Genomic DNA, 118,675 nt, shown 5'->3' with positions numbered 1-118,675 from the left:
TCACGTAACTGTAGATGAACGTTATGAAATGTGACAATATACGTGTGTAACTTGTGCCGGTAAAAATCTCAATTTAATTACGACCGTGACATGATGATTGTCACTGCTATTTTAACAGGGAAATATAAGATTGGATTATTCAAAATTCACATTAAACGGTCCCATGAATGATACACGTTGCCATGGAAATATAATAATTCCGACATTATTAATTATATTCATTCAATGGCGATAGTAATACTGTTACATATATTAGTATATTCTTTACAAGTTGAACCTGGAGGGGTCTTCATGTTACATGCAAACGTTTGAGTGACGTCACTAGGGTATTTTAATGTGAAATTAATTAATTAAATAAACGAAAAAGACAGGAGAAGAGATTCGTAATAAAATTTTACAATTTTATGTCATTTGAATTTGTATATTAACAAAAAAATGTACTGAAGTCCTTCAGTTAAATTATAGACACTCAGAAAGAAGTACTTAAAATCTATAAATAACCCAATATCCTGAGATCTTCAAATTTGCAATAGAAAAGGTCACTATTCTTCATGTTGTAGTATATTCATTTGTTGAGTTTTGTTTCGTATTTTCACTAACATGATTTTTTTATAGAAATGTACTTGATGTTTTTCATAACAAGACAACAATAATTTTAAAACAAAATCTAAACGTCACACTTTCGTGGCGCTTTTCCTCCATGAATATGCAAATATGTAAAATTAATAATATATCGGGGAATTTAAAACCTGGTGAACATATCTGCAACATTAAATCCGTTACAAATTAAACACATTGAATGTTCCCCTTTTTACAGTTTTCAATGGATTGATTACCAGTCGGTGAACTTTTTATTCCACTTCTTTGCGTTTTTGCACGAATTACTATTGTGTTAGGTTTATGTTCGCTTGATTGTTATATTATTGGTTAACAATTGGAGATTTTATTCAAGTTGTGATTTTAGGGTGTGAACAAGGCCAGGGACAAACATCAGTTTCTTTCTTTGTACATTGTCAACTCTTTTTTGCGATGGTTAACTCCAGGGTTAACTCGCCGATTGAGAATTGGCATAGATTTTAGTTGTTAAAACGGGTGCAAGCTGACTAAAGGTGAACAAAATATTGAATTTGAAAATTAACAGAGATGTAGCATTGTAAGAAAACCAAATCAGATATGAACTAACCCGAATCAGATACGAACTAACCCGAATCCGATACGAACTAACCCGAGTCGGATATTAACTAACCCGAATCAGATACGACCTAATCAGAGTCAGATATAAACTTACCCAAATCAGGTACGAACTAACCAGAGCACATTCACATTCACAAAAAAATACATGGATCACTAGACATGCCCTCTTTTAATGAAATCTACGAAGATTTCAGAATTTTGAGAAGAAAACGAATACTTAAATATTAAGATTGAGACAAATAAGAATATGTATAACATATGGGTGGTGTGTCGCTCAATGTATTTTGTATTTAAAGTGAAACACACTCATGCAGAAACATTTGTTACTTCAATCTTATTTTAGTTTAAACAAATCTATCTTTGCCAAGGTATTCGACCATACGTGTAATTTTAAACTCGATCATAACTTTATTTGGCGTGTTTGTGCAATTCAATGACCTCCAACATATATGTTAAAGTTCTGCTATTTGTCGAAATATTCAAAATTGGTTTAAAAATTTAAAAAGTTTATAAGTCTGAAAAGTTATCTTTTACCCGCAGCTTCTGTATTTCTTTCAAGTAGGTAGCTCATTGAAATATTAAAATTTGTGCTTTGTTTCGATGTAATTTTAAAGTTTAATGGTCAGAGTTAATCTCAAACCGTACATGTTTTCAATAGTGGCAACCGTCAAGTATGAAAGCCATAAACATGGAGTAGAAAGTAAATCTTAAAACTAAACATAGACTGATACAACTCCGTATGGCTTCCCTCTCATTGGCTCAGCTGGCCAGGCAACCTAGCCTAAACCATTCAAATTGTATTGTAGCTCTATATAAAAAAGAATACAAAAGCGTCAGTGAATTAAATAACTTTGAGCTAAATCTATCCAAAGTCTTTTATTATATACGCCCGAAGATCAAAAAGCATCATTGTAAAGGCATTGATGTTGTGGTGTGGCGTCGTCATAGTGACTGCCATGCTACTGCCCTTGTTGTCTGTGCGTCGTTCCTGTGCATATCCATTTCACAACGAAAACAGTGAGCGGCGGTGGCGGATGTTTCAGCTCAAGTCAGTGCTTTAGTTTTCGCACATTTTCACTGAAAACCGCAAGTACCGCCGCATAACCGCTATTGAAATGGTTCTTGAATAGAAGTAGACTCTATCCGTCCCAACATTCCACACCTTTCGAGCAGATCTGTCGGCAGACGATCAGCCAACCCATACAAGAACAGAGGATCTAACACGTCCACTGGCGCTGGCACCGTCAGCCATTGCTACATAACTGTTTACCTCTATATTTAAAATATGAACAAGAAGCAAGATTTAGACGTGGATGCTGTTATAGAACAGTTGCTTTCTGTGAAAGATACTCCAGGCAAGCAGGTGAGAGATAAGCTTTTATTTTTATAAATTATGATGACAAAATTGGCAACATTCACCATGTTTTTATTGCCGTGATGCTAACATCGTCGTGTTTTTATTTTTATTAAATACGCAGTGTTTTCATTTGCACACAACAGTATGTTTTAGCGGTTTTAAAAATTCATACTTTAGTAAACGGAATTCTGAATTATGTATTCTGTCATGTATTCCAATCTCTGCTCTGCACACTAATTCGTAAATCGATTTTGTTTACGACTGTGATTTTATGTCTCCGTCTCTTGCACTGCTTGCAATGCCACCCAGTGTATCATATTGCATGGCGTTGTGTTCTGATGTAATCACTGTTTAATACATATAGCACATTGACATGTAATCTCATGTCAACATATATATGTAGCAAATTATTAAAAAAAAATTTTTTTCAAATTAAAAAAACAAAAAAACATATTGCCTAACGCACCCAACAAAACACATCATCATCAATACAATGCTTTCAAAAAAGCTGTTTACAAAATTTACGGTTTATAAACATAAAACGTTTTATAAATTTAAAAACTGCAGTTGACCAATCAGAACGATTGCTGTGACGCCACCGCAAATTAATACTCTGTACAACCCAGTTTGCATGTGTGTATAAAAGCGTATTGACTATTATTATACATCTGTCACCGTAACGCCATAAGCCATAAGTTACAGTGTGCCGTAATTTTGCGGTATTTTACGGGGTATTTTCGTACTACCATATTTGGAAATGCAAATTCTAAATATGGAATGATTACGCGCGTAAGCGTCCTCTAATAATAAAAACAAACATGGCTGCCACCAGGATTTGACCGGACTCCATACAAAGAAGTTAAACTTTTTGGATTTCGGCATTTCCATGATGTATCCTTGAAGGGAAAAGATGTATAATAATAAGGTTATTACGAAGATACCTCAAAGTATGCACTCAGACAGTGCGCTGTCGCATCGACCTCCGCTGCACATCGGTCAATACTGCCGCTGTACTGTATTCGTGCATACTTTGAGGTATCTTCGCAATAACCTTATAGTATCTGATTGGCTTTGCGGTACATCAGGGGAAAATTACAAGTACAAAAATTATTATTGCCAATCCAGTTGTCTCAATTAGAATTGAATGAAATGTTCGGTAAAAATGTAAAAAAATTAATTCTAAAATATGTTAATGTAAACAGCTTTTCTGAAAGCACTGTATTGAAATACAAGTATTAGGGGATGACAATTTATTATTTATTTAAGAATTGCCTTCATATGAGCTGAATGTTACAGCACAATTCACTTACTTACATTAAAAGGGGAAACAAAAACAGAATGAAGAATGGTTTTATCCTGATTGCATGCCCTGGGATTGAGTGTAAATTATTAAGATTGACCTCAGTTCCTGCATTTGACATAACTTCTTGCATATTTTCAATTAAAAGAACCTTCCACTCGATTGAATAATTGTGTTTGTAAAAAGACTGCAATACGATGTGTTTGTCAGTATCTTTTTTTGTGCTGTGGCGATGGTGTTATTGCGTAGCACAAAATATTTTTATTATTTAGGAATTTTTTTTTAAAGGGGGCTGTGGTTGTCATGTAGTGTATTTGATGTATGCAATTTCTGTAAAATGAATTGTTTGTTTACACTAACTTCAAATGCAAGCTGCACAACAACCACTACCCTTAGTGCACAACAACCACTACCCTTAGTGCACAACAACCACTACCCTTAGTGCACAACAACCACTACCCTTAGTGCACAACAACCACTACCCTTAGTGCACAACAACCACTACCCTTAGTGCACAACAACCACTACCCTTAGTGCACAACATTCACTACCCTTAGTGCACAACAACCACTACCCTTAGTGCACAACAACCACTACCCTTAGTGCACAACAACCACTACCCTTAGTGCACAACAACCACTACCCTTAGTGCACAACAACCACTACCCTTAGTGCACAACAACCACTACCCTTAGTGCACAACAACCACTACCCTTAGTGCACAACATTCACTACCCTTAGTGCACAACAACCACTACCCTTAGTGCACAACAACCACTACCCTTAGTGCACAACAACCACTACCCTTAGTGCACAACAACCACTACCCTTAGTGCACAACATTCACTACCCTTAGTGCACAACAACCACTACCCTTAGTGCACAACAACCACTACCCTTAGTGCACAACAACCACTACCCTTAGTGCACAACAACCACTACCCTTAGTGCACAACAACCACTACCCTTAGTGCACAACAACCACTACCCTTAGTGCACAACAACCACTACCCTTAGTGCACAACAACCACTACCCTTAGTGCACAACAACCACTACCCTTAGTGCACAACAACCACTACCCTTAGTGCACAACATTCACTACCCTTAGTGCACAACAACCACTACCCTTAGTGCACAACAACCACTACCCTTAGTGCACAACATTCACTACCCTTAGTGCACAACAACCACTACCCTTAGTGCACAACAACCACTACCCTTAGTGCACAACAACCACTACCCTTAGTGCACAACAACCACTACCCTTAGTGCACAACAACCACTACCCTTAGTGCACAACAACCACTACCCTTAGTGCACAACAACCACTACCCTTAGTGCACAACAACCACTACCCTTAGTGCACAACAACCACTACCCTTAGTGCACAACATTCACTACCCTTAGTGCACAACAACCACTACCCTTAGTGCACAACAACCACTACCCTTAGTGCACAACATTCACTACCCTTAGTGCACAACAACCACTACCCTTAGTGCACAACAACCACTACCCTTAGTGCACAACAACCACTACCCTTAGTGCACAACAACCACTACCCTTAGTGCACAACAACCACTACCCTTAGTGCACAACAACCACTACCCTTAGTGCACAACAACCACTACCCTTAGTGCACAACAACCACTACCCTTAGTGCACAACAACCACTACCCTTAGTGCACAACAACCACTACCTTTAGTGCACAACAACCACTACCCTTAGTGCACAACAACCACTACCCTTAGTGCACAACAACCACTACCCTTAGTGCACAACATTCACTACCCTTAGTGCACAACAACCACTACCCTTAGTGCACAACAACCACTACCCTTAGTGCACAACATTCACTACCCTTAGTGCACAACAACCACTACCCTTAGTGCACAACAACCACTACCCTTAGTGCACAACAACCACTACCCTTAGTGCACAACAACCACTACCCTTAGTGCACAACAACCACTACCCTTAGTGCACAACAACCACTACCCTTAGTGCACAACAACCACTACCCTTAGTGCACAACAACCACTACCCTTAGTGCACAACAACCACTACCCTTAGTGCACAACAACCACTACCCTTAGTGCACAACAACCACTACCCTTAGTGCACAACAACCACTACCCTTAGTGCACAACAACCACTACCCTTAGTGCACAACAACCACTACCCTTAGTGCACAACAACCACTACCCTTAGTGCACAACATTCACTACCCTTAGTGCACAACAACCACTACCCTTAGTGCACAACAACCACTACCCTTAGTGCACAACAACCACTACCCTTAGTGCACAACAACCACTACCCTTAGTGCACAACATTCACTACCCTTAGTGCACAACAACCACTACCCTTAGTGCACAACATTCACTACCCTTAGTGCACAACAACCACTACCCTTAGTGCACAACAACCACTACCCTTAGTGCACAACAACCACTACCCTTAGTGCACAACAACCACTACCCTTAGTGCACAACATTCACTACCCTTAGTGCACAACAACCACTACCCTTAGTGCACAACATTCACTACCCTTAGTGCACAACAACCACTACCCTTAGTGCACAACAACCACTACCCTTAGTGCACAACAACCACTACCCTTAGTGCACAACAACCACTACCCTTAGTGCACAACAACCACTACCCTTAGTGCACAACAACCACTACCCTTAGTGCACAACAACCACTACCCTTAGTGCACAACAACCACTACCCTTAGTGCACAACAACCACTACCCTTAGTGCACAACAACCACTACCCTTAGTGCACAACAACCACTACCCTTAGTGCACAACATTCACTACCCTTAGTGCACAACAACCACTACCCTTAGTGCACAACAACCACTACCCTTAGTGCACAACAACCACTACCCTTAGTGCACAACAACCACTACCCTTAGTGCACAACAACCACTACCCTTAGTGCACAACAACCACTACCCTTAGTGCACAACAACCACTACCCTTAGTGCACAACAACCACTACCCTTAGTGCACAACAACCACTACCCTTAGTGCACAACAACCACTACCCTTAGTGCACAACAACCACTACCCTTAGTGCACAACAACCACTACCCTTAGTGCACAACAACCACTACCCTTAGTGCACAACAACCACTACCCTTAGTGCACAACAACCACTACCCTTAGTGCACAACAACCACTACCCTTAGTGCACAACATTCACTACCCTTAGTGCACAACAACCACTACCCTTAGTGCACAACAACCACTACCCTTAGTGCACAACAACCACTACCCTTAGTGCACAACAACCACTACCCTTAGTGCACAACAACCACTACCCTTAGTGCACAACAACCACTACCCTTAGTGCACAACAACCACTACCCTTAGTGCACAACAACCACTACCCTTAGTGCACAACAACCACTACCCTTAGTGCACAACAACCACTACCCTTAGTGCACAACAACCACTACCCTTAGTGCACAACAACCACTACCCTTAGTGCACAACAACCACTACCCTTAGTGCACAACAACCACTACCCTTAGTGCACAACAACCACTACCCTTAGTGCACAACAACCACTACCCTTAGTGCACAACAACCACTACCCTTAGTGCACAACATTCACTACCCTTAGTGCACAACAACCACTACCCTTAGTGCACAACAACCACTACCCTTAGTGCACAACAACCACTAATCTTAGGTTTAATTGCCTGTTAAAGCTCTATGTTTACTTTCCTATTTTCAGATGTACTGACTTAGAAATGGCGTTTTCTTTTTTCTGAGATTTTTTTTTTGGTTGGCCGATTTGTTCAAACTTGCAAAATTCCTGCCCTTCTGTTGCTATGACAATGCCCAGAAACCTGATTTGTGGCTGTAGCTTTGGGAAAATTTCTGAGTAAATATTTCAGACATATCTTGTTCTATTCTGATTGAGCTTGTGCCATAAGTTACTTTTATTTTGTTTTTGGGTCAAGGCAAGTGCTCCATTGGGAGGACACTGTGCATTACACCAAATTTCAAATGACAAAATGTTTCAACACTTAGTACATCAAGTGTTCAAATGTTCAAGTCTATAAAGAATTTAACTTTATTGAGTCTTGGAGTTTATGATCATAAGTTCATCAAGTGTTCAAGTCTAACAAGCAATTTTATAAAGCAATTCTCTGTCAGGCCTAGCAGCGAACTTTTCAGTCTACTAAATTGTCTGTTTGTCTGTATGTATAAACTATGCAATTTTTTTGCCTGGACCAAAATTGTTCAAACTTGATAGGCTGATCACATCTGCACTCTAGTTAGATAGAAAAAATTGACAAAAAATCCTCTCCTACTGTTGCCCTGGAAATGGCCAACAAAATTATTGTTTGTGCCCCCCAGTGGATCACTAATCAGCCTACCAGCTTGTATACTGACAATCTGATTAAAATCCGATGTAGGTTTAAGGCTATATATTATATGATATAATATAGTAGTCCTATTAATTTTACCTTCAATGCAGTTATAGAACTTGAAAATCACTGCTATAAAGGCTCCTGGTTAGAAGACATTAACAAAATTAAAGTCCTGTACAATATTGATCTTTTGACTGTTTCTAGTAATGTACTCTATCAGAAAACTAAAAACCATTTTACTAACATGTGGATTAATGATATCAAGAGACCCAGATGCGAAACTCAAAATTAGTTTTATCAGTATAATTTAATTAAGCAATTAATGTTGAGTTTAAGGTGGTTATTTATACTTCAAATTGCATGCCAGTATATATATGGAAATGATAAAAATGTACTGAGTACATCTAGACCTAAGATTAATTTATTATGAATGCAAAAAATCTATTATTGTAATGTATTGCTTCACCTTTCCAAGTCATAATCCTTCTTTCCTTCAGTTGATCTCATCATGATCTTTCTTTTGATTACAAAAAAAATTAGTATTTATCCTGTGTAATCAGTGTGACATTATATGTGCAGACTTTTGAAAATGTACTATAAATTCAGGGTAAATATATGGGTAACCATAGTATTTAATGGATTATTTTGATTGCATATAAATGGCATTTAAAATTTTAAAACATTAATATTATAAACTAAAATCTGCCAATGAAAAGGATATTATTAAAACTGTATTGTCTGTACATCAAAACCCATATGGATGACATACTTAAGCATCACAGATGTCTACCAGAAATCCCTTCATTCTAAAAAGAATCAATGTATCATGTCATATGACTGGATTGTAATTGTTGCACATAGATCTTGCTGTGAACCACAGAAATAATTTTGACATTTCCTAGCATTTTTAAATTGTCTTTCTATCTAGCAGAATTCAGAAAATAATGCACTCAATAGAGCAAAATAGGTAGGTTTATAAAACTTTGCATGAATACAAACACTATGTTCTATATTCACTTATTGTTTAATTTGAGTTACACCTATCACAATATCACTTAATATACCCTGGAAAAATAAACAAATATATATGTCCTAGGGGTTAAAATTTGCAGCCAGAGCTCATTCCAGAATGAGGGAAAAATAAATTTCATTAATCCAGAATAAAAAACCAAAAATTACTGACAAGTCAACTAGAATAACTGTTATATCTATTTTGTATTCTGCTCAAACATAAATATATGCAATGGTGATTATTTACTCAACTATAATTTTGTTTTTTTTTGCGGCAGTTTGACATTATGTTATGTTTAACTTTTAAAAATCTGATTGTCTGATGGCAATATTCATTGGTGTGAACTATGGTAGTAATGAAATCTATTGTATTTTTCAACTCCTTGTTTTGATTGATATGTATACACATTCAGTTTGTGCATTGTACTTGGGGGAGTTACCACTGACACTGTAAACATGATACTCTGCATACTTCTATTCAACAGAAATAGTCTTATTAAAACTGTTATTGATGAGTACAGATATCAGTTCGAAAGACAATTTATCCACATGTTACAGTACTCAATAAGAATTATGCTGGGTAGTAGACAAGTTATGGCTCAATTAGTTGTTGCCAAATAAATAACTTACAATGCATGAGGTGAAGTACATCATAAATTATCAGACAAATACATTTCCTACTTGGTAATTTTTATCTACATGTTGCTGTGATTAACATGGACAGTACAGACCAAACTCAAAACGATTCTGTCAAGAGTAAAATAAATGAAATCAGATTAAAGTCATTTTAGAATTTAAGGCCCAGTATTAAAATATTCAATAATATGAACGCACAATTTTTAGAACAATTTTGCAAAGAAAGCAGACCAGAAACTTTTTAAAATTTAACTAATTTCAAATTTTAAAAGTTTATAATTTGAAACATGAAATCATAATGACTAAATTCAGAATAAACAGTCAAGTATTAGAATGAGAGAAGGTTAGACATACCTAACCTTTAGAAAACAGAATCTGTAAGCAATGTTGTCAAATGTCTAAGGTAGCAAACAGGAGAATTAAAAAGGGATTGAGATATTTAAATATATTATAAGTTCAAAAGAAGACATAATAATAATCCAAGCTGGTAAATATTTATGCAAATTATGTGAAATCAGAAGTAAAAATTACTGAAATCAGTTTGTAGCATGGTTCATTATGTTATTCTTTGGAGAAACAAATTTAAAGTAATTGCAAAAGTCTAATTTCAGTCTAAAGTTGATTCATGATACTGTTCCATGGTTCCTGGGAGTAAAATATAATTTACGATAATGGATTTGTTTGTTGTTAGCAACTTTAATAGTTATGGATAAGAGAATAGTGAGATATAAATATTAGAGTAGTCAGCTTTAAATGCGTTACTCAGTACCTCCTCTTATACATAGTGGTATTTTTTAACTTGACCAGCTGGCTCATATTTGAAATTACTTTTTCTTCTTTGTTGTGTTATTTATATTAATACTCAAGAAAATTGTACCATGAAGCATTTTATACTCATTGTAAATGTCACATGAGAGCCACAACAAACATGGTATGGTGGACGACTATGTGAATTCTAATATAGGGGGGTGTAGGAAATCAAACAGGCATTATTGAATAACCACATGTACATTCCTTCAATTGATTTAAACATTGTGAATAAGAAGATGTTGCAAAGAAAATTATTTATTCTGCATGACCACTCAGTGTATACAAAATTGTATTCCTCATTGTGAGGATTGGTTTTTACATGACATGCAGTGCATGCAAATCACTAATTAAAATGAAAATGAAGATGGTGTATGACTGCAACATGTCCCAGCGTAAATCAAAGTTGATTAATATTGATTTATGTGACTTTGGTAGGTAGCTTAATTTATTGCAAATAATTTACAAGAAGACATAGTTATTAAAGTTTTCAGCCAGAGAAACGCATTTGTGTTAATTAATTAATTAACTATATAGGTACTATAAAAGTTAACATCATAATGCTAGTTTATTTGTGAAACATACCAATTTTCTGAAACACTACTTTATTACATGTACACTACCGGTACAACCAAACTTTATTGACTGATTCACTGTGTTCTGTTTTTATGTAATCTTATTTTAGTATCAGCAAGCATGATAGATTTTTTAAACTCAAATATCAACTTGGGCATGTTCATTTTTGAAAAATTATTTTACTGCACAGTATTACTCAATCATCCTTTATGAAGGTCATCAGCAGCATAGCACATATTCATGGCACTGTAGGGGATAATATAATTGATCTTAGTACCTAGGAAGGGTAAATGATATGTTAATTATAGTGTATAGCAAATACGGTGATAGTTTGTGACAATTATGACATTATTCAATGATAACCTTTGCAATTATACTGTTACTGAATAGCAATATGGGATATTCATGTAAATGAATGTTCTTGCCTCCTTCTAAATCCTCTCCTTCATACAGTCACCGATATGTGCATTCCTGTTTTTGACTCCCGTGTGTGACGATTATGCATTATAGGGTATTTTGACATTATTTAGAAAATTCATTCAATTAACATTCACATGTCGCATTTCAATGATGCTCCATCAGCACAATGCAGGCCTGATTAGTTTCACAATTATCAAATGTTCTACTGATACCATGGGAACCATACTAGACATTTCAATGGCTGCTCTGCAATGATCCAGAGACACAAAATTAATGATCTAATTTGAATATACTAGTCAATAATCAACTGCTCTATATATTTAGAAGCACACATTCAAAAGATGCTTGTTATAATACACACGGCAACAAACCAAAGATGTATATTTCCCTTTTTAGCTCCGCTGTCGACTTTGTCGAGCTTATCATATGAGTGATTGTCCGCCTTTGTCGTCCATGTCAATGTTTTACTTTTTCGACTTCTTCTTGAAAACTACAAGCCTGAATGCTTTGATACTTGGTGTATATGTACCTTGGGTAGACCTCTCTTAGATTTGTTCATTTCATGATGATACCTTCAATTCTCTAATTTTGGTGAATATTTTTGTAATTTTTGGTAAAAAGTGATACTTTCAACTTCTTGTTAAAAACCGCAAGTCCAATTGCTTTGATATTACATATATAGGTACTACATGTGGACCTCCCGCAGATTTGTTCATTTCATGTTGATATCTTTAATTCTCTAATTTTGGTGAATATTTTTGTCATTTTTGGTAAAAAGTGATATTTTCGACTTCTTGTTAAAAACCGCAAGTGCAATTGCTTTGATATTACATATATAGGTACTACATGTGGACCTCTCTCAGATTTGGTCATTTTGTAATGATATCTTTAATTTTCTAATTTTGGTGAATATTTTTGTCATTTTTGGTAAAAAGTGATATTTTTGACTTCTTGTTAAAAACCACAAGTCCAATTGCTTTGATATTATATATATAGGTACTACATGTTGACCTCTCTCAGATTTGTTCATTTTCTAATGATATCTTCTGTTCTTTAATTGCCATGTGCATTGCTAACAGCGGACTATCTCAGCCGACAGGCTGCTTGTTGTAATAACATTTCAACTTTTAACATTACTACAGATCATATACACCTCGCAAACACTAATCTTAAATATTTTATATACATTTTCTTTATTCGGTTCATGCTTCAAATACCCTTATCACTGGAGAGTTCTTTCTAACCTCCCTTTGATTGATTATGACATTTGATATATGGCGGGTGCCACATGTGGAGCAGGATGTACTCACTCTTTTCAAAACACCTAACATCATGCCATGTATACTATAAGGTGTAGTGTACTTATTTTATTTTGTTCTTGTGGATTGTTTTGTGGATTATTGTTTGTCGTTTGTTTTTCTTGGATTTTACTGTATGACTTTTGTTCAAATATCTACCATTGGGTATGTTATTTCCAGTTTCTCGTACATGTAATACAATCAGGGAGAGGTGATGGGTTGCCATAATTTGATTCAGGATCATCATCATCATTTATGTTCATTTTGTCTTTGATTCATCTATCAAATTCATGCACAAGTATCTTCATACTTGGCATGCATACTTGGATTTGTTTTGCTGAATAACCCAATCAAAGATGGTTGCAAGCATTGGTGGCCTTGGCATTTTATATATCTACCGGGTATATAGGTATACACTAAATAAGACATTTGAGTTATGTAGTTTTTCCCTCTCCTATTTGGTCTCATCTTTGATCTGATTTCTTTTTATAATCTAAATAGGGAATTATTTTCAATTAGTTCAATTTATCAAACAAAATCATAGAAAAATACCTAAAAATAGGCAAAAACATTTTGGTGGGACACTCAAAGAGTTAACTTGCATTTATTTTGAAGGTGCCCTGCGAGCAAACATCGTACATTTTTATCTACCGGTAGCTGCTTTTTAAATTGAAAGATATGGAATGGTCTTATCATAAAAAAGAACATGAATAAATAACTAACAGTTATTTATAGCTTTATCTTTCTTTCGTTTAGAGCATAAATTACTGACTTTTGAGTCACAGTTTTCGAAAGAGCAATACTAAAAAGCGTAACATAATACCTGGATGTAAATAGAGCCAGTGTGGTTGATTTCAACCGAAGGTGCACCATCGAATGCTGAGAACAATCATGTCAAACATTGATTATCGCTGATAAAATATAAACATACTACATCAGCTAAAACGGTGAACTGGTACTGTAATGCTCTGGATGTTCGTCTGGCGCCATTAAAAATAAAAATAAATATCAAGAACTTTTTAATGTAACAATTAATTAAAATTTCAAATTTACACTACACAGTTACAGCCATTATTTAAAATATGATTTCAGAACTAATTGATTTATGAGGAATGAGTATTCATATGTCTTTTCTTTTAGGAAGTTTTCCCAAACACACTTCGCCATATAACCTGTGTCTTGTATGTGATGTAGTTTATTAACAGGTACAACATGGTGATTTTTATATTATACAAAATGTAGTCGATATGGTTTCAGTCTTGAAGATATCCAGTCACACCAATGCAGTGAATACAAGAATATATCAGCATGATTTTATGGCATATGGATATGGATCAGTGAATGTGATAGTAGTTTTCCTGGTCTTAGGTGCAGTCACTTGATCTGTTGATCTAAAAAGCTGTTCCATAAAGATTCTTTGAGGGCAGGGAAAAAACTTTTTTCTTTTATTTTGAGGACAAATGTTTTAGTGACAATTTGTCCATTTAGTTTGAAATTGTGCAGTACGGTATTTGTTTCTGCATTCAAATCACAGGAATACATTTCTGGGCAGAGGGAAAATCACAGAAATATTTCATGGGCAGGAGAAACCTTTGCCAAAAAACATGTGGAAGGGAAACCAGACCTCCCAAAAAATGTGAGTAAAAAAAAAATCAAATAAATCTGAACAGGAGTTGAGAAATTCTATAGCCAAAGGGCAGGTTGTTAGCAGCGTTTAATCTTCTATCTCTAGTCTAAATTTGTCAGGCCAACTTTCAAGAAATGTATTTCATCAGGGTGCAGGGCTTCAATTTTATGAAGACATCAAGAATCATTGCTATGATGCCAATGAGTTTGCATACATGTAGGTGCCCTTTGACAGTCCCAATGTTATTTCTATGTGCTAATGAAAATGGATACCGGTATGCCCTTTCAACTCTGAAGTTGAGAGCAGCTTGTGCTTTCTAGTGATTGCCCAAAATGTATAATGATTTTTGAGAAACATAGACTGACAAACACTGCTTGGTGTCATATATTAGACTTGACTTTACATATAAATTTAATTATAAAACTGCCAGCAAACTACCTGGGTAACTCTCCTATTCTTGACTTACTTTCATATACATTGAGTATCCCACAACGACAATACCTGTGGTGTGTTGCTTTATTATGTTTCTATAGTGATCTTATCAGTGTGTTTCTATTTTTAGCAAATTATAATTTTGAATACATGCTAGTGGCACATCACTGTGAATGATGTATTCATGATAGGATAAATAAAAAAAATAATCTTTTAGTGTGGATGATCAGCTTTGTGTGAAATACTGAATATACTATTCAGATTTTTCTTTTTATAAGCAATGTACAAGAATCATCACAACTTGACTGAGAGAATCTCCTTGCGTTCAAATTTTGACTTTAAATAATTAACTTCAACCGTTTAAAAATAATGTAATTTCTTCTATGAACCAATAATTCAACTGTTTAATTTTTTTCATTTCCCTATGTTTTGTAATATAGCTTTTAATTACAATTATTTGAAGTTTTATTAAATGCAATAAATCAAGATGTCATCAACAATGGTCATTAATTAGATATTGTAGTAGTGAAATATGACATGATATATTGGATAATTAATCATCATGTTTCATGTTACAATATATTTCACAAATTAATTAGTTTTCATAGGGTTGGTTGGTAACCATGGAAATTTGAATGCTATACATTAGCTGATGACAACTATGAATTATGCTTCATTCATTCTGAATTATGATGCAATGTAATTGTTGGTCAAAATTCTATGAGAATTTATATATATACACACCGGTATATACATGTATATACCGGTATATATTTATATATTAAAATTAATACCATTTTTTGCACTGCTATCATTGAAGATATGACAGAGCGGAGCTGTTCATATAGGTGATTGTCTGTTGTCCATCAACAATGTCATTTTCAACTTCTTCTTGAAAACTACCGGCTCAATTGCTTTGATACTTGGTGTAGGTACTTTGGATGGACCTCTATCAGATTTATTTATTTCATGACAGCTGGTATTAAAATCTCAAATGAGTTTGTGATTATATTCAAAATAGTGACTAGTGGCCATTTTGAATTTCTCAGATGCTCTTGAAGTGATTTTGTTTAAATATGGTAGTAAAGATATGATGGTCTGAGAATGCACATAAATCTTCATGTACATAAAAAAAAAATATCTGAACCCATTTAACGTGAGTGTCAAATTCAACTTTTGTAATTTTTCACAAAATTAACCAGCAGTTTTTTTTAAAAGATTTTGATCAAGATTTGTAACAAATGGAAAAATTATGTAAATTTTGTTCCAAATGAAAAAAGAAATTTTAGAACAATGACAAATGTTACAATTTTTAGAGCCAATCATACCTTCTACTAACTAAGTTTCTATAGTATAAGAAGCAGCAATAAATGTTCTTGATTTCATGGGAATTAATTTGTTAAGTTGCACTTTACATTCATGATGTCAATTCATATCAACTAAACCTGATAATAAACCTTATAAGGTAAAATATGTATCAGAGGTTTGCAGCTTTCCCATAAAATCCTAGCCATAATCCAAGTGTACATACATAATTTTAGACATTTTGCAATATTTAATTACATTTGAACAAGAATAGGTGCATGAGTCAATATGCCCATTGCATCATATATATAATATAGGTACAAATGTAAATCAAACAGTAGTTACAGATACTTCATGGTTATCATGGGCATACATTGGTAATCCATTGGCATTCTGGGATATAATGAACAGATAGTGAAATAGAACTTGTCTTTCTTCTATCTTGTTAATTAACATCTTCTGCTCAGATTCATTCTAAGCAATATACAAAGACAATATAATATCACATTGCACTCAGCTAGATGATTACAAATATTATGGAAAAATATATTATTATTAAAGTGATTTTGAATTTTGAACAAAGAAATTTACACAACACAACTATTTTCCTATTTAACCAAAATACTAATTACTGGACCCAGAAAACAGAACAAACATGACTGTAAAAGTGTCTACCTCATAGTCATACATAATTTAGTTTTCAGGAACCAGTAATGACTAACTGCATGAAGTTTGTAGTGTTGTTAATCTACATTCCGGATGCAATATCGATCCTAATGTTGTGAAATATTATTTTAAATAACATACACTGAACAAATATTTATATTAGTAGGCACCTTTGGTGGACCTCTGTCAGATTTGTTCATTTCATAGCAATATCAATTCTCTATTTTTGACATATTATTTTTGAAAACTAGTTTGATTTTTTTGATGTTTTATTTCACATTATTCATCTCAACAGTGTAACTATTTGAACTGACAGGCTACTACTCAGTAGTTGACTTTATAGAACAGAAAATGTTAGTTCTTATGACTTTATTTACATAGCTGCATTTGTTTTACATCATCCATCCATATGAGGAATATCTCCATAGATTTTAGTAAACTATTATAATTGATTTTTACATGAAAACAGTGACCAATAAAAATTACTCCCTCCTGTTTTTCATTTTAACCTTTTCATTACCAGACTTTCTCGCCCGAATTTTCATTTTTTTTCTTATATTCTTTAATATTTCTGGAAGTGCACCCTAATTTTGAAGCAAACAGGCAAAAAGTGAGTCAATGTTTGTCCCAACTTTCATAAAAAAAGTGCAGACTATAAACAGAACTACCCTGGTATTTTGTGAATTTGTGATGAAAAGAGGGAACTGGTGGTGGAAAGGTGAATGATAAGATTTTTTAAATGACAGTTCAGTTATCACAAAACTGGATTCAGCATGGTCAGACTAATTTAGTTTTTATGATTTTTGACCACAGATACTGTTTTTTAGCAAAATTCAAACCCATTTCATGCCATATCTAGCTTTCTGAATATTTACATTTACATCTATTAGCTCACATTTACATCTATTAGCTCACATTTACATCTATTAGCTCACATTTACATCTATTAGCTCACATTTACATCTATTAGCTCACATTTACATCTATTAGCTCACATTTACATCTATTAGCTCACATTTACATCTATTAGCTCACATTTACATCTATTAGCTCACATTTACATCTATTAGCTCACATTTACATCTATTAGCTCACATTTACATCTATTAGCTCACATTTACATCTATTAGCTCACATTTACATCTATTAGCTCACATTTACATCTATTAGCTCACATTTACATCTATTAGCTCACATTTACATCTATTAGCTCACATTTACATCTATTAGCTCACATTTACATCTATTAGCTCACATTTACATCTATTAGCTCACATTTACATCTATTAGCTCACATTTACATCTATTAGCTCACATTTACATCTATTAGCTCACATTTACATCTATTAGCTCACATTTACATCTATTAGCTCACATTTACATCTATTAGCTCACATTTACATCTATTAGCTCACATTTACATCTATTAGCTCACATTTACATCTATTAGCTCACATTTACATCTATTAGCTCACATTTACATCTATTAGCTCACATTTACATCTATTAGCTCACATTTACATCTATTAGCTCACATTTACATCTATTAGCTCACATTTACATCTATTAGCTCACATTTACATCTATTAGCTCACATTTACATCTATTAGCTCACATTTACATCTATTAGCTCACATTTACATCTATTAGCTCACATTTACATCTATTAGCTCACATTTACATCTATTAGCTCACATTTACATCTATTAGCTCACATTTACATCTATTAGCTCACATTTACATCTATTAGCTCACATTTACATCTATTAGCTCACATTTACATCTATTAGCTCACATTTACATCTATTAGCTCACATTTACATCTATTAGCTCACATTTACATCTATTAGCTCACATGTTTATTCCTTATGTTGTCTTGCAGTTCAAGACATGTCTACTAGCATTTGGCCATTTGCCATAAATACAAGAAAAGAGAGAGGTCTATAACACTCTCAGTGGCTTTTGCAAATGTACTGAGTAGGAATAAATGTGAAAATGATAATTCTTGATAAGGGATTATTGCATGTTATTTAATTGTCTAGCAATCAATTGTTGTGTACATGTAATAGCAATCATTCTAATTAGATGTAATAATCTTAGATAAGAAATTGAATATCTAATAATGCTTTCACAGTTCTATTCAAAACTGTCTGATTGGTGGCCATTTTGATTTTTGTGTGTGTTTCATGCCCATTTTTTGATTAAATAAAGTAAATAAAGTGTTCCATTAATCCATTAATGAATGAGTCCTAATATTTTATCATACGTGATAATTGCATGAAGGGTCACATGAACCTCTTTTATCATAATGTCTTTTAGTTTATTTTTGCAAGATACCAATGCTATTAGCATTCGTAGCCTAAAAAAATACCTCAACCATATATACATGTAGTGCGATATATAATATTTTAGGCCAGTTGACTCCCAGGGGTCCATAAGTAATTACTGTAATGAATTCAATTAACTGACATACTGCTTGTATAATATAATATTATAAGTCCATCACTTCTCCCAGCCCGATGTCAGATGGCACAAGTGATTTATATCACCAGTACTACCTATTCTGGTGGCAGTCACAAGAAGAAATTCAGGTTGTTTGCATGCAAAAGATTATTTTTATTTCTCAACAAAATTGTTTGAATGAAGACATTAACACATCCAGGTGTGGCACCAAAGCAGTTGCCCAATGGCCTCCATGAATTTTGACCCCTGTACCTACTCTATTTCATTAGAAACAATAATATTATTGTGCCATTTATTTAACAGATTTTATGAATTAACAAACTCATTATATTTTATGTGTGCGTCTCTCTATAGGTACAGTTACCTGAAACCCAAATAAGACAGCTATGTCAGATATCAAGACAAGTATTCTTAGATCAACCGATGCTGATAGAGTTGGAATCACCAGTAAATATTGTGGGTGATATTCATGGACAGTATGATGATCTCTTACGACACTTTGATAGATGTGGATACCCACCAACAGCTAATTACCTTTACTTAGGAGACTATGTTGACAGGTAATACCGGTACATTCATTGTCCAACTGTCAAAACAACATTTTTGTGAATCTGTACTTTCAGCAAGGTTTTCTCTTGTCTTGTGGCTTGCAGACACTTAGATTTATAAATATTTTGAAAACATGCCATGGAGGAATTTTAAGATACAAATGTCTGTTGATATTTCAGTTGAACTGTTTTTTTGGTCAATTTCAGGAGACTTCCTCTTCCCTTGTAAATAACCTTATGTTTGTAATTGACATGAAAGCTAGTCCTCATTAACATCTACTTGAGCCTGTTATAGTTATGTTTGACAACACAGTGTACCATAAGTCAACAAAAACTTGTGCACTTGTTATGAGAGGAGAAAAACATGCATTTTTCATGGGGAAAAAAAAATGACAATGTGTTTTTTAATGAAATTTTTAAAAAACAAAACAAAAAAAATTCCCAAAAGACTATCCTGCTACGTTAAACTGACAGTTATTCATCATGCTAACTGGCTTAACGTTTTATAACAACTCAAGAGAAATTAAGTCAGATTTTGTTTTTGTAAGCTCATTTCCCATGTGCATATATACATGTCAGTAACCCCATTATAGCCATTATAGCTTCATGTCCCGGCTAAGCCTCTGAATTCTTGAGTTTAGACAGCTCAGTAAGGGTAGGTGGCATAGAGGGCGCCACATAACATTTGAAACACAGTATACCCCAGTACATGTAAGCCAGTTGACATTTTTCATGTTTTTTAGTCCCCGTTCGGACGTAGTCCGAAAACGGGGACTTATGTTTTGCCCTGTGTGCGTGCGTGCGTGCGTGCGTCTGTGCGTGCGTGCGTGTGTGCGTTTGTGATCACCTGTATCTCGAACATGCATGGACCGATTAAGTTCAAACTTCACTCATACATCACACATTATATGGGACATATGCACATGCATTTTTTTCATGCCCCGATTAACGATAGCCGAATAGCGGCCATTTTAAGGCCGAAAATGCATCCAAATCACACATTTTCACCATTCCGGACCCGGATCTCAGTTATGCATGGACGGATTTTGTTCAAATTTGGTACATACATTAAACATAATAGAACCTTGATGCACGTCATTTTTTTTTTCGGATCAAGTTCGAAATGGCCGACTGGCGGCCATTTTGTTTTAAAGAATTCAGTTCTGGATTCGTATTCGAGACATGTCTGGATTGATCAAGTTCAAACTTCACACACACAAGGTACATCATGTCACAAATATGTATGTGCATTTGTTTCATGATCTCATTAACGATAGCCAAATGGCGGCCGCTTTAAGGCCGAAAATGCATTGAAATCGCACATTTTCACCATTCCGAACCCGGATCTCAGTTATGCATGGACAGATTTCGTTAAAATTTGGTACTTACATTAAACATAATAGGACCTTGATGCACGTCATTTTTTTCCCCGGATCAAGTTCGAAATGGCCGACTGGCGGCCATTTTCTTAAAGAATTCAGTTCTGGATCCGTATCCAAGACATGTCTGGATTGATCAAGTTCAAACTTCACACACACATGGTACATCATGTCACAAATAGATATGTGTATTTGTTTCATGATCCGCTTAACAATAGCTGAATGATGGCCATTTTAAAGTCGAAAATGCATTAAAATCACGTATTTTCACAATTCCGGAACCAGGTCTCAGTCATGCATGGATGGATTTTGTTCAGATTTAGTATAATGTGTTGTACATATGCAGGTGCATTTCGGTCACGATCTGCTTTGAATGTATATGTCACTCAAATATGAACGGAACGGGGACGTGTCATTGACAATGACTTGTTCATAACATGTCATAAAAAGAGTGGTAGAAAATAAACAAATAAATATGTTAGTGGATGTTTTTTTAACCCAAAATCAATGTGTGCTATGCTAGATTCTCTTCTAACAAGAGACAAATGCGTCTAGCAGACAATTGGACTTTATAATGTCTTATAATGGTCAGGAACTAATTGAATACTTCTCTTAATGATGCAACAAATCCTCAGGTTCGGTAAAGTTGTGAGAAAAAATATGAGTTGATCTTGTTTAATAATTATTTAATTTTTATTGCAGAGGTAAAAGATCATTGGAGACAATATGTCTTGTGTTGGCGTACAAAATAAAGTATCCCAATAACTTTTTTCTTCTACGTGGTAATCATGAGTGTGCCAGTATCAACAGGTAATTATCTTATAGTTGTCTAAACATCACTTGCCCTTATTATTGGTGCAACTGCTTGGTGCACAAAATGCAAATTAGTTATAATAATACAGTGAGTGAACTATATGATATGATGTGTACAACACTGCTTTATGAATAAATGAATGATAGGCATATATGTAATATTTCAATACTAGTATCACACCCCAATATCATGCACTTTATTGGCAATTTGAGACCATTACGTCATCTGCCGACAATCACTTAGAAGACCAAAACCTGGTTTATTTGTCAACTGCAAAATATATTTTTGATAATAACTGTTTGAAATATGGTGAATTTGAATGTTTCTGCAATATACCAATAATTTTATACAGCCATCAACGATCTCTTTGTGCTTTAATGTCAAATTTGACACAGTCTTTTCTAATTCTCCAAACCCAATCTTGGCAACACACGTGATTCATTTCGCTTGAATCTCTCATGAAATGTTCAATTACCGCAACATTGCACAAAAGGTTGCCAATGTGTTGCTATAACCAGAATTATATTGACGACAATATATTGATCGCAGTTAATAAACAAAAAGTGGCGTTCTGATATGCAAATGAGATCAGATGTGCTAATAAGATTAGGATGAGCACACACAAATAACAAAAGTGATGTTAATACTTTCTATTGAGGAAATAGTTGCAAATGTGATAAATAGAAAATCAAAATTTGTGAGTGTAGTAATATTCATGTGAATATTATGATATCATGGGTCGTTCATTGGATATCATTAATGTCATTTGTAATGTTGAATATTGCTTTTATGTTTATGTAGGATATATGGATTTTATGATGAGTGCAAACGAAGATATAACATCAAACTTTGGAAGACTTTTACAGACTGCTTTAACTGTCTTCCAATTGGTAAGAACAACTACTAGTACCAGGTATTCTATTTGTGTGTATCATGTCACAGGAATGTACAGTACCGGTAATGCCTGCCTAAATTGTGCAGGGAGATATTTGGTTTTAGGTCTTTCATAAAATCAGTATAAGTTATTATTATTACATATGTGGGCACAGGTTTGATATGTTTCTAGTTCACATCGTTAGATTTTAACTAGTTTTGATTATGTGTATAATTTTTGTTTTTCCTTTCTAATATAATTTCTAGCTGCATTGGTAGAAGGTACAATATTCTGTATGCATGGTGGTTTATCACCAGATTTAGAAGACTTGGATCAAGTACGAGAGATTGACAGACCATTAGATGTACCAGATTCAGGATTGGTCTGTGATCTGTTATGGTCAGACCCAGATGAGGTAATACCTGACACTCATTTACCATGCAGTCACTTGTTATTAATGTTTTTTTAATTAGCTAAAATTGTGAATCACAGAGCCAAACTTTATTCACACTAAATAGTTACAGCTATGGCATAGGTTGGGAATATTTGTATCCCAAGTTGTTAATTTTTATGTAAAATTATTGCTGTATGTATATTTAATTTGTAGGATATAACTGGATGGGGTGAGAATGACAGAGGTGTATCGTATACCTTTGGTGGTGATATTGTCAGATCATTTCTGAAGAAACAAGATTGTAGTCTCATAGTACGAGCACATCAGGTAATCATTTGTTTGTTCTTCATTGCATACCGTAAGAATCATGGTTTTATATCCACAGTGTTTCATCCATGGATGAGGGTGTGTCTGACAGTGATTTATTGACATGCAGAAAGATCTCATTCACTCACTTTGACACGTATATGTGAAGTAACATGTCCCAGATTCAAGATAGCTGACTGTCCCCCCCCCCCCCAAACATCATAAAAACAAAGGCATTTTTTGCTTTTGTTTTTATTATTAACTTGTGTCAGTCATATTCAAGAAATGTTCAGACTAAATTTATAAAAATGTTGAATTTGGTCATAAGTCATTAGTCAGACATCTAATAATTAATTTGAATACCATGCAACTAAAACAGTCCTGTCATTCTGTGCTTTGCTATAAGTTAACATTTATTGTACTTTTACAGGTGGTTGAAGATGGTTACCAATTCTTTCAAAAAAGAAAACTTGTCACATTGTTTAGTGCTCCAAACTATTGTGGAGAATTTGACAATGCTGGTGGTGTGATGATTGTATCCAGTGATCTGACATGTTCCTTCAGTATATTACCAGTAAGTCCATACATGCAGTAATCTCTATGTTTAGTATTTAGAAATAAACCTTGTCACTCTCTGATTTTGTAAGCCACTGTTAAAAATATTGAAGTTAAAACCTCTAAGGCTGATTCAGTTGAGAATCTACTAGTGTAATTCTCAATGTTATTTTGTTTTAATATATAAGTATATTTGTAAGGTTTGCAATTTATTTTAACTTGATAATACAAAATTACGAGGCATACTTGATTTACAAATATAATCCACTCTTAATTATTGTATTCTTTGTTTTTACAGCCGGACAATAGAAGAATCATTGAGAATAAAAAAAAATAACAATGGATTGATGATTGCCATCTCAGAGAATATAATGTCTTGTTTGGCTTTGTATTCACACAATGTCACCCTCAATGTCAACTGAAAGATTTCTCTTCAGGCGAAAAGATTCATTCCAGTATACTACTGTATATGATAGAATATAAAAGCATGCCTCTATTGGCATTCAAGGAGTCAGGACACTTTCTAGTTTTCATGTATATGCTTCAATACGCACATCTAGTAGCTGAGTAGCACATAGTGGCATACTTTGTGACCAAAAATTACATTCAATATTCATACAAAGATATATACAAGTTTAAAGTGTTACATTTATTGTTGTTTTTAAATACAGGGTGATACATTTTGAGTTGTTTTGACAATTCACTAAAGAACACTTTATTGTGTACTTAGATTGTCTATATAATTAGTTCAATTCACTTACGATAATAATAATTAATGGTAAAAATATTATATTATTGTACCATGGTAGTTTATTTTGTTACTGTTCATGTAAGAGAAACTGAAATACATTATAGTGTCTAGTACTGGCTTTGTCCAGTGCAGTATTGGTTCATAATAATGGAAGCATGCCATGACAGTCCAGTGCAGTATTACCTCTTATACAGTAGTCCTGCTATGTCAATTACTATGTAATACTGTATATCTGTTTGCAATATAAAATTGTAGAATGCAAACTGGAGATTTATAATTGTTTTGATTTGTTAAATATATCTTGCCAAGATTGTGTTTTATGTGTCACATTTACATTTCATATGCACTTGTACAGTTATTGTAAATAGCTTAATTTAGGTGCTATTGTTGAATAAGTAGTGGTATTACATTGTGTATATTTGTTGTTACTCTATTCATATTATAAACTTAGTTTTAACATATTTCCAGGAAGGGAGTGTACAATTAACTTTCTTGAGCCATGGTGTTTTTATGTTACCATATATACCGTCTCTGCAGTTGTGGTTTTTAAAGGGACACTTGTTAAAACTGTGTTTGTTCATGTGTTGAGTACTACTCAATGATAATTTAGCAGATTGGTGTGGGTCAACAGAATATTGGGCTGATCAATCATAAATAAAGGTCAGTTGTGATTATAAAGGACTAGCTATCTGACCATAAGTCACTGTCATCACTTCTGTCATAGTGAACAGAATGTTGTTAAAAGCAGAGCAAATGCACATATACAGTTGTGATGACAGTTATTCCTTGAATATTCATGATACTACAGGTTAGCAGTTTTTAGATCAAAGATAGTTTAAACAAATGGTTTACAACTAGGCTGTCTTGCAGTGAAACCCTTATTCTGCCAGTCCATGTACATTTAGTAAAGTGTAACAAACTTCCAAACCTGTATTAAATATGTAGGTGCTTTGCAAACCAGTAATGACTGGTAGCAATTGGTGTAAACCTGTATTAACTTATAGCATTCTTGCAAACTAGTACAAACTAGTAGCAGTATGTGCAAACATGTAATATCTATAGATTTGTGATAATTGGTAGCAATTATGGCAAACCATAACCATTTAACTGGTAGTAGTCTGTGCAAACCTGTGATAGCTAACAACAACCAGTCTAAACCAGTAATGATTAGTGGACTGACATCGTATGTTCAGTAGCAATTGGTACCGGGTAATACTTGTAGCCGTTATTGCATAATCACAAAGCCGCACTACAATATATTTTGTTGACAATGAGTCTCTGCATAAAATATTGTCTCACAAAATTATATTATTTAAAATGAACTGAAAAAAGGTTATTTTTAATCAATGTTCAATTGTAAAAAAAGGTTATTTTAGTCTCTTTGTAAAGTTTTATTTTTTTATAGTATTTTTGAAGATGTTTAGACATTACGCTACTGCACCAGGTGGGAAATGGTGGGAAATTTGGTTTTTTAGTAGATATCAACTATATTGCCACTTGTGACACTGTTGTTTCCTTTTACATGATTAAGTTATTTACAACACCTTGAAGGGGAGACTGTAAATTCTTGACATTATACTGTGGGTATATGTTTTACACCACTGTTTCTATTCTAATTTTAATCTTTCAATTTGCTGTGAGATTACAGGCTAATAAGTTAATATCTCTGTTAAAATCAATGATTTTATAGTTTATTTTTTCACTTAAACTTGCTTACCCAAAAGTAGAATTGTCACCTGGATTTTGTGAGTATTATATTTTAATAATTCATTATTGTGATTTTTTAATGAGTCAGACACCATAGAACTTGAAAATAAGTCTTATATAGCGTTTCACTTTATATAGAAGAATGTCCTTAGTCATCTATGTCTATGTCTATGTCTATATCTATGATGGAATATGTGGTCTGTGAGGTCTTCAACTATTGCATGATTTGGTAAGAAAGTGGCCAAGCCAAAGGTATTAAAGCATCAACAATTGTAACATATTAAATTGATTGCAATTTATACCAGTGTATGGGAGCACTGTTGGCATGCTACCAGTCTAGCAGCCTCTGTACAATACCAAAATAGCATACCGGTACACAGACTTGGATTCTTTTTAATAAATTCACTGTGACTAGACTTAATACTGTAAAATGACTAATTTTTACTGGGTTTAAATTTTACTGATTTAGCATTTCAGGCATATCCAGTGGGTTTTAAATTCACGGTTTTATCATTTAGATAATGTGTTCTATGCTAAATTTAACATATTCACTGGGTTTTAATTTAGCACATTTTCCAGTCAGCGAAATAAGCAAAATTGAAACCCAGTGAATAATTAACCCTTTTACAGTACATAGTTGGCACATGACATCAGTAAACCCTGCATGATGTTGATACTTTGTGGGACCAATCTGTGTACAGCTTTGTGTAATATATGTATTAATACCATGCATAGTAGTTAAATGAGCAAATCAGATGTTCTGCATTGTATTTTCAAGTTCTGTTTAAATGTATGAATGAATGACTGTATCAGAACCAGTATTAAAATGTTGTTCAGTTTTTGATGTTATACCATTACTTCCTGAAGCAGCCAGAGTCTTTGAGTTTGTAGTTCGTTGTATTGTGCTTTTATTTAGTGTCTCACAACACTGGCAATAAATAGAACAATTATACTTTCATGTTTTGTGTTGTTTTTAACCAGTCAGACACAGCCCATCTTTGCCAGCCATTATACCTATGCAGAATTCACCCTATAGATCTATATTCACTGTTAACAAAATCAATCATAACAGTGCATGCTTTGATGCATTTCCATGGTCCATCCATCATAAAGTCGTGTATTCTGACATGTTTTCATTGGATTTTTGGAAAAATGTCCATGCATTATTTGATGGAAAATAATTTGTTACAATCAGAATTTCCAATCTTATAAATGACATATAATTTGTTCATTGTATGTCACAAAGAATATAGGAACAAATGTTAAATGCCTCTCACATTGCCATTTTCATGGTTTGTTACAAAAAAGTAGTTCTGTGACCATTTCTTTCACACATACTATACAGTCAGTTACATACTGTGGAATACTTTATTTTTGCTGGAATTAATTTTCGCTGGTGTTTTGTGTGGAATTTATTTTCACTGTTTTTTGATGAGTTTAATGTGAAATATAGGAAAAAAAGTATATTCGCTGGATTTTATTTTCTTGGAAACATCCCTTCAGCGAAAATAGCGAAAATAAATTCCAAGCGAAAATAAAGTATTCTACAGTATGTGACCGCCCATCAGCCCTCTAGAGCAAGGGAAGTAACACTGAACATAAACACCATGACTTGCAATGCACTGCTTGTGGGTGTCCATCAACTAAGTCTCGTCATGATCATTGTCATTGAGTCTGATATATCCATGAGGAAGCTACAATTGTACATTACCCTGGCATATTCCATAATTCTGTCCAGGTGTGCCCAGCACAATATCAATATAAAATGCAGGCACACAACAAAACCTCCATAAGACCATGTACTTGCAGCCGAGTTCGTTACTATTATCTAAAAAACTTCTTCCTGACAAACCGATCAACTTATGCCTACATCCGTCTATTAGATAATAATATCTAAATATCCACATAGTGATGGTTATTGGCTACCCTTTCTGGATATTGTAATTACTTAGGTAGGGTACAGCCATCTTCCAGCTTACCAGCAAAAATCACCATCACTAGAAACTTTTTTAGTTTCATTGTTTATTATTCACCGCAAATTAATTGCTCCAATCATGGAGGTGAAAGACTTTTGTCTTCTGTATTTTACCTCCATGCTCCAATACACCTAACCAACCACACCTTCCCCGTCACTTATCAGGGTTGTGATGTTTGCACAAGAACTTGAGCTAAAATTAAATTTGCATCTGGTTTTACCCATGATACCTTGCATCATCTAGCTGTGACCCCAAAATATTTTCAGGTTAGGACTACTGGTGGTAACTTCTTCCCACATTTGTCTATTAGACAATAATATTAATTAATTAGAGGATATAAACATTAAGCAAGGGTATTTGGCAACAGATACAAGACCTTTCCAGGGAAAAATAGTATATTTGGCAAGAAATAATAAGTAATTAACTAATAATTTTTGCACATAAAAGAAGCAACTAAAGTAAAAAATATGATTATTTGCATTTATGCTGATTGACAAATGTCTAATTTGAATGATATGCAAACAAAGAACGCACATATTACTCATAGGGAGATTTTGGTGCAACTGCAATAATATTAATTTTGGCAATAATTATTTACTTGTACCCTGTTTTGATCAGTAGATCATACACCTGCAATCACTATGAACAGTTCTCATAGTAGTCATATTGATTCGGCTGGCACTACTTTCGAAGTTTCGAAGCAGGATCACAGGTCTTGTAGATATAAGTAAGACCTTGCTTCAGCATGCTAGTTTCAGGCTAACCACATAATTATTATAAAAAAAAAAAAAAAAAAAAAAATCATGAAACAAAATGATCTGGCTCATACTGATTGCAATTAAAGACACAATATATAGTTTCCCTATATAGCTCTTTCATTCATCTTTTATTGCCAATCAGGATACATTGTACATGTCAATGAATTTTCACAAGTATAAAATGAATTTCTAAATGCCAAAATATTGATGCTAGTAAGAATACAACTTATTGATTATATGCATGTGTGAGGAAATGAATTGACAGCTAGGTTAGCAAACATAAAATTCTACCCTGATGGTATGGCTTATGTTGGTGAATTAAATGACGGGTAAGAAAAACAGAACAGTATTAAATTTTTCATTACAAAATTGATCCAATTGCTTGTTTGCATGGAACTATTGGTAGAACATTAGAAAAGTCTTATTGAATGTTACATGAGTGACTGTTTACGGTTGCTTTCACAAGACACATGTAAGTAATTATAAAATTAACAACATACATAAAACAATTTCAATGAATACTCTATAGTAGTAGAAATTGTAATACTTGTAATCAAAGAATAGTTCATCTGTTAGTTGCTGCTAATATACTATAAATCACTCATGAAATTCTTGCTGTGGCACACGCATACTGCAACAAAATTCTCAAGTCTTTCAATATTCCTCCTTGCAAAACTAATTTACTCAATATAATTTCACAACTACTATTTCTAGAAACGTAAATGAACAATGTTTGATTAAATTTTGAAAACAAAGAAAAATGCAAACGAATTCAGCTCTATGATTGGCACAACAGGAAGAATAGACTCTTGAAGACTTCCATGGTAAAGTATGGATGGACGGATAGTTTAAAATCAAATTGTAAATCAATGTAGGAAATAGAGTTGAATATGGACACGACTTAGATTTCAAAAGCAGCAACCAGTGCTGACAAATTCAAAATTATTTATCAAATATTTTTATATTAATATGATAGTCTTAACAGTTATGCTGTTATCTAGTAAATACCTTATGAATATTCACTATCTGCCAGTCAATTCAATGTTAAATTGTTATTCTTAATTTTTGAGTAAAAATATTAGTCATAAATACACTGAATAAAGAGGGTAATGTTGGCTGGATAGAAAACACTGGCGTTTACACATCATAGGCTACATGTACATGGAGAAACAGGTACAGCCAAGATTTGTCCCATATTACTTTGCTTAATTGTAGCAAGTAGCAATTATCCATCCACATTGCATAGTGGGACATTTAATTTTGATGTAAATAAGATATCATTTAACATATAAAAAAATATGTAGTTGAAACTGAATTGCACAAAATACATACTGTTGCTTTTACAGACTGCTTGAACACTTAACCCCATTCTAAGTTGTGAATGATAGCAACAATCAAAATATGAAACTACATGCCTATTTCCAACTGAATGTAACTAAAATATTTAACATCTTTGAAAACAACATTCTAGAATATTAATATGAGGTTCAAAGTTACTTTGAAATTAAAATAAATGAAGGAGATCTTCTATTTTCCAAATACTCACAAGAAATCACAATAGAACTCTTGTATAGTTAGTGAATAAATTCCATGACAAGACATTGTCTCCCATGATGCAGTGCACTGGTTTTATTGTAAAGATAGTATATAATTAAATTTAACATATTTTAAGTAAAATCCATTTTTAAAATATCATTTTGTAATATGCAACTATGAGCTATGCAACAAAATGCACTGATGATGAAAACTGGAAATATTTAAAAATCTGAAAATTCAAAATTTGAATTTGTACTAATAATGAGTTTGTTATGTGGTACTAAAAACCAAATTGCATCATACAGAAAATATGAAAATAGCATCAATACCTATGTCCTGCATAGCAAAGTAATTCAAATATTTACAATCTTTTTACCCTGGGTTAAAAACTTTCAGAACCAGAGATTCTGACCACTAGGGGGCGCTATGTATTAGTAAAAAGTGTATTGTCACCAAACGCCTTTACCAATATATTTATTTAAATTTTATAAAAAAGTCATCAGTCTAATTACATCATTAAAGTAAATATTTAGATTAATGTGTGCTGTAAACGTCAGATAAAAGTATTGGATACTGTTAAAATATTTTTATTACAGTAAAATTTCTAATGTGTAAATTGTTTTATGCAAGTCCTCTAAGGCTATAATACAATTGTTAGTTTTCATCTGGCTTTGGTGAAGATTGCCTGATTTCCTCTGCTTGTAACTGTGTAGATTCAGGAACAGCTTGTGGTACTTCAACAGCCACACCTGAGGGAGTAGCTGGGCGAGGTCCAATAACATCTTGAGGAGATGTCCGTGGCGACCCTTGAGATGCTGGACGAGCTGAACTAGGTCTGCCTGACGTTGGACGTGATGCTGGACGAGCTGACATAGGCCTGCCTGCTGAGCTTGGTCGATGTATATCTTGATGTTCTGGCATGTTTGAACTTGGTGCTGGTGTAATTAACCGACGTGACCTTCCACTCATAGGATGTGTTGATTTAGTAGTCCTAGATACACTCTGTATATAAAGCAATGACCAGGGATAGCATATATTAAAGTGTGTTTGCTGGTCATTATACATACAGGGGGGGGGGGGGTACTGTGAAATACTTTATTTTAGCTGGAATTAATTTTCGCTGAATCACTTTTCGGGTGTTTTCACTGATTTTTGACGAGTTGAATGTAAAATATAGAAAAAAGGTATATTCACTGGATTTTATTTTCACTGACTCATTCCTTCAGCGAAAATAGTCAAAATTAATTCCAAGTGAAAAAAAGTATTTTACAGTAGAAAAAAAGAAAACATACTAATCTTCTCCTACAACACATGTTACACTGTTATGAGTTTGATTTACATTCATACACACGTGTCACATGTTTCTCATGAGTTTAAACGTCCCAATCATCATATACACATTATTAATCATAATAATAATCACATCTACCTTAACAGATTGCCCTGGTAATGCTGGTAGTTTACTATCATCATCAGTTTCACCGCGGCCTTTATAAATATGCCCATCAGCACCTTGTAACTCAGTTTCCAACCTGCCAACACAATGCAAACAAATATGTTGATTTTTCTAAAGCTGGTCCACTCTTGTTCATTACATGATATAACACCACATCACAATTAAACGTTAATTTCACTACATGCAAATTAACTTCATTTTCAGAACTGTTACATTATACAAACCAATTACAATATTATATTTATTGCTCTGTGACCCATAACGTCACTAAATATCATTTAATTTAGCAGTGCGATTAACTTTACAATACAAAAATAACTGCACATTCAATTGATTTTGTTATAACATCTGTGACAATTCGTGTTTATTTTTGATAAATGCAAATAAGAATCACCTTGGGCCAAGCACATGCACATTTAATAGAACAAATATTATATTGACAAGACGGCAAACATGTTTTAACCAATACAGTGGAGAATATATTGTTTTCTTGTATTGAATCATACAAGTGCTATAACATTACATTTTACACCATTTACTTACATGCTATAACATCATCAATATTTAGGGCGTTTCAGTTTTGAAAATCAAAGCATAGAAAAAAAAACAATAAATCATTAAAATTGCGTACTGTAAACAGACAAAGTGAACAACTGTAAAGCAGTTTTTTTAGCATTAACCTTTTCAAAAATACCTTGACCTAAGACTTTTGGTTCTAATCTGTAAAGCAATATACAGCAAATACAGAAATGAAAATATAAAATCGCACGATTTAATGGGTCCATAAAATGTATAAAAAAACTTACCGTCCTGATACAATGGGAGTTGGTGGTTCCTCATCCTGGAATAACTGACTGTAAATAAACAAGTCATTGTTAATGACACAGTCCTGGTTACAATTAAGGGAAATGTTATTTATGCCTATTAAAAATTAAATAATACAAATCGAATTGTTATGGACATGTATTGTTACATGTAATTAAATTGGATATGCAAATCTATGGTCATGTGAACAGGTAAATTGTTTCTAAATGAATTTGTAGTGTATGGTCAGTAATTGACAGTGAATAATAGACTAATGTAGTATCAACAAAAATCAGATTTATTACAAGACTTCTAAATTTGCAATCTACTCCCTGGTAATTTATTGTCACAAACTTTATACTTTTATCTGCTATTTCTCATATTTATGCAATTCATTAGATTATTTGTTAGGCAATACTAAAAGACACTTTTTCTAACCATGGAGGTAAAAGACAGGAGTTACAACTAGTTTAAGATCAAAGGTTCCATGATCATTACCGCCGTTTACTTTATGTGATTATAACGTTTGCTTGTTAATCTAGCAGCTAACAACAAATTATCTACAGATAAGGTAACGGACGTATTTCAGGAGCCCGTGGGATTATTTGAAAACCGTTGGACTGGAAAGGTGTGTATGCATTTGCGAAGACGAAGTTGATGACTGTTTTAATTCAGCGAAAGTAAATGAAATTGAAAAAGTCGTGATTGAGGAGGATATATGGATTGCAATAAAACAATAAAACCATCATCTCAAAACCGCGACACCTGGATAATAGCGAAATACGTACCCAGAAGTCATGCAATAACAAAGGAAATAGGCTTAAACCAGTTGTATCTCTTTCTGTCTTTTACCTCAATGTTCTAACTACATGTATGTTTTCATGGCAGGAAATTAAGGCACTTCACAATTTAATTAAAAGGAAGCACAAGTCAAATATGAATGTGTACCAAGTGAATGGAATAAACAACTTGAAGTGTCAGTTAAAGTTTACTCACACTCGTATAGCCATGATCTATTGTACAAGCTATTATGTATCTCAGGAGGAAATCTTGCCATTCATGAATTCATTTGTAACAACACTCACTCATTTGTGCTATGTAAGACTCTGTGATACAGTAACTGTTATCTTATCAGAACAAAACTAATTCCCTGAATAGATTCTACATTTGGAAATTAGGTTAGTTTTTTCTTATACATTTTGTAGTTGTACATTGTAATGCTTGCTATTCAACATTTCTTTCCAGACTGAATAAATTAAATGGTTACCGTATTTGAGGTGTTTTCATGGTCAAAATAAGTAATATTTTAATGATTCACTATACAACTAACTTTTGGTTTATATGCACATTTATTTGAGATGCGCTTCTAATAGAGACCTATCATAAAAACAGAAATTAAAGAGATACTTACTTTAGATGTGTCATTCTTGTAATTCTTCGATGAGGGTAGGTCATAGTATGACTTCCACCACAGGCACGTGAAGTCACATAGTACTCAGTGTCCGTCATATTTTGACTATAGAATTAACATACACTAAATTAGTCATATACAATTACAGTGAAGGTGGTCTGTCAAGAGATTTCAAAAGCCATAATGTTTATTTATTTAAAAGTATATCAATACAGATGGTTTGCCTAAAATATGTGATAGATGTGCCATAGAAGCCTAGACAAGACAGACTGCATGTTTGTAACCATGGCTGCTATGTGATGAACAATCAGCACTCACTGCTGAAGTGGGAGAAAATATATACTGTCTACCATTTAAAATTTATCGGTATAAATTTTTCTGAATTAATCATTTTTGAGCATTCATGTCAAAATTTCCCAAAGTAACTGTGACTCACTGTCTTAAAACCACAGAGAACATGTTTAAATCCACAAAACTCTGCATTTTTCCCTGACTTGCAAACATTAAATAAACAAAAATTGTTCTCCATTGAAATTAAAGTTGTTTACAGTACCACCTAGTCATTGGTTGGCTTTTTAGTCACCGTGGTTGGCCAGTTAGAATTATCATCATCAGCATTTCAAACCATATTATACATGTAAAATGCCAATCTTGCTTTAATAGACTTTTGTGAAGCTGAGTAACATTCCTTGAATACACAGATTACACAGCAAAATATAAATGCAAACAACAAAACATTATGGATTAAATCCCATAGATGAACCATCAAATTATTGTGACATAGTAGAATGCAAGCACTCAGTGCGACATATGGTAACAGTGCAGGCACCCAGCAATACAAAATACCTGGTATGGAAAGCATAGGAAGATGGTTTGCGCCGACTCTGTTTTGTGCTAATGGTGTGTGCACCACCAACGCTGCGTGGTGTAAAAAGGCGATCTGCATACTCAGAAAAGTCTTGGCTGTAATAATGTATGCAACTATTAGATGTATATAGCATGCAGGAAGCATAGCAGCTAAAATAAAAAAAGGGGAATAAAGTCTTGGCTGTAATAATAGAGGCATGCTATATTTTTTGGTAATCTGTAATAGACAGGGAAAGGGAGAAGCTGATAAATAAACATGCTAATAATATTGGTATTTAATAGACAGTGATCTGATAGGTTGATAGGAATGTATGGATAATACAGAATGTTTTGGCTGACAGGTGTGAAGTGCAATAGTGGCAGTATGAATACACCAGTAGTACTGTGGATGAATGCAATGGTGTCATGTGTACATCAAGTGGAAAATAGAAGTGTTCGACATGACAAAGATCAAAGTACTGTGGATGAATGCAATGGTGTCATGTGTACATCAAGTGGAAAATAGAAGTGTTCAACATTAAAGATCAAAGTACTGTGGATGAATGCAATGGTGCCATGTGTACATCAAGTGGAAAATAGAAGTGTTCAACATTAAAGATCAAAGTACTGTGGATGAATGCAATGGTGCCATGTGTACATCAAGTGGAAAATAGGAGTGTTCAACATGACAAAGATCAAAGTACTGTGGATGAATGCAATGGTGCCATGTGTACATCAAGTGGAAAATAGAAGTGTTCAACATGACAAAGATCAAAGTACTGTGGCTGACTAGTACAACTGTACGGTTTGTAATTACATATTCAAACTTGAAGTCATGGATTGTATGCAGACATGCAAAGGTCCACTGTACATCAATCCTTACCTCGTCCTCTCATACCTACTGTGCCTGATAATTAATTATGACAAAAAATATAACAAGTGAAAATTTTGTCAGTTGTATGAATTCAGATTTGAAATAAAAACTATTTCCATGCTTCAATGGCAAACATCTGGTACTCAAATAATGATAACATTTGATAGGGATAATTTAACTTAAGTTTGGAGTGCAATGTGGGCAGACTAACCAGACAACTCAGCAGTGTATTGCGCCCTCTATCTACCAAAAGCCAATCATTACAGGGAAAGCTGGGGCATATTAATATGCAAGTGATGACATATGAATTTGGTACATGAAAATTAAGTCTTGAAATTTTGTGATTGTCAGTAATCTGAAAAAAATTATTATAAATATGTAAAGTAATGCAAATATCTATTATATGCCACATAGCATGTGAGAAAACTATCATCAATATTAGCAAGTTTATTTTCTCAGTCTAAAAATTTTGAAATAGTACAAACCTTTTCTTTTAGTGGGGTCACTGCTGGCAGTGAAAGGGTGCATGAAATGTTTTTCATAACATGGCTAGTATGAATAAATAAATGAATAAAATTCTTTAAATTGACCAGATAGGAATGAGTGTTGCTAAAGAAGACATGAAAGAAGTACCAGGATCTACAGTTACCCATGGATGTTGTTAACTGTAAATTTTTGAAAATATTCATAAATGTTGATTCAAATGAGAAGTTGTTATTTGCTATTTGGATGCTTGTTTATATCATCCTTTAGAGTCTAAGTGTTAAACTGAAAGATGCATGATTACGGTAGATGATGCTCAGAAAACATTCATTGAAATAATAGTTTCACAAAATCATGGAATTCACAGTTAATACAGAAATTGGTTAGACTATTTTCAACTGTCATTAAGAGTTTCTCAATCGTAAACCAAATCCATGGATAACCTAAAACAAGTTCAGAGAAACCAACCAATGTAATCAAGAATAAATATAACCCAACAGTAAACATTCCTAGTCTCCACAGTAATAAAAGAAAATGTGCAAGAAAAGTTTTGTGTAAGTGATATTGCACAGAGAAATCAAAGATATGTACATGGTAACAATATGACTGGAGGTCCATAATGCCTGCCTGCACTGTTAACAACCACTTGAATATCTGTTGACTTATTTTGCTTAAAACTGGTATTGCATATACTGTAATTATTATTCAAGTCCACACTTACTTGTCTTCATATTAATCATGTCTGCATTGAAAAAAAACTAAATATCGACTTCAAAATTTTGCTTAATCTTATTAATAATAACTATTGTTTTGTTTATTTTAATACTTTATATAATATTAAAAGAGATGCAGGCATATTCTCTTGATTCAATTAACATTTTAAAAGTAATATAAAAATATAATATAATAACACTGCAATTTGCACATTCTGAGCATGATCTGTCAGATCATAGGCATTTAAAGAAAGCTTTTCAAATCAGCTATGCTGTATTTCTTACTAATCTGTTTATGCCTACCTATTATTGATTATAAATAATGTAAATGTCTGAACAGAAGCTGTAACAGAAACAGCAAGCTTTGGTGATATTAAAGGTGTGTGCATTAATGCAAGTGAAGCTAACTGCATTTGATTATTACTGTGACTGCCTGTATACATGCAGTATTTACTAAACAAGTCTCTTACTTGATTGGATAAACATCAGCTTTGGTATCTCGGTAATGAACTGTGTAAGCTATCAAATCTTGTTTACGTTTCCTGGCTAATTCATGTTCCTCAATGGATTTAGCAAACATATTGGAATTTCTACCAACCCTACCACTGCATGGTTAGTAGCAAAGAAGCAAGCAAAGTAAAAGTAAGTACAAAAGAAACAAAGAATATGTAGCAAAATATAAATAACACATGAAATGATTTTAAATATGAAATATGGAATGGGGAAGATAACAAATGGAACAAATCATTGATGGAGATATTACTTTTAGGGAAAAGCAAAGAGAAAAGCGAAGGACAGGGTCAAAATTAGATCAAATCTGCTATGCAACTGCACTGGATGACAAGAGAAGAAATCACAAACCAAAAAATGGCAAAATACAGAAGAAATTAATACAATTTGCTCAATTGTGTAAAGTGGGGAGTATTTAATATAACAACCTATTATTTTCTTTGCCTTATAGAATAAAGCAAATCTCTTTGAATTGCAAACTAAATCTATAAATTATTCTATTATTTATCAAAACTTTACCTCTTTTGGCTGGCTCGTATTTGTTCTAATTCAAATGTTGTGTAAGGACGACCAGAGCGTGTGCCAGGTAATGGCTTAGACTCAGGTAATGATGGTACAGGTCTGCAAGCAAAACATCAAATATGCATTTCAGAATTATGTGGTAAAGAAAGAAAAGTATACACAATAAAGACTATAACGAGTTAGACTTCATAAAACTTTATATTCTGGTGAGGTAAAATGTTTGAAGTGATTATTACATTGGTTGTTTGCACTTACCCATGAGTAACAAGTTCTACTGGTCTATCACAAGATATACAATGAACTTTATGCTGTAGTGGTCTGGAAGAAGACAAAAATGCATAAATATCATGAATATTGTAGAGTTTCCTTAACTCTGTTTGGACTCGTATCTAGATATGCTGTACATTATGATGAATCATATCCTGCATGGATATGTATCCATATGATTTTGTTATTGTCATCATTAAATCAAAATCCCAATGAGGAAACAAGTTCAATTAAAGATTACTATGTGATGTTTAATAAGGCATGTATTTAACATAATTTATGAAAGAAGCTGATATACTGTGTCGTGTTCTAATAGATCATTTCACTAACATGAATTACGAGACTTCTCAGTTTCATACTAGTTAACAGTTTTTTACCAATACTACAATGCAGGCGTGTTTCACAAATACATACTACTGGTACATGTACTACATACTACATACAAAAATACATTAATTAAGAAGAGAACTCACTTTCTAAATCCAGCCACCTCTTCATCATCATTGACAGCCTGTATTTTAATCATTTTGGCACTAGCGGCTTTAATACGTCGCTCCAAATATTCCTTCAATGGATCTAATTCCATACGATCTAATTTTGTATCTATATCTAATTCTATTTGATGCATAGCTTTATCGAAAGCCTCTTGCTGTCAGGGAGAAAAAAATATATAGATGAGTTTAAAACATCAATTATCAGGGATTTTTCTATGTTTCTTTATGTGCATAAATGAATTTTAATCACTTCAAGCTATTTCATTGTCAGTTGGTGAATAACTAGAGTCTAGGTATTCAATTATAATTATATATGGAGATTTGTTAGCCATGGGAATCATACATATATTACAGTACACATTCTTACAATGCCATTTAATGGTAAAGTAAAACATGAGATGGCTTGGATGTTATATACTATGCATACTACAGCAACGATTGAGTGGATTGGTGGTTACTGGGTGGAATGGTGGCTGATTGGTGGTTGATGGGCGGATTGGTGGTTGATGGGTGAACTGGTGGCTGATGGGTTGACTGGGGATTGATGGGTTGACTGATGGATGAATGGAAATACTTACATGTCCACCTAACCTAAGTAGTAGATCGCTAACATTTTGATTCAGTTTGCCAACAGCACCATCAAACTGATGTTGACTAATTTTATTCTCCAATGCACGCTTGTCTGCTTTCTGTAATCAAAATGAAACAAAAGCACATCAGAAATTGATTTATGGCTCCCCTGAACGTGACCTACTAGCACATAAATAATCCGAATTTTTAGAAACACAGATATGACACACTTACCACATCAATCTCCATAGTGACATGTTCTTTATCTGCTTTAATCTCCTGTAGTCGATCAATGAAAGTGTACAAAGCCTGCAAACAAATCACATTCACAATTATACAGATATTAATTTCAATATTCAATCCACCTGGGAAATTATCATTTACAGAACTTAGATACTGACTAAATAATTAAAGAAGAAAAGTTGAAAAGGACTTTTTTTGGCTCATTAATATGCATTAATATGACTTCATAAATAGCAGTATCAAATTAATGAGTTGGTTTATTCACATTTCAATCAAAGAACTACCTGTAATATATTTCTACATACAACCATATCATTTATATTCATACATGCTTGCTATAACAGCTACATATTTATATAAGGGTTGAGTGTGAACATCATGTCATACAGGCAGTAGCTATCAGAGATTACTTACATCTATATGTTTTTGTTTAGCATTAGCTTCATCAACAAGTTGTGTACAAGTATTGCTGAGTTTTTCTAAGTCATCTTGTAATTGCATCAAAGCACTACGGAAGTTATTGATAGATTCAGAGTCCTGTAATCAAAATATAGCAATTATAACAATTGAAACTTTCACCACTACATATGCCAGCATTGACTTACTGCATTATTTAGTTGAGATTTTCCACTTTTTTCACTGAGATACAAGGGGATCGAGTATACTCAGACCATACTGTCAAACTCGACAACATTCCATTACAATTCAAAGTCTTCAAATTGTTTAATAGCTTTTACAATTTTACCAACAAAAAATATTAAAATTCTGACTTCAAATCCAATTCCAAAATAACATGATGATACTTTTAGCATGAGTATCTATTTTATTTGCATTGTAACCAAATCTGGATGCGTATGGAAAAAAGTCTTACACATAAGTCAGGATTTATGCTTCAACAACTAATTGGCAATATAAAACATGCATAGTTTGCTTACTCAGAAAATTACAAAAATAATTACAGTAAATTGCAAACACTACTTTACCATGGAATGACTAAATGCATCAGCTGATACATCTATTTTCTGTCTTAGCTTTAATTCTCGTTTTAATCTCTCTACTGTATCTTTCAAGGCTAACAATTGTTTGTTGAAATCCTGACTATAGCCCTTCAGTATACTCTCTATATCAATAAAAGACTGAACAAAAAAAAAATACAAAGCAAGAAAACAAAAAAAAAGTTGAATACACAAGTAAATTTGTTTGTTATCACTACTAGGCAAAGGTTCTACACTATATTCTTGTTAGGTCATTACCAGTGAATTGTCTTCATAATCTGCATCACTGACCACCTGTTTGAGTTGATTTATTTTTATCTGATTTTCCATCTGTATAAGTCTTTTAGCAATATCAGAAAACTGAAATAGATGTGGTTTTTAGTATGACAACTACCACTGAATACATTGCCACATACTGTTCCACTTGACGATGACTTAACAACCCACATGAAAACATATTGATTACTTTTAAATAACCAATAAATAAATACTTTACAATTCATGGAACAATAGTAAAGAAACACAATTATCATTGAATTATTCTCGTACAGTAATAAAATGTATACAAATATAAACTAATAAGTTTCATTACTGATAATACTACAAAGAATAATAATGTAAAACACACAGCTTAATTAACACTCACACCACCAAAGTTTATCTATGGCATGTCACAAATCACAAAGTGGTAGATCAATATTAAATGTCACCTATATATGTTTGGTAAAACGTAAAATATGAGAAAATCATTTCATCAAGTATTTTGACAGATAAACAATGGCTGTGTGAGAATTAAAAGATTTACAACAATACCAGGTACATGCATTTCTATTCACATATAAACAATAGACAAATAGGACATCAAGACATCATGTAAGTGTCCTCTCCAAAGATGTCATCATGAACGACTGATGACAATATGAAAAAAGTAAACTATCTTGAGAACAGTAACATCTTATGAACTAGCATTAAACTTGGAACAAGTCAACTGAATCACTTTCTGTGTTTCATTGCCAAATATAGAACTACTAGTACTAGCATCTCAAGACATTTGTTGTATTACCAGGTAAACAGTTTCTTTGTAAACTAAACAGTGCTCTTGTTCCAATTTAAACAACTAGCTGCAACTAAATTTAACTTCAACTATTACTAAAACTAGCTGATAGATAAACACTTCAACTACCTAGTGATGATAAATACTAGGACTAGAAATAACCATCAACCAAACAATTAAGTATTTTAATATAAATAACACAAACACTGAGTTATAAGACTAAACAAATATGCTGAAAACAAACAATACTTTAAACAAACAAATTTACAGACAGTAATTAAAACTAAGCCATTTTTAGATAACTTGCTAAAATTAAACAACCATCAACTATAAACTACATGCAGTATAACCATCAACCAGTTAAACTAAACTTAACTAAATATTTGTAACTAACCCCTGACTCATTTGTTGTTGGTGGTGATTGCTTAGCTATATCTTTCAGTCCATTCTCTAGCTGAGTTTCAAGTCTAGCTAAGTGGTCCTGCAATTGTGTGATGTCATTCATTGTCACAGGGAAATCATTATTTTGGGATTTCAACAGATCACTTATCTCATCAATCTACAGTGTAGCATAGTAAGATGCATAAAAACAAAGCAGAGAGAAAAAAAAACAGAGAAATGTTATGTAAAAGAAAGAGAGATCAAACATTCTAATCTGCAACAGACTAAAATAATGTAATACATTTGTCAATAATCACAGCCCCTCAGGTATTATTCAACAAAATGACAATTAATGATTGAATGTAAAATAAAGACGTTACCTTATCTTTGTTCTTATTCAATGTATCCAGACCTTCTTTTAATCGTTTTAATTGAGCAGCTAAATCATCTGGTATTTGCTGGTTTGCCAGTAGTTCATCCATTTCACTTCTATCCACTTTGTTTGGCATATTTTCCTAGAAAATGACACCAGTAAATAAATTAAACATGACAAAAGACAAGGGTGGATATCATAATCTTTGGTCTCACCAATGCTGGTAACTGTGGTAACTATACAGTATGTACCACCCATGTTTCAAATTACTCCATTTACTAGGTCTTGGTTCATGTATGGCTATATAGTGATATTAGGATTTAGGACAAAAATGAAGAAGAGAAAAAAGTCCATGAGTTCATGATTACTTTAATTATATTATTGAACTCAGTTCTACAGGGTAGTCTATTCATCACAAATAAAGCTCCAGTCATCCTGTGCTAATTTGCTGACAAAGAAGCTGCGTTTTTTTTATGTGCCTAGGAAACGCACTTAGGACCAGCAGTTTCACCACCCTTATGACTGGATGTCCTTTATAATACCCAGAAGCAAGTGAGCAGAATTGACCCTCTTTGCGTTTGCTTTACCATTTCATTATATGCAGCTAACCACAGGAATAGAACTGTTGATGTCCCAGGTGCTAGGCAGACATACCAACTGAAATGGTATGTGCATATACACCATACAGTATATGCCATGATGCACAAACATATTAGGTACACTATCAATTTACCTCAAGGACTGTTACTCTTCCATCTACATTATCATATTTTCCACAAAGTTCACCCAACTCTGATAAAATCTTTTGTATTTCTTCTGATGGACCCATACGTGATCCTGGACGAGATGATGATGGACGGGATGGAATTGGACTAGTGGCAGCAGACTAATAGAGAAAAAACACATGTCAAAAGAATATTAAGCTACAATGTAGCAGATGCCTGCTTATATAATGGACGAATATTGAGCAAAAACTTGTTGCTATTTTGTTCACCCATCCTCTCATATATGTATTCGTACTTAGCTATACATTTCATTCAGTACAACTATTTATTCAGACATAAAATTTATTCACTAAACTATAGGTATAATAAGCAAACAGGTTTCACAATTTACATGAGATTGGTAAACATATGACGACACAATATTGATAGGCTAGAACAAAAAAAACAAAAAAATATCATATGGATTCTTGTATCAACATTGCTCGACATCAGGAATGCCACTGTGTAGATATTATTAAGATACATTTTAGTGCTTTCATTACTAAACAGCTTGGTAATAATAATAATTATAATAATAATAGAAAAATTCAGTCTTTTTTGATAGCTGATAAAAAACAATATAATAATTATACAATATTTTCTATTTTTACCGTAATACCACTTTAGTAAATGAAAGGACTAAATATGAGCAAAGAATATTGTACGAATAACATTTAAGTTCTTACAAGATCTTTTGAGCACAATAATATAGGAATCTTATAAGATAGTTTTTGCAAGGGTACAGCTAACACATATAAGCAGTAGGTATACAGTACTAGGGACTTAATAACCATGTACATGTACATGCATATATACTCTGGACTGGGAAGTGGATGATGTAAGTAGTAATACACAGTAATTGCCTCTAACAGCCGTTCATATTACAGTTGACTCACAGGCATCCATGCATAATGTTTTAGGCTTTGCAATCTACAGTTTACAAGGTCATACCAGTTCAATAACCATATAATATCAACAGGAATGAAAGTATTACAGGAAAGACTGGGTGTGATGACAACACTGATTTCAATTATTTATACAGGTATAGCAACATGTTACATAAGCAGCTTAGGAAAGACCAGACATGACAATAAAATATCACACTTCATGAGAGACTTTCAATTTAATTCTTTCTGTTTTATTTATTGTTGCAAAATGATATTACATGGACACAATTAACCTACTTTAAACTTATAAGTAGCAAATTGTCCAATACTACTGAGTAATGTCAATATGCAATTCTAAAAAGTTATAATGCATTATTTTTTTGGGTCAAGGGTAAGTTACAAATAACGGTTAATACTGCAAGAATTTTGAAATGTAAAGTTGGGAAATATTCAATGAATATTCAAAATTCACAAAATAATGAAATATATATTTTTCATAAAACTTACTTTTCCCTTTTTCCAATTAAAAGGCATAAATTATGAGATGTAGAAAAATTATTGTTTTTATTTGAAAACCGCTGAAGAAGGTAATTATTTCTAACAATAAAACACATGCACAAATAAGAATCATGCATGGAAAAGAGTAACTTTAAAAATATGATTTGAATTTTAATAAAAGAAGAAAGTGTCAGTCTCTCAAGATGTGATTTGTTTCTTAGAATTTCACTCATCATACTTGCCGTCTGAGAATAATGCTCAGTCGTCTCTACAGTTTGCTGAGAAAACTCAGATGACTAGAGAATACAAGTATTGGGGAAGAAAAGTAATCAACAAACCATCAAGATAGAAAATTGAGATGAAAACAAAAGACCATGCATTATAATTATGAGAACTGCTTGTACTATACATTACATTGCATATATAATGCAAAAAAAAACAAAATGACATTCAGTCATCATGCAATGTTGTTTTTTCTTGAAGGCAATTATAGAAGGCATGCACAGGAAAACATCTCTCTTAAACTGTCATCACTTCATTAGTATCTAGAAATCAGTTGTGAGTGCCAAGAATGGTGAATAGTCAGTATGCAATTATTCTATAATGTGACAGTGTAATTACTGAAAGTAGAAACGTGTCTACAGTATGCGTCACATTGTCTGAAGCTGTTGACTATATGAGTTATAATTCTAATGACTACAGGCATCTTATAACCATTAGCCTCAATTTATCTTATGAACAAACAAGACTAACCAAGACAGACAGTGAAAAACACTGGTGCATCATTGAATACTAGAAAACATGCAGCAGAAGATGTTTAGAGAACAGATACCGCTAATTGTCCATAATTTTAATATGAGTATTGAAATCATGACTTAATTATTACCACATTAGGTACAGAACTAAAACCAGAATCACTGAGTTGTGTGTCAGTAGACAAGGGTATATCAGTAGAATCAATGTGATGTTTACTACCAGTAAACTGAGGTGTATCAGTAGAATCAATGTGATGTTTACTACCAGTAAACTGAGGTGTATCAGTAGAATCAATGTGATGTTTACTACCAGTAAACTGAGGTGTTTCAGGAGAATTAACATTACTAGTTGTGCTATTTCCATGCTGCATACAGAACCAAGAGAGAGAGACGGAGAGAGAGAGAGAGAAACAAGTGACTATATTATATATGTTAGTCTGTTAATACAATCAAAAAAACTTGCATGATAATATGCATGCCATGGATAGATAGACTAGTGTATTAGAGTAAGTGAGTAGGTTTCAAGCTGAGAACTGAAATCAACTCTTGAAGACACTACCATGTAGTATAGAGTGTTATTATTCTAAATTCTGAACACATCCTACCTGAGTCGTCTGTGTCACTTGGTTAGAAACCATAATAGGATCCTGTCTAATTCCTTTCAATGCATCTTCTAAGCCAGGCCAAGTAACAAAACCATCCAACATATCAGCTGATGCCACATTCTCTACTTTTTCATTCAACTCATTCTATGAGAAAAAAGGACAATTAAGTCAATTTAATGCAAACCCCTTATTTCTTAGATGCCAGCGTCTGCAAACTAACATCATCATATGCCTATCAACTCATTAACATTTATGTTAATCTTTACTGTTGATTACTTTGTTACAAATTTCACAGCTAGACTGACACATTTTTGCCGTCACAAATTGCTTTTGTACTTTTAGGGTATCCACAGAAACAAAATGTCACAAAAGTTGCTGTGACTTCAAGTCTGAAGAGTCTCTCGAAGATTTTAACTGCAGACAATTGTTCACAATTTTTCCTTGACTCGTGACATTTGAAAGAATTTGTTCTTCACAGGTTTTTATTTTACATTGATACAGCCATCAGCAAAAAGAGTTAACTCACTCGCTAATTAGCCAATGCCTAATTTAAAAAAACTTATAGCTTATAACTTATGGTATAATGTATGATAGTATTCTGTCTATGGTAGTTCAATTCTCAGGGGCAGAGCTACGTCACCAAACCATCTATGTTGCTTGGATGCGCACCACTGTAACTTGTACTTCTTTGAACTCTGTGTGAGCTGCTGTGGAACGCCGGTTGAAGTGCAAGCGAAAACAGCTAAAGCCCAGAAAACTCAACTTTGAGGTAATTCTGAACAACCAAATTTATATATGTTGATAATATACAGTCAAACTGAAACAATAGGTTTCTATTGGTCGATTGAATGACACTGGAATGTTTTCATTCAAATGATGTGGTTGCATGCTGTGCTCCTTGATTGGCTGGCTGGATTCAACTATCATTGCAATTTATAAATATTTATAAATGATTTTGTCTCACTAAGAATATATATATATATTATAAACTTCTGTCATACTTACAATTAGCCTCTGTAGTTCATCTAATTTGTCTTTGTTTGGTGTTGATGATTCTAATTTAGATAATCTTTTGTCAATGTTTTGAGAAGACAACTGTGAAAGAAATATATAAATGTTATTGATATCATATGTAATGTTCACCTATCATCCAATGTGTATACAAATGCATATCATTTCCACTGAATTCATCAGCCGGGGTAGTGCTTGTGTGTTCTATAGTCATTGTTTTTTAAATTGTTTTTGAATTTTATAAATTATTCATTCATATTTCTCACACAGGATAAAATTGCAGAAAATGTTAATTTGGAAAAAAGACCATTAATACATTTCTGGTTTTTATTAGCCTTAAAATGAGTCACAGTGAAATTCACAAATTTGGTAATTTGGTTGAATTGGGTTTAGACCAACGGTTTTAAAGTTACTGGTACCAGTGATCTGACATGCATGTTAATATGCTTTCTTTTTGTTTTGACTGATGCCATCTTTGATTTTGGCGATATTAACTCTTGGAATGCTATAATTGTTTCTCACAAAAATGTTTGTAACCTTTTCTGCAATTTTCTTAAATTCCATTGATAATTTTTGATCATATTGACAAAATTGTTACAGGGTTTGATTAGCATTTTGAACGAATTAAGCTACAAACAGCTACAAACACACAGTAAATATACAACAAGATGCACTTACTTGTTCCATCTTCTCATTCAGGTCTTTGATATTTTGTTTCCAGTCAACAGCTTCATTTTTTAAACTATTAACTTCTGCCAGCATATCATCCACCATGGACATCAACTATATATATGAAAAAAAAGATAATTTTTTAACTTTCAATTCACCAACAAATATATAGTACTTGAAAATCTACAAATAATAATAATTAAATTCAATGAATGAATATTTGATAATACTACTAGAAGATAGAATACACATGTTTTCATGTATATTTGTATTGAGTAATACCATTTGGTGATGGTGGCAGTATTATCAATATTATCAAAAAGATCACAGCTACACATACCATATTACATGCATATTAATCAATTTCAGACACCCAACATAAATTATAGTAGTAAAATGGCAAACAAATTATAAATTACAATCAAGAGTAGTTACTATGGTAACATACTTCTATACATGTAGTAGGATGACTGCTATGGTGACCCCAAACACTGCACTTTCTCTCAGATTAGATAGCAGTTCATCAAAAACAGAGTGATAAATATACAACAGAAATGCAAAACCAGTAGGAATGTAAGGGATAATTAAAATATGCATACAACAAACATAATCACTTTCAAAGATGAATTAAATTACTGAGCACACAAATACTCACTTTTTTTTATATTTGTTCTGTTTCTTTCACTTTAATTTAAGGGATTGAATGTTGAACAAAAAGATTCTGTTTACTGAGCGCATGTTTCAAATATCCACCCCCCCCCCCCCCAACTGATGATACTTTACTACAATGATTCAGGGTTTAAATTACAATGAAAAAGAATGGTTTAAAAAAAAAAGATTGTGACCAGATTTCAATGTGCAAATCACACTCCATAGATGTATCTGGTTTGAGAGCTCTACTAAAATGGCTCATTCTAATAATCAAAATGTTGGAACACTTTATTTTTCAGTCATAAACAACTATGTAGATGATTTTGATGTTAGTTTACTAGCTGGGTGAGGTTTAAACACAATTTTCATCTAAAAGATGACAAGAATTTTAAACAGCCATGCAACTTTTCAAAATTACTGTGAATGAAAGCATGACAATAGTGTATGTAAAATGTTAAGCATTGGTGTAATCTCAGATATTTATTGTTATCTGAGGTGCAGACCAGGGAATTGCGAAGGCATGTTTCAAAGCTTTGCCAAAATATGAGTCTCTTTATTCACTTATGAAAAGTACAACTGACATTGAGATATGAGCAACATGTGTTGCTGGTAGTTATTATGAAAATGGGATTATAATGTGACTGTAGTTAGAAATAATGAGAAGGTGGCTGTATGACAATAAATAAAATGCTACATTTTATAAACCTGCATATAGTCTAGTTAATACTGAGGCACTTTATGACATCTCAGGTACTATCTCAGGCATTAGGAAACAATTAATTACACCACTGATATTAAATTGCATGCAAACTCTGTTTATTTGAAAAATATTATATAGTTTAAGTAGTCTCTGAACAACACTCTGAACAAACAGTACCATGCGTCAATAATCACAAAATTTGTCAAAAATCATAAAAGTGAAATAAAAAAAATAATTTCACAAGGGCGAAATTACTAATTGTAATTAGTGGATGTTTTCTTATATTTACATACTGTAAATTTACTCTGTCACATATTCTGTGTTATTCTGTGCAAAAATAAAAATGTACACCATTTATTATGAATATCATTTTTATTGCCCATATGTTTCCTTAACCCAAAGAACCCATAAATCCAAGGGATTGCATCAGGGAATCATGAGACAATTGTTTATGTTGTTTACACTGTTTATCTGTCTTGTTTTCCACTGTATTTTTAATCTAGTGAGTATATGTGGTGTGTAAGGCTTAAATGGAAGACCAATAGACAATATTGAAAATAAGGCAGGCTTAACCAACTTTTAAAGTGCCTGTGCAATGCCCACCCACACGCTTCCCATTTTAGATCTGTGCCCCACTGAAATGGGCAATTATTGATTTTTTTGCTGAAAATGATTACTCGTATCCAAGTAAATTTGAGATATTTCCTGTGCTGTAGCCACGCCCACCTATCCTGAAACGGTCGACTGTTTCCGGATTTCCGACTCTCGCCGAAAGTGCGCCACCAAATGCAAAAATATGAGAGGAAGCCATACCCCTGGGCCGTACTTTTATATCACTGTGTCATTCAACGTACAACTGTACTTTTAAACGATAGACATTTTTTAATCGGCATTTCTTTTGTCTATTTTATTTTATTTTTGAGAGAGCGAATTTTTAGAAGTTGTTTTCACAACAAACTTTTATGATGGTTAAACGTTGTGTTGTGGCCGGTTGCAGTAATGCGTATAGTCATAGTGTAAGTATTTCCACGTTTCCAATCGATTCGAAGGTGCGAAATCGGTGGACGAAAGCCGTGAAAATAACGAGAAAAGGTTGGGTTGGACTTCCTCCTAACAGCATCATGTGCAGTGAATAAGTACTGAGAAATAATTTTTTTTTAAACTCATAGTTGCTGTCGACATAGGAAGTAAAGTAAGCAAATAACACCGAATAAACGGCAAGGTAAAGACTATGTCTAATTATAGTAAATACGTACTGCGTGCGTGACTCGAACCGGCGCTCGCGTACGGCACCTAATCGCCTAGCTTCTATATTTATATAAACCCGTCCACGCGATACGCGCCACACAGCATGGCCAGAATGCGGCAAAGGCCTTCAGATCTGGCTGTAGTAGGATGGTGAAAGTAATGGTACAGCATTTTAACAGTGAATAAGTACTGAGAAATAATTTTTTTTTTTTTTTAAACTCATAGTTGCTGTCGACATAGGAAGTAAAGTACCCCAGATTCTTTTTTTTTTGAAAAACTGTCCTTGTCCAGGACAAAACAACTAGGTTTTAACGAGAAACGCCGACAATACAAAAGTTTTCGAAAAAATAGATTCCGGACCAGCCCATGATCACTGAGACGGATTTCAGAAGGGAGAGAGACGCTGAGTATGTGTTTCAAATGATTTGATTTTTTTTGCGATCCTGATTATCGCTTTATAGAGATCACCCGTGTTATGTAAAAAGGTAGCAGTAATTTTGATAATGACACGAAAACGAAGCGTCGGACAAACAGGAAATTACGCAGCCCTCAGGCTGTTTTCATTTTCGCAGGCTAAAAGTGTCTGAATTGTTCGGTTATTGGTGTTGAATGTCGAATGTAATAATTTACGGAATAAGAATCCGGGCTTTTGAGCTGTCAATGTATTTTTTTAATTTGATGTCATAATCATGAAAATCACGCCAAATCCACTCTGAATTTGTCTGTATGTGAGTCGCTCTCAATAATTTTTGTTATCGAATTAAACGCCGCCATTCACGCACTTGTCCCCCTCATGACCCGACGCGATCACCCATTACAACGCAGCAGTCATTTATTTAGTAACTGTGTTTTGTCGTTTTTTTAAATTATTTCTCTATTTTATAAATCAATAGTGTCTAGTAACCTGCTAAATAACAAGACGATTCAGCCGTCAAATTCGATTTTGTTCAATGCCGGAGTCCAGTGACAGTGTACAAACGTGCTCCGGTGACGCTGACGACCACGGTGACTAGCGACACCAGACCGGACATATTTTGCATCTGACTCAACCCCATGCAACAAACTTGATACTATGTGTTCATTATGGTCCATTCTTCATTGACGAACAAGTACATAAGTGGCAATTTAGTCAAAGACGAGAAAACAGCACAAGAAATTTGCCTTATTTACACGTATCGGCAATGCAAGCTGCCCAGCGACTTCCCCTTCTGACGTCACAAGGGGAATTTCTGTATGCAAATGAGAAGCTAATGAGGAGCCTCATTTTAAAATACACAAAAATAAAGTTTCTGTAGACTGAGTTAAAAACACATTTTTTCACTTAAAAAAATTATTTATGCTTAGAAACATAAAAATTAATAATATTTATGTATCAATGGATAATTTTAGGCGTGAAAATAGCAGCCATTTCACAGGCACTTTAAGCTTGACTAAATTTTGTTTGCGAACACAAACCTAAATATTTAGACTGACTTAAATAAGTCACACCTGGGAAGGGGTGCCAGGGCCAGCCACAATTTTAATCCCAAAGTTAGGCCGGCCTAATCTTAATGCCCAAGTTAGGCTGGCCTAATTTTAATCCTCAAATTAGGCCGGCCTAACTATAGTACAAGCGCAAGATTATGTAATTGCCACTATTAATTTTTTTCCTGAATTCTCAAAAATATTTGTGCCCACCAATTATTCTTATCTTAAGTCTCTGCACTTTTGCAGAGCTTCCATTCAACAGTTCAAAACACACTATTAATTGGGAGAACTCAAGAATTTAAGACACCATTCCAATGATGCAATCTACGTCCTTGTCGAGATCTGTTATGTAATTACAGAATAACGCTGAGGAGAAACAACATGTTTAGGCCTGTCAAGCCGGACACTACTGACACAACAAATCTGCATTCCAAAAAAAAAGACATTTCATTCTGTGAAGATTAACCAAATTTTTAACAAAAAATTTGGGCAGGCCTTATAGGCATGCTAAATGTGAAACATGCTATCCTATTATTTATGATAATCATATGCAAATTAATCAACTACATGACTCACAGCTTAACAGAAATACACAGCATAGGTTGTAGATATACAACAATTTAGAAAATATTTTGGGTCTAAGATCAATTTTAATAATTTATACCAATAATCAAAGTTGTTGTTGGTGAAACAAAAAGATAAATGAATAAAACTTAAATAATAACTACACTAATTACTCTAACAGCAGTTGTCAAATGTTGCTTAGCAACAAGCATGTTCAACAATAACATTTCAACAATTTTCATAATAGTGCTGTCCCATCTTGAATTCAACCAACCAACTTGTCATTTATTTTATAATTTTATTTTTACCATGAAACAGCACCAGTACCAGTAATCATGTCCAATAAATGCCATATAAAAAAATAGCTCACTCTTTGAAGTGCATAATGGTACAAGTTACATACGCTGTCAAACCGTTACAATGCTTTGGTTTAAGTATCACCACTGACCAGGTAACACACAATAAGAATGCCACTGTTGACATATGATGTCTCAGGTTTCTAAATATGTTTATTCACAAATGCTATTGGGTATCCATTACACTAAACAATTGCATATTGTGACTGAGAACTGAAAGACTGAGGCAAATAGTGTGGAAACCAAAACTTTACAATGATTTTATATGTTATATATATAGGTTTGTAAAAGTTTCTTATATTCTATTTAAATAAATAAGATAGATAGATAGATATAGTTAATGCAGATATATTGCCAGTAGAGTCAGTCTCTAAAGATTTCACATTTTGGCATACATTTTGTAATGTACTACACTGTTCATTACATTGTATACGTTGTTGACTTAACTCATTTGGATCAATAACAGGATGCAGTTATTTACCTTGCTAATCACAGCTATTAAATCAATCTTCTAATCCTATTACTAGTAAGTATTAGTGTATTTATAATGGAGTTAAATCCATTGTTATATAGCTGTACTAATTACAAACTACACAACACAACTATAGTCTATGTTGAGATTACATATCTTACTGAATTTTGTTAATATGCTAATTTTATAGTCATTTCACATATGATACAATCAAATATTAAAATAGAAATGTTAAATAATACTGCATTTGGTATAGTCTGATTGGCACTACAGACATTAACCTGAATGTTGGCCCTTTCCTTAAAACTTATCTAACCATGTGGTCCAAAGTAGGTGTGGTGAATATTACAGTCCTACCTCTATTCATAGGTACACAATACCTGACTATATCATCACCACACCAAAACATTTCTATTAGGGTCACATTAAGGTTGGGCAGCTGCAGCTTATAATTTCAATTATCACTTCAATTTAGACAACATATTTGGCAAGATTTCAAAATGATTTCATATTATTAAATGTTATGATCAGCAATTTTGAGCAATCCAGGCATATATACAGGTTTGCTCTAGAGATATCTCTAACCTATGAAGATAAATTTTCTGAAAGAAGTCAATAGCAGTTTAATAAGATTTAATAAAATTGTGTTAGCAGAGATTTCTGTAAACTGCTTTATATATGAAAAATTTCAGTCAGGGAAATCCAGAAAAAGCAGCATTGGGATTCATGTTTACACAGTATGACTTTTATGAGGACAATCACATAAATGTCCTCAAATTATAAAAATTAATAGTAACCAAAATGGCGTACAGTATAAGTGAGTAGGCCGTTACACTGTGACATCATTTGTCAACATTTTTGCCAACCAGTATGGAATGTCCGATAACAAATTTCACTCACTGATAAGCTCTAGTCCACGATCTAATGTGACAATGTTGCCAAAAAGTTGTTTTATTAACAGGGTCACATACATTGTACATGTATATTTTCATGTATGTTATTTTATCTTCGGGTGTGAATGATTGGTTCTCACCAAACTAGTTACCTAAAACCATGTGTACAATATACAAACAGGTATATGTATAAACAAATATACTAGTACAAATAGCTTGTAGAGGAGAAAGACACCTACTAGTATATTTGAACTACACGGTATCATAGCAACATCAACACCAAAGTCAACTTTTACAAAATAAACACATATCATTTTTTCCATATATTGATGAATTATGAATTTTTGCCAAATATAAACAAATTTAAGAAATTATAATAAAACATACAAATTTACAAAATATTTGGGAGGGGGGGACATACCAGTACAAGTACTTATAGTGTATGTAATGAGAACAAGTTTCAGTATTTGCATTATTAGAGAATAGGTATTAAGTATCACGACCTTAGTTGACCTTGTCACAGCTAATAAGCACATTAGAAAGGTGAGTGGTGTTCCTAATTATTTAACAATGTTACAGAATATGGCCATTACCTGAACACAAAGTAGAGCCTATATGAGGTTAACAATAGCATTCATTTATATAGCTATCATTACATGATGAATTCAAAAATATGTTCAGTTACTATGAATTTCAAAATTGTACGGTAATTTTACCAACCAGTCATCTTTTCTAATACTACCGGTAGATGTGTTCAGGCTACAGTCTGGTACAGAAATTAAAGCTAATCTCATACATTTTCATATAGGCTAGACACTGTTGCATTCATGCATTGGAATTTAAGAACCAACATTGAATACATAAGATTAAGGAACGACCAACTTACAAAGAATATACAAATTTTCTGTCCTTAGACAGAGTAACAAAGAAGATATATATTTGAGCTCTATGATTATAAAACATTAACAACTTGAAAGCAATTTTATACAGAAAGTGAAAGCTGTAGAATTTAAACAGGAAGTAGTACAAAGTCTCATCAACAATATCATGGCTTGTCTGATGATTATGAATATAATAGTAAATCTTTTAATACAATAATATTTTGTTGCCATGTTCCATCCAAGTGGGTGCTTAGCCCTAGCTAATTGCTCGTGCACACTGTTGTATTGTAGCTAGTGCTAAGGGTCTCAATCAAGCCTTAAAGAATTCAGATTTACCTTGCAGTTTTATAGCCTATACCAAAGACACTAGATCAAACATTTTCTAGTGATTTTGCCTATACAGTATACTAAGTATTTTTTGCATGTTTTTGACCTCTTAGCCTATGCTAATAGCTGTGCACGAACTCAACTAGACCTTTAAATAAACGTATAACTGTTCTTTACTGCACACACAGTAAATGTAAACTGCTTTATTCTGTTTTACCTGTGTTCTACGAAGTGTAACAAAAGTGACAAACTATGTATTTGATGTGAAAAATGTAAAAATGCATACATGATCTATGACAAATTATTCACAAGAAATCTGTAACATGCTATGTTGTCATGGCAACAGCATGTATAAACAGAGACGATGCCGGCTGGATATATATAATAATTCAATGCTTGTTATTCACTTATTTGGTACTTTGCTCCCAGAGATTGTTAAAAGACTGAATTTAAACTGAATAACAGAAAATTGTGATATTTTTGTCTGTATCTCAAATGGCAATCACCCGTAATGTCAGTATGTGCTCATATCCAATCAACCAAGCATGAAATGCAAGATATATACTGAAGCTAAAATATTATTTTAACACTTTCGAATTTTGATTGCTTTTTTAAAATCTTCTTTTTTTTAAAATGTACATAGTAAATAAATAAACACTGAATCCAAAAAGGCAGTGATTGTTTTGATGTTTCAATTAGACAAATTGGACATATTTTGTTTGATGGGGTTTTGTAACTATTTGTTCTGCCCTAAAACCATGAAAAATTTATTGTAAATATTTAGCACTGTAAATTAGCCTACTCCCTCTCCCCAGGCAAATACTACTGGTAGTATTAACTGTAACTTTGGTGATAGAGTAAACAATGACCTGTCATGCACCACAACACACCCTACCCGGTATACACCACTGGCCATTCAACAGAGCACATCTTTTCACACAGCAGGTATACTTGACAACAATGCACTATATAGATACAAAGTTTTACAACTATGTTGCAGTTGAATGAGTATAAATGTCTGAAAAAAGGAGTCAATAACAATGCGCAATTCAGGGATAGCATCCCAGCTTTCTCAGTAACTTTCTCAACACACAGGACAGAGATCTAGCTAGCATCTATGGTATATCAAGGGGCACCTATTGCATAGTAAATTTAATGTACATAACTGTGCATTCAGGTGGGGTGCCTAAGCAGTTGCTTACATGCCTCCATTAAATTTTCTGTATTGCAATGAATTAATCTCTGTACTGCTCCTGTATAGAAAATTCAATGATTTTATAAAAATTATTTTAACAAAATTCACATTAGACATTAGAAAGGGATATAAGACAAAACATGAATATAAAGTACTAATTAATAAACTAAAAATTTTGTGTATATTTATACATTATATTAACTTTATTACGTGTCTCTAATGCAGCACACATTAACCACACATTATTGCAAAAAACAAACAAACATTATACTGGATGTATACTGGATAAATAAAATATGATTTTTTTTTACCAAAAACACACTTCTGTCATGCATTACTAATACAGCAAATATGGTACTAAACTTAAAGAAAAAGTTAATTTTGTGTTATAATTTGTATTGACAAATTTACAGATGAATTCAGTATTTATTTTCAATACCTTTATGTGTGTGGATTATTAGTTTGCACATGGTACATGTATCTGTATATGCAATTAACATACATGTATGCTTATGTTTTCATTTATCAATCAATACCAGTGTTCTAGCGCTAAAGCTGACATCTTAGCAAAATACTATTAGAGTTAGCTGCTAAATTTACACACAGATATAGTGTTTCCATTGTAGCCAAATAAAATGTGCCTGTTTTTTTAAAGCATGATGGAGGCTGAAATTATTTAAACAATAATAAATTCCCCACAGAAGGGTCTATGGTAAGATAATGTGTGAGGTGAAGATGTATTAAAACGTTTCAAATCCTGGTGCTGACAATGTCTATATATGGCTGACACACCTCTACTAAACTTTCCACTCAGTGTTGCCTAGCAGCTAGAGTGTTATGGTTCATTATATACATCATATCTGACAATTATCTGATGAATAAACAGGTAGGTCAAAGTTCAAATTGAAATGTACATGTACCAGTACTGCAATTTTTATTTTTCCATTGGAATGGATGATAAATGTATACAATGCACAAAAACACTGACAAGAAAAACAAATAGTGGCATGTCAAAGCTTATTAAAAAAGAAAGCAAAAATACACATGACTAAAAAAAATTTAAAATTTGGAAGGTCATCAAGTGACCTCCATATCTAGCTGTCCACCTTTATAACTTTTTTCTAAGATATTGGCCTAAAGGATTGATATAAAATTATTGCCAATGATAAAGCTGAAATGCTCATCACGGTTTATTTGATTGCAATTTCCCCAGTTTCCATAAATAGAATGTTTCTTTGTTGTTTATCTTCTATTTGACTTGTGTTACAGAGAAGACATACCGTACCTGTTCATTTTCTGGCAATTGAGTATGGTGTTTAAACATTTAAAGAGTCAATAGATTCTTAGTTTATTTTTCCACTACCTTTTATTACACAGTTGTCATATATTTAATTTCTTGAATGTATTCAAAATGCATTTTATACTTTTCCATCATTTTTTTTCAGTTTTGCTGACGTTATTGGTTCATGTGAATATTTAGTTCTGTGTCGTTAATAATTTATTTCATTTTTATGCACCATTTGCTGTTTAGGTTTTTATTAGCCAATAATGCCTCCTATAGGAGTATGTTACTGGAGCAATGTGGGTCAATACTGTCTTAGTTTTTATACTGAGTCCTTATTTACCATACTTAATTTGGAACATTCATTATGAGACTCAGAGATTTGAGAGTAAGTATAAATTAGATCTTTGTTGGTATCAATAATCCATTCAGGTATTGACAAATTTACTGATTTTTTTCACAAACAACAATGCTATATTGTAATAAATGAGTATAAATTTAATGTCTGTTTTGGACTTTGAATTTTATTGATTTTGAGATCTGGCATAAAGCATCGGTATGTGATCATCGCAAGGAACAAATCTTTTGACGGGCTTTTTTTTTGTTATATCACCTTCTGGTCATTCTGACATTTACAATTTTGAAGGCTATAATTCCAAAACAAATCACATGTTTCTAATTTTTACAAATAAAATAGGTGTGAGAAAATTGTGGCTATACTATAATTCCATATTCTTGATAGAATCTAGGACAGGAAACAATCAGTCACGCCTGAAATAAAAATTGCATTCTAAAGATTTTTCACTATTGTATCAGTATGCTGCCATTTTAATGTGAATTGAATACAATTCTTATGTCAAAATGTTGCAATCAATTTAGTCTGTTGGGATATACTGTTGATTTCTAAAGTGTTCATTTCTTCAAAATAGCCATTATACATGTGCCACGTAATTGCATAATTGAAATATAAAGTGTAGTTTACACTAACAAATACCATATGAGCAGCCGATCTACTACTATCAAATTGTGTGGTTGAAATGCACCTTTATTGGAGATGCGTTTTTTGTACAAATTATGTAGTAACTTGAACTAACAGAGTTCTTTGGTTGGAGAATCATATTTTTAATATCAACAAATCTGAATTTTTTTTTTAACTTGTTTCCAAACACTTACAGAGTATTAAGATAAGAATTTAACATAAATCCAATAACATACAATCACTTGTAGTGATTAGTTTAAGAACTCTTATTAAATATCCACTAGTGCCATAATAGAAAACATCAACTATACTATCTAAATTACTGACAAGTTCTTATATGGCCAGCAAATTGATTATTCTAAGCTGTAGTTCAAGTTCACATGTGCTTGACACTAACAATAATCCTAAGAAGTCAGATAGTTCTTCACAAGAATACCCAAGTTCAAGCCCAGGAATATCACTGCAGTCATACGTCGTAATAATTAATAATATAATCATTTCCATAATTTATCTATGAGATGTATAAGTCTATAATTTTGGTATTACAAACAAATATAGCAGTTGCCATCAAGTACAATTATTTGTTTTATGGTGTTGGTTGTTTTAACTGAGTACCAGATAAGGTAGTTTTGTTTAAGTTAACAATTGCATGCACAAACATGTTTCAAAATTAGTTTGCTGTAATTTAATTTTGTCAGAAATTACACAAAATGTAATAACATTAATATGCACATTTTACAATATCAAAAAATAACATAATTTATTGTTTCCACCCTCCTACATGTGTATTGAAAACAGTAATTTACAAATGTAGCCTCAATCTGTTATATACCATTTTGGTACATTTATATTGTAATATTTATAATTATGAATATAAAATAAGGCCTGTATTCACCAAATATGGCTAACATGATTCTCCATTATAAAAGAGGGCAGCATACTGGGTATTACAGTTGCACTGTTAGCATAACATTATAATAAAACATCTTTTTTGTCATACAGCATGTTAATTTTCAAGTTTGCAAAAATGTTATTTAGTATTCTATAGTTGCACAAGTAATATAAATGAGCTTTTTTTTTTATATTTATTACAACACATGTCATGCATATGAAGGTGGAATTCATAATTCAATTTCTAAACATGTAACCAAATTGTGTTTGTTATTATTATTTAAATGTTTGAGTCCTTGATTTTCCAGTTACAATTTATATGACGACCTATTTGTATGAATTCCTAATTTCCCAGTTCAATGAAACATATTATTATATGTGAATAAGACCAATCAACTAATGACACATTTTTTAACATGCACATGCCACAAGTTATACACAACAATTAATTCCTTTTACTAGAAACAGTTAGTTATTGAGAGTGTCAATTGGTTTAGTTGAATATAATTGTGATCACTAACAAATAAACTGTTCCAACCGAAAATTTTAAAAGAGAAATGAATGGATAGTTGCAATTTTATTTTAGCATTAGAGACCTATTACACTGACTGAAGTTGGTTTTACTAATATTTACTTTGGTCTTAACTGTTGTCATTTGCTCGTGAAATACCAACACTCCCAGTAAAGAATGGCAACTGTGTACTGAAGTACATGCGGACGAAGAAGTTTTAACTCTATCCAGTTGATGGACACATACAAAAACTGTGCGAACTATTTAATTTTTCTAAACTAACCTTTGCGATTCCTTCTTCGTTTGCGTCTACTCTCTTTTGAAGTTGCATTTGTTGCCACATGTCAGAAACCGGCGTTGTTTTCTCCAATGACCGTGATCTTTCCATCAATTCTTCATTGCTGGGCAGGGAGTTAAGGGCATCGATTTGGTTTTCAAGTCGTGAAACTTTATCTTCAAGAACATGATAAACAGACCTTTTCGGAATGAGTGGAGTACTCCCTTTACCCTCTTCGTCTTTTATCTTTTCTTCGTCGGTTGTTGATGCGTTCGCAAGATTTTGGTTAGATCTCGCTTTTAACAGCAATTCTTTATCGGCTTCATCGATTTCAGCTTTGATATTACCAAGGTCCAAATGCTGTACCATTGCATGCAGTAACGTGTGTAGTACATTAAAATTGACAGCCCCGACTTCTGGCGACCCAAGGGCCAGGTCCACCATTTCGCCGAGTTTTAAGCTAGCCGACATGATGACGATGAAAGCTCTCGACAAAACTACTCAAAACGTGTCAATATTGCCACGAAGCCTGCTGTCACTATGCCGGTGGAGACTATTTACAATTTCTGTGTGATTATCCAGTCTGATGACCGTCTTCCTGTTTTCTCGCCGTCTGTTGATTCACGTGTATGGCGGCACGATATATCACTCCGCGCACGCACAAAACAGTTGAATTTTTTTTACATTTTTAGTAGAAACTCCTCAATATTCATTGAACTGTTATATTATATGATTTTCTTGCGCTTATTCACCCCTCTGTCTATGATAAATTTAAATAAGTTGTTTGATGTGTCAAATCAGAGAGTTATATTGTTTAGCACTAGGCGCATTAATACAATAGAATAGCAGGAAGCAAATAACTCGGCTCATAGCAACACCAAGCTTTCTGTTATTTACGTATGCAAATTTACGATAGTGTCCTAAACCAATCACAAATGGTATTTATTGTGACGTCCTGGATGTATGCACGCCCTCCCAATGAACTCTTACTCCCATGATTCCATGCAAAATCCAACATGGCTGCCTCCATGATAAATTTTGCCTTCTCGATTTCTGTCTTTCTGCGACAATAATTTATAGTTTCCAACGTCATCTTGGTGAGTACTCTGTTTTATATGGCACTTTAATATTTGTTTTTTTAAATTAAATTATAGGCATCGTCGCATTATCATTATCATTATCTGGTATTTTATTTAGTAAATTTGATCACGTACTGTTGGAGCTCATTTTTAGATCCTTCAATGGTCTGACACCCAGCTGGGGTTTCATCAGATGTGGAAATTACCACAGAAAATCCAAATCAATCAGTACAGAATTTATAAGGTAAGCACATGCAACTCGGATATCCATGTTTAGTGATATGCGGTTGTTAAAGCGCGGTGGTCGTCGCGCAGCGCGTGTTCGAATTTCATGTAAATAAACAATGTATTTTACACGCGTTGTATACGTCAAGTAAGCAAATAACACCGAATAAACTGCAAGGTAAAGACTATGTCTAATTATAGTAAATACGTACCGCGTGCGTGACTCGAACCGGCGCTCGCGTACGGCACCTAATCGCCTAGCTTCACGCCACTACACGTCTTCCCCTCGGCCACCAGTACATTATTATTATTATTATTATTATTATTATTATTATTATTATTATTATTATTATTATTATTATTATTATTATGAGTCCCATATCGAACAGGACGCGGCACGACGACTACCGCCCTTTAAGAACGCAGTTCTGACTGACTGCTTATACCATTTATTCAACCACGCAATTTCAACGTAAAACTGCAACAAGAAATATAACAATATACAATGAATACAATATAGGAAAATCGAAATTACATCGGATAACAAACGTATCAAAGTATAGAAAATCAGTCTATCGCGATACAGTACTGGTACCGGTAATACCATAGTGTGTATAATACAATAACTAAAAATAACTGTGACCAAACCAACTATACTCCATCACAGTAATAAATAGTAACCACAAAATACTGACTAATGTCAAAATAAGCACAGTGGATGTAAGGAAACCATATGGCTAAATATTACCAATAGCATGACAATACTGTACACATACTGGGTACATACGCTGGTAATAGCAAGTACACAATGTCAGATTAATACTACAAATGTCTAACAAAATGCTGTGCATAGATATACAAAATCACAATACTTGCCTACTACATAAGTGCATGTATACAACCTAACTATAATAGGAAATACGAATAGAACATGCTCGGTGGCTAGCTACTATTTATACCGGCATAAGAAATACGTGTGCTTTTGACAAATGCGTCATACAGTCTACCGATCGACGACTCATAGAACGATCATACGGCTACAAATTACACTGTGAAAAAAGTAACAATGGCTCGGAATAACAAACAATACACTAGTTCTACCAACCAGAGTTCCCGAGTACGTAAAAACATGGTAAAAGATACAAATACGTGTAGTTCCGATCTCACGCTGCATACACTATAAACAAACCGCCATAACGAATCTCACTGAAGTCTCATCGAAATCTCGTTAAAGTCACGTCCGTACAAGATCACGCAAAACTACGCGAGAGTTGAGCAAGGGTTAGCTTAAAATAAATTTAGAACTGTGTTCATTACATGGCTTCTCTGGATTGTGATAAACAATACAAACTTTAAAATACTTTCTACTAATTACTGGCTAACTTATACAAAAGCTAAAGTATCAAATTCAATAAACAAAGGTTAAAACTCTAGTAATCTAAACAGATTATAAATCTTGAATAAAGTTCAGTCATGGTTAAAACTGATCGCTTATAGTTCAGTTACTGGCTCCATCGACAGGGTTGTGCTTTGGTCTATACAATATGATGAGCTTTGTTACCAGCCGGTCATACAACGAATTGCATACCTTCCTTACTAATCCATCCTTACTTGGCAATGCTTCCATTACCATTGCACGTGGCCACTGACATCTTGGGGTATTCTCCTCGACGACAAGAACTATGTCTCCTTGCCATTTTTGTCTCGGCTGTAAGGTAGGTAAATATTCCAACCGCCATCTACGCCAAAATTCATTGGCAAGATACTGAACTCTGCACCATCTCTTTCTACAATATAAATCCTGACGTACAAAAGCACCTGGCAGAGGAAGAATAACCTTTGATTTCTGTGTGAGTAACTGACTTGGTGTAAGAGGTTCACCAGTATCTGTAGAAGACATATCTAGGTAGGTCAGTGGTCTGCTATTCACAATGGTTTCAGCCTCTGTCAAGAAGGTGATGAGAAGTTCATCATCTAACTGCTGACTCTGCTTTTCAAAAATTCCTGACAGAGCTGTTCTCACTGATTTTATAAGACGTTTCCAAACGCCACCCATATGACTTGCAAGTGGTATGTTAAATTTAAATTCTATCCAATCGGTGCCATCCTTGAGGAGCTCCTTCTGTATCTGGTTGTCAGCAAGGGCAGACTCAAGTTCACCTTTAGCTCCTACGAAGTTGGATCCTCTATCACATCTAAGACTTCCGACTGGTCTTCTACGGCATACAAATCTGCGATATGCATTCAGGAAGGAATCAGTGGTGAGTGAATAGGCAACTTTTATGTGTACTGCTCTAGATGTAAGGCATGTAAAGATAACGCCCCATCTTTTTTGATCACTTCGTCCTACTCGTGTATAGAAGGGACCAAAATAGTCAACACCGCTATAAGTGAATGGTGGATGTTCTGCTAAGCGGTCTTCTGGTATGTCTGACATCTTTTGTGCTACTGGTTTGCCACTGAGCTTCTTACATGGAATGCATTTCCAAAGGCAGGATGCTACTGCTACACGTGATTTCAAGATCCAATGTCCATTGGCTCGTATTCCATTTAACGTGTGTGTTCTACCTGCATGCGCTGTACTCTCGTGGTGGTGTCTTACTAATACTGAAGTTATATGAGATCTAGTTGGCAACACAACTGGATGCTTAAGATTAGGTGCATGATTTACTCTCCATACTCTGCCGCCAACATGTATCAAAACATCAGGAGCAATTTGGATCCAATTTGCGCAACGGACTGTTGATTTTCAAACTTGATAGTTTCTTTGACAAACTATGATGCTCTTCTGCAAAATGTGCAGCCTGCAGTTCTTTTAGAATTATTTGTTCTGCATGCTGGAGCTCTTCAACTGTTATCGGTGATACTGATACCAATGATATGCTTCTGGAACGAAGTCTTTGCATATATCTGATACACAGTGCTACAGATTTCTTCATTCTGTGCCAATCTGAGAAATAATCAAGCCTTTGTAAGAGGCTGGCTGGCTCAGTTTTGATACTTTGTGTAGATACATGTAAGACAACAGACTTCTTCACTTCAGGATCATCTGTATCTAATGCAGTATGTTCACCATAATTCATGGTTTAACCTCTTGGTGGAACATCTGCTGGGTTAGATTTAGAATCGATATGGTTCCATTGTAAGACTTCAGTATGATTTCTTATCTGTTGTATGCGATTTGCTACAAAGATATGAAACTTGCGTGCGGCATTGGAAATGTAACCCATTACAACTATACTGAAAATATATTTGGCATCATAATCTAACTCGCGTTTCAGGAATTCACTAATTTTCACAGCAGTGACTGCAGCTGTGAGCTCTAGTCTGGGTATGGTTAGTTGTTTCGTAGGAGTTACACGAGATTTAGCCATCAACAAGGTGCTATAAATCTTACTATTCAAATCAACAATGCGTAGATATGAACAGCTGCCATATCCATTCTGTGATGCATCTGAGAAGTGATGCAACTCTCTCACAATTGGCTCCTGCAAACTTTCTGGTTTCTCGCATCTTGGTATGTAAAACAGTGCCAATGCAGGTAACTGGTTTCTCCATTTAGACCATTGTATACATATTTCACCAGGAACTGGATCATCCCAGTGATGTCCATCCCGGCAAAGACTCTGCAGTAGCATGGCGAGATAAAACCCAATGGGTCAAAGATTGATGCTACTGTGCATAAGATACCTTTACGAGTGAGTGGATTATCATCATTCTCAACACACCATGTGATACCTAGAGTTCTTGAAATTGGTAATTGTTCATTCAGGAAGTTGAAAGACTGGATGTCTTTGGCACGATACTCTGGTGGAATTGTTGTCAACACCTCTTTATTAGTGGATAAGAATTTATTAAGTTTAAATCTTCCTTTACCACAAAGACTAGTACTATCCTTGAACAACTGTATTGCTTGTTGTGCTGTCATTACAGACTTGATACCATCATCTACGAAGAAAGTCAGCGCCCAATTTTCCACACTGTGCTTCAAATAAGTCTGCTGTGAGACGTAATGCAAAGTTGGCTACTCCAGGTGAAGAGGTGGCCCCAAAAAGATGAACTCTCATACGGTATTCTACTATAGGACCTTCAATGTTACTGCCCTCAAACCATAGGAATCGAAGATAGTCTCTATGTGGTGGGCTTACTAATACCTGGTGGAACATTCCCTCTATGTCGCATACTACAGTACTGCAATCGGTTCCTCACGAAAGCAACATAATACTCCTATCAAACTATTCAACTGATCTGGACCACTAAGTAGACACTGGTTCAGACTGATTCTTTTATATTCACTGCTACAGTTGAAAACAACTCTGAGCTTATCCAGTTTCTTGGGGTGGTATACCCCGTGATGTGGTATATACCATACTGTGTCCTTCTCTATCTCAGTAGCTGGGACCTTTTCTGCATAAGATTTCTGGATCATATCTTTCATGCTCGTAATGTAATGGTCTCGATACTGTACATTTCTGCCTAACTTCTTCTGTAAGCCTAAAAGACATCCAAGAGCAACACTACGATTATTGGGAAGGCTTATCTCATCTGTCTTGAATGGTAGGGGAAATACAAAATGCCCATCTTCATTCTGTAAAGTGTTCTCTTGCAAAATCTTCAGAAAGCGGAAGTCTTCCAATGACATCTTGTCATCTCCATGACGCTCATGAAATTCAAGTTCCATCATACTTCTCACTTCTTCAGTAGTCACCTTACGTGCTCTTGTGCAATAAGCAAAACAACATGTCTTTGTTGTGGCCTTGGCATTCTTCACTGGTCCAGTGACACCCCATCCCAAGTTTGTTCTGGTTGCATATGGTTCATTGTCACCAGCAATGCTAATTTCCTTTGGAATCATAGCTTCAGGACAGTTGAAACCAATTAACAGTCCCACATCTACCTTACTATCATATGGTTCTAACTGTTTAGTGACTTCATGTAGGTGTGGCCAAATAGCTACACTTTCTGGGGTGGCAATCTGTGTTCTCTCAGTAAGAATCTCACTTCGGGTAAAGACTAAATGAAGCAGTACAGTGATTCCTTCTGATCTACATGACTGAACATTGAAACCTGTTGCCACACAAGTTGTTACAACCTTTTTTGCCAACATTGTTGTCAACTCGAGTTTAGAATGTCTGGTTGGTACATCAAACTTCTCTAGTTATGAGTCAGATATAAAACAGGCATTTGACTGGTTATCCAGTACAGCATATGTCTTCACTCGGTGTGCAGGATCATTCTCATGACAAATAAAGACTGGAATCACCATAGAATGATACTCTGATTCTTCAAACTCTATCTGCTTAGTATTAATTTTTGTCTTCATTGATACTGCATTCTTTTGCATGGATACATTGGGTTTACTTTATGTGTCAGAATTTTTCTGACGTTTAGACTGACCTAGCTGATTGTGTACAACTTTCTTAGAACTAGACTGAGAATCTGGTGTCCTACACAGTGATGAATACTTCCTTCTTCTACATTCCCTGTAACGATGACCTCTGTTCAGACATCCAAAACATAATCTGTTATCTACAACAAATGTCTTACGGTCTTCCACTGACAGAGTAAGAAATTGCTGACAGCTACTTAAATGATGAGACTCCTTACATTTAATACAACTGGGGTCTTCTCTTTAACATCATTTTCGATTGAAGTTTGCTCTGAAGACTTAATGTATACTTTGCCTTCTCATATGCCTCTTCATCCTCATGTGTAAGAAAGTGACGAATAGCTTCCTGGCATTTCCTGATGTATATCTACTAAGGTAGAACAGACGTTCTGTTACTGAATGTGTCTGTTTTTCAATGAGTGCTTCAAATGACTTCAACCATGTAGGGAAATCCATTCTACTACCGCTATACACTTCCGGCTCCATTGGAGGAAGTTTATCTTGCCCTTTAGTTAAGATATCAGCCAATCTTAATGAGTCCTGCTGGGCTACATCTGATCGACTATTAACATGTGTATTTTTTGTATACATGTACCTGCTCTCATAATCAGGTCGCTGCCGAGTGGGATACACATCTATCTGTGGTTGTCTATCTTGAACAACATTATTCGATCTAATTCTGCTGTTTGCATGTATTCTACCAAACTGTTCTGATCTAGTGGCTCTACTATACTGAGATGGGTGTATACCATAATATTTCTGAGCACAGTTTCATGTGGAGTAGAGTGCTGTGGAATACTACTTTTGTCAATACATGACCATGTTACAAATGGTACATTTTCACCAGGAGGAATTCTACTATATTGATCGTCTCTACTTCTCATTGAACTGTCTACTTCTTGTGACAACTGTTCAACTTCTCTGGATGTCTCTGTTATTAACTTTTCCAAATAATGATCAGTACTGTTCATACCTTTACGTCTACTACCTTGGAGTGGAATACGTCTAAATAATGCCATCTTCGTATCACGATTTTACTGTTCTACGGCAGAGTTTTACTGTTAATAACGCAGTTCTGACTGACTGCTTATACCATTTATTTAACCACGCAATTTCACCGTAAAACTGCAACAAGAAATATAACAATACAATGAAATACAACATAGGAAAATCGAAATTACATCGGATAACAAACGTATCAAAGTATACTGGCCACTGGTAGCATAGTGGTTGTTGCACCAGACTCATGAACGGTAGACCCAAGTTCAAATCCTACCTTAGGCTGAACATCAAAGGGTCGACCCCTACCCTGGGTGAGTGTGCCACAGACTCAATGGGCAGGCCAATTCCACTGGCCGAGATTCATTCACTAATGAATGCAACTTTGGGAGAACCTTGGTTAAGGTCCAGGTGCTTGTGTTCGACTGGGCCTGGTTAACACCAGGATAGCGCATTACAAATTGCCATTTGACAGAGAGATGGCCACACAGCTCTGTCATGTAATCCCAAACATGAATATGACTTCTGTGGCAAAATACATGTGTTGTCACTAGCACTTGCAATTTGCACATACAGAAAAAAAATATTTAAAAAAAAAAAGGTATACGAAATCAGTCTATCGTGATACAATACTGGTAATACCATAGTGTGTATAATACAATAACTAAAAATAACTGTGACCAAACCAACTATACTCCATCACAGTAATAAATAGTAACCACAAAATACTGACTAATGTCAAAATAAGCACAGTGGATGTAACACATACTGGGTACATACGCTGGTAATAGCAAGTACACAATGTCAGATTAATACTACAAATGTCTAACAAAATGCTGTGCATAGATCTACAAAATCACAATAGCTGCCTACTACATAAGTGCATGTATACAACCTAACTATAATAGGAAATACGAATAGAACATGCTCGGTGGCTAGCTACTATTTATACCGGCATAGGAAATACGTGTGCTTTTGACAAATACGTCATACAATACATACAGTCTACCGATCGGCGACTCATAGAACGATCATATGGCTACAAATTACACTTTGAAACAAGTAACAATGGCTCGGAATAACAGACAATACACTAGTTCTACTATGGTAACCTCAGTTCCTGAGTACGTAAAAATATGTGTAGTTTCGATCTCGCGCTGCATACACTATTTATAAACAAACCGCCATAACAAATCTCACTGAAGTCTCATCGAAATCTCGTTAAAGTCGCGTCCGTACAAGATCACTCAAAACTACATGAGAGTTGAGCAAGAGTTAGCTTAAAATAAATTTAGAACTGTGTTCGTTACAGTGGTCAAGATCCTTGTCTATGTGCACATTATTCAAACCTATTGTAACCATAGACCCTTTAGACTAGAGGGTCTATGTTCTAACCATGGAGGTAAAAAGAGATCCCTTTCTAGCTCCATGTTCTAACCAATGGTATCAGAATACAGGGGACACCTGGACAGGTTCAATAGCGTAAACCGAAATGAGTGACTAAGATTATTGCCATATTCAAAGCAGCCACACATAATACATACTTCTAAATAAGTAAGGAAACAAACGACATGACCATTTCTTTCAAAAAATGATTTGTATTTGTAATTCCTGAATTAAACGCATTTTTATGATTGTTTGATCATCTCGCAACTTCATTTTGGGAACTTCACACAGTTTGCACACTTACCTAGATGGCAGCGAGTGCAGCTGAGCAGTTTATATGCTAAAAAAAGAACTGATGTAACCTTAGAATGTCAAAATGAATCATGTGTGAGTTGAGCGGAATTCAAGATGCACCGTTATCAATTTATTAGGGTTACCCGGTATATTTAATTCCTCCATTCTCTTCTATAAACACGCATCTTATAGAGCTCACTTCCGTTATATATTGGCACATGTATATATATTTTCATTACTCTATACTAAAACACACAAATAATGAAACATGGTGTTGTATTTGGCTGCCATGTCTAACATTTGGTCCATCTGAACATGGAACTATAAACCCCAGGAAGAACAACCACTTCGTTTCCTTTGAACTATGATAGTTGCCGCGATGTCGAATGTTTATTTTGACTGTTTATTTTGTCGCATTAAAAAATAAGCCGATTTACGCAAATGAACGTTTATCTCCGACTATCGGTCATTTTCGGAGTCAATCGGACGACTCCGGGAGATCACGTGACCGAGTTGTTCCGGTTATAGCATAAAAAAACAATGGCGCCAAGACAAAAACACTGATAAATGATCGACATTCAACGGGAAAAAAAAAACACATTGCCACTTCTGGCGATCGAAGGGAAACACGGAATTAGTCGGGATATCTCAACAACAAACAGCTCACCAAACCCCATGTTTCGCAAACTTTCGCAACCTTATTTTTTCGAGGGTTGAAAAAAACAAGAAGTAATCTAAAAACGACATTAAAAATTATGAAAACTCGCTAAAACTCCGACTCGTTGCATGATTTCCGGTACACTGAAGGTCACCCTGCAGACCGACTTGTTTGCGCATGCGTAGTGAACGAAATATTTTACTGCGCAGATATGAAATTTTTTTTTCAAGTTTTCCGTTTCCAGCAAAGCGGTTGAAACGGGCGTATCGGCGGCAACTAACATGGAGTATGACTAATGTCGTGGAAACAAAAGCGAAAGCACTGTAAGATAAACTAAGACAAAGGTTTTTTTAATCCTCTTAGTTTCGTTGTTCTTCCTGGGGTTTATAGTTCCATGATCTGAACAATTCAGTTCTTACCTTAAAATGAAAAAAATAAAAATTATTAAGGCATAGAGAAATACATAATAATCATAATTCTTAGCAATCTGTACGTTCATTTCATTCATAATTGTACTGTTTAATGATGGAATGCAATAATATATCTATAGTATCTATGCAGTATATGCGTCAAGTACCGGTACATCAGTGATTGGCTATGTCAAGCCTCTTTAACAGGTATTGAATCAAATGGTACATGTACTTTATATTTCTTAGGAATAATGGCATCCATAATAAACTCTGTGAAGAAGATACCAATCTTGTACTGCAGGCTTCTTAATCCAGTGCTTCATTCAAAATTCATCCCACATTTGAAATGTGATATCAGTGTAAGTTTTTTTTTTTCTTGGCTTTAAGGCAATGATTATCCGGTTAACATAACACTCATCCTTCTTACATCATCGTCAGGCTATTAGCCAGGAATTTGCAACTGCAAGTTGAAAACAATTCAACTTCATGAAAATGTAGATGGTTTTTGATATATTTTGGTAAAATTATCAAAGAACAATAGGAAAAAACAAAAAAATTGGGGGAAAATTGCCAGTCCAAAATCAAAGTTACCAGTCTGTTTAGTGGGTGTTTTTTGGTTCAAAAATCAACGCGTCTCAGCAGTGTCTAGACCGCTTTTGAATTGAGATTTATTCACTTATTCTATAGCCATCATATTTATGATTTGTATCTTAGTATGTTGTTTTTTTATGTCCAGATAACGTTTTGGGTCAAATGGATAGAAATTATAGGCTAAACTTATGTTTTGGAAGCATTCATTGTTGTTTTTGACTTTACAAAGCATAGGAGCCATTCTGAATTTCCCAGAAATGCAATTGTCCATAGGTAAATGTTTTAGGTATATCATCAATTAATTGGTTACAGCATCTAACCGTGTTATTTACAAGTACATAATAATACATGCTAAGATATTTCCTGTTTGAAAGTTTGAGGTCATAACCGACAAGCACTCTTCGACTGCTGGGGTGAAGTCTGATGTTTCCTGTTTTATGGTTTGTGATCAAATGATGATGTCACATGAATAATAATTGTATCTTAGACAACAAATAATATTATTAATGAAAATCGAACGAGACATGGAGGTATTTCATCGTTAACATTAATACAAACTGTTTTTATATCTTCATTGGTGCATTTGTTATATCCATAAAGCGGAGGGGTTGTCACCTGCGCACTCTTGGGAATTGTGTCCTGAGTGATGATAACAATGCACCCTAAAAACATAAAAGCTCATGGATATAAACATGTTTATAAATAATGACACTCTGCCACATGTGCAGGTGACAACTCCCCCCGCTTTAATTGATGACAAAAATAGTTTATTTAAAGGTTATAAACGGCAAGCAAGAGTATTCGGTAGCAAATACAAGACCTTTCTAAAGGAAAATTAGCATATTTGGCAGGAGATAATAACCAAGCGTAAGCGATTCTGTGCATTTACCTCAATTTACGAAATAGACGACGTTGATGCGGCAATGAATGTGCAATATATTACCATTTTTGGCAATAATAATCTGTATTAGTACTTGTACCAGAGTTTTATCAGATGATCATACATGTATAGGTCTTCTCGTGCCAGATGTAAGACCTTACTTCAGCCAATCAGATGACTTGCTTCATACTATTTTGTAATGTGTATTTATTTTTTATTTAGAAAACCAGTGCACTGTTCATTCACCAGGGTTGTAATCTTAGACAAGATCATCAGACAAAAGAAGATGACAATCGAGCCAAGAAATATGCAGAACTTTTACAAAATAGCACAAATAGAGAATCTCTTATCATACAAGACAATTTGTTTGAGGATGCATACAAGAAACAACCAAACAAGGAAAGCTTTGAGCATGCTATCAATACATTTGAAGGTCGTGATAAAAGACGACGTGGTCATGTCCAGTTTATGTATACTGCACTTAAATGGATGAAAATTTTTGGTTTAGAGAAAGACATCAGTGTATACAATAGACTGTTACATGTGTTTCCCAAAGGAGAATTTATACCAGAAAACTTTATTCAAACCATGTTTAATCATTTTCCTGAAGAACAAGCGTGTGCTATAAAAATCTTACAGCAGATGGAAGATAATGGTAAGACTCTAAGTTTATTGAAGTACAATTGAATTGTCTTTAATAGTAACATTATTGATATATTAAATATTGAATTATTTTCAATGTTGTACAGAAAATTCTATTTATGGCTGTCTGTGAGGGCAACATTTTTTAATGACCCCAATGGCTTAAATTTGAAAGGAAAGTCTCGCAGATGAGAGCTTCACAAATGTACATGTACGTAAATGCAATTGACATATTTTCTATATCATGTTTTGTTATATAAATATTCAACTTTTTAATTAGTATACCCTGGTATGTTGTCCACCATTTTGATTTTTCAGCAAGGAATTGTGGGTAAAATATGACTCCACAACCACTGTTGCAAAAAATAATGCTGATGCAAATTACTTCATATTTTCAGTGTGTATATTATTCATGTATCTAATTATAATAATGCAAATTAGAGTGTTGCAAAAGTACAAAAAGAGAAAATATTGCCAAAAATATTGCTATTTTGGTTGTTGAAAATATGACATTTACTTTTTTATTGGTGGAAAGCAAACCTGGAAGTCTATTTAACATACTCGGCAATGCTGTAGCTATGCCACTGCATGCTTTCCTGTTCTAAGTTTGTTTAGTTCAAAATACTGTAGCTATTACAATGTTGGTTTATAAGTTACAAATGTACATACAGTTACCTGTGGTGATTACACTGCATATGAATATGGCTCTATTGAGTGCATGGTCATCCCTATAGGGTGGATGTAATCTTCAACTTCTACATTTGTTTCACCATCCCAATCAAATCCCTCACAGAGTAGAAGTTATACGTACTGACGTATCAAAAATATCAATATCAAAGTCATGGTTCAAACACAGCTTGGCCAACTTTTCAATAGTTGAGTAACCCAACCCCTCCCCCCTCTTTACCTCTAAAATTCCTAAGCTTTACACTGAGCCAAGCTTTCAGTTCAGAAAAGTATGCAAATTACTCATCTACATACATGTACTAGTATACATGAACCATAACTGTGTGGTGAATACTCGTATGCATATGAAACAAATCTGGTGATCACAATCTATCAGGACAATGGGTCACATGACCAATAGTGGTATAATACAATAAATGCAATTTTTGGTGTGTGAGCGCTTCTATTATGGATGTGTTTTTAATACTATATTCTATGTGCATGCAGGAAACATCACTAACACATTTGTTTATGTGAATTTACTTGTAGGTCTGATGCCTAATGAGGAGACTAAAGGTGTGCTATTAGCTGTATTTGGTTCAAAAGCACATCCAATGAGAAAGCTGCAAAGAATGAAATACTGGTTTCTGAAATTCCGTAATATTAATCCATTTCCTGTCCCTAAAGATTTATCTGATGATCCAGTTGTGTTGGCAGAGATTGGGCTTAAAAGGATATCTGAGTATGATGCTAAGTTGGATGTTTTTAGGGTAAGATTTCATTGTAATATTTCATTATAATCACAATCCAAACCCAGTGTTCTCTCCTGGTATGTCCATTTCACATCACCATTGAATGTATCAGTTTATTGTATTCATGCTAAATGAGCTCTATTGTTCATCCAACATTACAGAGTGTTGACCTCCTACTTTTTTGCCGACAAGAGCTGTTGCCACTGTTTAAATCTTTGGGGCAGGATCTGTGGTGCTGATTAAGTCTGTATACAACGAACAGGGTGAATATGTCTGTACACCTAGAAACCAGGTGCTGACTGTAGTTTAACAGCATCAAACTTAGTTACTTTAATAGAATGAAACTGGAATGAAATGATGACAATGTAGAATATTACTTCCACAGTGCCTACATATTATCACATGCACTGTAGTAAGCTGCATGACTTACCAAAAAAAATATAGCTTTACTACTATCATCAGTTCTTATGAACGGTCTTATTAATCGTGTTAATTAAACTTCAGTTCTTACACATTGCAATAATGAAATTATATCTCAAAACAGTATGTTCAAATAGGTAATGTCATGCGATTTCAAATATTGCCAACCACAACGACAATTAACGAAAATATATTATACTCCCACATATTTAAGCTACACCATGTGGTGTATGTCAAGTTCATTGACCCTAACTCACTACTCATTGATAAATTCCTTAGTCATATCAATCGGGTTATCGTTGACACAGTCCAACATTAATTGTCAACAAAGCAGCTGCAATGGCATTTGGAAGTCATGATGATTTTTTGTGTTATAACTTTTTGTGACAACTTATCCTTATACAGCACTCAACCAAAGTCTTTTTCGAGTTTATTTTGTTGCTACATCATATAGAACAATTGTACAATATAGCTAGAGTCTATACAGCGTGCACCAAACCAAATGAAAAATTGCTCCCTGTAATTGATATCCATATTCCCGTACATATCAAGTCAAACCAATATGAGTGAAATGAATGTCAAGAATAGGATGCAAATTGCATGATAAAATTGCATTTACACAAAATTACTGACAAATATTAACATTTTGGACACACAATGACTGGGTTACATATTTTTAACCTTCACAATCTGCTGTGTTTTCTGTTTAGTTACACGTTCTCAGTCAATATGGGAACACTAGCTAAAACATGCCAAGTACACAAAATATGCAGTTGTCATAAACAGTTGTAAGAATAACATTAAAATACACAGTGGTCAAGTTCTTACCGGTATCATGCATAGTGATAACAAATGAATATTTCAGGCCACAGTAAAAATGTTTTTTGTATTAAGCGAGTCATCAAATAAGGAGTCGTATTCTTGCTGTAGGATCAATAGGACTACATGTCTATGTATGATACAGTACAGCTCTAAACTTGTTTACCGAAAGGCTAGCCTGGCGTTAATGCACGTTAACGTGATGTTAGCTTTGCGTTAACGCAAGTCTAACACATGTGCATGCAGGGATAAGGTGCCAGTACGTTAACATATTCAGTGTTGATTGCCTGCAGTTGATTCTATTATTCTTAGAAAAAGAAAACAGAGTTGAAAAGTAAAACAAGTACAACAACTGGGGGTGGCATTATTCTTTGTAAAATAAAAAAAAAAATTGAGTAAACTATTAATTTAAAATTATCCACCTACAAATCATGTAGAAGGATTGAAGTGCTAAGAGATGATAAATATTCCTTTTTAGCGCATCAAGTGATCAGCGCGTTGAGTCTATGCACGCAAAATGACCTTTTGACCTAGATTTGACTGGGATTGGACTGTCGACATTCCTCTCACCTAATGTAATTGTGTATCCTAGACCTTCAGCGTTTGATGGCAAGTGCAAAGCATTTCAAGCGAGCAACTTTAATGCACTCCATACTTCCTGTCCTGGCGTTCGTAATTTATTTGCACCTATTACGTTTATACACAATATTTATTAATTATAACAGATTGAAATTAGGTACGACCGACTGCGACAGTCTAGACTGGGATGTAATTTATATTTTAGCATCAGCTCAGTCCCTCTATGATAGAGCACTGGGGGTAAAAATATAAAAATGTAATAACTAATATTCAAATGTTCTTTTCATCTAATTTCAGTATACAAATGGTGCTGGACATGAAACATTTATAGCACAAGTACAGAGTCCAGAACAAAAAGAACTGTTAGCGGAACATCCCAAATATGCACCTGTCTATGTGGAGGGTAGTTACAATCTGTGGCTGAGAAATAAAAAATTAACTTATTTTGTATTGAGAGCTGACAATGTATCAATTGCACATGATGTAGATGCAGAGATGAAAGATGAGGAAAGTACACCAGGTAATCCTATTTCTGGATCAATAATATTGAAAATGGCAATAGCTGTAACTACTGTAAAATGACTAATTTTCACTGGGTTTAAATTTCACTGATTTACCATTTCAGGCATATTCATTGGGTTTTAAATTCACGGTTTTATCATTTATATAATTTGTTCTATGCTAAATTTTACATATTCACTGGGTTTAAATTTAGCGCATTTTCCAGTCAGCGAAATAAGCTAAATTAAAGCCTAGTGAATAATTAACCATTTTACAGTATTAACATTGTTTTCTCTGAATTTTATTTTTAATAAAACATATCCTGTGTCGTTAGGTCATTAGTGCCAATTTGTAACAGCCACAGAGTTGTGTCCAGATCTCAGTAGGGGGCCATCGTATATAATCTAGTTTTGTCAAGCAAACTTAGAGAGTACAGTACAAGATGACAACATACTGGTAGACCTGGGCAAAATGTCAAATACATCACAATCTTAAAGACAAAGCCTCTCCCAATAGTGCGTGTCGTGCATCATAATTATCAATGGTCCCAATCTCATGACCAATTTCAAGGAAATGGTGACTACTGAACCCATACCATAACTTTCACATCGTATTTACATGGTTTTAGCCGTGTGTAGGATCACTTTGTCCATGCAGTTGTGTCTTAAACAATATTTCGATAAGATTTGATCATCTTTGTATGGTTGTTTCAAAATCACAGCTATTGTCACTTTGACAAAACATGTCAGATAATTATGTTTCATATTATTTATTATGAGCTCAGATTGCTTTCACATGTTTTGGAATGGCTGTTCATTCATTCATTCATTCATTCATTCATTCATTCATTCATTCATTCATTCACTGCATACTGCTTTTTGGAAATGACAAGTGTGATTTCTTAGACATTTCATAGCTATATTAATCAGATTTGGTCATTGTACTATTTCAGATGTTCAGTCTTGTCTTCACACCTTGTTTGGTAAATTGATATTCATAATTTCTATATTACATTTACAGTTAATCCCTTTCCTAAGGAAGGTCCTGTATTTGCGATATGTATGGCTGGTGACGATTCACAGGAATCATTGAGGACATGGTTGACGTATTTACAAGAAGACAATCCTAATCTTGGTAATTTACCAGTTGTATTCAACATCTACCAACCACCTGATAGAGAAGTGACGCTCCATGGTAGTAGCTGATATCTCCCACAATGCAACATCCAATATAGCTATATCAGTATCTCCCACAATGCAACATGCAATATGGATTCTGTCAGAGTGCAGATGACATAACATATCTATGTCATGTGTACTTCTCACATGAAGCTTATCTTTTTACTGAAAAGTGTGATGACAGCAAAGCTTTTTTTCTATATTTGCCAGTATGATTTCTTTTTGTGGCTGCATAGGTAGGCATGACCAACAAATAGTGTTTTCTTTGTTTTGATTTCCAAAGTGGAATACCTAGTAGTTTGTTTAAGCATCACTTTTGAATTTGATGTGAACAATGTGTTGTATACATGAAAAGGGATTTGTATCAAACACAAAGTGACATGATGACTATGGCAAGTATGAGATAAAGCCAGAATACAAGGACTCTTCTGATATGTAAAGTTCACTGAGATAAAATGACAAGACCACAGGATTAGACGTATTATCATGAAGAGGACTTACAATCCGAAGTGTATCCGCCTTAATGTTATAAAATTATTGTAAAATGAATATAAAATCTGTGTAGGAAAATTCTAGCAAGAACTGCATGATAATCAACATATGAATATTCATGATCTTAACTCAAAACATGTTCCATGGGCAGATTTTCTGTCGTATTGCCTGGTGTGCTGCAAGCTCCGAGTCAAATCCAGTCTTTGTTGTTTTTTCTTAAGACAGTAAACTTGATTAGTGTTTCATTATTGACTTATATAAAAGTCCTAGGACAATTAATGAGAACAAAGTGATTTGACTTACAGAAATAAGTCTGACTTGAATATATATTGAACATTTAGTGTGCGTAACATCCTGCATCGTAGCGATGTCCTCGACGATGACTCCACAATTTGGAAAAAATTGTGCAGGTTCATATTGTGAAAAGTGGCTGCCTTGGTGTTCAGAGTTTGGGACACAGTCACAGGGGCTGTTTAACTGTTGGTGTAAGAAATATTTTCTGAAGATAACTATGGTATTTTTCGTTAATAACAACTATACAATTGTATTCATATTGTCTCTATTGTCAGGGTCAACACTACACGTTTTTATATAAATAATTTTTAAATGCAGATGTGGGTTTGTCGAATTCATTTCTTCAAAGTGCGATGTAAGTTTTATCATAGATATCGTGTGTTAAGTAGGACATCAAATACTTGATGTGATAGAACCTATCGTTACAGATCAATTCACCAAATATTGCTGTCAGAAATGTAATTATAAATAGCATTTTAACAATTCTGACTGTTTTCAACAAATAAAAAAAATGATTACATGGTTAGCTGCAGTAACTTTGTTGTATGTGTGTTCATGTCAAGTACGTTTGTTTCATTCTGTGCATACTACTCGGCTAATTGACACAAGAATGTGAAAATTGTAATTGATTCAGCCCAAAATTACGCAGGTTTTAACATGATCCATTCTCACACATGGATGAGTTGGAAGGTGGCTGCACAGTAATGACTGATTTTGTTTAATTTCAATAAGAAATGTTGTATACCAGTAATACACTACACATCCCAGACTGGAAACCTGATTAAATAATTCAATCTCTGGAGTGGCATAATATAAACTCAAAAAATGTATTTCTATCTCCATGTCTGAACTTTTGAGAGTCTACCCAAACTTGCCAGCGTTTCTCTCCAGGTGAATCTATACCCCTGCAATACGTTGTTCAGAATTCTGGGGAATCCAATCTCAAATGGGGTTTGCTTTTTATGTTCTCGTACTTGGAATGGGTTATTTATTCCAAATGTATGTACACATTTAGGGATCTTTTTCAAAAGTAGTGTTCACAGGTGTCCATGCTCTAATTCAAGTATGGTACCACTTTTCAGGACCCCCCCCCCCCATTTAAAATGCCCCATTCTTGAATTTGTCATCTCTGAATGGCTGAGTAGCAGTAAAAGGCAATGTTTTTGAAGGCCCTGACATTCAAAGCTGACATGAGTACTTGTCGTGATACATTAAACTGGCAACATACTGGCAGTATGTTGGCTTCACTATTCCCCAAAACTGAAATTTAATGTTTATTTATTCTTTTTTTTATTTTGAACTCGAGCAATTTTATTTACAAACCAAACCAATTACGACAGTCAACATTTTCAATAAAAATACAAACGTACATCAAAGCAATTTACATATATGCTTTGAGTTGAGCTGTACATGTAGATGTAGAATTGTGTCTGAACCTTGAATACTTTTAGTGTTACTCTTTCTATTCTGTTCAGCAGCAGACCTAGGGGAAACTTTTCCTAAAACTGTGAATGATTTATTTTATGTACATTGTCCCAATAAAATTTCCTCAAAATGAATTTAACATTATCTGCCACCAGAGGGCATCGTTCTGCATTAGTGACAAGAGATCGCCGTCGCGTGTCTGGCGGGGGTTTCTGGCTTCATTTACTTCAACAAGTCATGTTTGTATAATCAAACTGGTAATATTACTATTCTGAGGTATTTGTCACGATCAGTACATTGTTATTTTGTTAAAATGGTCGATTCATGTCTCCGTATTTAACAGCGGTTAAGTACTGTAATTGTTCGCGTCGGTGCTTGTCTTGCATCACAGAAATTTTACTCTCCCAGTTTCTCCTAAAATTCACCATTTCCTCTTCCATGCACAAGAGTTCGGAATTCTGCCTCATGACGAGTCCTTCCAGTCCACCAATTTGCTTCGAGTCCGGGTCAATAAACAGCGCCATCTGTCGGTTGAGCTGCCGTGAAGTATTATTAACAGCGGTTGTTGTGTCATTTTCTGAATCGAGTTCACCAAATCCGTTGTTTATGTTACCATGTAAACGTCGTTGTTGTTTTTTCGTTAACATCTCACTAATAGGTGCTAGGGTTTCGCCATATATACTATCCAACTCAACCGCCTTGCTAGTCTTGGTACTAGCTATCTCTTTCTTAGCCGCTTAAATAAAGAATAAAATCACATTATGAATAAAATAATAATCTTGTACATATTAAGTTTTGTTTGGTCTTTATGCGAATATATATATATATATATATATATATATATATATATATATATATATATATATATATATATATATATATATATATATATATATATATATATATATATATATATATATACACTGTGTGTCGCTGTTAAGGATTCAATAGGCCGTATATTGATCGAGATAGATTTGAATTATAGTCGTTGCCCACCTTATGTCGGGTCAACGTTTTTGACTTTTGGGACGAATCCTCATCGACAAAATGACAAATATAATATAGCCGCATAACAGTTGTTCGGTGGTGCGATCACAGTTTCATATTGAGATACTAATCGCAATTGACTATTTACTAAATTACTAGTATCCGATACTAGTATTTTAAATTCTACTGTCTTACTGTCAGTTGTTGACATCGCCAGTAATATACTAGTTTATTTTTATTGTAAAATAACTAATAATGTAAAATGCCACCTAACATATCGGCCATTTTTTTCATTTTATATAATTTTTAAATAGCCGCGCCAACAAAATGTTAGCACAACAATGTAACAACGATTCCAAGACCATTATCATCTATGCAAATAGTCCACACCCAAGTTGTTACCAAGGGAACTGCTGTCACGCGGCCTTGATATCTCGGAATAACGTATGATAATCAAACTGATGAACTATCAATAATTGTAATCTCTGATGAAATCGAAGATTCGATAAAATAAATATCGTTTTTTTGTGATTTAAATATATTTAGTAATTGATGTAGTGATTTCTCTTCAACCCGCATTTGTAAAATAGTGGTGTCTAATAAACTATCGGCTAATGTTGATATGTTTGAAGTATTCGTGGTGTTCTAGAGTCAACAGGTTCATAATCATCTAAATTGAAGGGGAGCTCAACTTCTTAATAGTGTTAGCTTTTGTGTGTAGATAGATGATTGTATACGAACATATAATTTTTAGGAAGAAAAATGTCTTTTATATGGGGAATAATAATTTACGCGTTCAGAATTATGAAATATTGTACTGAATCGTATTGGGAGAATTTTCCCTGGTGACAAACTGGAATGGAATATTATTTTTAGACGGCGTTTGAGTCCCAATACGTTCATTTATTTGGAGTTTGAATTAAACACGTGATTATGGTAATATTTACAACTCTGAAATATGCGGATAACTACCCTTGTTCTATATGACTGGCCGAGTCATTTGAGGGTGAATACTTCACTTGGAAGCGATACAAATGTGAGTTTCGCTGTAAGCCGACAGAACTGCGCTAATAAAATTACAGATTGTTAATCGATAACTGTATATGAATTTATTTAAGTCAACTCTACAGGCCACGTAACAACGTTGTCTACATTGCGAGATGAACATACAAGTAACATACCCTTTCTCCGTTTGTGTTTCGGTCTATAGTAGGTAAACTCCCATATAACACCGATGACAATAACAGCAGCCCAGCCAGCCAGCCCGTACAGTATTAACATAATGGTTTCGGTGTGAAATAACGGTTCTTCTTCAATTAACACATCTAACGTATACGGCTAATGACAAAACACAACAAAAGTCATTGCTGCTTGCGCTTTAACAAAATACGACTTCAGCAATTAAGAAGAAAGCCTTTTAAACTGAAAAGAAAAGATTACGCGCACATTTACATTGTACGTTACAAAATGTGTGTTAGTAGGTCTGTAATTACAGTTAAAGACGGTTGATTACTATGTACACTCAGCCAATTAAATATTATTCATAAATTACAATTTAATCAATTCGTTCATTTCAACATGCATCGATGATTGCGTTATTATCTTATGACGTCATACACCTGGAATTGCTAGTGAATTGATTGACATCGCGTTGATGAAATGACGGAAAACAATCTACTAATCAATATCATTCCTCATGTCGTCCTATATTTAAATTGTTATATCCATCAACATTAGATAATTTTATCTAATAAAGATGCCTTGACACAAATGTGCAGTGGTTTCGTTACGTACTACATACCCTTAATGGTTTCACCCGTTTGCTCAGTTCCGAAAATATACGATGTCGGTTGTTCATGACGTAATTATTAAAACACTGCACTTTGTCGTCTTCAATATTTGTTACAAGTATCCCATAATGCACCGGGTTTTCTACAAATATGGCAATACCGTGACCCAGTTTACCAATCTCGTCTATTTCAGCAGCCGCTATTAACTGGTCAAGAAGATATCCAGACATGTTGTCTACAGATGTATATAACTCACTCAATGTATTGTACACTGTGGGAAAATAAAGCTGTGTTAAATAGTTGTTATTTTAAGAATGGACTAGGCTAACTTTTAAAAATAAGAATGGAGGAGGCTAACTTATCGTAAGAGTGTTGTTGTTTTTCAAACATCCCTTGAGAACAATTCTAATTCTATACCACCAGGAATACCGGTACCCAGTGTACAGGCCTATGTCAATATATCATATTAACGTTATTTGACGATTAACTAAAATCATTAACGCGTTACAGGTAAACGTAAGAAACATAACACAATGTATTTGTTGATTTCACACGGTGTCGATTAAATAATTTGTGGGTTTTGAATTGTACATTTTGATTTAATAAAAGAAAAAAAAATACCTGTGACTTCGGCTCCCGATTGTACAGCTAATCTGTGATCCTCTGTTCCATTTAAGGCTCCCAACTATACAAAATAAACACACAGACTGGATTATGAATTTTAAAAATATGAATGTTCATGACATATTATAATATTTATTGACGCAATACTAATTTAAGAAAGTACAGCAGTATTTGTCATAAAACCCGCAAGACACATACTAATACAAATGTCTACTATATCTCAGCAGTGTCGATTATGTGTAGTTATAATAACACAAAGTACTAGTACAACAGAATATCGTAAACATGTATATTAAAATCATTTGTATGTTTGTTTGTCGTTGCTTTCCAGTGCTGGTGCTATTCTGTATAACAGTGTTGGACGTTTTCTCTGTGTTCGAGTGTCACGGAACACATCGTTACAATAAGCACTTCTGTGACGTCAAAATAACGTATATGGGTGAAAACATTCACCAAGAATGTTGTAAAATATCTCACTTATAAAATTCATTGATGGACGAAAATAGGTCAATACGACATAAGAGCTTGCATCAACATTGTTTAACAATTTTGTGTGTTAAATGTTGCACCAATATTTTGTTGCGAAAACGGGTAATTGACCTGGGTCTCGTCACTTTCAGCCACTTTGAAGCAATTACTTAAATGATTGTACTGACCATACAGCTCGGGTCAAAGAAATATTCACCTTCATGCCTTCTAGATGATACTCTATAGCAAATGTTTGTTCTGTCATTTCAGTGGTGACAATAGCGGTGAAGACGGACAATATAGCAATACCAACAATAATCCAAGCTATTCCAAACAAACGAGCTGGTATCGAGCGGGGTGAACGATCCCCATATCTGAAAAATACAGCAATTCTGTTAGAAATCACCGGCTATAGATTCGGAACTCTTTTAGGAAAGGTACTCCCATAGAAAATATGCTTCTATAGGCACTAATCTAAAGCTAATGTCGCGAGAATATTCCTCCCATAGATAAGAGTATCCCCATAAGCTACTCTCATAATGAAAAAGTACATTCATAGTAAAGATAGCATAGGAAAACAAATCCCATATAAAAATACACTACCATGGCACTTTTATTATTACCATACGAAAGTCTTTGCAAAAACCCAAGGGTATTCCCGTATAAATAAAACGTCATCGGAAACGGATACGTACCTGCATTGTGGAAACTCATACAATCAATATACAACTTCTTAAAAATGAGTCCAATATATAAGGTACTCAAAATACACAATTAATAATCCTAATAATTTTAGTATGGCCAGCATTGCAACGAATTGACGCATATAATATATACATCAATGGATAATGTATATACCGCATGTTAAACAATAATATATATAGTAAAAAACGTTCATACCCAACCGTTGTCATGGTTACAAATGCCCACCAGAATCCTTCCCAGAATCCTCTAATGAATGGTCTTGGAAATTCCAATGGATTCCACAATCGATCCTGTAATATAAATGCAAAGGAGAAATCATTATTGATGACGTCATGTGAAATAACAATGTTAAATTAGGAACTGATAATAGTACGTGATTGTTTTTCCAATGACTGCTATGCACGTGTATCTATGCTCAGGATACCATGTATATTTATGCAAATTTGAGCGAAGAACAATAATGTACAGTATTGCGGATTACTGAAAATTGATGTCAACAACAACAATACATAGTGTCAGAACTATAGAAACAACATTATATATATATAGGAAGGTATCCATTCATTACTGGTGTAAAAAAGATGATCAAATACTGGTATAGAAAAACAAAGTGCCTGAAAATTATCTGGTATATGAAACTTACAGTCCAGGCATAGAACTGGACAACTATGGCATATACATTTAGGCCCCGAGCTTAAAACACATCCTTAAATATCCAGATATATACCATTGTGCCATGAAAAAAAAAAACTCGAACAATGTAATTATAGATAAATTAATATAAAAAAACAAAAAACTAAAACAACAACTAAAAACAAAATTTAAAAAATAGAAATTGATAACTAAGGCAAAAAGTGACTTTGGCTTTGTAAACTACTTACACGTAGTCAAAACACCCATCACATGTCATCAATGACGAAATTAAGGATTAGTGCTCACAGACTGGGAGATATAACAACACAGATATATCTCAAAGAAAGAAGAACGCCATAGAGGAATATTTCATTATAACATGCGATCTCTACGTAGGAGAAAGGAAAAACTTTATCACCACATTTAGCCAAAAATAAAGAAAAAAACTAAAATATTTTTTTTAAATAATAAAGATGAGAGAACGATAATACAAATAACACCACACTGGTAGCCATATTACGACACGCAGGTAGCCATATTACAACACACAGGTAGCCATATTACACCACATTGATAGCCATATTACAACACACAGGTAGTCATATTACACCACACTGGTAGCCATATTACACCACACTGATAGCCATATTACACCACACAGGTAGCCACATTACACCACACAGGTAGCCATATTACACCACACTGATAGCCATATTACACCACACTGATAGCCATATTACATGACCAATTTCAAGGAAATGGTGACTACTGAACCCATACCATAACTTTCACATCGTATTTACATGGTTTTAGCCGTGTGTAGGATCACTTTGTCCATGCAGTTGTGTCTAAAACAATATTTCGATAAGATTTGATCATCTTTGTATGGTTGTTTCAAAATCACAGCTATTGTCACTTTGACAAAACATGTCAGATAATTATGTTTCATATTATTTATTATGAGCTCAGATTGCTTTCACATGTTTTGGAATGGCTGTTCATTCATTCATTCATTCATTCACTGCATACTGCTTTTTGGAAATGACAAGTGTGATTTCTTAGACATTTCATAGCTATATTAATCAGATTTGGTCATTGTACATTTACAGTTAATCCCTTTCCTAAGGAAGGTCCTGTATTTGCGATATGTATGGCTGGTGACGATTCACAGGAATCATTGAGGACATGGTTGACGTATTTACAAGAAGACAATCCTAATCTTGGTAATTTACCAGTTGTATTCAACATCTACCAACCACCTGATAGAGAAGTGACGCTCCATGGTAGTAGCTGATATCTCCCACAATGCAACATCCAATATAGCTATATCAGTATCTCCCACAATGCAACATGCAATATGGATTCTGTCAGAGTGCAGATGACATAACATATCTATGTCATGTGTACTTCTCACATGAAGCTTATCATTTTACTGAAAAGTGTGATGACAGCAAAGCTTTTTTTCTATATTTGTCAGTATGATTTCTTTTTGTGGCTGCATAGGTAGGCATGACCAACAAATAGTGTTTTCTTTGTTTTGATTTCCAAAGTGGAATACCTAGTAGTTTGTTTAAGCATCACTTTTGAATTTGATGTGAACAATGTGTTGTATACATGAAAAGGGATTTGTATCAAACACAAAGTGACATGACTATGGCAAGTATAAGATAAAGCCAGAATACAAGGACTCTTCTGATATGTAAAGTTCACTGAGATAAAATGACAAGACCACAGGATTAGACGTATTATCATGAAGAGGACTTACAATCAGAAGTGTATCCGCCTTAATGCTATAAAATTATTGTAAAATGAATATAAAATCTGTGTAGGAAAATTCTAGCAAGAACTGCATGATAATCAACATATGAATATTCATGATCTTAACTCAAAACATGTTCCAGGTAGCTCAATGGGCAGATTTTCTGTCGTATTGCCTGGTGTGCTGCAAGCTCCGAGTCAAATCCAGTCTTTGTTGTTTTTTCTTAAGACAGTAAACTTGATTAGTGTTTCATTATTGACCTATATAAAAGTCCTAAGACAATTAATGAGAACAAAGTGATTTGACTTACGGAAATAAGTCTGACTTGAATATATATTGAACATTTAGTGTGCGTAACATCCTGCATCGTAGCGATGTCCTCGACGATGACTCCACAATTTGGAAAAAATTGTGCAGGTTCATATTGTGAAAAGTGGCTGCCTTGGTGTTCAGAGTTTGGGACACAGTCACAGGGGTTGTTTAACTGTTGGTGTGAGAAATATTTTTCTGAAGATAACTATGGTATTTTTCGTTAATAACAACTATACAATTGTATTCATATTGTCTCTATTGTCAGGGTCAACACTACACGTTTTTATATAAATGATTTTTAAATGCAGATGTGGGTTTGTCGAATTCATTTCTTCAAAGTGCGATATAAGTTGTATCATAGATATCGTGTGTTAAGTAGGACATCAAACACTTGATGTGATAGAACCTATCGTCACAGATCAATTCACCAAATATTACTGTCAAAAATGTAATTATAAATAGCATTTTTGCAATTCTGACTGTTTTCAACAAATAAAAAAAAATGATTACATGGTTAGCTGCAGTAACTTTGTTGTATGTGTGTTCATTTCAAGTACTTTGTCTCATTCTGTGCATACTACTCGGCTAATTGACACAAGAATGTGAAAATAGTAATTTATTCAGCCCAAAATTACGCAGGTTTTAACATGATCCATTCACACATATAGATGAGTTGGAAGGTGGCTACACAGTAATGACTGATTTTGTTTAATTTCAATAAGAAATGTTGTATACCAGTAATACACTACACATCCCAGACTGGAAATCTGATTAAATAATTCAATCCCTGGAGTGGCATAATATAAACTCAAAAAATGTATTTCTATCTCCATGTCTGAACTTTTGAGAGTCTACCCAAACTTGCCAGCGTTTCTCTCCAGGTGAATCTATACTCCTGCAATACGTTGTTTAGAATTCTGGGGAATCCAATCTCAAATGGGGTTTGCTTTTTATGTTCTCGTACTTGGAATGGGTTATTTATTCTAAATGTATGTACACAGTAGCAGTAAAAGGCAATGTTTTTGAAGGCCCTGACATTCAAAGCTGACACGAGTACTTGTCGTGATACATTAAACTGGCAACATACTGGCAGTATGTTGGCTTCACTATTCCCCCAAAACTGAAATTTAATGTTTATTTATTCTTTTTTTTTATTTTGAACTCGAGCAATTTTATTTACAAACCAAACCAATTACGACAGTCAACATTTTCAATAAAAATACAAACGTACATCAAAGCAATTTACATATATGCTTTGAGTTGAGCTGTACATGTAGATGTAGAATTGTGTCTGAACCTTGAATACTTTTAGTGTTACTCTTTCTATTCTGTTCAGCAGCAGACCTAGGGGAAACTTTTCCTAAAACTGTAAATGATTTATTTTATGTACATTGTCCCAATAAAATTTCCTCTTAATGAATTTAACATTATCTGCCACCAGAGGGCGTCGTTCTGCGTTAGTGACTAGAGATCGCCGTCGCGTGTCTGGCGGGGGTTTCTGGCTTCATTTACTTCAACAAGTCATGTTTGTATAATCAAACTGGTAATATTACTATTCTGAGGTATTTGTCACGATCAGTACATTGTTATTTTGTTAAAATGGTCGATTCATGTCTCCGTATTTAACAGCGGTTAAGTACTGTAATTGTTCGCGTCGGTGCTTGTCTTGCATCACAGAAATTTTACTCTCCCAGTTTCTCCTAAAATTCACCATTTCCTCTTCCATGCACAAGAGTTCGGAATTCTGCCTCATGACGAGTCCTTCCAGTCCACCAATTTGCTTCGAGTCCGGGTCAATAAACAGCGCCATCTGTCGGTTGAGCTGCCGTGAAGTATTATTAACAGCGGTTGTTGTGTCATTTTCTGAATCGAGTTCACCAAATCCGTTGTTTATGTTACCATGTAAACGTCGTTGTTGTTTTTTCGTTAACATCTCACTAATAGGTGCTAGGGTTTCGCCATATATACTATCCAACTCAATCGCCTTGCTAGTCTTGGTACTAGCTATCTCTTTCTTAGCCGCTTAAATAAAGAATAAAATCACATTATGAATAAAATAATAATCTTGTACATATTAAGTTTTGTTTGGTCTTTATGCGAATATATATATATATATATATATATATATATACTGTGTGTCGCTGTTAAGGATTCAATAGGCCGTATATTGATCGAGATAGATTTGAATTATAGTCGTTGCCCACCTTATGTCGGGTCAACGTTTTTGACTTTTGGGACGAATCCTCATCGACAAAATGACAAATATAATATAGCCGCATAACAGTTGTTCGGTGGTGCGATCACAGTTTCATATTGAGATACTAATCGCAATTGACAATTTACTAAATTACTAGTATCCGATACTAGTATTTTAAATTCTACTGTCTTACTGTCAGTTGTTGACATCGCCAGTAATATACTAGTTTATTTTTATTGTAAAATAACTAATAATGTAAAATGCCACCTAACATATCGGCCATTTTTTTCATTTTATATAATTTTTAAATAGCCGCGCCAACAAAATGTTAGCACAACAATGTAACAACGATTCCAAGACCATTATCATCTATGCAAATAGTCCACACCCAAGTTGTTACCAAGGGAACTGCTGTCACGCGGCCTTGATATCTCGGAATAACGTATGATAATCAAACTGATGAACTATCAATAATTGTAATCTCTGATGAAATCGAAGATTCGATAAAATAAATATCGTTTTTTTGTGATTTAAATATATTTAGTAATTGATGTAGTGATTTCTCTTCAACCCGCATTTGTAAAATAGTGGTGTCTAATAAACTATCGGCTAATGTTGATATGTTTGAAGTATTCGTGGTGTTCTAGAGTCAACAGGTTCATAATCATCTAAATTGAAGGGGAGCTCAACTTCTTAATAGTGTTAGCTTTTGTGTGTAGATAGATGATTGTATACGAACATATAATTTTTAGGAAGAAAAATGTCTTTTATATGGGGAATAATAATTTACGCGTTCAGAATTATGAAATATTGTACTGAATCGTATTGGGAGAATTTTCCCTGGTGACAAACTGGAATGGAATATTATTTTTAGACGGCGTTTGAGTCCCAATACGTTCATTTATTTGGAGTTTGAATTAAACACGTGATTATGGTAATATTTACAACTCTGAAATATGCGGATAACTACCCTTGTTCTATATGACTGGCCGAGTCATTTGAGGGTGAATACTTCACTTGGAAGCCATACAAATGTGAGTTTCGCTGTAGCCGACAGAACTGCGCTAATAAAATTACAGATTGTTAATCGATAACTGTATATGAATTTATTTAAGTCAACTCTACAGGCCACGTAACAACGTTGTCTACATTGCGAGATGAACATACAAGTAACATACCCTTTCTCCGTTTGTGTTTCGGTCTATAGTAGGTAAACTCCCATATAACACCGATGACAATAACAGCAGCCCAGCCAGCCAGCCCGTACAGTATTAACATAATGGTTTCGGTGTGAAATAACGGTTCTTCTTCAATTAACACATCTAACGTATACGGCTAATGACAAAACACAACAAAAGTCATTGCTGCTTGCGCTTTAACAAAATACGACTTCAGCAATTAAGAAGAAAGCCTTTTAAACTGAAAAGAAAAGATTACGCGCACATTTACATTGTACGTTACAAAATGTGTGTTAGTAGGTCTGTAATTACAGTTAAAGACGGTTGATTACTATGTACACTCAGCCAATTAAATATTATTCATAAATTACAATTTAATCAATTCGTTCATTTCAACATGCATCGATGATTGCGTTATTATCTTATGACGTCATACACCTGGAATTGCTAGTGAATTGATTGACATCGCGTTGATGAAATGACGGAAAACAATCTACTAATCAATATCATTCCTCATGTCGTCCTATATTTAAATTGTTATATCCATCAACATTAGATAATTTTATCTAATAAAGATGCCTTGACACAAATGTGCAGTGGTTTCGTTACGTACTACATACCCTTAATGGTTTCACCCGTTTGCTCAGTTCCGAAAATATACGATGTCGGTTGTTCATGACGTAATTATTAAAACACTGCACTTTGTCGTCTTCAATATTTGTTACAAGTATCCCATAATGCACCGGGTTTTCTACAAATATGGCAATACCGTGACCCAGTTTACCAATCTCGTCTATTTCAGCAGCCGCTATTAACTGGTCAAGAAGATATCCAGACATGTTGTCTACAGATGTATATAACTCACTCAATGTATTGTACACTGTGGGAAAATAAAACTGTGTTAAATAGTTGTTATTTTAAGAATGGACTAGGCTAACTTTTAAAAATAAGAATGGAGGAGGCTAACTTATCGTAAGAGTGTTGTTGTTTTTCAAACATCCCTTGAGAACAATTCTAATTCTATACCACCAGGAATACCGGTACCCAGTGTACAGGCCTATGTCAATATATCATATTAACGTTATTTGACGATTAACTAAAATCATTAACGCGTTACAGGTAAACGTAAGAAACATAACACAATGTATTTGTTGATTTCACACGGTGTCGATTAAATAATTTGTGGGTTTTGAATTGTACATTTTGATTTAATAAAAGAAAAAAAAATACCTGTGACTTCGGCTCCCGATTGTACAGCTAATCTGTGATCCTCTGTTCCATTTAAGGCTCCCAACTATACAAAATAAACACACAGACTGGATTATGAATTTTAAAAATATGAATGTTCATGACATATTATAATATTTATTGACGCAATACAAATTTAAGAAAGTACAGCAGTATTTGTCATAAAACCCGCAAGACACATACTAATACAAATGTCTACTATATCTCAGCAGTGTCGATTATGTGTAGTTATAATAACACAAAGTACTAGTACAACAGAATATCGTAAACATGTATATTAAAATCATTTGTATGTTTGTTTGTCGTTGCTTTCCAGTGCTGGTGCTATTCTGTATAACAGTGTTGGACGTTTTCTCTGTGTTCGAGTGTCACGGAACACATCGTTACAATAAGCACTTCTGTGACGTCAAAATAACGTATATGGGTGAAAACAATCACCAAGAATGTTTTAAAATATCTCACTTATAAAATTCATTGATGGATGAAAATATGTCAATACGACATAAGAGCTTGCATCAACATTGTTTAACAATTTTGTGTGTTAAATGTTGCACCAATATTTTGTTGCGAAAACGGGTAATTGATTGGGTCTCGTCACTTTCAGCCACTTTGAAGCAATTACTTAAATGATTGTACTGACCATACAGCTCGGGTCAAAGAAATATTCACCTTCATGCCTTCTAGATGATACTCTATAGCAAATGTTTGTTCTGTCATTTCAGTGGTGACAATAGCGGTGAAGACGGACAATATAGCAATACCAACAATAATCCAAGCTATTCCAAACAAACGAGCTGGTATCGAGCGGGGTGAACGATCCCCATATCTGAAAAATACAGCAATTCTGTTAGAAATCACCGGCTATAGATTCGGAACTCTTTTAGGAAAGGTACTCCCATAGAAAATATGCTTCTATAGGCACTAATCTAAAGCTAATGTCGCGAGAATATTCCTCCCATAGATAAGAGTATCCCCATAAGCTACTCTCATAATGAAAAAGTACATTCATAGTAAAGATAGCATAGGAAAACAAATCCCATATAAAAATACACTACCATAGCACTTTTATTATTACCATACGAAAGTCTTTGCAAAAACCCAAGGGTATTCCCGTATAAATAAAACGTCATCGGAAACGGATACGTACCTGCATTGTGGAAACTCATACAATCAATATACAACTTCTTAAAAATGAGTCCAATATATAAGGTACTCAAAATACACAATTAATAATCCTAATAATTTTAGTATGGCTAGCATTGCAACGAATTGACGCATATAATATATACATCAATGGATAATGTATATACCGCATGTTAAACAATAATATATATAGTAAAAAACGTTCATACCCAACCGTTGTCATGGTTACAAATGCCCACCAGAATCCTTCCCAGAATCCTCTAATGAATGGTCTTGGAAATTCCAATGGATTCCACAATCGATCCTGTAATATAAATGCAAAGGAGAAATCATTATTGATGACGTCATGTGAAATAACAATGTTAAATTAGGAACTGATAATAGTACGTGATTGTTTTTCCAATGACTGCTATGCACGTGTATCTATGCTCAGGATACCATGTATATTTATGCAAATTTGAGCGAAGAACAATAATGTACAGTATTGCGGATTACTGAAAATTGATGTCAACAACAACAATACATAGTGTCAGAACTATAGAAACAACATTATATATATATATAGGAAGGTATCCATTAATTACTGGTGTAAAAAAGATGATCAAATACTGGTATAGAAAAACAAAGTGCCTGAAAATTATCTGGTATATGAAACTTACAGTCCAGGCATTAGAACTGGACAACTATGGCATATACATTTAGGCCCCGAGCTTAAAACACATCCTTAAATATCCAGATATATACCATTGTGCCATGAAAAAAAAAAACTCGAATAATGTAATTATAGATAAATTAATATAAAAAAACAAAAAAACTAAAACAACAACTAAAAATAAAATTTAAAAAATAGAAATTGATAACTAAGGCAAAAAGTGACTTTGGCTTTGTAAACTACTTACACGTAGTCAAAACACCCATCACATGTCATCAATGACGAAATTAAGGATTAGTGCTCACAGACTGGGAGATATAACAACACAGATATATCTCAAAGAAAGAAGAACGCCATAGAGGAATATTTCATTATAACATGCGATCTCTACGTAGGAGAAAGAAAAAACTTTATCACCACATTTAGCCAAAAATAAAGAAAAAAACTAAAATATTGTTTTTAAATAATAAAGATGAGAGAACGATAATACAAATAACAAATAGTACTGTTTCAAAACAATAGAAGAAAAAATGAAAACAATAAAGTGAGCTACCTCAAGCAAAGGTGATGTACATGCGTTAGTAAAGTAATTATTTCACCAACACAAATATTATAAACAATTCACTTTTCTATTTTTCCATTTCATTTGTACTTTATCTAGTTTGTCAGGGCTGTTTTCTCATTTTTATATTTGACTCTTTCTTCACATCTGTAAAGCATTGAAATCAAAATCCAAATACGGATACGAACGTAATGAGGATTATTATTATAGCTACCGATGTTGGCGTATACAAATAGACAGATGGTGACTCCCTATTCCGCTGTTAAATGTGCAACATGCAGTTTTATTATGCTAGTCTTTCATTATCATAACTCGATGTTTTTGTAAGTATTCGGATGAAACAAAAATATTTTCTTATAAACCATTTTCGCTCGATGTCACATCAACAACAAAATTAAAGAAAATGTATGTTTTCGTCCATATTGCTTCCTTGAGAAAGTGTGCTTCATTCAGTTATTACGGAACAGCGTAATTTAATATAAATAAGATACGTAGCCATATCACACCACACATGTAGTCATATTACACCACGCACGTAGCCATATTACACCACGCACGTAGCCATATTACACCACACTTATAGCCATATTACAACACACAGGTAGCCATATTACAACACACAGGTAGCAATATTACACCATACATGTATCCATATTACAACACACAGGTAGCCATATTACACCACACAGGTAGCCATATTACAACACACAGGTAGCCATATTACAGCACACAGGTAGCCATATTACAACACACAGGTAGCCATATTACGACACGCAGGTAGCCATATTACAACACAATGGTAGCCATATTACAACACACTGGTAGCCATATTACAACACACAGGTAGTCATATTACACCACACTGGTAGCCATATTACACCACACTGATAGCCATATTACACCACACAGGTAGCCATATTACACCACACAGGTAGCCATATTACGACACGCAGGTAGCCATATTACAACACACAGGTAGCCATATTACACCACATTGGTAGCCATATTATCCTACACAGGTAGTCATATTACAACATACAGGTAGCCATATTACACCACACTGATAGCCATATTACACCACACAGGTAGCCATATTACACCACACAGGTAGCCATATTACACCACACTGATAGCCATATTACACCACACTGATAGCCATATTACACCACACAGGTAGCCATATTACACCACACAGGTAGTCATATTACACCACACTGATAGCCATATTACAACACACAGGTAGCCATATTACACCACACAGGTAGTCATATTACACCACACTGATAGCCATATTACAACACACAGGCAGCCATATTACAACACACAGATAGCCATATCACACCACACTGGTAGCCATATTACACTACGTAGGTAGCCATATTACACCACACAGGTAGCCATATTACAACACACAGGTAGTCATATTACAACACACAGGTAGTCATATTACACCACACTGGTAGCCATATTACACCACACTGGTAGCCATATTATCCTACACAGGTAGCCATATTACAACATACAGGTAGCCATATTACACCACACTGATATCCATATTACACTACACAGGTAGCCATATTACAGCACACAGGTAGCCATATTACAACACACAGGTAGCCATATTACGACACGCAGGTAGCCATATTACAACACAATGGTAGCCATATTACAACACACATGTAGCCATATTACGACACGCAGGTAGCCATATTACACAACACTGGTAGTCATATTACAACACACAGGTAGTCATATTGCAACACACAGGTAGCCATATTGCACTACACAGGTAGCCATATTACACCACACAGGTAGCCATATTACACCACACTGAAAGCCATATTACAACACACAGGTAGCCATATTACAACACACAGGTAGCCATATTACACCACATAGGTAGCCATATTACAACACACTGGTAGCCATATTACAACACACAGGTAGCCATATTACGACAAGCAGGTAGCCATATTACACCACACTGGTAGTCATATTACACTACACAGGTAGTCATATTGCAACACACAGGTAACCATATTGCACTACACAAGTAGCCATATTACACCACACAGGTAGCCATATTACACCACACTGAAAGCCATATTACAACACACAGGTGGCCATATTACACCACACAGGTAGCCATATTACACCACACTGAAAGCCATATTACAACACACAGGTAGCCATATTACACCACACTGAAAGCCATATTACAACACACAGGTAGCCATATTACACCACACTGATAGCCATATTACAACACACAGGTAGTCATATTACACCACACTGATAGCCATATTACAACACACATATGTAGCCATATTACACCACATAGGTAGCCATATTACAACACACTGGTAGCCATATTACAACACACACGTAGCCACAATACTGTGTGTCTCCATGTTTTTGATATGGTATTCGCGTTGTAACTTTATTTTTAGGCACTAAAGTGAAAATCATAGGCACTTAGGTATACCAGTAAATGACGTGGCACGAATCACAGTTAATGGAGCTTTCTCGTTCAAAATAAAATGATTGACCCCCAATCGTAATCTGTAATAGGATTGAAAGATTACTTAGTCTGTTTTGGGCAAATCGTATTGAATTGCTTTACATCACGTACACGTCATCATATACACATCTGCTGTAGTTTTCGATGTCATAAAAAGGTCACGTCAAATGTTGTTTGACAGTAAGCGTACATAGGGGTCATTATTGATCATTACAGAATTCATGAATCGTAAAGAGTTTGGTGATTACATCTGACGAATATACTCAATTCAATTATCCTTTGTGATTAGATATGTAATTGTTTATATATTTTCTGCAATTGAAAGTTAATCCCAGTTAAATCGAATTTTACGCCAATTCCCTCTTCCTCGTTACACCGTTCTCTTCTGAGTAACTTCAAAGCTCATTGACCTAAACCAATATCGCTTACAGACCACTGATGTAAACGGTTGATGTAGATGCCAAACCTTGAAATTCTGACAGATTTAGAATTAGTGAAATGTTCGAAGCAATGCTCTCCAATGTGACATTTAAACGTGTCATGACATTCATTGTCACAGTCATGAATTCTTTCGGCAAAAATGATAAAACGCAATTGATGACCAATCAAATCATGAGTAATACAATGACACCATTTCACGCATAATTTACATATTATAATCCATATATATTGTGGTACCTCAGTCTGGGAATGTGGCATTACAATATTATGATATAAAGCTGACAGTAGCACATCACTATGTATGGAGTATATTGAAATTCCTATTGAAGTGTATGCAGTGTGGATTTTGAAAAATTAAAACGATAGACAGTGGTCAGAATACCAAAAACACCGACATTATACACACGGTCTAATTAACATATTCGTATCACGGAGTGGTGTGTTTATCCGCTGGCCACCACATCTCTAGAATCCAGGAAATGTGTATCCAATTTATAATATGCATAATGTCTGTTAACGCGATTCTTCCGGAGATATCTATATGTATAGACAAAGAAAATTGAAATCCTCACACGCAAACACCGACACGTCGGGATGAAAGGAGGTCGACGTCTATTATATTTTTGTATTGTAATTTCCGCTTGTTCGACGGGAATCCATCAATCACGTCATGGATGGTGTAATTATATTTGCATTTGTTGTTAAAAACACCTGCTCTCTGGGTTTAATTTTAGTCTAACTAGAGCTAAAATGTCAACAAAGATTGCGTCTCACTGATCAATATGAATTGAAAGGAATAATTGTATAGCGATTGCAGAGTTTGTACACATAGATGAATACTAGTAATATACGAGGCGACGAGTTTCTGTTGAATGTTAAATTATTGGATGATATTTAGCCATTTTTGTCAGCTACTGCTGAGAAATGTGACTTAATTGTGCAATAACACGTGACACATGGCATCATCAATGCAATAACACGTGACATAAGCAAAACAAGGTGACATACGTCATAAGCAATGTAACATCACGTGACATGCGTCATGAGTAATGCAACAATATGTGACATGTTCATACCCAATGCATCAGCATGTGACATAATCAATGTAACGTGACACATGCCATTGCATAGTAACAACTCAACGACGGGTGGAATGTGAGATGATCATTTCAACAACACGTTACATGTGACGTATTCAATGCAACAACCAATGACATATGACACACTCAATGTAACAATACGGGACAAGCAATGTAATAACACATAACATATGCCATATACAATGGAACAACAACTAGATAAAAGCATAACGATAGACGAGATGCTGAAATGTTCGAGTTACGAACATCGAGTTACGAACACCGAGTTTGGAAAACATCGTAGTGCAAGGCATTATTACTGTAGAACTGTAGGTGATATTACTGTAGAACTAGTGTTAAAATTCCCTATCCATCCTAGAGCAAGGTGTTATTACTGTAGAACTTATGTTAAAATACTCCATCCATCCCAAAGCAAGATGTTATTACTGTAGAACTAGTGTTAACATTCTCTGTCCATATTAGAGCAAGGTTTTATTACTGTAGAACTAGTGTTAAAATTCTCTGTCCATCTTAGAGCAAGATGTTATTACAGTAGAACTAGGTGTTAAAATTCTCTATCCATCCCAAAGCAAGATGTTATTACTGTAGAACTAGCGTTAACATTCTCTGTCCATCTTAGAGCAAGATGTTATTACAGTAGAACTAGTGTTAAAATTCTCTATCCATCCCAAAGCAAGATGTTATTACTGTAGAACTAGTGTTAAAATTCTCCATCCATCCTAGAGCAAGGTGTTATAACTGTAGAACTAGTGTTAACATTCTCTGTCCATCTTAGAGCAAGATGTTATTTACAGTATAACTCGTGTTAAAATTCTCTATCCATCCCAAAGCAAGATGTTATTACTGTAGAACTAGTGTTAAAATTCTCCATCCATCCTAGAGCAAGGTGTTATTACTGTAGAACTAGTGTTAACATTCTCTGTCCATCTTAGAGCAAGGTGTTATTACTGTAGACCTAGTGTTAAAATTCTCTATCCATCCCAAAGCAAGATGTTATTACTGTAGAACTAGTGTTGAAATTCTCTATCCATCCTAGAGCAATGTGTTATCACTGTGGAACTAGTTTTAAAATTCTCTATCCATCGTAGAGCAAGGTATTACTACTGTGGAACTAGTGTTAAAAATCTCTATCCATCGTAGAGCAAGTTGTTATTACTGTAGAACTAGTGTTAAAATTCTCTATCCATCCTAGAGCAAGGTGTTATTACTGTATACCTAGTGTTAAAATTCTCCATCCATCTTAGAGCAAGGTGTGATTACTGTAGACCTGGTGTTAACATTCTCTATCAATCTTAGAGCAAGGTGTTATTACTGTAGACCTAGTGTTAACATTCTCTATCAATCTTAGAACAAGGTGTGATTACTGTATACCTAGTGTTAAAATTCTCTATCCATCCTAGAGCAAAGTGTTATTACTGTATACCTAGTGTTAAAATTCCCTATCCATTTTAGAGCAACGCGTGATTACTGTAGACCTAGTGTTAACATTCTCTATCAATCTTAGAGCAAGGTGTTATTACTGTAGACCTAGTGTTAACATTCTCTATCCATCTTAGAGCAAGGTGTTATTACTGTAGAACTAGTGTTAACATTCTCTATCCATCCTAGAGCAAGGTGTTATTACTGTAGACGTAGTGTTAAAATTCTCTATCCATCTTAGAGCAAGGTGTGATTACTGTAGAGCTAGTGTTAAAATTCTCTATCAATCTTGGAGCAAGGTGTTATTACTGTAGAACTAGTATAAAAATTCTCTATCCATCGTAGAGCAAGGTGTTATTGCTGTAGAACTAGTGTTAACATTCTCTATCAATCTTAGAGCAAGGTGTTATTACTGTAGAACTAGTGTTAAAATTTTCTATCCATTGTAGAGCAAGGTGTTATTACTGGTGGTTAATCAATGTAACGTGACACATGCCATTGCATAGTAACAACTCAACGACGGGTGGCATGTGAGATGATCATTTCAACAATACGTTACATGTGACGTATTCAATGCAACAACCAATGACATATGACACACTCAATGTAACAATACGTGACAAGCAATGTAATAACACATAACATATGTCATATACAATGGAACAACAACTAGATAAAGCATAACGATAGACGAGATGCTGAAATGTTCGAGTTACGAACATCGAGTTACGAACACCGAGTTTGGAAAACATCGTAGTGCAAGGCATTATTACTGCAGAACTGTAGGTGATATTACTGTACAACTAGTGTTAAAATTCTCTATCCATCCTAGAGCAAGGTATTATTACTGTAGAACTGGTGTTAACATTCTCTATCCATCCTAGAAAAAGGTGTTATTACTGTAGAACTAGTGTTAAAATTCTCTATCCATCCTAGAAAAAGGTGTTATTACTGTAGAACTAGTGTTAAAATTCTCTATCCATCCTAGAAAAAGGTGTTATTACTGTAGAACTATATATATCTGTTTTTTTTTTGTTCAAATTATACAGTAAGCCTATCGCTCTAGCATATGTGGCTGAAGCATTACAAGTGAACAAACAACAAAAACTGATTTCAGACACACTATGTTTGACAGCCTGGTGTTGGTCTTTACTATCGAACTTTTATGTCTAATCAGATGATCAACTAGTACATTTTGGTCTCACTGATCTGCACCAGCACATATTCTAGAATCATTTTGAGAAGAATGCATATTAGCTTTGTTATAGTGTTAGGGTCTTTGGTGTAACGTGTTTTGATATTATTTGTCAAAGTTGAAAATACATTCACATGCACGTGAAATCACTGCTGATTCAAAGGCATTTGCAAGTACAGACAGCTAAATTGGAAATCATTTAGAATGCAATTCGCAAATATTCAAATATCAAATACGTGACAAAAATAAGTATAACCTAGATGTATACTGTGAATAAACTGTACTGTTATTATTAGATGTAGTTGTTGTAATGTTTAACCATCGGAACCAAGGTATTTGCATGTGTACACGAAATGTTGTGACTCTTTCCTATCTGGCTACAAGGATTTTCTGCCAGCCCCCCCAAAAAAAAAACACTATTCAATACCAAGAAGTGAAATGTTGCAGTGGTGTGTTTATTCAAAGAAGATGTCGTGACGCAGATGGTCATTATGTGCAAAGCCACATCAGATTGATGGAATCTACGTCCATCCATGCACTCAAATGTAATCAACATTATCACCTTCTTGATGGTGTGTGTGTTGGTGTTTTGATAACTCCAAGATCAAACTACCTTATATTGTCATACAAATTTAGAAATAAAATATAATGACATGGGGGTATGTACAACTTTGTAATCTCATGATCTAAATAAATTTTTAAAAAAACGAGAAAGGGAAAAGATTTAGTACTTTTGTTGTGACGTTGATTTGTTGGCGAACGTTGATACCTTCCTATGGTATTCAACATTCCAGCTACACATATCTCATAAATTACACAGAGCTAATGGTACACAGAGTGTAATAATATTATATATACTGGTCACGAACATAGTTTGCATTAATTACATAGTAAACTGGGATAAACTAGTATGTTATGTGTGTATTTTAAAATGTTTTACAAAACAAGACAATCGGGTGTGAGTCCAGGCATCCATTACCTGTTATCTAGACAATGTTTTCACAGTAACCATGTGTATTAGTGTCACGACAACCAGGCGTAATTACCAGTGAAACAATATACACCAGATACGCGAGACTATGTATTGTTATATACTAGTAATTTGGAAAGTTAGGGTTGATGTGTTTGGGCTAAAGAAGTGACGTAACTATGACGTAACTATCCCCAGATTGGTGACAAGTGTCTAGCCAACGTTTACCGATGGTCATTAATTGACCATTTAGTTCTTCTTAAATTTAGTGGAAACAAAGAAAACACTTCTCTAATGAGAATATAAATCCAGAATAACGACTTTTGAAATTACTTTCACTATAGTGCCATCTTTCAGCATACATTGTATTAAAATTAAATTTAATTTAGTGTATTCTGATCTGGTGCATGTGCATTCAAGAATTTGACTGACGAATCAAACGATCTTCAACTCCGTATCTACGACGTATTTCATTTTAAAGTTGAATGTGTTTTTTTTATTGTTAATAGTAATATTGTTTGCCCTGTAATAGTCACATGACGGAGAATATCTCTGTATATATATATATTGATATAGATAGTTAGACAGCCCACAAATAGTGCTTAATAACAACTTCACTATCGAAAGTTGTATGCATTGTATGAACTGCCAAGACTTTCGTCGAAACAACATATTCACAATATAAGCATTCACCCAATACAATGTAGTACTAGTTTCTGACGTGTAAGGTCTGTGACGACGCTTTTAAAATACTATAGAGTAATGTAATAATGTGTCAACATAGTTTAGATTTGATTTCACAATAATTGTTCAATTAACCCCATTTAAAACTGTATCCATCAAATTCGCAGAGTCAATTGACTAATTGCGTTTCCCGCCAAACACTCTGAACGAATTAGGGTTTACTGCGATCACATTTCGATTAAAGGTCGTGCGAGGCATTCGACTTATTAAACGACTTATTAAATAACTTGAATGTAACATTTTTTGCTTGTTTCAAAATTGTTGCATGATCAATGTTTGACACACATCATCAATATTTTGTACTTAATCTGAAATATTGTTTTGTGAACATTATCTAAAAAAAATAAAATGTGCGATGTGGGAACAATTTGGAAAAAATGACAACCCCATTGTATTACCGATATCGTGTTGCCATAGGAACCAGTGATGAATATAGCATGTAATTGACATCAAATACACGACAGGATAAATACTATGTTAAATCAAAGTTAATAGATATACTGGGGGGGGGGGGCTTGCTCGTTCGGATTTTGTATACACTTCTTATTCATAAATCGTGATTTCATCTACAGATGGTAACTAAATCAGTTTAGCTTAGGGTTGTACCATTATTTCTGCTGACGTGATCGGGTAAGTAGAACTATCGGAGCTTTTTGAAGATTGTTGGTTTGTTTGATAACAACATATTTGAAAATTCTATAAATAAATTTCAATTGATAAATCGATGTCTATATTTACATTTTTCGCAATTAGTGGAACTATCGCAAAAGGTGTGTGTGAATGTTCAGTTCCTTGGGTGAACTAATAGTGATTCGAGACAACTGAGGCTCACTCCAACAAATGCGTAGAAGACCATGTCACAAACCAGTGACGATTATTTTCACAGCGATATACAGTCCGTTTGTCAAAGAACATATACTAATAAATTGAGACACAATCACTAAATTTTGACTGAGTGACCACGCTCTTAATATTGAAGTGAGCGCCACAAAAGAATCCCTCTGAATGACAGAATTTGTAACATGTGTAATCAGAACCAGGTGGAAGATGAAACCTATTTTCTTATCAAATGCAATAAATACCAGGATCTCAGAAACGATTCAGTATTTGCAAACTCACGCATCCACAATATCAATAGCAAATCACCAGACGCTACCCTCAGGGGAAGTGTAAAATAAAATAAAAAATTATGCTACTTTTTAAAAAAAAAAATGACGACATTATTTTTACATTGCCGAATACCACCGTTCCCGGGGCAACAAAATAATATTTATTCAACATTTACATACCAACCCAAGTGAGTTTTTACGCAAGGTGTGAATTAGGTTTGTCGACACAAGCTGGACTTAAATTAGCAGTCACTTGATCAAATGAACAGTTTAAAAACAGTGCATGCCAGGGGCGCTTTTTCTTAATGTGCATTTGCAATGAAAGCTACAACAGTGGTCGACATGGTAATATATCAACAACAAAGCATGCACACAACGTATAGGAAATGAGTGAGTAATTTGCGTGAGCTGCGACATTTATAGTGATGTTCTGTGCGGTACCTGAGACCCGTAATTGCTTGTCTCGACAATTGAAAAATAAACTTTATATAATGGAAAGTAATAAATCAGAACAGGTCTTCGTACTTCTTTAACGAGGTAAGAATGTACAAAAAATCGTTAATACTGAGTAGAGGTTTCGCGGTGAGTAGAATACCGCAGCGAGTATTCACGGTTGATGGGATAACGCAGTGTGTGGAATGCCGCAATCACTGGTTGTCTTCCGACCTGGCTCTCATACAGTGATATTGAGCTTGCAAAGTCGTGAAAATATAACCGCCACCATCACCACGTATATTTAATGTGGTATTATTGTTCACTGTAAAAGTTCACATTTCCGTCAATGCAAATATGCGTTACCGGTATTGGGTCAAGCTTTTGAAAACAGGAAAACAAAACACGTCATACAATGGTTGTTTCATGGTAAAATGAGAAGAATGACTGTACTCATAATTTGACCATAATTATAATCGATATTCGAGAATTATGATAAATCAACCAATAATCCATATATATATGTATACAGACATAGATTATTCACTTAGTAAATTAACGTAATTCCATATTCCATCATTTGAAACAAATGTTCAAATTTGCCAAATGTACTCCTTTTAATTTCTGAATAAATTTTAAATATAACGCGGCTTCAGTGATTCATAGTATTTTACATATAAATATATTTCATACTATGATGGTAAAGAGTTTCGGCCACTACAGTTCACAATTGGTTGTTATCTGAGAAGATTATTATTGTTATTCGGAATTTTACATAGTACATACATAGATCAATCGAGATTCTGGCTTCAAGCTCAAGTCCATGTAGATGACGTAAAGATATATATTGTCAATTTTGAGAAAATAAAATAGTATAGTTTCACGAAAAATCTGCTGATTTGATCAGAACATCGTCAGTAATAGATGAGGTTGTTTTTCGTGTCTTAATGTGCCACCTGAGATTAAACATATCTCAGTAACAAACTGAACAACATGCAGTAATTAATCAGTTTTATGGCGTTTTGTCGTGATTATAACGGCGTCTCGATGATGATGAAATGCTTTGTTGAGAAAATTACATCGTTATAGATAGCAGAGAATAAAAGTCAGAAAACGCTGTCTAAAATTAACCTATTTTGAATAAATAAACGCGACCTCAACACATTTTGATATAGATAAAAAATAACCATTCAATTTCAGGGACGTTTTGCTACGAAATGTCTTATCTTTTTAATAACAAAGATACACATACTATAACAACTTATTAAAATGAGCTATGTGATAATTATATTCTTATTTACAGATATCTTAACATGAATCCTGAAAAAAACGAGTCGATGCGACACTTGAAATTATTTTTTCTTAGAATATTTTATAGCTAGGAATTAGTTATTTCATCAGTTGCTGTAGGTTGCCAGTAATGAATTGACGGAAATGGTAGGATGACGGGAAATATAGCGTAGAATTTCACTCATGATCCTATTACAATATCAATATCAGAGACGTAAATGTGTCACCGTGTCTCATTGTTATATAAGCACCTTGTATTGATATGTATTCACTGACGTGTTGCAGATATCTTCACAACTCATAATCCTATACCCAATGTGTTCCATTCTACTTCTACCTTACACTGTAATCCCATCAATGTCATTTATGGTGCAACATGTAATTGAAATGTACACAGTCGCGACTAATGTCGATTCGGATTCGAGATGTTAAGTTGAGTGACGTTGATATCACTGTGTTGACTGCGAGTATGTATGCCAAACTGTCAACATAATATGCACACATGTATTCAATTTTAGACTTAATGTTTTATATCAATATGATTCCAAGAGATAAAACTAATTGTTTGTTTCAATATCAGTGACGGAAATGTAGTATAATTATTCACATACTTTTATGGCAGTGTTTCATTTTAATAACATGGGGTGACTGGGAAATAATATTCCTAGAAAATTGTTTACAATCTGAATATATTCATTCATTTACTAATTATTGTTGTTTTTCTGTGGGAAAAATTTATCACAATGTTCAAAATTTTGCTCTAGGCATACTACAAGGTAGGTAGCACGTCTGCCAACTATGGCGAGGCGATCGTCGTATAATAATAAAAAGTTCATGTTGAATATTGTTACTACAGTATGTTTCCAGATGTCAATAACTTACACAAATAGTACGTTTCCTTGACGACGCAAAATAATATAAATTCTATTGAATGTTTGATGTAACATGTATGGTATATATATGAGCTAGACATCATTCACTTTGAACTTGAACTGTGCTGATGATCAACAACACAAATGCGAAAGAAATCGACCTGGGTAATCATGAAAATCGTCGACTTCCGTATTTCCGGGCGAGTGACTGTGACATTTATGAATGTGCGTATTTCAACACAGTTCCGTGTTAATATCGCTGAATTTTACATACTGTTATAATTAATTATGCATGTACAGACATGAACATGGTCACCTCGGTGACATTGATGATTGAACGGTTCAATCAATTAAACTCATACATCCAAAAACTGAAACCCGAGCCGTCGCGCAATAAGGATGATCGAACACTTTTGATCGTCGCTTAAAGACAATTTTAAGAATCGTACGCGTCTAATGACATTTGAAATAGACTTAATGATCTGAGGGCGATTTTTCATTAAATTGTTTTTGTGTCATATTGCCATGACAATATACATTCACAGAGCTGTGCTGTTTAAATATTTATCTGCAGCAATGGATATCCTGTAATAACGTGGTTTTATGAAGGACGATTAGAGATAAACTATGTATCTTATGAAATTAATATTTCTGTTTTCAATTGCCGGTCGTTCGCCACAAACCGACCACGCACCGACAGACAGTTACTTTGTGTACGTTCTGCAATCTAGGATTTGTGTTCATAATTTATTTCTACTCAGATATGTGATAAATTGCTCGTGAACTGTGAGGGAACGGTATTTTTAGGGGAAAATATAATGTGATATTCTTAATACATTGTACCTGTATGTCTTTTGTTACGACCTAATAGTGTAAAATATTGACATTTGGTTATTATTTAGTGCTGGTCAATCACGGTGGTATGCATTCAATGCAGCCATGGAGCTTTCTAGATCCATGGTGCAGCCAATGTAATATTTATTCAAGACCCGTGGTTACGGTGATTCATTATTCTTTGATTGAATCGGAATATTGGTTTCCAATGACGTAATCATGGACGATTGCTGTCACGCATTCTGTCATGTGTGACAAGAAAACTAAATATTGAATTGGAGTCAATATCAAAGTATTACATTTGTTTCCAATTAAAAACACAGGTAGAATATCCGTTGGTCTGAGTTCAATATATCACGTAGTATCTATCCCCTGTGGTCGGTAAATTTTCATTTTTAATTATCCGAACATACAATTGTTATTATGCAATGTGAGTATTGGCTTCCACAATATATGACCGGCGTTAATGACATGTCGGTGCATGTTTTTGATTAAATGTAGCCTGTGTAAAAGTGATACGCAAGACTGGACATGTTAACACAACAACAAATGCGACTTAAAATTAATTAAACATTTATTATAATATTAATATAAATGATTATATTGAATTGTGAACGAGATTTTACGTCTATTGTTGGTCGGATTATATATTTAAATCGACCATGTTGACTATATTTACAAAAGCGCACCCGGCTTTGTCCGCTCATTGAAATGGACAGCGTATATACTGGGAACATTTTGTGCTAACTGTAGATAATCATAATACCCCCTTGAATCTAGGGGAAATCACAGTCACACGTCTTTGTGAGTAATACAGTATTGTACGGAAAAATAATCGCACTTACCAGTAACCACATCACAGTGCCAGCAAGACCAGCAGAGATGAGAATAATAAGTAAAAGTGGCCATCCTTCGAAGATAATGTTTACCATATCAGAACCAACTTGTCGACTTTGGTCAATGGCCATCACCAGAACAGCGCCCGGTGATTGTATTACGGGTATGAACACCGTACTATTGCTTTTACATGGTTGCAAATAAGGAAATGCTACTGGCAGAGCCATTGTCACATTTCCATCGTTGTACTTGATCTCAAGATCAATACCGTTGCCGACTTGTGTCGTGTAATCGACACTATATACGTCCTGGTAGCATCTTTCCATCATTTCTCCGAGTACAGTCGGCAGAACGCCATCTACCACACCATCGTCCGCAGCATAGCTATAAGGTGGGAGCTCTCGCCACACGGTGTCCAACACAGTCAGATTATCCCATGACGATCCACTGGTTTTCTGCATTGACACGGCGCATATGCATAGTATAGCAAATCTGAAAGAGGGAACTTGGAACACATTTCCCATTGTAAGATTGCCCTCGTCTTTGATAAAAATAGGTGATGGTACTGGCGGTAAATAATAATCAGGAAAGCATCTTTTGAGATCTGAGACATCGACATGAGTGAAATATTACGCCATCGTCATCGCATCGAATGCAGCGATGTTTTCATTCCATTCAAACCGCGTGTTAAATAAATAATACATGTTGTAATCAATTATTGATATTGATCTCCTATTTAAAATGTTGATTTCCGTTCTGTAAAGCCAACTGGCTGCAAAAAAGTTGTTAATGATAAATCAGACCCTTTAGGTTCGATATGATTATGTACGTGCACTCACTGAAAAATAAATGTATTATTATGATATTCTACATGTATTATTATTTTGTATATAAATACAACTGTTAAACGTGTACAATCAGCATGTTAGCAGCTGCGCATGTGCAGAACGCTGGATTATTTAAATTTGTATTAATATGGAGACAAATAAAAAAAGTTGTCGCGTCCTAGGTCATGTATTTTTGAACTTACTTTCTGAGCTAGCGACATGTGTCGCCATTTTGATTTAATGCTATTATTGAAATATTGCACAAATACATTAAGTACATTAAACGATATAGACATCCAGCCAATTACGTACGCCGTACCGCGTACGTTCCAAGTGACTGCGTACCGTGTACAATCCAAGGGACCGTTCACTATTTCAGACATATCAGCATATATTTCATATTATATTATACCAGTATATTGATGGTGTTAATCCATTGATTTGATTGGTCCAAACACAAAATTTGCATATGCAATCCATGGTATATTGGCTGATAATGCACGGCTAAACCAAGTGGCCCTGGAACATGAATTGACTACAGGTTTAATACGGAAATACATAAAACCGGTATTATTTGATTATAGTGGTTGAATTTTGGAAGAATATTGAAAAAAATACTGAATTAAAAACATCTGAAAAGTTATATAACTATAATATTGCTTTTTGTTAATGGTGGGATCTGTGGGGGAAGGGTGAGGTTCGGGTCTTCTCAGTCATGGAAGTGAACACTGAAACGGACACGTCATGTAACTGGAACTCAATCTCGTTTATTCTTCAACAACAACGTAATACAGATGTTAACTCGTAAACAACTGGAAAGCAACTGCTCAAAACGAGCGCAAAAACATACAATGTTGCCAATTGCCAATATCGCGTCAAGTAACAATTTGTAGGGCGGGAGGCGTTCTCATTACCCGATTACGAATACGGTGTTTACTCCGACGTTCGGAACACATATTGGCCAAATTACAACTGGGTGTGCTAGTTTCTCATAGCATTACATGCAAAAAATGAAATACGAAGAAAACATGGTTATGAATAAAAGATCAATAATTGAAATGAATCTCCCCACAGGATCCAAGTTGTGAGCGTCGGTCGTTGGGGGATTGTCGTTCGCCACACAAACCTAAACCACCGTCCCTCAACACCGTGAGGTGCCTACACGAACGCCAGAACGCTATGTTCTCAGTGTTGTTACTTTGAGATAGATTGCGAACTTCCAACAAAGAAAACATGGTCTTTAAGTACAAGATATAATTGAGGGATTTAATGACATAAAAATGCAAAAAACTATGAGTTACAGGCAAAAATGTATGCCACCAATAACAACCGGTGTCCGGTAGCGGCAGCTGACAAAATATTGCAGTGCACCCGGGTAATTGCCATCTGTTTCAAAAAACACGGGACAACGCAGGATTCGACGACGATATATGGTATTGTAATTCTCCACTATGGGTAAATAAATTACAGGAGATGATGAAGGTAATTTCGAAAGCTACAGATTTGTGCCGAGTGTACACCAACCACTGTATGAATCTGATTAAAATCTGATGTAACAAAAGTAATAAAAAATAAAATTAAAATAAGTTTATAGCCAAAATACACTACATCAGATTTTAATCAGATTGCCACTGTATTAGAGCGACGGCGTGCAAAGTCTTTCGGCCGGAGTTGAGACAAGGCATATCATGTACGTGTCACAAAAACGATGCGAAAATCCGATCTTACACCATCAAACTTACCCCAGAACAACGACAAAACTTGTCACAAAACTTTGGTTATACCAAAGGTATCCAGGTCAGATGTTGGAACTGAGGTCGCTGTGCCGGTCGCCGTACATGATACACTGCGCACTGCGTCCCGCCGCGTCTCAAATTTCGGTCGAACCAAGTACCGCTGAACGTCAAATATCCACAGTTACAAGTAGTATGATGAGTCACAAAACCGGTTTATTTCACAACTGTACTTTCAATGGGCAAATTACAGTCCAAATTGTACAAAAACCGGAATGAAAACGTGGAAAATCCGTTGTTTAAATGATCCAAACTGTACACGACCCTGTATTTCAAATCGCGTTGTGCGTCAGTAAAAGGTCAGAAAGGCCATCCTTTGTTATGCTAATTTGTGTGTTTACGCTGCTCTATTCAACGTGGGTATGTTTCTTTTTCATGTGGAATAAAAATTAGTTTGTATTCAATTTGAACTGTGTTGCGCATGTAATTTTTGAATGCATTCAGCGTACAACTACATACTATTCTTATAAATATTCATGTTCAAGGGCCATAATCATGATTTTTTTAGTAGATGAAAGTAAACTCTTTTTTTACTAGTTTTATCGAATTGTCAATATACTGGTATAATATAATAGCAATAACCCCCGCCGAAGTTGGGTATACCACTTGATATTGCACAATTCACTCCATATATGCACTCGCCTGCGGCTCGTGCATATATGTCGTGAATTGTGCAATATCTCGTGGTATACCCGCCTTCGGCGGGGGTTATTGCTTAAATACAATACAGTTGCTGCGGCGTGAATACTTCGTAGAATACAGAGGATAGTTAAATGGATATGCGTATAATATATATTCAGTTCATTATATCTAAAAATCTGGTGAATGACATGTGCAATATTCATCAGCTTGGGCAGGTACGTGTGCTAACAGCTGGATTATTTTTTGGACCCGTCCGCTGATGTATGAATTAAGATAACAAAAACAGTGTTTTTTCTAGTTCAACTAATTGCAGAAGCAAGAATATTTATTCAACAAGAAGAACACGGGCACAAAGTTTATAACGAGTAGCCGTATGAATCGAAAAACATTTTGGTGAATCAACGGTCGTTATGAACTACATAATTTACTAAAGCGCCCTCAACGCTTCAACAAGCGTACACCAAGAGCAAAGACGGCAAGCAGAAAGAATAGAAATGGTACAACGCTAGGATTTTTTCACAAAAGAAATGCATATCATTGGCATGGAAACCATTCCATCCATGAATGATATAACGTGTCGCTTTCAAAGTTTCATCTGAATCGGAGCGATGATCCCCCACCACCGCCAGCCCAATGTTCTATTGGTTGTAAGCAATACGTCATATCTCATATATATGCATATTAATTTTCGGCCTTGTTTGTTTCCTGTCAGAATGGTTTCTCAGACAAAACTTAGCGGTTTACATTCAAATACCCCAGCTATTTTTATTACACTTTTACACTTAAATGCATTTCGCAATTCAAATTATTCCTAACATTATTCCAGTCTGGGCGATAACTCCCGTCAATTGCAAATTTTCACTCAAATGTTTTAAATGATGGCGCCCTCCTTAGCAACCTTTAATTACGATGTAACCGCTAAGTAACTTGTTGTTTTATTCGACATTACCATAAAGCAATATAGATGTCAACATTATAAAATAACTTATAGCGACTTTTGTCAAGTGATTATAAATATAGTCTTATTTTTATATTCTTAAGAAATAGAAAACACGCATATTCAAAACTGCCACCGTAATTGCAGAGCCGCAACTAAATTAAACGTGTACGTAATCAAAAGGTATATAGTCGGGTCACACATAATATGATATTCGTGTTTCAATCCGGGTATTCAAGATATGAACAGTATACGCTTTGACCACTGAATAAACTGTACTATTTAAAAGCGGTAGCGTCGTCATTTGCGTATGTTACTCGAGTTTTGGTTTCGATTGGTTGGAAGATCGAACACCTTAAAACGAAATAAATCATACTCAGTCACATGTTGGGGGCGTCGCCGCCCCTCCAAAATCAAGCTGAAACTCTTTTGTGTCCGCAAAATTTGCCCCTCAAAATGCAGGGAATAACGTTTCAGGGAGTCTCAATTGCAACATTGTTAAGGGGGAACATGCCCCCGCTAGTAAGGTCGCGCCTTCGGCACAAGGTTGGTGAGCAGATCTCGCCCCCTCTTGCAAAATTTGGTGCCGCCGCCTCTGATAGTAGTGTTTCATATTAATGGTACAGCTAATTATCTCATGTACATTATAAGGTACACTGGTAATTACGTCAGCGAATATTCTGGCGAGGGCGGAGTGACCGTGACACATAATGATCTACATGGAAGAGTATCGTGCACGGGGCATACCAGCAGAATTTTAAATTTAAAACCCCTGATATTGATACGTGGTGTGAGGTTTGATCCGATACAGTACATTCCTAATTATATAATGACGTTTATATTTTGCATTTGTTTGATTTGTTTCCCAAAATAAGTACTGTTGAAATACTTTTGGAATTAATTTATTTTTGCTATTTTTTGCTGAAGTGATGATTCAGTGAAAATAAAAACCAGCGAATGTACCTTTTATCTATATTTTACATTCAACTCATCAAAAATCATTGAAAATAAATTTTCAGTGAAAATTAATTCCGGCTAAAACCACAGACCTTAAGGTCTATGCTAAAACAAAGTATTTTACAGTACGTGATAAGGAGAGTCCCTTTATACAGAGCTCTCTGCATAAGGGACTCCAGTGACGACTCAAGTGATAAGTGGTGAAGGGCGCCCTCGTATTTCCTTATTTTGCCGAAAGCGGCGCACCTCAAAAAATAGTGAACGGTACATTTATAGATCAGCTCACATATAACAAATGATTCATTCTTACCTTCCTAAAAAAATGCTCAGATCTCCGAACATTTGTTTGTATTCAGAAAGATTATATACAATGAGAGCTTATAGTAAGTTAACTTCTTAATGGTGTAAATCCATGAAGCAGTCGTAATCTGGCCGGTTAGCTCAGTTGGTTAGAGCGCGGTGCTAATAACGCTGAGGTCGTGGGTTCGATCCCCATATCGGCCATGTTCAATTTTTTTTTCTCAGTTATTTCAATTTATAATTGTACATACGATTAGTATGCGTTTTTTACTTGCAAATGTGTATAGATTATGTATTTTTTACTTCACTCTACTTCAATTATTTTATTTGGATGGTACAATGTACCATGTACCACAATGTACGGTGTATGATAGACACGATACAGCAATACTAACAGATAACATACATATATTATTTTTTTCATAATCAAATCTTTGTCAATGACCTTCGTTTCTTAAGCAACAATCGGCGACCTTCAATATTAATTTAAATCACGGCCTGACACAGTTGGTGTGCATCATTAATAAAATTCACATGTTTTCGTCCATATATTGCGACTTTAAATATCACCTATATAAAATATTGTGACAGTTGCTGTCTAGAGCGTACATATTTCATCAACAAGCAAACAATGTTGTGTACATCATAAAAGTCAAATTACTGTTTTATATTCTGTTTAATTTCTCTAATAAATATACCCCTCGGATTTAGAACTCGTATATTCTAAGAACAGATCGGAAAATAATGTGCATAGAGTGTACCTGTTATCCGTTGAGGGATGTGGAACGATAACGAGGCGTGTGACGATCGTATTCACATTTCCAAACCAAGTGAATCTTCACTCAGAAATACCGGCAGGAAGATCACCTTATGTGAAACCAGACAAGTATAAGAAACTGTGAAAAACAGGTATAAAGGAACAATTACATTTTAAAATAATAATTTATAATATTTTTTTTAAATGTGTCAAAGAAACACTAACCGCTCACTATTCGTATATGTAGCCAGAATTTGTTGCAGATGAGTTGGTATATGTGTCATATTTTTGTCATAATATTCTCAACGACCGCTGAATGTTCTCTCTTAATTCACACAAAACTGAACTTTCCGCCGGCCATAGCTTTAACGCAGTATATCTCTGCTCAAAACATCGTGGCCTTGAAAGCACCGGCCCAAACAATAACAGTAGAGAAACTGTGGCATTATGGTACTGAATTATGTCATTGACAACACTCAAACAATAACAGAATTCTAATTTATGGCCTTCAGCACACCCAGACAATAACAGAATTCTAATTTCTGGTCTTCAGTACACGCTAACAATAACAGAATTCTAATTTCTGGTCGTCAGTACACGCTAACAATAACAGAATTCTAATTTCTGGTCTTCAGCACACCCAGACAATAACAGAATTCTGATTTCCGGTCTTCAACACCCCCAAGCAATAACAGAATTCTAATTTCTGGCTTTCAGCACACCCAAACAATAACAGAATTCTAATTTCTGGTCTTCAGCACACCCAGACAATAACAGAATTCTAATTTCTGGCTTTCAGCACACCCAAACAATAACAGAATTCTAATTTCTGGTCGTCAGTACACGCTAACAATAACAGAATTCTAATTTCTGGCTTTTAGCACACACAAACAATAACAGAATTCTAATTTCTGGCCTTCAGCACACCCAAACAATAACAGAATTCTAATTTCTGGCTTTTAGCACACACAAACAATAACAGAATTCTAATTTCTGGCCTTCAACACCCCCAAACAATAACAGAATTCTGATTTCTGGTTTTCAGTACACCCAAACAATAACAGAATTCTAATTTCTGGCTTTTAGCACACACAAACAATAACAGAATTCTAATTTCTGGCTTTTAGCACACACAAACAATAACAGAATTCTAATTTCTGGCCTTCAGCACACCCAAACAATAACAGAATTCTGATTTCTGGTTTTCAGTACACCCAAACAATAACAGAATTCTAATTTCTGGCCTTCAACACACCCAAACAATAACAGAATTCTGATTTCTGGTTTTCAGTACACCCAAACAATAACAGAATTCTGATTTCCGGTCTTCAACACCCCCAAACAATAACAGAATTCTAATTTCTGGCTTTTAGCACACACAAACAATAACAGAATTCTAATTTCTGGCCTTCAGCACACCCAAACAATAACAGAATTCTGATTTCTGGTTTTCAGTACACCCAAACAATAACAGAATTTTAATTTCTGGCCTTCAGCACACCCAAACAATAACAGAATTCTGATTTCTGGTCTTCAGTACACGCAAACAATAACAGAATTCTAATTTCTGGCCTTCAGTACACCCAAACAATAACAGAATTCTGATTTCTGGTCTTCAGTACACCCAAACAATAACAGAATTCTGATTTCTGGTCTTCAGTACACCCAAACAATAACAGAATTCTGATTTCTGGTCTTCAGTACACCCAAACAATAACAGAATTCTGATTTCTGGTCTTCAGCACACCCAAACAATAACAGAATTCTGATTTCTGGTCTTCAGTACACCCAAACAATAACAGAATTCTGATTTCCGGGTTTTGAACACACACTCAAACAATAACAGAATTCTGATTTCTGGGTTTTGGACACACACACAAACAATAACAGAATTCTGATTCTGGGTTTTGAACACACACACAAACAATAACAGAATTCTGATTTATGGTCTTCAGCACACCCAAACAATAACAGAATTCTGATTTCTGGTCTTCAGTACACCCAAACAATAACAGAATTCTGATTTCTGGTCTTCAGTACACCCAAACAATAACAGAATTCTGAGTTCTGGGTTTTGAACACACCCAAACAATAACAGAATTCTGATTTCTGGCCTTCAGCACACCCAAACAATAACAGGATTCTGATTTCAGGGTTTTGAACATACCCAGACGCTAAAAAAATTCTGATTTCTGGTCTTCAGCACACCTAAACAATAACAGAATTCTGATTTCTGGCCGTCAGCACACCCAAACAATAACAGAATTCTGATTTCCGGCCTTCAGCACACCCAAACAATAACAGAATTCGGATTTCTGGGTTTTGAACACACACACAAACAATAACAGAATTCTGATTTCTGGGTTTTGAACACACCCAAACAATAACAGAATTCTGATTTCTGGCCTTCAGAACACCCAAACAATAACAGAATTCTGATTTCAGGGTTTTGAACATACCCAGACACTAAAAAAAATTCTGATTTCTGGCCTTCAGCACACCTAAACAATAACAGAATTCTGATTTCTGGCCTTCAGCACACCCAAACAATAACGAATTCTGATTTCTGGGTTTTGAACACACCTAAACAATAACAGAATTCAGCTTTCACACGAGTGGCATGTACGCTTGATGAGTCTGCGAGATTCCATAGTGATCGATGTTGTCATGACCCCAAGTTAACATTCACTGGTATATTCTTTAAAATAAGTGTTCACATTAACTTATTTTCTGAATAGAACTAAGGGTGTGTTGTCACTTGAAATAGTTTCCATTGAACGCAGACCACGTGTGTGGTTAGTACCTGACACGGCAGACACGGCAATGTAAATAATGTGTTTCATTACAGGTCGGCGCCCTCAAGTCTTTTTATCTAGGCTTTCAACAAACAAATACCTTCCTTCCGATTATCCGTTAGCTCTCAGCTGTACCATCAACCATATTGTTGTTTTACATGTTTGTTTTCCAACCCCGCCCGTCTGATTAATTTCCCCAGACTTTCCATATTAGGAGTTGTCGTTTAAATCACAAAGATGAATTGCTGATTCAAGCAATATATTGTATTGGAGTACGGGTTTTCACGTCAACCTATTGTCGTTTGTATAAAGATGTAAAATCTGTTGAAAGCATTGTCGTCCCGGAGATCAGTTCTTAAAAAAAGAAACAATGTCTACATAGAATATGTGTTGATTGTATCATGGCCACTTGTCGGGCCTTTTTGTATGAGTATTCGTGACTATAGTCGTTGTTATGCAACGTAACCTCTCTATTTTTAGTAACGCTGGATGTAGACACGCATGCTCACGTAAAATTCAACAAAGTTAAAGCAGGAGTCGTCACCTGCGCATGTGTCAGATGGCCATAGCGTGTCATTGCTTACAAACAAGCGTCTACCCATGAGTCTTTGCGTTTTTAACGTGTGTTGTTATCGTCGCTTGGGACTCAATTCCCGCGCATGAGCAGGTAACGACTCTCCCGCTTTAAACAAAGTCGGTCAGATTCATATAATAATACATGTACATGTAGTGTAAAGTGTGATACTAAATGTAGTTTGCTGTGTAGAATAAAATCTGCCAACATAATGCATTCCACGATGAAACGTCTTCATTAAATATATGTAAATGTCAAAACAGTGTACAATTATGGAATCAACATCAATGCAATGGTGCGATAAATGCGTCACGTGGTCCAATTTTTTGAGTATCCTCAAAATCACTCCTTTGGGGCAGTCAAAGGTTTACAGTTTCTCTATGCATTGTCAGTATTGTTTGCTCTCGTAACGCTTGACCTGCCGTTT

General features: G+C 34.5%; 6 protein-coding genes and 1 non-coding gene across 9 annotated transcripts; 3 read left to right on the top strand and 4 right to left on the bottom strand.

Moving 5' to 3' along the window:
* The first annotated feature begins 2,205 nt into the window (after nt 1–2,205).
* On the top strand, nt 2,206–27,774 carry LOC100378725 (uncharacterized). The gene is made up of 8 exons (XM_002736901.4): nt 2,206–2,557; nt 19,843–20,048; nt 22,118–22,225; nt 23,031–23,119; nt 23,370–23,518; nt 23,711–23,824; nt 24,234–24,377; nt 24,657–27,774. The coding sequence occupies exons 1-8, from the start codon at nt 2,480–2,482 to the stop codon at nt 24,693–24,695; spliced, it is 927 nt and encodes a 308-aa protein (XP_002736947.1). The 5' UTR covers nt 2,206–2,479; the 3' UTR covers nt 24,696–27,774.
* A 3,896-nt stretch (nt 27,775–31,670) lies between these two features.
* LOC100378873 (uncharacterized) lies at nt 31,671–61,566 on the bottom strand. 2 transcript variants are annotated; one of them, XM_085502094.1, is made up of 19 exons: nt 60,972–61,566; nt 48,281–48,385; nt 47,597–47,686; nt 46,592–46,735; nt 43,816–43,968; nt 43,090–43,224; nt 42,723–42,887; nt 40,694–40,816; nt 40,271–40,345; nt 40,045–40,155; nt 39,446–39,621; nt 38,961–39,023; nt 38,703–38,804; nt 38,144–38,278; nt 35,604–35,720; nt 34,758–34,862; nt 33,349–33,396; nt 32,516–32,618; nt 31,671–32,088 (listed from the first exon to the last, which is right to left on the bottom strand). In XM_085502094.1, the coding sequence occupies exons 1-19, from the start codon at nt 61,434–61,436 to the stop codon at nt 31,741–31,743; spliced, it is 2,763 nt and encodes a 920-aa protein (XP_085358220.1). In that variant the 5' UTR covers nt 61,437–61,566; the 3' UTR covers nt 31,671–31,740. The 2 variants fall into 2 exon arrangements, with proteins under 2 accessions (XP_085358220.1, XP_085358219.1); XM_085502093.1 differs by lacking the exons at nt 35,604–35,720; nt 38,144–38,278; nt 42,723–42,887.
* A 411-nt stretch (nt 61,567–61,977) lies between these two features.
* Nucleotides 61,978–79,743, top strand: LOC100366364 (evolutionarily conserved signaling intermediate in Toll pathway, mitochondrial-like). Of its 2 annotated transcripts, none has more exons than XM_085502088.1 (7): nt 61,978–62,062; nt 62,199–62,288; nt 71,652–71,764; nt 73,099–73,531; nt 74,734–74,954; nt 77,052–77,274; nt 78,276–79,743. In XM_085502088.1, exons 3-7 carry the CDS (start codon nt 71,657–71,659, stop codon nt 78,458–78,460), a joined length of 1,170 nt encoding a protein of 389 aa, XP_085358214.1. In that variant the 5' UTR covers nt 61,978–62,062; nt 62,199–62,288; nt 71,652–71,656; the 3' UTR covers nt 78,461–79,743. The 2 variants fall into 2 exon arrangements, with proteins under 2 accessions (XP_085358214.1, XP_085358213.1); XM_085502087.1 differs by having other exon boundaries at nt 62,163–62,288.
* On the bottom strand, nt 63,768–64,706 carry LOC146739248 (uncharacterized). Its single transcript, XM_085502661.1, has one exon. It carries the CDS (start codon nt 64,704–64,706, stop codon nt 63,768–63,770), a length of 939 nt encoding a protein of 312 aa, XP_085358787.1.
* Nucleotides 65,356–65,907, bottom strand: LOC146739247 (uncharacterized). Its single transcript, XM_085502660.1, has one exon. The coding sequence runs from the start codon at nt 65,905–65,907 to the stop codon at nt 65,356–65,358; it is 552 nt and encodes a 183-aa protein (XP_085358786.1).
* Nucleotides 79,744–80,480: 737 nt separating the features above from the next.
* On the bottom strand, nt 80,481–109,190 carry LOC102804213 (uncharacterized). Its single transcript, XM_085502659.1, has 13 exons — nt 108,675–109,190; nt 93,898–93,992; nt 93,215–93,371; nt 92,528–92,591; nt 91,918–92,177; nt 91,298–91,454; nt 89,520–89,944; nt 85,414–85,508; nt 84,731–84,887; nt 84,043–84,106; nt 83,433–83,692; nt 82,813–82,969; nt 80,481–81,380 (listed from the first exon to the last, which is right to left on the bottom strand). Exons 1-13 carry the CDS (start codon nt 109,188–109,190, stop codon nt 80,953–80,955), a joined length of 2,835 nt encoding a protein of 944 aa, XP_085358785.1. The 3' UTR covers nt 80,481–80,952.
* A 5,062-nt stretch (nt 109,191–114,252) lies between these two features.
* On the top strand, nt 114,253–114,326 carry TRNAI-AAU (transfer RNA isoleucine (anticodon AAU)). The gene has a single exon. It is a non-coding gene; the product is annotated as a tRNA-Ile (tRNA).
* Nucleotides 114,327–118,675: the final 4,349 nt, after the last annotated feature.

The sequence above is a fragment of the Saccoglossus kowalevskii genome, chromosome 8 (genome assembly GCF_978046115.1).
Source record: "Saccoglossus kowalevskii chromosome 8, keSacKowa6.1, whole genome shotgun sequence".
Classification (NCBI taxonomy): Eukaryota; Metazoa; Hemichordata; class Enteropneusta; family Harrimaniidae; genus Saccoglossus; species Saccoglossus kowalevskii.
This window is presented reverse-complemented; position numbering and strand designations above follow the sequence as displayed.

Coding starts and splice junctions, on each gene's coding strand:
- LOC100366364 (XM_085502088.1), top strand. CDS start 71,657: ATGGCATCCATAATAAACTCTGTGAAGAAGATACCAATCTTGTACTGC. Junction 73,532..74,733: donor ACAGCAGATGGAAGATAATG/GTAAGACTCTAA, acceptor ATTTACTTGTAG/GTCTGATGCCTAATGAGGAG. Junction 77,275..78,275: donor AGATGAGGAAAGTACACCAG/GTAATCCTATTT, acceptor TTACATTTACAG/TTAATCCCTTTCCTAAGGAA.
- LOC146739248 (XM_085502661.1), bottom strand. CDS start 64,706: ATGTCAGACATACCAGAAGACCGCTTAGCAGAACATCCACCATTCACT.
- LOC146739247 (XM_085502660.1), bottom strand. CDS start 65,907: ATGCTACTGCAGAGTCTTTGCCGGGATGGACATCACTGGGATGATCCA.
- LOC100378873 (XM_085502094.1), bottom strand. CDS start 61,436: ATGTCGGCTAGCTTAAAACTCGGCGAAATGGTGGACCTGGCCCTTGGG. Junction 43,225..43,815: donor GAAGAGTAACAGTCCTTGAG/GTAAATTGATAG, acceptor GTCATTTTCTAG/GAAAATATGCCAAACAAAGT. Junction 33,397..34,757: donor ACAAGAATGACACATCTAAA/GTAAGTATCTCT, acceptor GTTTATTTACAG/TCAGTTATTCCAGGATGAGG.
- LOC100378725 (XM_002736901.4), top strand. CDS start 2,480: ATGAACAAGAAGCAAGATTTAGACGTGGATGCTGTTATAGAACAGTTG. Junction 20,049..22,117: donor TTAGGAGACTATGTTGACAG/GTAATACCGGTA, acceptor TTTTTATTGCAG/AGGTAAAAGATCATTGGAGA. Junction 22,226..23,030: donor GAGTGTGCCAGTATCAACAG/GTAATTATCTTA, acceptor ATGTTTATGTAG/GATATATGGATTTTATGATG.
- LOC102804213 (XM_085502659.1), bottom strand. CDS start 109,190: ATGGGAAATGTGTTCCAAGTTCCCTCTTTCAGATTTGCTATACTATGC. Junction 93,372..93,897: donor GTAACCATGACAACGGTTGG/GTATGAACGTTT, acceptor TGTATTTTTCAG/ATATGGGGATCGTTCACCCC. Junction 81,381..82,812: donor GAAACACAAACGGAGAAAGG/GTATGTTACTTG, acceptor TCTTTATTTAAG/CGGCTAAGAAAGAGATAGCT.